At 45.0% G+C, this 121896-nt stretch overlaps 1 protein-coding gene across 8 annotated transcripts; it reads left to right on the top strand.

Moving 5' to 3' along the window:
* The first annotated feature begins 1440 nt into the window (after positions 1-1440).
* On the top strand, positions 1441-121349 carry MBNL3 (muscleblind like splicing regulator 3). Of its 8 annotated transcripts, none has more exons than XM_061598213.1 (10): positions 1644-1730; positions 45528-46704; positions 79675-79839; positions 84526-84726; positions 87282-87518; positions 91179-91232; positions 98551-98701; positions 104601-104695; positions 106946-107019; positions 109141-121349. In XM_061598213.1, exons 2-9 carry the CDS (start codon positions 46531-46533, stop codon positions 107000-107002), a joined length of 1134 nt encoding a protein of 377 aa, XP_061454197.1. In that variant the 5' UTR covers positions 1644-1730; positions 45528-46530; the 3' UTR covers positions 107003-107019; positions 109141-121349. The 8 variants fall into 8 exon arrangements, with proteins under 8 accessions (XP_061454200.1, XP_061454202.1, XP_061454203.1 ...); XM_061598214.1 differs by lacking the exon at positions 1644-1730 and adding an exon at positions 44976-45265; XM_061598212.1 differs by lacking the exon at positions 45528-46704 and having other exon boundaries at positions 1450-1730.
* The last annotated feature ends 547 nt before the right edge of the window (positions 121350-121896 follow it).

The raw sequence follows: 121896 nt of genomic DNA, 5'->3' as shown, positions 1-121896 counted from the left end.
TCAGTTTAAGGCAGTTTCCTATGTACATATACACTAGCCACCTGTTGCTTGTCCCTAATATATGGTACTCTAAGAAATATTGTCCTGGAACATGGAACATCTAATAACCCCCGACAGCCTTTTTCCTCCTCACTGATTTTTTTCTAATCCTCTTTTCAAACCATCTAAGCTGGTGGCCATCACTGCTTCTCGTAGGAGCAAATTTCATAGTTTAACTGTGCATTGTGCGAAGCAGGCCTTTCCTTTGTTCCCAATCTTCCAGCATCCAGCTGTATTCAAAACTCCCTGTGGAAATTGGAGCATCAATAAGGAGCTTAGCCAAGGCAGCAGGTTTTATTTTTTTAACACTTGAAAGTAGAGCTTGCTTGGGAAGAGCTGGAGAATGAACAACAACAACCCTAAAATGAATCCTAAGACAACTCAGGACCACCTGGCTGCGGCTTGAGGCCATCCTCTCCCTCCTGCCCACCCCTTGATGGCACCGGCTGATGGCGCCTTTCAGCAGAACATAGCTCGGTACCATAATGCAGGAATCCCTGTAGGGCCGCACATCCCTTGCCCATCATGGCTTCCTGGCCCTGGTCACTGCCACGCGGCCAGTCCTTTAGGGACGTCGCCCCACTTCTCTCCTTGGCAGCCGCTGTAAGGGCGCCATTTCCCCTTTAGGAGAGGGGGGAACCCCCTTTCCATTGTGGATTGGCAGCTGCCCCGAGGGGGAGACGGGGGGCACCGGCGTACCAATGCAGAGCCTGGCTGGCAGAAGGGGTCTTCTTGAGCAGGCCCAAGACTTCTGACGCCTTGGGGTGTGCGGGTGTATGTGCACATGGCAGGCGAGCTTGCCTTTGCTGCGGTGCGGGTGAGGAGGGGCCCCCCGCGGTCCCCCCTTTTGCCTCCAGGTGCTTGGGGCGTCGCTGCTGCCTCACCTGAGGGCCAGCCATGGCTTCATCCCGGAAGGCAGAGCTCGAGCGGCGGTGCCATGCCAATGCGCCCGGGAGACCCCTTCCTCCCTCTCTCTCTCTCTCCGCTCGCCCGGCCAGCCGGCGGGCCCGGCTCCACTCACTCCGGCAGGCAGGCAGGCGCTCGCAGGGCGGGCAGCACCACCTCAAGCCAGGCCGGAGAGGCGCCGCCGCCGCCGCCGGATCCCTCGGCCGCACCATCCGCCTTCCCAGCCGGATCCCTGCCGGCGGCCAAGGCAGAGACGCCCCAAAGCAGCCGGCTGAGCCCGGAGGAAGTCCGCGCCTCCGGGGTCTTGGCCAACAGGCGGGGGGGGGGTCGCCTCGCCCTCCCTCCGCTTGGCCTCGTATCCCAGGGCCGCTGGCGCCGCCGCTCCCCCGCCCGGCCAGGCAGGGCTCCTCCTGTTCGCAGGGCGGGCTTTGATTTGCTGCTAGATCTCATGATCTTTCCAGGCGCCCGGCGCTTTTTTCGCCTCCTCCTCCTCCCCTCCCTGCCTCCCTGCCTCCCTCCCTCCTCCCTTCCTTCCTTTTTTTCCTCCCCCTCCCTTTTAAAATGGCGGTATGCATGAGACACCCATGCTAGGCAAGAGCCAAAAGGCAAGGAAGCCGTCCCACGCCTCTCCCCCCGCCGCCGCCGCTGCCGCTGCGCGCCGCAGCTTTTGCGCTTCTGCCCTCTGCCGACGCCTCTATGGGCCGCTGCCGCCGAGAGCTGACCCCCTGCCTCGCCACGGGCTGTTGGTAGCGGCGGCGGCGGAGAAGCCGCAAGAGCAGCGCAAGGTAAGTGGCGAAGCGCCCTTCCCCGCGCGCGCTTCCTTGGGAATCTGCGGAGAGAGCCTGGCTGGCCGCTCGCCTTTGGCACCCCGCCCGAAGGAGCTCGGCGACGGCCTCGGGCTTCTCCCGCTGAGTTGCCAGGCGGTCGCTTGGCCCTCTCCGGAGGCCAGGCCTCGCCGGGTTGCCGAGCGGGGTCCGGGAGTCTCGGCGAGGAAGGGAGCCCGGCCGACCGGGAGGCGCCCTGGGGACTGCGCGCGTCGCCGTCGCAGCCCGAGCCGGGAGGACAGGGTTCCGCCTCTGGGTGGCTTTTTTATGGGGGCTGTTTACAGAATGCAACAGAACTGGATTATTTCGCCCCCAAAGTTTCTCGGGCGGGGGTCTCACAAATAACGTTTTTTTGAAAACTATTTGCTATGATTATTTGCGGTGTTTGGAATTTGCTTCCTACTGTGAAGTTCCAGGTATGAAAGGTTAGGAAAGGCATTTGCAAGCCAGCGTTGGAGTGTGTGCGTTTGTATGAAAAGCCCCGTTGGTTTGATTGACCTTTACATTGTTCTGAACTCTCCCCAAGATTGCCGCGGTGGCTAGCCATGCTCCTTGAAAACAGCTGACAGCCTTCTTGATCGCGGCGGCGGCGGCGGCGGCGGGGCGGGGGGGGGATCATAATTGCGGCTTCTGAGAGACGAGGCTTCTGCGTCAGCGATACTCGAAGGGGCTTCCCATGATTTCCCCCCATCTCTCTCTTTCAAACCAAGTTCGGCTCGCGGCGGCCCCGCTCCCCATCTGATTGCCAGCCCGCCCCAGGCTCCTTGTGAAGTTAGGTGAGCGCCCTTAAACCCAGCCTTGGCGTCGCTTTTTGAAATGCTAGGGGTGGAAGAAGAGCGCATCAACTTTTTACACGTTAACATGATTTAAAATAAAAAAATCCCAGGTGGGATTGACTTTGGTCTCTTGGGAATTCTCCAGGCAAAGTAGGCGGACAAACTACGCGCCCCAAGATCTGGAGCACCAGGAGAATGAGGCCGGATCGGCGTCTTGTCGGGGTGGGCGCTTCCTTTTGAGCGCCTTGCCCGATTTGTGCGTGTGTGTGGCCTCGGCGCTGCTGTTTTGGCAATCGAGACGCAGCCTCGGGGATCGGCGGTGGGGAAGAGAGATGTTTTCGGGAAGGACCTGTAGTGGAGCATCGGGGAGGGGGGAAAGCCAAGGCCGCCGCCGCCGCCAACCACAATCCCAAACACATGCGCACTTGCCGGCTGTGGCCACCACCGCACTGTAGTCTGCCTGGAAACAAAGGGGCTGGATGGAGCGCGCTGAAGTTGGCGGCGTGGCTCCTTTACGCACCCGTGCCCGCCTGCCGCCACCCCCGTCCCATCCCATCCCCACGTGCGCCAGGAGTTCACGGGATCGGCCAGACGGTTCCTGACGGCGAGGCCGCCGCCGCCCCCTCCCTCCTTGGCCTGGGAAGCACCGGCGGCGGCGGCGCGCGCTGGGGAGAGGGCGTGCGCCCTGCGCCGCAGACGTTGGAGAGGGCGCGAGGGACCCGCCCGCCCGCGCTGACAGCACTGGCCAGGCCGGGTGTGCCGCCTGGGCACCTCCGAGCTGCTGAATCATGGCGGGACGGGAGGAGGACAGCTCCTCGGAGGAGCAAAGCTTGCCAGTCCTTGGCGCCAGGCGGGGGGGGGCAGCAGGGGGAAAGAAAGAAAGAAGCGAGCCCGAAGCATTTTAGGACTCGTCCTGCCCATGGGAGTCCACGGGGGAGAGCAAAGGGGCAGTGCCCCCCCTTAAAATGCTTGCATGCCCAGGCGTCGTTTAAAAAAAGAGAAAGTTTCCAGGATTAGTAGGACCTGAAATGGGAGACAAAATACCCAGGCACTATTCTTACTGTTTTTCTGAAGCTATGCAGGCACCAGACATCTAAGACATCCTCCTTCCTCTCAAGAATGGTGGGAATTGTAGTTTACCCTCACAGAGATACTGTTCCCAGCACCCTTAACAAACTACAGCTCCATTATTTCTTTTTTGGAGGAGAATGCCCTTTAAATGTATGGTATGGGTGCAACCTATGAAACTAGCCGGCTCCCCTGTCAGTGTTTTACTCCCACCCTCACAAATTGCTGTGGACACCCATGAGCCTATCTCCCCCCCCCTCCAGGAAAAACCCCAAGCTGGCTGTGCTTGACCATCACAGACAAAGTGGTGGTGCAGGCACTCAGAAGGTGAAAACACTCCATAAGTACAGCGTAATTTGCGTAAGGAAATAGGAAAGCACCTGGGTGGTGACAGAAATGCTGTCTGCACTTGTTTAGAGGCACTCTTGCAGAGCTTGATGCCTTGTGTTCCAGGGCTGAGCCCTTGAATTGAAAGCAGGCCAGTCATGTTATTGATTGCTTGATGCCTATATGCTCCACCCAACAGTGCATTGCATTTCCAAGGCAGCATCTTTAGGTTAAGGCCTGAAAGCACATAAGGTCATCACCTTGCTGAAGCTAAGTGGTTCTGGGTCGGCTCAGTGTCTGGATGGGTGATTGCCTGGGAGTCACCCATCAGCTGTCCTGGATTTCTTTGATGGACAAAAAGCGGGATATTAATGCAAGGGCAGAAATGAGTACGGCCTTCGTGGTCATTACAGGAGTACTGGGAGGAAGACCAGGATATAAATCAAATAAATGAATAAAAATAAATGCAGGAACAGACATCAGGGGTGCACAAAGGTTAAAAAGCTCTGGGCCCAGCAGGCAAGTGAGATGCAAGAGGTGGACGCACAGCCCCAGAGGTGTAACAAGAGGAAGCCAGAGTGATTGACTCCCAGGCAGGGGCCACCCCTGGCAAATCAGCAGAAGGCATTCTGTGCAGTTTTGTGCTAACCTCCCTTCCAAGGTTTTAGGAGAGACGGTTTTCCCCAGTAAGAAGTTTAGCAATCTTTTGTTTGGTTGGATGTCTTGAGATGCCTGCTTCTTTCCTGCAAAATGATGAAATGTTTTGAAATAATAATCAGTGTTTGGTGTTTTGCAAGGGGAGGGGGAGGCATTTTTAATTTTACTCTATTTGTGGGATGCCATAATTCCCTCTCCCCAAATTTCCGAATCGCTTTGCTTAGAGCCTTCCTTACTTCTTTACTTATATTTTAATGACCCACCCATTTTTCCACCAATTTGGTTCATGAGGCAGGTTTTGAAACTTTAAAAGCCAATGTAACAAAAATTAAAAACCACAGAAACACATTTTCAATTAAAACAGAACTGCCATGATGGCAAGATGGAAGATGGACAGGATGGGTCCACTTAAACTCAACAGGCCCAGATTGACAGTGAAAGGCCTGTTTAAAAGTCGGGCCACTGCCCCCCCCCCAAAAAAATCTTGGCTTGAACTGGCCAGATCCATAGATGGGACATCCATGGGGGAGATGCTATGGAGAAGATGTCCAGCTCTCTTGCCTCACCCGCCAAATTTCGGAGGTAGAAGGGCCTCCCACTGTGTGGTCTTAAGAAGGGTGAGCAGGAGGTGCCTGGGAGATGCCCATCGATGTTTAGCACCTGGACGGGAGGCTGAGTGGGCAAGTATACCCTAGTCACACGGTCAGCCTTCCCCGCTGTGATGAGATAGATGAGATGTGTTTCCGTTAAAATTATAGTAATTATATTTGTACATATAAGTTAGCATATGCTCATCTTATTTAAAATCTGTGTCCTCCCCCCTTTCTTTTCACGGTGCTCAAGTGACCACACTGTATTCTGTTCCTGAATCACCTTTGCTTATCAGTGGGACTTCCCCACAGTTGTGGTTAGAGAAGCATCAGTTTTTCCATCTCTGGTAGAAGGGGAGATGGCAGCAAACATGGATCTTGTTCACAGGACTAGCCGGAAGAGTGTCCATGAAATGATTCTCTCCTTCCCTCCCCCGCCCCTCAAGCTTTCCCCTGATGAAACATTTGCATGAAAGGGGCCTCCCACCAAATGGTAAAAGTCACAGGGTGGCCACGTTCTCCAAAATGGTTTAAAAAACAAACAAAGCAGCGTGTGGGGAATCCGTGGCTCTCCGGATGCTGCCAGAGTCTAACTCCAGTCAGCCCTGCCCGTTGGCCTTTCTGACTGGAGCTGATGGGAGCTGTAATCCATCGGAATTTGGAGGGCCACGGGTTCCACATTAGGGGGAATGCTGACACAGGAAGAATGCCAGTGCTCTGGAATAGAGAGCAACAAATGACATTCTGAACGGAAAACCCTGGGGGGAGAGAGTGGCATGTCTTTGCATACCAATATTCCTCAGGGTAATGAATACTTGTATGGGATGCTGAGCCACTGCTTTGTTAGCCAGACAGGAGGGAGCCCTCTGCTGAAGTGGCAGCATTAGCAAGGGTGGTAGGAAGCAATGTGTTGGAGTTTAGGGGAGTAGCTTGAATTGAGGAGAGGCTGTTCCGCAAAGTACTTTGGCATCCTGTGAAATGCCGGCAGACCTCCCAGAGATTGGCAATTGTTCAGGTTGGGGTTTGTGAAACAGGATGAAAAACTTCGCCTGACAGGGCAAGAACAGCAAACGTTGCCCTTACTATGACTTGGCTTTGTGACCTCATCACACAGGTCAAATCTGATTGGTTGCGTGGCATTGTGAGGGGGCTTATTTGAAAATAAAAAAGCAGGTTGAGCAGCTAGGGCATGAGCTTACGGTATTCACGTTATATGGCAGCTATTGTAAGCGCCTGTTCTGATAGACACAGAACTTACAACTCAGATGGATCTCAAAATTGCGCTGGTTTTTCTCTTCTCCTGACTGTAGCACCACTGAGGTTAGCGATGCAACTTCCTGAGGGTAGAACTTGTCTGGCGACAATGCCACTGTGGGATGAGGCAGACAGCGCTCAGCTTTGCCTCTCCTTCAGCTGCCCTTGCTTTGCAGACGTCTGTGGTTGCGTTACCTCCAGGCAGGGAGGCAGGCAGTGGTGTGCATTAGGGTCAGTACTGGGAGTGTGTGTGTGTGTGTGTGTGTGTGTGTTTCATTGCAGTTGAGTCTTTCTGATTGAAAGGCAGAATATATTAGGATGCCCAACTGTAAGAGAGGACCAGGATGCTGTTCCTGTCGTTTGTGTGCAGAAGGAGGGAATTTGGGTTGGTGCAAGTTTTCTTTTTTGTGAGTGGGGCTCTGTGTGACTGGACTGAAGAGCCATCCTGTCTGGTATTCTGATCCTAACATTGGCGGTCCTGCTTCTCCTGAGATGCTCACAAGTAGAGCGTGAAGGTTATTACAGGGCTGCAACCTGATTTTGAGAAAATGAATCCATTTAATATATTAATAAAATGGGTACAAACAATATTTCTGGAGCAAGAAGCATACTTGCTTTATTTTTCAGTACTAAACATACTCATCATAGCTGGCATCATCTTAGAAGAGGCATTCGCTAAAAAAATGAGCTTTGTATATTGAAAATAAGCATGTCTGGAAGGCTTTGAGTAGGACCTTTTTCCTTGCTAGCTAGTTTTCTATGTGTGTATACTTTGTTTTTGTTCTTTATATTCGGGGGGGGGTTGACAACTTTGGTAACCAACCTCAGCTTCACAACTCTCTTGAATTTTAAATCTCTCTCTCCCCTTCCCCCACCCCTGCAACAATCTGAGCAGTTTTCTGGAGACCTAGATAGTTCCTTGCACTACTGTTAGATGGACACAGAAAACTCATGTTTGTCTCCTGTTGTCTTTTGGAACTCCAGCAGCCCAGCCCCTCTTCTTAAGGTGAGCAGGATTCTGACACTCAGTGGTATTCCATCTTGCAGGGAATATGGTGGCAAGGAGTAGCCCCATGCATCTTCTTTGGTTGATGTTCAGAAAAAACTTGAGTTCCGTGCACACAAAGGTGTTTTTCATTGGTGTCTCCAGAGGTACGTCCGTGAAATTCCACCTCTTTTTGGTTGTCGTCATTCCAAAATAGAAAAAAAAAATAGAAATAAAACAGGTTTGTGCAATATCTCCTGCACCACCTATTCCCCCCCCACTTTTTTTCAGGGAGGAGGAGAGTAAAAACACTGCTGCTTGGTACTGAGGGCAAACTGAAGGATTTGTCAATTTGGTGGTGCAATGGAAAGCAACAGGCCTGGAGGTCCACTTTTGAAGAAACTATTGGAAGGAAGCGGCATGGGTGGGGGCACAGAGTCCACCCTGTTTAGGGATCCCCTGGTGGAGTAGTCGGATTGTATCAAGTAAATTGAGTCAGGGTGAGGTACGAGAAGATGGGAAGCCTTTCCTGTAGGGCTGGAGACCCTGTGGCCCTCCGGATGTTAGTGGGTTGCAGATCTCCAAATCCCTGACAGTGGGCCATTCTGGCTGGGATTGATGGGCTTTGAAGTCCAACAACATCTGGAGGGCCACAGGTCCCCCTCTGTTTGACTGCCTTCAGATTAATTTCTGGGCCCAATTCTAAATGCTGTGTTTTAAACCTATAAAGCCCTGCACAGTTTTGGGACTTTGGTATCTCAGGGAATGCCTGTTCTGATGTTTACCTACCTGAGCACTAAGATCCTCAGTGGAGGAACTTGTTCAAGTGCTCCCCTCAATTTGGATGTACGGAGGGTGCTGCAAGGCCAAGGCAGTGACCCCGCTCATCATTTGTGGAACACTCTCCCTATAAAGGCCCATTTGGTGCCTGTGTTAAAGGTTCTTTTGGCACCTGGCAAAGATTTCTTTTTTCTGCCAGGCCTTTTAAGATCATTGTAACATCTTAGTAAAATAATTAAAATTATTGATCTTCTTCTTCTTTGCTTTTTATAGCAGTTGGCTGTTTTTAAGCTCTTAAGAGGCTGCTTTAGTTCTGTTGCTGCATTTATGTATATGACTGTGGTTGGTGTTACATTTTGCGCTCTCTGCTGCATCTGGATTTTAGTGCTTTTTCGGATTGTTTGTATTTTGCATTTTAATGCTATTGAGTGTACATTGCCCTGAGAACACAAATTACGCAGCGGCATAAGAATTATGTATTATTATTTTATTATTATCATTATCAATAATGATGATGATGATGCAGGGCTAACTTTTTGATCCACATCTGGATGGGAGCAACATAGAGAGCTGAGTGCATAGTAAAGGAGAGGACAGAGTATTGGAAGCTGCTGGGTGACCTGAGCAAGTCAACATCCCCACATGCTCATCTTGCAGGGTTGTAGTGAGGGGGAACATACAGTACCCCTACCAACTTGTGATGGCATGAATTACTTGTGCAAGGGAGCAGAATCCACCTGTTTGTGATGTTGCAGCTTCTGCAGTTTCTGAATCAACCCTTCCAGATGTTTAGGAGCCTGGCTTTATTCACAGCAATTAACAATTTCAGAACGCCAACACTGGATAATAAGTGTTGCATTTCTCCAAGAGCCCAGTTTGGCCTCTTAACAAACTCATGTAACACTGTGAAAGCTATAGAAAAATGGGTTCCACCTACTTTGTGCAAATCACAGTGAAAATATTCAAATTAGCTGCAGTTGCCTATTCTTGATGCACCACACATGTTGCTCCCCCTTGCCCTGAAACAAACAATATATTGTTCAGCAGTATCTTTGCTTGTGTTTTGTTAGTCCAAAGCAACATATTCTCAGGGTGCTTAAAAATTAGCCAGAATTTTAAAAAAATTAGTTTGGTTGAAATACTGAGGTCCAGTTTTGAGGCTGTGAAAGGCAAGCTGTGTTTCATCAGCCAAACAAGGGGCCCGTGAGTGTCAGGTTCGATGATCGGTGCAAACTGCAGTGGTAGCTCTGCTCTGCTGCCAATACAGTTGGCGTTGGCAATACTCATGTTGACGAGCACCTTGTTCTGCAGCAAATCTTTTAAGCGTCTCCTTGTATTAAACATCCATGGCTGTTTGTTGTGAGTCAGCTGGAGAGGGAACTACCCACAGATTTTGGGGGCGTAATAGTGCTCCTCCTATTAACCACAAATACTTGTGCTCGTGGAGGCTGGCCACCATGATCGCTCGGAGCCTCTTCACTTCCTAAAAGAAGGCTGCATGTGAGTGTGTGTGTGTGTGTAATCTGATCTGTCGTCCAGCGTCTTGCAGAAGGCCATAAGCTGTGTCAATAAGATCTCTGTTCAGCTCTGAAAACAGCCTCATGATCGACGGCTGGTTGGTGGCCTTCCTAATGGAGGCTGTTCTCTCTCTCTCTCTCTCTCTCTCTCTCTCTCTCTCTCTCTCTCTCTCTCTCTCTCTCTCTCTCTCTCTCTCTCTCTCTCTCTCTCTCTCTCTCTCTCTCTCTCTCTCTCTCTCTCTCTCTCTTAAAAGGAGAAAGAGTTGCAGGTTCTGGCGCTGAATCCGGTTGTCTTTTGCCGACTGCTGTTTATTGTTCTGTTCTTGGTTCAGCAAAAAGAGAAACCCACTGCCAGCCCTCTCCCGGGGGTATTTGGAGACGGCTGGAACCTGTGGGCAGTGACAGCAACACGAGCCCAGAAGAGGGCTTCTTAAATGGAGGTGCAAGCCTCTGAAAGACAGCTCTTTTGCAAAGTGAGAAAGTGGCAAAGTTTAGAAGGAAGAAGTAGGGATTTGACATCTTCCCCCCTTCCTCCGACACACATAGCCAAGCTGGTCTGAACAAAAAAGAAGGGGGGGGAGGGCACCACTTTATAAAATCTGCAGTGATTTGCAATGCCAAGTTTCTCGACATGGAGAAGGTCCCTGAACGGAGAGGGTGCTTGTGCATGGGAGAAAGAAGAGTGGCATCATGGGCAAAATGGCAGCTCTGAGATCCTTGTGCAGCATGGCACACAGCCATGCGAGCACATGTTTCAGGCTTTGGCTTGGGAGAGTGTCGCATGTTTATGGTAAGAGGAATTCGGCCTGAGCCCCACTCTTCCTCCTCCCCATGCGCCCCCCCTCAAGTCACTTTTCTTTTGCCTCTCTGGAGTTATTTCTTCAAGGTTGCACTCTCTCATGAAAAGCCAGAGTCGAATTCCTCTGGAAATGTGCTCTTAAGCAGATTGGGGCCATTAAAATAATTTTTGTTTTAAAAAAAAAAAACCACCCGACATTAAATGCAGCAGCAGCCTCTCCACTGAGCCTGCTCCACGAGCTAGAGGGAGCCCCAGCTGACGAAGCGTCAAGGCGAGTTAAGCAGCAGAGCGAGTTAAGCAGCAGAGCGAGTTAAGCAGCAGAGCGAGTTAAGCAGCAGAGCGAGTTAGGCAGCAGAGCGAGTTAGGCAGCAGAGCGAGTTAGGCAGCAGAGCGAGTTAGGCAGCAGAGCGAGTTAGGCAGCAGAGCGAGTTAGGCAGCAGAGCGAGTTAGGCAGCAGAGCGAGTTAGGCAGCAGAGCGAGTTAGGCAGCAGAGCGAGTTAGGCAGCAGAGCGAGTTAGGCAGCAGAGCGAATTCGGCAGCAGGGCGAGGAGGCCAGGGCCCCCCACTCTGCCCGTCTGTTCCCTGACCTCAACTAAACCGCAGTCTCCAACCCATTGACGTAATAAACCTTAAACAAAACTATGCAGGTAAGAAGCCAGCAGGGGTGTGGGGGCTTTCCAGTGTTTTGCACCGCCTGCAGCATGTACGACTATCTGCCTGTTGGACAGAAGTCGTGGGTGTGCTCTCGGTGCAATGAGCTCCTGGCTCTCCGGGAACGACTTCATTTCCTTGAGGCCAAGGTGGTGGACCTGGAAAAGCTGAGAGAGGCAGAGAGGTGTGTGGAGGAGGCCTTCAGGGACGTTATAGCTGTGTCCCACTCCAACGATGATAGCTCTCCTGCTATCATGGAGAACGATGGTCTCGGGGAAGGAGAGCATCCAGCTGAGGAAGAGGGAAACGATCCCTTAGAAGGGACCCATTCCTTGGGGGATGAGCAGCTATCCTCTCGTGCCGAGGATATATATAACCACAAGTGCCAAAGACACTTGAAGAGAGACACTGCTTACAAGTGCCTGTACGCTAATGCTAGGAGCCTCCGAACCAAGATGGGAGAACTGGAGTGCTTGGTCTTAGAGGAGAGCATTGATATAGTGAGCATAACGGAGACCTGGTGGAATGGAGAAAACCAGTGGGATACGGTTATCCCTGGATATAAACTATATCAGAAGGACAGGGAAGGACGTATTGGTGGCGGAGTCGCTCTATACGTGAAAGAAGGCATTGAATCCAGCAAGCTCGAAACCCCAAAAGAGGCAGACTCCTCCACAGAATCGTTGTGGGTGGTGATACCGTGCCCCAGGAGGGACTTAATACTGGGAACGATCTATCGTCCCCCTGATCAAAATGCTCAGGGAGACCTTGAGATGAGATATGAAATTGAGGAAGCATCCAAACTAGGAAATGTGGTAGTAATGGGTGACTTCAACTACCCGGACATAGACTGGCTGCATATGTGTTCCAGTCATGACAAAGAAGCAAAGTTTCTAGATATTCTAAATGACTATTCCCTAGATCAGTTGGTCATGGAACCGACCAGAGGGACGGCAACCCTGGACTTAATCCTCAGTGGGGACCGGGACCTGATGCGAGATGTAAGTGTTGTTGAACCGATTGGGAGCAGTGACCACAGTGCTATTAAATTAAACATACATGTAACTGGCCAATTGCCAAGAAAATCCAACACGGTCACATTTGACTTCAAAAGAGGAAACTTCACAAAAATGAGGGGATTGGTAAAAAGAAAGCTGAAAAACAAAGTCCAGAGGGTCACATCACTCGAAAATGCTTGGAAGTTGTTTAAAAACACTATATTAGAAGCTCAACTGGAGTGCATACCGCAGATCAGAAAAGGTACCGCCAGGGCCAAGAAGATGCCAGCATGGTTAACGAGCAAAGTCAAGGAAGCTCTTAGAGGCAAAAAGTCTTCCTTCAGAAAATGGAAGTCTTGTCCGAATGAAGAAAATAAAAAAGAACACAAACTCTGGCAAAAGAAATGCAAGAAGACAATAAGGGATGCTAAAAAAGAATTTGAGGAGCACATTGCTAAGAACATAAAAACCAACAACAAAAAATTCTATAAATACATTCAAAGCAGGAAACCATATAGGGAGGCGACTGGACCCTTGGATGATAAGGGAGTCAAAGGTGTACTAAAGAACGATAAGGAGATTGCAGAGAAGCTAAATGAATTCTTTGCATCTGTCTTCACAGTGGAAGATATAGGGCAGATCCCTGAACCTGAACTAACATTTGCAGGAAGGGATTCTGAGGAACTAAGACAAATAGTGGTAACGAGAGAGGAAGTTCTAAGCTTAATGGACAATATAAAAACTGACAAATCACCAGGCCCGGATGGCATCCACCCGAGAGTTCTCAAAGAACTCAAAGGTGAAATTGCTGATCTGCTAACTAAAATATGTAACTTGTCCCTTGGGTCCTCCTCCGTGCCTGAGGACTGGAAAGTGGCAAATGTAACGCCAATCTTCAAAAAGGGATCCAGAGGGGATCCCGGAAATTACAGGCCAGTTAGCTTAACTTCTGTCCCTGGAAAACTGGTAGAAAGTATTATTAAAGCTAGATTAACTAAGCACATAGAAGAACAAGCCTTGCTGAAGCAGAGCCAGCATGGCTTCTGCAAGGGAAAGTCCTGTCTCAGTAACCTATTAGAATTCTTTGAGAGTGTCAACAAGCATATAGATAGAGGTGATCCAGTGGACATAGTGTACTTAGACTTTCAAAAAGCGTTTGACAAGGTACCTCACCAAAGACTTCTGAGGAAGCTTAGCAGTCATGGAATAAGAGGAGAGGTCCTCTTGTGGATAAGGAATTGGTTAAGAAGCAGAAAGCAGAGAGTAGGAATAAATGGACAGTTCTTCCAATGGAGGGCTGTAGAAAGTGGAGTCCCTCAAGGATCGGTATTGGGACCTGTACTTTTCAACTTGTTCATTAATGACCTAGAATTAGGAGTGAGCAGTGAAGTGGCCAAGTTTGCTGACGACACTAAATTGTTCAGGGTTGTTAAAACAAAAAGGGATTGCGAAGAGCTCCAAAAAGACCTCTCCAAACTGAGTGAATGGGCGGAAAAATGGCAAATGCAATTCAATATAAACAAGTGTAAAATTATGCATATTGGAGCAAAAAATCTGAATTTCACATATACGCTCATGGGGTCTGAACTGGCGGTGACCGACCAGGAGAGAGACCTCGGGGTTGTAGTGGACAGCACGATGAAAATGTCGACCCAGTGTCCGGCAGCTGTGAAAAAGGCAAATTCCATGCTAGCAATAATTAGGAAAGGTATTGAAAATAAAACAGCCGATATCATCATGCCGTTGTATAAATCTATGGTGCGGCCGCATTTGGAATACTGTGTACAGTTCTGGTCGCCTCATCTCAAAAAGGATATTCTAGAGTTGGAAAAGGTTCAGAAGAGGGCAACCAGAATGATCAAGGGGATGGAGCGACTCCCTTACGAGGAAAGGTTGCAGCATTTGGGGCTTTTTAGTTTAGAGAAAAGGCGGGTCAGAGGAGACATGATAGAAGTGTATAAAATTATGTATGGCATTGAGAAAGTGGATAGAGAAAAGTTCTTCTCCCTCTCTCATAATACTAGAACTCGTGGACATTCAAAGAAGCTGAATGTTGGAAGATTCAGGACAGACAAAAGGAAGTACTTCTTTACTCAGCGCATAGTTAAACTATGGAATTTGCTCCCACCAGATGCAGTAATGGCCACCAGCTTGGATGGCTTTAAAAGAAGATTAGACAAATTCATGGAGGACAGGGCTATCAATGGCTACTAGCCGTGATGGCTGTGCTCTGCCACCGTAGTCAGAGGCAGCATGCTTCTGAAAACCAGTTGCCGGAAGCCTCAGGAGGGGAGAGTGTTCTTGCACTCGGGTCCTGCTTGTGGGCTTCCCCCAGGCACCTGGTTGGCCACTGTGAGAACAGGATGCTGGACTAGATGGGCCACTGGCCTGATCCAGCAGGCTCTTCTTATGTTCTTATGTTCTTATGAGCAGTGCTGGGCAGCTGTAGAACAAAGACAAGCAAGGAGAGGAAATGCTGGTTTTGCTCCTCTCAGTCCTGGGCTGCTTTCTTTTTTTATTTCCTGTTCCCAATCTGTTTAGGTCAGAAGCAGTTGTGTTTTTCCATGCAACCATTCTGTGAATGTTATTGTGTTCAGGCGATGCATAAATCTGACCCCCTCAGTACGGCGTGTTCCTTTCGTTTTTTACAGATAGCCTCTGACTTCCATTTGGAAAAGGGAGGGCCCTCTATTTACAGTGCGAATTTCTCTCTCTCTCCCCCACTCCCTCTCCCGGCCCTCCCTTTTCTTTAGCACGCCCTTGCAAGTAGACGAGAGGCTTGTTCCGAGCACAAAATAGAACAATTTGTATTCAGAAGCCTAGCCATGTCATGTGGTTGGATGTAGTCCTGGCACAAAAGTCATATACTTCAGCTTTTTTTTGACAAAAGTTTTGCAAGTGATGTTTTGAACACTAACTGGGTAAAAATAATACATCGTTTATGACATGAGAAAGGGGAGTGTGTGTGTATATATAGAAAAAACTTGCAGTGTACAATGTTACTCCATTACAGTACACACTTATGTATGTTTACTGTAATGTATTTATTTCGATGTATACTACCCTATGCACAAGCCACAGGGCAGTTTACAACGGGCAAATCGATTAAAAATACATGCATTCCATAAAATAATCCTTTAACAAATCACTGAAGGATTTTACTATTACCAGCAGCAAGGATTGGATCTCTCCTCTCACAAATGCCTGTTGAAAAAGATGTATCTTAAGTAGCCATCTAAAACTATAAAGGAATGGGGCCAGGTGCATCTCAGTAGGGAGGGACTTCCACCTAAGAGAAGCCGCCCCCGGAAAGGCAGTTTTATCTGAGGGGCCCCCACCATCTGCCTCTTACTGTGGGGGGATGACCAGAAAGCCCTCGTCTGCTGATCTTAGAGCACAGGCATGTCAGTGCGGAAGAAGGTGTTCTTGAATATGCTTGGGTCCCAAGGCCTTTGGGGTTTTAAAGTGTGTTCAGTGCAGTTTACTCGCTCGGTCAGTGGTTCCCAATAGTTTTTCCCGCAGGCCACTTGAAAATTACTGAGGGCCTTAGCGGACCACTTAATGATTTTTCTGCCTGTTGTAGCAATTGCTGTGCTAGATGCTGTGTGATATTTTTAGTTGTGTTTTTACTGCTGCTTCTATTTCGTATATAGTGTATTACAATTTGAATTCCATAGTAGTCAAATTATTATTAATGTTATTAATTTATTTGATTTATATCCCGCCCTTTCTCCAAGTAGGAGCCCAGGGCGGCATACAAAAGCACTAAAAACACTTTAACACGTCATAAAAACAGACGTTAAAATATATTAAAACAAAACAACCATTAAAAACATATTAAAACAAAACATCTTTGAAAACATTTTTTAAAAGCTTTAAGAACATCTATTTTTTTTTAAAAAAGGAAGGTTTAAAAACATTTTAAAAAGCAATTCCAACACTGATGCAGACTGGGATAAGGTCTCTACTTAAAAGGCTTGTTGAAAGAGGAAGGTTTTCAGTAGGTGCCAGAAAGATGACACAGATGGCGCCTGTCTAATATTTAAGGGGAGGGAATTCCACAGGGTAGGTGCCGCCACACTAAAGGTCCGTTTCCTGTGTTGTACAGAACAGACCTCCTGATAAGATGGTATCTGCAGGAGGCCCTCACCTGCAGAGCACAGTGATCAACTGGGTATATAAGGGATAAGATGGTATTTCAGGTATCCTGGTCCCAAGTTGTACACCAAAACTAGAACCTTGAACTTAGCCTGGTAGCCAGTGCAATTCTTTCAGCAGCGGGGTGACATGTAAGTGATACCCCGCCCCAGTGAGCAGTCTCACCGCTGCATTTTGCACCAGGTGCAGCTTCCAGACCAACCTCGAGGGCAGCCCCACATAGAGCACATTACAGTAATCCAGCCTGGAGGTTACCAGTGCGTGAACAACAGTGGTCAGGCTATCCCGGTCCAGAAACAGCTACAGCTGTCTTACCAGCCGAAGCTGGAAAAAGGCACTCCTAGCCACTGAGGTCACCTGAGCCTCTAGCGAGAAAGATGGATCCAAGAGCACCCCCAGACTATGGACCTGCTCTTTGAGAGGGAGTACAACCCCATCCAAAGCAGGCAACTGACCAATTATCTGAACTTGGGGACCACCAACCCACAGCACCTCCATCTTGCTAGGATTCAGACTCAGTTTATTGGCCCTCATCCAGCCCACCACCGAGTCCAGGCAGCGGTCCAGGGCTTGCATGGCCTCTCCCAATTCAGATGTTACAGAGAAATAGAGTTGGGTATTGTCTGCATACTGTTGACACCTCACCCCAAATCTCCTGAAGACCACTCCCAGGGGCTTCATATAGACGTTAAAACAGCATGGGGGACAAGATGGTACCCTGCGGCACCCCACAGCACAACTGCCAAGGGGCCGAAAGACAATCGCCCAATGCTATTCTTTGAAAACGATCCTGGAGATAGGATCGGAACCACTATAAAACAGTGCCTCCAGTACCTATCTCACCAAGTTGGCACAGAAGGATACCATGGTCAATGGTATCAAAAGCCACTGAGAGATCAAGTAAGAGTAACAGGGTCACACTCCCCCGTCCTTCTCCTGATAAAAGTCATCCATCAGGGCAACCAAGGCCGATTCAGTCCCATAACCAGGCCTGAACCCAGACTGGGATGGGTCAAGATAATCTGTTTCATCCAAGAGTACTTGCAATTGCTGCGCCACAACCCTCTCAATCACCTTCCCTAAGAAGGGGGTATTTGTGACCAGGCGGTAGTTGTTGCAAACCAGTGGGTCCAGGGTGGGCTTTTTCAGAACCGGTGAGATCATCACCTCTTTCAGGACGGTTGGATCCACTCCCTTCCTCAGTGACTCATGGACCACACCCTGGATCCACTTGATCAACCCCCTCGGAAAGTTTTAATAATTAGCCAAGAAGGGCAAGGGTTGAGAGGACACGTTGCTGGCCGCATCGTCACAAGCACCTTGTCCACATCACACATCAGGCTGTAATACAATAAAAGAAGCAATGAAAACGCAATGAAAAATGAACATGGATATTTCATGGAACAGACGTGCTGCCTCCCACCTTCAACCACAAATCCACATACATGTTGTGGACCACCTCAATGAAGCGTATAGACTGCTGGTGGTGCATGGACCGCAGTTTGGGAAACCCCTGCTCTAGATGCAAGATCTCAACCTTAAGCAGAGGACTGCACTGTTAGAAGATGCCGCAAAGCACAACATACAAATTGGCTTTTTAAAAAGGCATTTAAACAGTCCAAAAAATACACTTATTGGTGTGATTTGCATGACATACTCAACCAAGTCTTGTCTAAGCGAGATCATGCGAACATGTGGGCTTCCAGAGAAGATCTTGTAGGTGCTTAGCTCCTCCTTGGTGTGCCACACCACATTAGCCAAGTTTTGGCTTAGCTTGTCATCTGATCTGTGACTTGTGGTTGAACTCCCCTCACTAACCAAGAGGTGTAGCCAAGAGCAAACTATGACCACAGCTTGTGGTTAGTGAGGAGAGAGTCTGCAAGGAACTGGGAAAAAACTGGGATTTCCTAGGCCTCTGGAACTTCTGAAGGCCAAATGGACTTTAAAAAGCCACCTTGCACCCTCCCAAGTGTTTGTAAGCACCCCCCACTCCCACTGGACAGGACTTCTGTGCTTTTGCCTGCCTATTTTGCAGCTGTTATTCAACAGGTGAAACTGACCCATTTTCTGTATCCCTGCCAACTGCCAGAAGAGGCCTTCTGGATCAGACCAAAGTCCCACGTGGTTCATCCCCCTGTTTACCAAAGTGCCCGACAAGATGTCCCTAGGAAACCTTCAAGCAGGACATGAGATCAAGAGGACTCTCTCCCCTTGTGATCCCCAGTATTTTGAGGTATAGTGCCTCTGATTCTGGAGAGAGCATTCACCAGGTGTGGGGGACCTCTGGCCTGGAGACCAGGTGTGGCCATTCAGGCCTCTGTCTGGCCTTTGGAACTTGCGCAGGCCATGGCCCTTGCTGGCCCTGTTTCATACTTGCCTGGCTGGAATTTGTCCTTGAACTTTGATAATGTCTCCTACTTTCTGGAATGGGAGGACAGAGAGGGGTGTGTGAATGTGTGTAGAAATTAGCCTACTGTACCAAGGTAAAATTTATGCTTCTTATTCTGCTGGCTTTTGCTTGGGGGATGAAAAAAGTGTTCCTCTCCCCTGATATACAGCCACCATGGCTAGAAGCATTCATAGCCTTACCCTCCATAATAATTATTATTTATGAGCATATTCCCATTTTCAAATGATAAAGGATCATGTGAGGAACCTGCGCCTACACTTTACCTGAAGCGCATGACTTGGTCTTGCAGCCTTCATTGCCATTTGAGACATGGCAAAGTAACTGCCACTTGCCATTTTTCTTGCCCTAAATCTAGTATACAGGCTTTCCTCCTAGAATTGTCTTCTTCCCAGCACTAAAAAAAAAAAAGAAGAGGCTTAATGTTTCCTAAAAACAAAAAACCCAAACACAATAACTGCTGCGCATAAGTTATACAGTATAGTCACGGAAAAGACAACACCTTCTGTCAGTGTCTGGTACTCTGCCCTCTGGACTCGAGACAAATAGATGTTAACTCGGTAATAACATTACCTCTGCAGCAGCAGGATCAGTTGCAAAGGGCTGAGTCAAGGGATCCCATGGGTTAAGTGACAAATGCGATGTGGAGTTCCAGGACCTTGCTCTCCCTTAATGCAGTCTTAAAATTTGGCCAAGCACCAGGTCCACCATCTCCCTAGGAGAAGGGGAATGGTGGTTTGCAAATACATCCCTGCACAAACGGAGGCTGTAATGCATGCAATCCCTGCTTTCTCACCTTGGGCGATGAGGCTTTGTAAGAAATCTGACCCCTTTCCTTGGCCAGAGCAAACTAGGCTCAGCTTCGGGTTCCATGCAAGGACTCTGCTTCTGAGACTACTAAGGCTGAGGGATAGTGCCTAACACAGACACAGAGGGAGAGGAATTGAAAGCAAACTACAACTATAAGCAACCCTCCAACATTCTGTGCAAAGATCTTTTTTTTGGGGGGGGGGGGGAAGATTTATTGACAAAATAAACAAAGACTTGCAAGCCAAAGGATTATATTGGGATGAACGGCCAGTCTCCTCCCTGTCCTCCCAATTAAACCGTTCTGCAATTCCTGTTGAAAAAGCAACGGGGGTGTTCTTTGCAAAATAAGATTTTAGAAAAAGCGTCCCTTTAATTTACTTCAAACGTCCTCCTTCTTGGAGAGCAGAACTCAAGGCCCGGCCTTCATTCCCACTGTCTCATTATGAGCTGAGAGGATGTGAAGTGCCAAGCGGGGAAGTGTGTGTGGGTGTCTAGAACTAAGGGTGTGTGGGTGCCCCTCCAGCACCTTTGCACCTCTACCTCCCGCCTGGCCTCTGGGTCCTTGGGAGGCAAGACAGAGTTAGCCTGGGGCTGTGAGGGGGTGGCAAAGTGGGTGCTCTTCTGAGCTGCAGGTTCAGCCTGATGAGAGTCAGCTGACCTTCCAGGCTTGAGTGCTGTCAGCTGATTCTCCAAGCCAATCAGGACCTGCAAAGCCTTCCGCCTGGCTGACTCTTTTTATCCCCTGGCCGCCTGCTGCGAGGGCTGACCTCCAGCCTGGTCTTGATTGGATCTCTAGCCCCTGCCTGCCATAGAGCCCAGGCACACCCTACCTTGCAGCTAGACTAAAGCCTAACGCTGGGGCCCTGTGCCCCACCCCTCTCCACTCCAGGGGTGGCCAGATGTTAGACTGGTAGCCCACTTGGGGGATCAGTGGCCAACGGCCAGTAGACCACCTACTGTCAGCTGGTTGCTCAGATTATTGTAAAAAAATGCTGGATTCGGTGGCCTTGGCTTGATGCAGTCACTTATGCTAAGTGAGACTTGAGAGTGGTTAATGCAGACTAGATACGGCTTAGCTGTGGGCTGGGGAACCTCCAAGTATTGCTGAAGGACAATGGCCATCATCTCTGACCACTGGTCGCACTGGCTAAGGCTGATGGGCACTGTAGGTCAGCAACATCTGGAGGGCCACAGGTCCTCGGGCCAGCTTTAGCTGTTAAGACCTCCTAGGGGTGCAACTAGGGCAGCCTTTTGCAACCTGGTGCCTGCCAGATGTTTTGGACTGCAACTCCCATCAGCTGCAGGGACTCTGGAGGGCCCTCGGTTGGAGAAGACAATGCTGGCTTTGCAAACTTGGAACACACTGGATCATGGAGAAACTAGTGTGTGTGTGTGTGTGTCTGTGTATGCTTTTAAAAACTGTGTGTTTTAATGTTCAATGTTTTTAATTTTTGTGAACCGCACAGAGAGCTTTGGCTATGGGGCGGTGTAATAAATAAATAATAACAAAAGCAGAGCATAGGAAGAGGTCAAGGTATCCCCGCCCAAGACCATTCTCTTTCCCTCTCCCTATCGGCATCCTTCAAGAAGGAGAGCCATTGTTTTAGGGTTGACAGCTTCTCAATCAGTACTTGTAGTTGTGCTTTTAGTAGTAGGTTCAGAGGAGCCAGTGTGGCGTAATGGTTAAGGTGTTGGACTACGACCTGGGAGACCAGGGTTTGAATCCCCAGGCAGCCATGAAGCTCACTGGGTGACCTTGGGCCAGTCACAGCCTCAGAGGGAGGCAATGGTAAACCCCTTCTGAATACCGCTTACCTTGAAAACCCTATTTGTAGGGTTGCCATAAGTCGGAATCGACTTGAAGGCAGTCCATTTCCATTTTCAGAGGCACCACTTGGGAGGTGATCATTATTTCCCTGACCTGAAAAGCTTTGTGGGTAAATTCCTGCAGATCAAGGTGCTGTTCTAAAAGGCACAGCTGCAGAAGCCAGTGGAAATGCTGGCAACCCACCACGCCTTTTCCTGATGTGCTAGTCCTACAGTTTAATGTTAGGGTTGTAGGAGGCTGCCTTATACTGAGTCAGACCATCTACACAGGCTGGCAGCGGCTTTCCAGGGTTTCAGGCAGGGAACTTTCCCAATCCTATCTGGAGATGCCCGGGATTGAGTATGAGGCCTTCTGCATGCAAAGCAGGTGCTCTACCACTGAGCTGCAACCTTGCCCTAGAAATGTTTCTTTCCAAATGGACAGGGAAGTTTAACCCATATGGCTTTATCATCACGGAGGACCTGTGAGATCACTTACAGTGTCTGGTGCCCTTCAGGTCTGTAAAGGCCTAAATAGCTTGTTGGTGAATGTTAGCAGGAAAACCACTTCCTTTCACAGCGTATTGGAACAGAAGAAATGTTTTCCAGTGCTGCTGGCACAAGCTTTGCCGGTTGAATTTCTGCCTGCCTTTCACCTTCTGCGTATGAAAAGGGGGACATCCAGATTTTTATAGTAGGGTTGTCTTACAGCCATGCACATCCTTTTATGTACCTCCTTGAGTTAAGTCGCTCCGAGCAATTCCAGAAATGTGAGTTAAAATATTTTTAAAAGATTAAAAGTCTTTTACAAGCAATAACTTGTCTGCAGTCTGGTTCGTGCTCCCTTTACTAGAATCCCAGGCGTGGAAAAGATAAGAATCATGGAGTTGGAAGGGACCTTGGAGGTGATCTACTATTTATTATTTTTTAAGATTTCTTACCTGCCCTTTACCACAAGCTTCCTGGGCAGGCTACAACAATAAAATATACAATAAAATATAAAATGATTACAATCATAGAGCAAGTGTAGAAACAAAAACAGCTCCATATGTAAAGCAATTAAACAATTCCAGATATAAAAAAACATTTGAAAACAATTGCACAAATGAAAACAGTTAAAAACAGTTCCACTACAGGCTGGGATAAAGATCTCCATTTACAAGGCTTGTTGAAAGATGAAGGCCTTCAGTAGGTGCTGAAAAGACAATGGAAATGGCTCCTGTGTATTCTGCAACAGGAGGGAGTTCCCAAAGGGAGGGTGCCACCACGCTAAAGGTCCAACGCAGGGTGGAACTACAGCGTCCATGTGGTTGTCTAGTCCCCTACTTGGTCCCCTCCAGCAAAGAAACACGATCTGCAGGAGGCCCTCACCTGCCTGTACCATTAGGAAATTTTTTCCTCATGCTTCGCCGAAATCTGTTTCCCTGCAACTTACACCCATTCGTTTGTCAGAAGAGCCCTGCGAGGTCAGAGTAACGTGTGCCCATCTGGCCTAACACCCTGTGGAATTCTCTCAATGGCCATCGAGGAACCTCCAGGAAGCTCATAAGAAGAGCCTGAGCAACAGACATTCCCCCGAATCTTAATCTTGCCAGCATTTGGTGTTCAGGGTAGACTGCCTTAAACCCAAAGGCTCCATTTTGCTGTCATGACTAATAGCCACTGCCAGACCTCTCTTCTTGGGATTTATCTAATCCCCCACATAAAATAAATGTTTGTCTCAGTTATCTGAACTAACTCATTTGGTTTTCTACAACAGCTTTGCCAACTTTTTTTTTTTACTACTTCTGGAATTTAATAGCGAATCAATGCCAAGGAAACATTTTTTTTGTTCGCTCTTGTCTCATTAACAAGCAGCTTAATCTGTAGATGTTTGCAGGCGATTGTGCTCATCTGCATGCCATGGAAAGCATCACTGGCCGGTTTGCACAACTGAAGGCATTGTTAAAGGCAGAGGAGTAGGTCAGGTTGTATTTTCCCCAAGTCAGTTGGCAACCTTAACTCGATAAACAGAACAGCTACTTGTACTGAAAGTGGAGCAGAGGAACTCCCTGGGATATCCCCACATGACTTCCTCTTAGGAATGGCTTTTCTTGCTGGGCCTATGTGTTGACGATAAAACCTGAGTTGCAGCAAGTCTAAGGCCCTGTCTGCAGTAAACATGTAAAGCAGCATCATGCCGCTTTAACAGTCACGGCTTCCCCCAAAGAATCCTCAGAACTGTAGTTTAAGGGTGCTGAGAGGTGACCCCTGCTCCCTTGACAGGGCTACAATTCCCAGAGTGTTTTAACTGCTGATCCCTCTTCCCAGAGGAACTCAGAGAATTGTAGCTTGGGGGGGTGGGGGAATAGGGGTCTCCAAATCACTCTCTGCACCCTTAGCAAGCTATAGTTGACAGGATTCTTTGGGGGAAGCCATGACTGTTTAAAGTGGTATAATGCCACTTTAAATGCATTGCACAGATGGGGCTTTAGTTTCACTGGAAAGGTTGCGTTTACATTCTCTAAATGCATTTGGAATGACACACACCTATTTAAAGAGGAAGTAAAAAACTGGATTTTCAGGAAGCTGCTAGTCCATAAGAAGCTGTAGCTGGGCAATCCAGCAGTTGGAGAAAAGGGAGTTGTGGACACCTAAAAGTTGTAGTGTGTGTTCCCTGCCCTTAAGGTAATTGATGAAGCACTCCCTTGGTATTTATTAGCATGTATTAAATTTACAGCCCGTCCTTTCTCCTAGAAAGAGCCCAGGGTGGCAAACAAAAACCCTAAAAATGCTCAAAAACATCTTAAAAACAAAAGACTTTAAAACAAATTAAAACAAAACATCTTTAAAAACATATTAAAACAAAGCATATCTAAAAACGCCTTTTCTTTAAAAAAAAAAAAAGCTTTAAAAACATATTAAAAAGCAGTTTCCAGCACAGACACAGACTGGGATAAGGTCACCACTTAAAAGGCTTGTTGAAAGAGGAAGGTCTTCAGTAGGCACCAAAAAGACAACAGAGATGGAGCCTGTCTAATTTCTAAGGGGAGGGAATTCCACAGGGTAGGTGCCACTACACTAAAGGTCCGATTCCTATGTTGTGTGAACTGGACCTCCTGTTAAGATGGTATCTGCAGGAGGCCCTCACCTGCAGAGCACAGTGATCAACTGGGTATATAAGGGATAAGATGGTCTTTCAGTTATCCTGGTCCTAAGCTTTGTACACCAAAACCAGAATCTTGAGCATGGCCTGGTAGCTAGTGGGCAACCCATGCAATTATTTCAGCATGATCAGAGATCAAGGTCAGGTCTAGCCCAGGCAGTAGTCTACATATCTAGCCAAAGGGTACAAGGGACGTGGTTGTTCACTGGACTTAACTGAGATGCAGCTGAAATCTGAACATTAAGTTCAGTTCAAAGTGAATAATACTCGTATGGAGGAATAGCTAGCTGTGAAGGATAAATGGTTTTCTAAAAAAACAAGTCTCTCTGTGTGCCTGCATGTGAGAGAGAACCTTTCGACTGTAATTCAAAATCTGTGACCTCACTACGTAACAACTATGCCGACGATTCCCTCCCTTGCATCTTCCTCATTGTCAGTCCAGACCCCTCACAATCTGAACAAGAGTGTCCTGCCTACCGTAGCTCAGTTGCAGAGCGCATGCCTTGCAGTGCAGAAGGTTTGACAATAAGCAGTTCCGCCTAATGGGTGTGTGGGGCACACTGAAGTTGAACAGGAATTGCTTTCACTTGCTTTCCAGAACAGAAGTTGTATTGCTCTTGTGTACTTAAAAAAAAAAATCACTGTATGGTTATTTGAGTAGCCCCATCAAACCCAGTAAGCCAGTGGGGCTTACGTCTGAGTAGACCTCCCTCAGATTGGGAATTCTAATCTGAGATAGCTCTGGTATACATTGACACAGGGCAGTCTTTATTCCAGATTAGACCATTTACTTTGTCTCTTATTCTTAAATATCAATATATCATTGACACTGGCCCTGTCTACCGCCAGCATGGGGTCCGTGCCATGTCGATGTGCCATGCAGTGCCATGTCGATGTTCTGGTGTACAGCACCTAGCGTACTGTTGACACTTTATTAAATATTAATACGTGGTTCTTGCAGGCAACTGAAACACAGGCTTCTCCCCCACATAGCAATGATTCCACTCCCCCAATGACTCCACTCCTTTCCCGACTCCACTCCCCCAATTATTGCGATTTTATTATTTTGCTCTGTGTGAAAACAGTCTTAACAACTGTTCAAAGCACTTGTTCAAAGATTTATGCATGCATGCTACTGCTTGATTGGCAACAGGCTTTGAAAGAGATCAACAAATCATAGATGGCAGATAAAATCAGATTCAAAATACAACACATCCTCTAAACAAGACAGGGAACTCACTTGAACTAGCAAGGAGATGAAACCAGCCTCCAGGGTCATCATCTGGGCTTGCTAAAGAGGTAGGATTTTTTGTTTTTTGTTTTATATCTGAGAAAGAATTAGCCAGGCAAACTTGTGTGCAGAGGGAGTTCCAGAGAGTGGGTGCTCCCATAGCCCTTTCCAAAGTGAGCAAGACTGATACAGAAAAGAGACTTTCTTATATATATAAAAATATATATATATAAAAAAAGTCATGGAGCTGAGGTCCAACAAGAATTATTAGCTGTGGAGATACTTCTAAGTAGAACTTAAGGGAAGGACTGTGCTCAGTGGTAGAACACCTGGTTTTCATGCAAAAGGTCCCTGGTTCAATCTGGCATCTCCAGATCAGACTGGAAGAGACCCCTGTCTATAACCCTGGAGAGCGGCTACCCGTCAGTGCAGGCAGTAGATGGACCAACAGGCTGACATGGTATAAGGCAGCTTCCTCTGTTCTTAACTCCTCTCTCTAAGAGCAGCATACAGTGAATAGTATTTATTGCAAACTCTAGCATGGTTCTGCTGGGAGTCTGTGATGTTCTGCGCACAAGGTCCTGAGTTCAAGACTGCCCCTGGCTTTTGCTAGGAAGGAGGTGAGCATGGTGTCTCTGATAATGTCAGGGAGGGAGCCATGGAAGCGCACATGTTTTGCATGCAGATGGCCCCAGGTCCAATCCTTGGCATTTCCAACTAAAAGGATTCCCAGCGGAGCTGCTGTCAATCCAAGTAGGTAGCACTGAACTGGACGGGCCACTCCATATACTCAGAAGCAAAGCAAATTGTAAGGGACCATAGCTCACTGTGATAGACACAGCGCTTGCTTTGCATGCAGAAGGCCCTAGGTTCAACTCCCAGCACTTCCACTTTGAAAAAGTGCAGGAAGCAAGTGTGGGAAAGGGCCTTTGCCTCAGAGCTGCTGCCAGGTGGAATACACAATATACTGAGATCATAGAATCGTAGAGTTGGAAGGGGCCTATAAGGCCATTGAGTCCAACCCCCTGATCAATGCAGGGATCCAAATTAAAGCATCTCTGACAGGTGGCTGTCCAGCTGCCTCTTGAATGCCTCCATGGCTGGAGAGCCCACCACCTCCTTAGGTCATTGGTTCCATTGTCGTACCGCTCTAACAGTCAGGAAGTTTTTTCTGATGTTCAGCAGAGCTCTGGCTTCCTGAAATTTGTTCTGTGCCCTGCACTCTGAGATGATCGAGAAGAGATCCTGGTCCTCTGTGTGGCAACCTTTCAAGTACATGAAGATGCTCTCATATCTCCCCTTGGTCTTCTCTTCTCAAGGCTAAACATGCCCAGTTCTTTCTATCTCTCGTCATAGGGCTTTGTTTCCGGTCCCCTGATATCCTTGTTGGCCTTCTCTGAAACTGTTCCAGTTTGTCTGCATCCTTCTTAAAGTGCGTTGTCCAGAACTGAATGCAGTACTCAAGATGGGGCCTAAACAGTGCCAAATAAAGGGGAACCAATGCTTCACACAATTTTGAAACTGTACTTCTGTTAATATAGCCTAAAATAGCATTTCCCTTTTTTGCAGCCACATCACACTGTTGGCTCATGTTCAGCTTGTGATCAACAACAATCCCAAGTTCCTTCCTGCATGTAGGATTGCTGAGCCAAATGTCCCCCATCTTATAACTGTGCATTTGTGTTTTTGAAAAAGGAAGGTTTTAACCCTGTAAAACGGGTGGGGAATCTTATTCAGCCCAAGAGCCACATTCCCTTTTAGGCAACTTTCTGGGGGCCACATGCCAGTAGTGGGTGGTGCCGGAAGCAAAACAGGGTGGAGCAACAAATGTTAATTTAGGCTGCATACCCACCATGCATCTAAGGAACATTCTTCCCCTCCCTGAAAGGATCTTGGGAATTGAAGTTTGTTAAGGGTTCTGGCAACTGTAGTCCTGTGAGGGGTAAACTACATTTCCATGATTCTTGGGGTGGTGGTGGAAATGTGCTTTAAATGTATGGTTTGTATGCAGCCTTTCTCCATTCTCTGTCCATGCAAGCAAGAAGCATCAGTGTGGAAGGACACATTCCAGCCAAGGAAAAGCAGTCAATGAGAGTGTGCGGAAGCAAGGCTGATGAAGGGTGTTACCTGGGGAGAGTCCCGAGGGCCAGACGGAGAGGCCAGGAGGGCCACATTCAGCTTCCAGGCATCATGTTCCCCGCTATAACATTTGATACATACTGACGGTGGCATATAAATAAATAAAATGTTCTTCCTGTCTTCAGAAAGACAACAGAGAGGAAGCTGTGCGAACCTCTCTCAAAAGAGAATTCGAGGCTGTTGGGGCCACCACTGAGAAATCCGTATTCCTCATAGAGGCTCACTTAACTTCCCTGTGAGATGGAACCATAGCAGAAGAACCATCGGTGGGAGAAAAAAAATTCCCTGAGATAATCAAGACCCAGACTGTCCTAAGGCTTTAAATGCCGGGAGAGCCATTTGAGATCCTTCATCCCTTGCACGAATCTACAGCACCCTCAGTGATCCCGAGGAAGAGAGAATGACAAAGCAACTTGGTGTACAAATAACTCTTAAAATGCCAAGTTATCCCCTGAAACTTCTATTTCTCTCTTCCTCTCTCCCCTCCCCTGGTTTCTGGATGCAGACCGTACCCTACTGACAGTGAACACATGGCATGCAGCAAATGTGGGTTGCAGACCACTGGGGATTCAAACAGGAGAAGATACATGGAGAAATAACTGCACCTGCAAGTTAAACCTTGCGCAGCCGGGTTTTCTGCAGCAAGGTCTGTGTGACCTTGGCAGCTGTACAAGGCAGTCGTTGTATAAGAGCGAATTGTGTTTTAGTATACTGGAGAAATTGTTCAGGAACAAATATACTTCTGTTTGGCACCAAGATGTTGTCATCATGCCCCATCTCCTTATTTTTACAGCCTAAAACTTGCACAAGGACTGAATACTGCATCAGGAAACAAGTCTGTATCTTAGATGATGAAACATGCCCCCCCCTCTCTGACTCTTCCCCCCCAGGTTACAAGATCAGAATTATTATTATTATTATTATTATTATTATTATTATTATTATTATTATTAAGCATTTGGAGCTCTGGTAGCTGAAAATATCTGCTACATCCTGTGTGAAGTGTGGAAATAACGGATGCCTGATGCTCTCCCAGAAGAGCTTTTGAAGATTGGGAATAACAGGCCCGTACTAATCTTCCCTCTCAATGTGCAGCTGCAGCAGAGTTGGGGGGGAAAGGGTCTGGCCAGTGGATGTCCCTCCCCCAAAGAATTAAATGCATACCCTTAGAATATTCCTTTCTGCTGTTCCCTGTGTTGAATTTTGAATTGCAAGCCCCTTGGGACAAGGCCCTGTCTGCTTTAACATTGTAAAGCGCCATGCACAATAATGGTGCTCTGGAATTAAATAACTAAATAGCCAGAATTCTTTCCAATAGCATGAGCCAGAATCTTTTGCCATGTGCCAGGGATTGTGGCTTGACATCTCTGGGTTCCTCAGTAAATGAGCGGATGTGGGAAAGGGCTCTTGCTAGGAAGTTTGATCATCGGGCCTTCAAAGGGCTGGGATTGGCTTTCTGCAAGCCCTGGGCTTTGCTGATGCCACAGATCAGACTCCAAACTCCTTTTTAACCCAGCCGTGGCCTAATTAAGCCTTGAGGCTGGAGGTTCCCTAAGCGCTTCTTTTAAAAAAAGGGATGCCCCTTTACCTAAGAGATGTTTCACTGTGTGGCTCGTGCACCTTAGCCAGAAATCCGATTCAGGATAGATTTTCCAAGCTTCCTTCCAGCCAGGCCTTTCCAGTGTGTAGAGAGAAGCTTTTCCTCCCCCTATTATTATTTGTTTTGCATGCCCCACTAATGTCATAAGCGTCCTTTCTGAAGAGCCCATGAAAAACAAATGTTTAGTTTTCATCTGATAAGGAGAGGTCTGCATTTCAGGGAGGAAGAGATAACAGAATGAGCTGGTAGAAAAATGATGGGCCAAAGGAGAACTTCATTCTCTCATCCCAGCTCAGCCTGCCCATTTTTCAGAACATATCCCACTTTTCTTACTTTTATGAAGCTCCCTTGTCCCCAAAGTCTTACATCCTGGTAATCATGCAATTTTGCAAAAAAACAACAACCAACTTTTAATTTTAACAAGGCATCCTTCAACAGGGTTGGATAGTTTGACTTAATTTGGTCTGGTCAATTTAATTCTTTCTCTCTCTTAACACTTACACACACAAACGCGGCAACAAAAATCCACTTCTGTGTTGGAATTGCTTTTTTAAATATGCTTTTAAACCTTTTTTAAAAAAACAATGTTTTTTAACCTTTTTTAAAAAAAAGTCTTGAAAGCTTTTTAAAAAAATGTTTTTAAAGTTGTTTTGTTTTAATGTATTTTAATGTCTGTTTTTGTGATGTTTTAAAGTGTTCTTAGTGGTTTTGTTTGCTCCCCTGGGCTCCTGCTGGGAGAAAGGGTGGGATATAAATCAAAAAATATCTCCAGAATTAATAAGAATTCTGCTAAGACCTTCCTCAAGCCAGTGGTGAAATATGTCATTATCTGCTAACTCAGCAAATGTACACAAACTTTTTTTGGAAATTTGTCTTCACATAGTGGTGATACTGGGCACCAGATCCTGGTAGGCAGGGCTGAAGAGAGTTATCTAGTAGATAAACCTCTGGAAAGTGGAAGAAGCTTCTAGGAGAGGTTTGGCGGACCAGGCCCACCCACTGCTGAATATCAGAATTTCTGTAGGCTTGTGCACCCGGGCACAATTGGAGCTGCAGCATTTGGACTGGCAGAAGTTCATCAATTTTTCTTCTTGAACCCAATACAAATTCATTAATATCCTGCTTCATAAATTCTGGGGGCCCAGCCCAGAGTCCAATAAAGTTCTGGTACATGCCTCTTCCTCTGCCTCCTCCTCCATTTTTAGGGACTTTGCTGATGCAAGACTTGACTGTTCACATCAGGTTACTTTTGTTACTCAGGATGATCCCCTTTTTAATACGGGAAAGTCTTGCAAGACTCGCCCAAATTAGAATTAAAAGTCTTATGCAAAAATGCAATTAACAGGGAGATGAAATGTTGACCATTCAGGAATGCAAAATGTAAAAATAGGTCATTATATCATTGCTGAGGCTGCTTGGTGACTCTTAAGTTTTTGAACCATAATCGGATTTCCTATAGAAACTCCGGGGCTGATAACTAAAATGGATAATGGTACAGAGGTTGAGAAAAACTCCGAGGGGTTTTTGCTAAGGCATTATGTCTTTTCGCCCTCGAGGTGACTCCTGGCTACACCATAAGAGGGAGGAAAGTATTTATCGGAGAGCAAGAAAACAATCTTATCTGTAAAATGGCATAACATCCGTTATTTTCATGCAGTTCTTTAACATATTTGCAAGGGCAGCTAGTATCTTTCAAAGGCCATAGTCCTCTCAGCAAGGCTAATATGTCTGCAGAGTTACTGTTACACACGAATTTGTACCTGCTTGCCTGCTGCACACACCCCAGTGCTATTCCAGCAAGTGGATAGTCTTTAAGCAGGAATGGAGAACCTGGAGTCCAACCACATCTAGAAGTCCACAAATCCTATCAGCCCCAGCCAGCATGGCCAATGGTTAGGGTACTCAAAGCTGCATCATGTGTTTATTATCATGCCAGTGTTGTTTGACCTACACTGGCTGCCGGTTGTTTTCTGGGCCCGATTCAAGGTGTTGGTTTTAACCTTTAAAACCCTGTATGGTTTTGGCCCAGCTTACCCGAAAGAGCGCCTCCACCGCCACCAATTATGCCGCCCAACTAGATCAGCCACACAAGGCCTTCTCTCAATCCCACCAACCAAAACAGCTAGGTTGGTGGGTACTAGGGAGAAGGCCTTTTCTGTGGTGGCCCCCACTCTCTGGAACTCCCTCCCATATGATCTTCGACATGCCCCTTCCCTAGATGTATTCCGCAAGGCCCTGAAGATGTGGCTATTCCAGCAAGCCTTTGAGGTCATTGGGTAAATCACCATGATTCTGTCATTTATCGTATGTTGTTATTATAATTGCTTTTATATGTATTGATGACTGTCCAGTATTTTACCTATTGTGATTAATGTGATTACATCTGTTATTGTATTTTATCTCTTTTAATGTACGTCGCCTAGAGTGGTTAATTGCCAGATAGGCGACAAACAAATTAAATATTATTATTATTATTATTATTATTATTATTATTATTATTATTTATTTGTTAAGTTTATATCTTGCCCATCCTCCCAAAGGAGCCCAGGGTGACAAATACTTCTGTGGTAAAATAAACACAATTGAAAATAAAATAAAACCACATTTAAAACATTTTAAAACATCTAAAAGTAACAAAACATGGTAAGAACATCTAAAACAAATTTGAGGACAGGTGTAACCAAATCACGCATCTGGATAGGTCCGCCAAAACAGAAAAGGTTTCAGCAGACGTGTACAAGAGTGGCGTGATGCCACCTGCCGAATGTCACTAGGCAGGGGGTTCCACAGCACAGGAGCTGCACTGTAAAGGAATGACTCATTACAAATATGGAATGGGTGCTGCATGCCACTCGTAGAAGTGCACTATCTGCAAGTCGAAGTGATTGAGCTGACACACATGGCTTAAGGCGATCCTTTAAGTAACCTGGTCCCAATCCATTGAGGGCTTTATACCAACAGAACTCAGCCCGGTAGCCACTGGCAACCAGGGCAGATCTCTGAGCAGAGGTGTTATATGCTGACAGGGTCTCACCCCTGTCAGCAATTTGGCTGCAGCAGCATTCTTCACTAACTACAGCTTCAGAACCAAGGGTAAGGGAAGCCCTGCAGAGAGTGTGCTGTAGTAGTCCAGTCTTGAAGGACCACTGTGATCAAGCTGCCCCAGTCCAGCAGCTGAAGCTTGCGGAAGGCACTGCTAGCCACCATGGCCACTTGGGCGTCCAGTGACATTGTCTGGAGAGCCACAGGCTCCCTATCTCTACCTTTTAAAAGAAGGGGAGATGGAACCATGATCTTCTCCATGGGAAGCTGCCTTGGGTCAAGTTAGACTATTTTCCCATCTACTGTAGTTTATTGTCTGCTCTGATTGGCAGCAGTTCTTCAGGGTCTGAGGACAGAAGGATCTTTCTCATCAATTCTTCTTGAATTGGGGAGATTGAAGCTGGGACCTTTTGAATGTAAATCAGGGACATGTCTACTTTGTTGCCTAGGAATGATTTCCCCCCCCCATACCCTCAGGGTTTTAAGCTCTGCTATTGACGCCTTGTTTCCTTGGGAGGTAATGTAGTCATCCATCAGGTGTGGTGGCCCCGGAGCTTTCTTAGTCTCTTCTTGGACGAGTTTGTTCTGCCAGGCATTTTGGAATGAGTTTGATGTTTTTTGATCGCTGTTTTGATGTAGCTTGTAAAAATGTTAATGTCCTGCTTTAATTGGACTTATTTTATGCTCATGTCTTTTATAGAAATTATGGGTTGTATCCATTGTTAGTCATGCTCAGAGTAGACCTACTGAAATTGAAGAGTGTGACTTGCTTAGGTCCATTAAATTCAGTGGGATAACTCTGAATGGAGATGTGAAGGCATGGGAAAAACACCCCCCCCCATTTTTCAGAAAAAAACAAAAAACTCTTCAGGGAAAAAATGGGGGGGAAACCCCAACCCTTTGTTTTCCTAATGTTTCCATTTTCCCTGCACCATTGTATCTCTAACTCTGAATAGGATTTAGTTGGATACAATCCTGTGTAATCCTGTTTGTAAACTGGCTATGTAATCCTGCTTGTGTGTGTGTATTTGTGTCTGTAAATATTGCAAGTACATTGAGACAAGTAGCTACTTTTACAAATCTCTGTCATATGACAGTTCCTGTCTGCCAAATTTCCTTCTGTTGCTCTGCTTGAGTCATGAGAAGATGTACAAGTCCCCTCCTCCTGTGTGTGTTGAGCCACCTCTTAAAATGGGCAAAGCTACTCTCTGTGGGGAAATAAATGCACTCTGCACATGTTCAGTGGTATAGTCTCCATGTTCCAGGGCTGAAAACAGGCCCCCAGGATCTACCAGCATTCAGATTTATACATTTTGGAAGCTATCTCATCCTCAGTCAGGCCATCTGTTGACCTAGGCCAGTATTTGTTTCCTTTTATTCTTCCACAACATGGTGCCCTCCAGATGCTTTGGACTACAACTCCCAGCAAGGCTGTGCTGGCTGGGGCTGATGGGAGTTGTAGTCCAGACCACCTGGAAGGCACTAGGTTGGCGATGGCTGGTCCAGCAAGCCTTTTAAGTTGAGATATTTCCCAGTCTGCAGCTGTATCGGAATTGTTCCTAAGATGTTTTATTATTTTATTGCTGCTTATCTGCCACCCTGAAAGGAAGAGTGGGGGGATGATGATGATGATAAAATAGTTGTTACTGATACACTGACTGGCACTGAGTCTACAGCAGACTAAGGTCTTTTCCCTTCACTTGCCCCCTGATCCTTTTTAACGGGAGGTGGCGGGAATTGAATATGGGTCCTCCTGCGTGCAAAGTACATGTTCTGCCACTGCGCGTCTTTGGTTCTTCCTGCGTGGGATAGTTAATGAGCCGCTGTTTGATGTCCACAGAGGCTTTTCTGCACCTCTAGTCTGCCCCCCCCCCAAAAATTAGGCCTCCTTGTCGTGCGGAATGGTTTAGATCACTTGGCTTTTCATTACAATTCAGGTCATAAACAAATGTCGAAATCATGGAATTTCCTGCAGGATGGAAACTGTTCTCTGGCTGGCTCCTGCCCTCCTCGCGCTGGTGCCTGGGACAGCATGCTTCCCCAGGCTTGTTTACTGAGCCTGAAAACGGTCATAATTTCTTGGCCCTTTTTGTTCTACTGAGTGCCCGTTGTCCGGCAATTGTCTCCTTCAGCCTCATTTGTTTTGAGATCTGTGGCCTTCCTTCGGACTGTCATTCCCCACTCCGTGATGAGCTCGCCAGCAGTTTACTCCTGGAGTGAGGGATCCATTGCCTGAGTTGGGGAAATAAGAAACTGCCTTACATCGGGTCCATGTAGCCCAGGGGTGAGGAATCTGCGGCCCATGGGCCAGTCTTGACTCGCCAGGAGGTCCAGTTTATTTCCCCCAAACAACACCTGCCTGCTGGCGACATCACTTAATGGGCAGGAGGGCGGGGTTCAATTCTGCTTTGGCTGGAGCCACAGCAGCAATATTTAACCCCTGCTCGGCAGCTGATGGCTGGGGGATTGTGACAGGTGGGCGGGACAACCCACTTGTCAATCATGTGGCACGGCAATGAGGGGCTTAACCTTTTGCATGGAAAGTGTGGGTTGATTGGGTCTATGGCTGTAAATTAAATAAAGTAAAAATAAAAAGGAAAGTGTGGGCTCTGCCACTGAGTGATGGCCCTTCTCCAGTTTTTCAGTGGGACTCTGTGGTAGCCCAAAGGCCAGTTTCCTCGCAAACATTGGGAGAGATTGGTCTTGCATGCTGGCTCGACTGGAAAACTCAGCAATGCAGAGCAGGCCAGATCAGAGTGCCACCTGCCAACTGTTGATCTGTTTTCCCATCATAGCGCAGTGGTAGTGCATCTGCTTTCCATGCAGAAGGCTCCAGGTTCAATTCCCAACAGCTCCAGGTAGGGCTGGAGTCCTGGGGAACTTCTGCCAAGTCAGGTCACCAACAGTCTGAATTACATTCCTAAAAGGAAGGTTTTTAAAAAAAAAATATTTATTATTTAAATTTACACCCCACCTTTCCTCCCAAAGGAGCATTAGGAGTGTTTTAAATTGCATCCCATGCAGCAGTCAGACAGCATTCTTTGGAGATCTGCAGTGCAAAGTTATGATTAATACGCCGCCATCCATGTGCCAGGTGCTGTACAAAAATGAGTAGATCCACAGCTGTGGATCTTGGCTTCAAGGGTGCAACAGAACCCTTATGTGGGAGAGGGCTGTGGCTCGTGCCCAAAGACTGATCTCTTGGGGGTTTTGGGGGTGGGTGGGGTGCCCTTAGTTGAATGCGCCGAGCTGTTTGCCACACAGCCATGCTTTTGCCACCACCTGGCTATGATTAGATCTTCTCTGTGCACATCTCAGGTGTACAGATCTTTTCATAGGGAGCCAGGTTGGAGAACAAAAGTGTTTTTCACTTCTTCCTGAGATAACAAAAGGTCTATCTTTAAATTAAGTAAACTTCCCTCGGGGTGGAAAAGTGTCTGGGTACGGAATGTTCATGGAGAAAATATTCCGAAAGTCTGATCAGCCTCACAGAGTGTTTGCTTTAAATGTAATAGCTCGGTTTAAAACGGGAATGCAATTTCTTCTCTCTCTCTCTCTCTGTGTGTGTGTGTGTGTGTGTGTGTGTGTGTGTGTGTGTGTGTGTGTGTGTGTGTGTGTGTGTGTGTGTGTGTGTGTGTGTGTGTGTGTGTGTGTGTGTGTGTGTGTGTGTGTGTGTGTGTGTGTGTGTGTGTGTGTGTGTGTGTGTGTGTGTGTGTGTGTGTGTGAGAGAGAGAGAGAGAGAGAGAGAGAGAGAGAGAGAGAGAGTTTGCCACCAGGTATCATGCATGGGTAATATCCACCTGCCCTCTAGTGGACGGGCGCCATTCTGAGCCACTTCCTAAGCTCTTGGTTCCTCTGTTTTGACTTGCAGAAAAAAAACTACATTGGAGCCATAACTTGAGGCATTAATTAAGAATCTTCCTCTCATTCTCTTTCGTTGGCTGAGGTTCAGCAGAGTATGGGCTTAAGTTTAGGAGGTAACGGTGAGGGAAAAGGAATGAAATGCCGTTTGCTTCTTTTATTGCTGCCCTGTGCTCCTTTGGGGAGAACACTGGGATACAAATTCAATAAATGAATATAAATAAATAATTTGACCTTGGAATGGTGTACATGGATTTGCGTTGCCTCCCTTGAACCTCACAACAGCCCTGTAAGGCAGGTTAGGCTGAGAGAGAGAGAGAGAGAGATTGACCCAAGCTTCATGGCTGACGGGGGATTTGAATGCTGACTTCCCTGACCAACGTGTAGAATTCAGCCTACTACCTTTGTCACTCTGCTATGTGCCTTTTGTTCACATACCATGAAACAAGTGTGCCCGTTTCCCCTGGTCATGTGCCGACGCACATGCAGCTAGATCCCATCTCTCTTGAATAGAGAAGGCTTCTTGTAGAGCTTGGGGTCAACAATGTTGCCCTTGTGCGCGCCATTATTTAGTGACCCGGGTCAGGCAGGATTGCCCTGGCAGGCCAAGCCAGCGCCAAGCAGAGTGAATTCTCTTAACATCTACAGTGTGTGCACTCGTGTGGCTGAAAAGGGATTAGTTACAGGGAAGTTGAGAGGGATTTGACTGCTTGGCTCGTGGACTCCTCTATCCTTGCCTTACCTCTCCTCACCTTTTAAATTTTTTTCTTGCAGACTCATCCCTGCAGGCAGCACCTTTAATGTGACCTTCAGATCTCAGGCTCATGCTTGCTGCCATTGACTGGCTGCAACGGGAGCCACACAGGCAACATTTGACGTGGCTCCAAGCTTTTCAGCTGCCTATATTTATTCTCCCTTGTCGTGAAGGACGCTTTATTCGGCTGGCTCCTTCCGTTGAGTGGTTTTGCTTTGTGCAGCGTTTTACCCAAATTACCGAGGGCCAGCTCTCCCTTAAAGTTTTGGGTTGTTTCAGCTTTTTTTCCATTTTGTTTAAATTATATCCCAACCTTCTAATAAAATGTTCAAGGCAGCTCACGGCAGAGCATTCAAATATAATACAACAGAGAAATCAGTAATAAGCTACAACAAATGGGACCTGCAGCAAAATGTTGCAGTGTGACATGCTGCTGTTCAGAGTTCCAGCCAAGCAGCCGCCTTCCAGGATACTCTATTCCATTCCCCCTCCAAAGACTGAGTTGGCATTCTGTGCTCACTGAAAATGCTCAGTCCTTATTGGACTATTCTTGAGTCTCTGCTTTTTCCCCCCTAAAGGGGGTGTGTGTGCACATGTGCGCTACTTCTGCAAACCCTAGGTTTTCCCCAAGCCTGTTCATACCTCCCTCTTGTGTGGGGAGTTTGCTCTTGGCATATAGCAGGGATAGGGAACCTGTGGCCCTCCAGATGTTCCCATCATCCCTGACCATTGGCTATGCTTGCTGCTGGGGCTGATGGGAGTTGGAGTCCCAACAACATCTGGAGGGCAGCACAGGTGCCCCCTATCCCTACTACATAGGCCAGGAAGTTGTAACAGGCAGTAGGTTAAACAGCTTAGAAACCAAATGTCAAATGCCAGGACAGCTAAAGATAACCGCTTCGGAGGCCAGATGTCTCTCTAAAAAGATTTACAGAGTCACTGAAGGCCGTCAGTGAAGGAGCAAGGCGGACCTGCCTAAGTGCAGACGCATAAAAGACCCTCTTGCATGTCCTGACCAAACACACATCAGGTGTTGGTAGAATTCAAGGGGTGGGGGCTCCATAGGGGATCTTGGCCCACAGGCAGATTCATGTCAGAGAAAGGAGGTTCCCATGCCTCATAGGACGTTTAAAGTCACAGCTAGCGCTTTGAGCTGGGCACAAAGTGAATTGGAAGCCCGCAGAGCTGTTGTAATAGGGGAGTCGCTTGCTTCCAGTCATTTGAGTTTGAAGATTTGGGCTCAGTAGTCAAGAACCTCTCATCCGTTCTGCATATGGAAGAGGAAATTTTATTGTTTGTAGCCAGTGGCCATCACAATATAGAACAACCAATCAAATAGGAAAAGTCGAATAAAACCATATAAAATGTAAAAGACACCTATTACAAGAGATCACACACAATACCTAAAATACATTAAAAGAAAAACAAGCCAAGGGGCTTATAGTTAAAATAGACTAGTCAGGGGCGGGCTCCGGACGCATACCCACAGTTGCTAAATGACCAGCTCTCAATTTCCCCACCGCCAAGGCAAATTTTGCCACTTGAAGTATTACCCATGGATTGGAGGGAGCAAGAAGAGCACACGTTTGCTCCAAAGGTGGTCTGTATCTCCAGGAGTATAAAATGGCGGCAAGGAATTTCCTTTTAGGCTCGGTATACAGCGCACATCGTAGTAAATAGTGCGCGATGTCCTCCACTTCAGGAAATTCACAAATACAGAGTCTTTGATGAATAGGGCGTTTTGCATATCTCCCCTCCAAAAAAGCAGAGGGCATAGTTTGAAAGCGTAAGGCCGTAAAGGCCTTTCTTAAAGCAGTGGAGGTCAGATAGACGAAATATTGTTCAAACCCAAAAGATGTTTTAACTAAGGGATACCACCGGGAAAAGGCTGACTGAGTGGAAGCAAACACGTCCTTCCTTCTTGAGGAGAACAGAATTCTGTCCTTATAAAGAAATCTTACTTGAGGGGTGACACAGGAGGGCAAAATTTCTGTGTTTATCCCATATGAGGAAACCTTGGTGAATTTGTGCCTTTAAGATTTGTGGGACCAGGAGCCTCCAACCAGGGCTGTGGAGTCGGTACACCAAACCTTCGACTCCGACTCCTCTATTTTTCTACTGTCCGACTCCACCCAAAATTGCTTCCGACTCCACGACTCCGACTCCACAGCCCTGCCTCCAAGCCACCTGTTTTAAAAAGTTGCATATTTACTGTTTATCGCTGCAGTTAACCTTATGAGGATGGGGCACTACGTTGGAAGGGTTCCATGGAAGGAGACCTGGATGGGAAATGGATGCCTATTGTAGTCTTAGATGGTTGTAGGAGGGGAGAGCGCTCTTGCACTCAGGTCCTGCTTGTGGGCTTCCCATAATGGGCATCTGGTTGGCGAAAACCGGATCCTGGACTAGATGGGCCTCTTTTGGCTTGATCCAGCAGGCTGTGCTTGTGTTTGATTTGAGCATTGGAAGCAAGTCTGCAGACAGATTCTGTTAATGACTTATAGCCATGAATTTCCGTGTGGCTATGAGATAATAGCTGTAAACTGTGGTTTGCCCAGGTAGCATTATGCAGCTGGCAAATCTGTCTGAAGCTTTAGGGAAGTGGTGGGCTGTCCAACCCTGAAGGCATTCAAGAGTCAGCTGAACAGCCACCTGTCGAGTATACTTTAATTTGGATTCCTACGTTGAACGGGGGGGGGTGGACTCGACGGCCTTATAGGCCCCTCCCAACTCTACGATTCTGTGATTCTACGAGAGGTTTTGAAGGAGGTGAAGTCAACAACTGTGGGACCTTCTGGATTGTTGTGCCAGGGCTGAGGAACTGTTGGCCCTCCAGATGTTGTTGGAATGTAACTCCCCACCACCTGTTGGCTAGGGCTGTTGGGAGCTCAAATCCAACCAAAGTTCAGCATCACTAGCTTAAACAAAGGGCGAGTAGTCCATGACTGATGTTGTGGGTAGAATATGGACCGCACTGGGTTCAAGAAGGCAAGGCGCTATGGGGATGGGAAACACAGGAGCCTAGGTCTAGACTTAAGTTCCTTGTAACCATTATTTTCAATGGGTCTACTTTGAATAGGACTAACATTGGCTACAACCCAATGAAATTTATTGCCAAAAGAGAGAATTTTAGGCTGTAAAATGCTTTTGGTTAAGAAAAAGAGACGCAACAGTGGGTGTAGCCAGAGGGATAGCCAATGTGGTGCCCTCCAGATGTCATTGGATGGCTTTAAAAGAGGATTGGACAAATTCATGGAGAACGGAGCTATCAGTGGTTACTAGCCACAGTGACTATGTTCTGCCTCTGAATGCCTCCGAATGCCAGTTGCTGGAGACCGCAGGAGGGGCGAGTGCTTTTGCGCCCAAGTCCTGCTTGAAGGCTTTCCGTTGGGGCATCTGGCTGGCCACTGTGAGGACAGGATGCACGATTAGATGGGCCACTGGCCTGATCCAGCAGACTGTTTTTAAATTCTTGTTAGACTCAAACACCTGGCAGCCCCAGCATGTCCAATGGCCAGGCATGATTGGAGTTGTAGTCCCACAACTTTTGGAGGTCACCATGTTATCTACCTGTGCTTTAAATGAATACCCACCTCCATGCAGATTTTTATGTGGAAGTTTTTAGCTTAATACTGGCCAGGCTGAACTGAAACTAGAAGAGCATGTCCTCAAAGCCAGATGCACAACAGAAAACTCTGTCGCGCCTTGTGAATTTAGTTGTGCATCCACGTTTGGGGGATGCTGGTTTCAGTGAAAGCCACCCGTTCTTCTTTCAGCTGTGCCAGCCTAATTCCGAAGAGAATTCCACCCGGTCCCCACCCATTCCACAGCCTGTGCTAGCTTGTTTGCAGAGCTGCACCCACTTGTTCTGGCTGCTGGGCAAGACCTTGCTTCCATGCCTTCAAATGCTGATAGGAGGAAGGTGTCCTGGGAGCTCCAAATTCAAATAGGGATGTTTCCCAAAGGTTTCCTGGGCTTCTTGTGAAATGTGGCTTGGCGTTTAGAGAGCTTTTCCCCCATCCACTTCAGGTCTGAATTATTAAACCAAACGGTTGAAATTGTAGAATACCTCTCTTCCATTTTTTTATGTATAAAGCAGAAACAAGTAAATGTGCGAGGTCCATTCTCTGTTGAGCGCTAGTTTTAGTGCTTTTTGGGCGGTGTGTGTGTGATGCTCTGTTATTTTATTTTAAGAACATAACAAGAGCCCTGCAGGATCATATCAAAGGCCCATGCATGCAGAAAGTCCCAAGTTCAGCCTCCAGCACATCCTAGGTAGACCTGGGAAAGATTCCTGAGATTCCTGTCTGAAACCCTGAATACTTATGCATAGTACAATGACTAACAGTCATTAATTTGTCTAATCCCTTTTTAGAAGTCACCTTATCCCTTTCCACCTCTTAGGGCAGGCAGTTTATTTAATTACTTGGGTGCCACTTTCCCACTCAAACAACCTACAAAGCAACTTAATATGATTAAAGTCCTAAAACACTAAATCACAGGAAGGGAAACCCAGACACCAAAACTATAAATGCAATCACAGCAAACATTCAGCAGCAGTGAAGTGATAAAGTAGCCAGTTGGCATGTCAAAGAATTGTAGTCAGAGCTGATCGAAATTACCCATTAGAATCATGAAAAGCCTGGGTGAAAGCAATGGGTATAGCTTGATGCCTGGGTGTTGCTCATCTGGAGAGGGTGTTCTGCGGGCAGGGTGCCGCTACTTAAAAGGCCATATCTCTGGCTGCTTATAGTCTCGCTTTTGAAGATGGGGGCACTGAGAGATGACCCCTCTTGGTTCCAGATGTTAAGTGGGGTGGGGAATCTCAAGGTTGAATGCAGCCCTCCAAACCACTCCATCTGGCCCTCAGGCCTCTCCCAGGCTACACTCTGTGTGTCCTTAAACTCTGTGTGTCCCTTAACTCATGCTTTCTTGGATAGGGGAAAGAGAGGGGTGTGCGAGTGGGTGTAGAAAACAGCCTATTGTACAAAGATAAAAATTGTACTTTCTTTGCTCTGCCCTACTTTTGTCTCCGGCCTTGCCCACCACGGGCATGCGGACCCTGGAAGATTGTCCTGATTGGGATGCAGGCCTTGGGTTGAATAAGGGTCCCCACCCATGTTTTAAGCATTCATATGGAGAGTGAGGCCTTTCAAAGGGTTAAATCAGCCTTCCCAAGCCTTGGTGTCCTCTGGATAGCTTGGACTACAGGCCCCATAATCCCTGACCCTCGGCCCTGCTGGCTGAGGCTGATGGGAGTTGGAGACCAGAACAGCTGGAGGGCACCAGGTTGGTGAAGGCTGGGTTCGATTATGACTAAGAAGTAATTTGCATAGACATCTGAACCTGCTGTGTGCTGCATGTTTCGTCTGTCTTAGTTTCAAATGAAAACCTACCCATAGCTCACTGTTGGAGCAAACGTGATCCTTGCGGGGGGGGGGAATTTCCCAGGTTCAGCCCCTGGTATTTCCAGCCGGTGAGACCCCTGCTGCAGGACCTAGACAGCTGCTGCTGGTCACAGTACATGGTCCTGGGTTAGACGGATAAAATGATCTGACTTTCGTATGAGGCGGCTTCCTGTTTTTCAAAAAGTGTTGGGTCAGTGCTATTCCTCACTTGAAAGACTGACTTCAGACACAGTTGAGATGCAGAGGGAAGAGGCAGCGCAGTGTCTCCATGCGCTTCCTGCATCTCACGTTTCTCAACGCGTCTCAAAAGGAATGCTCTCATTTCCAGGTTATTTGTAGGACTGCCTGCACTCATATGAACCTGCCTCGAGATCTGCATCAGAGGCCCTGGTGGCAGCTCGGGAAGATCAGGATGCTGAGTGCTAAGGGCAGGGCCTTTTCAGTGGGGGCCCCACTGAATGTGGGATGCTTTTCCCACTGAGCTCTGCCAAGCCCCTTTAAGTCAGCTTTCAAGTGTGGTCCGAAGACAACACACACAAGGCATGTTTTTGGATTGATTTTAAAATTGATTCTTTAGTGCATTACCAGGTGTGTGTTTACGAAAATGTTACAGGTTTTTGTGAGCTGGCTGGAGAGAATATTGTTCTTAAAGGTGGGATATAAATAGGAGAAACAAATAAGGGGGGGGGAGATAACCATGCAGAGAAGGAGATGCACAAGGTCCCAGTGGAACAGGAAATAGGACGTATAAGACTCTCCCACTTCCTGTTCCCCCCTTCTTAGCCATCCTTGTTACATCCAGGGCCATTCTGCGAGAAACAAGCACCTAACAAGCCCGTGGCTGTGGGGTAACCTGAACGCAGGTCTTCAGCTTGGAACAGACTAGCCCATTGTGCCACCAGAACGTTCTTCGTCTCCTCAAACTTTTTTGTTTAATGCTCCTAGCATTAAACTACATCTATCCTCGTCTCTGCTGGCCCGCCACCCCCCAATACAGCTTAAGTCTTTTCTGGCCACCATCTCTGTCATCAGGCTGAGCTGGGATGCTTGCGTTGCCTCAGATGTAGGTTTTAGAAAACATGCCAAGTGAGACTCCTGGCCAAGTGGTGGCATCTCTTTTCTTGGCCACTTCTTCAGCAGTGACACCCCAAATGTGAAATGTCCTCCCTGTGTGTGTGCATTTGTGTGCGTTTACCTGGTGCCAACTTGACTCTCTTTTGTGGGCTTGGCAACGCGCTCCTTTTTCCTTTTTTGTTTTTTTAAATGTCATTTGAAACATCTTGATTGCATTATGCATTTATCTGCTACTTTGGAGCTTTTATAGTTTGAAGTCTGTATTGTTTTTGTCTTTTGTGGGGCTTTTGTAACCTTTTGTAAACGAGCTTTTAAAAATGGGTACAAGTTAGTACAAAAGTGTATGAAGACAAATAAAAACCTGGTAAATTGATATAGTGGCTGCTTGCAAGCCTCTGCGGGAGAGGTCGGTTGCCTTTGCGCTCTGCCGGTGGGCATCCTGGAGGAACCTGACTGACTGCTGTGGGAAGCAAGATATTTAAATCAATGGACCTTTTTGCCTGATCAAGCAGGGCTCTACTGATTATCTTAATTAGGTAGCAGCTATCAATAAGAATTGGGGATAGTAATACCTTCCCATCCATACATTTTTCGGGGGGTGTTCCCATCTTATTGCACTCTTAATGTGTTGCAGCATTCATAAGACCCCTTTGATTGAGATAAGGCAATGTGGTAAAAAAAAGTAATCTGGAATCTCAATGTGCATGCCTCAACAGACTTTCTGTAAACAAGGAGTTGATTTTTTTCCCCTAAACAGAAAACCCTTCTCTGTTGCATTGGAGGCTTAAGTTTCATCCTGGGCTTTGCTTTAGGTTTTGTTGGGAAGGGAAAACCCGCTCAGCGCATGAGTTCTCCTCCCTTCTCAGTGCAGCCATGCAGCTGAGCTTCTGCTAGTGTGCAGGGGGTTAACCATAATACAGGAGGGGCGCGTAGCAGTTAATGGGGTGAGACAAGAGAGTGGTGGGCTGCCTGCCGCCGGAGGCTCTCGCTGCCTTGCCTCTTTGTACACGGCTACCTAGGCGCCCAGCTATAAATGCTTGTTGTAAGCGAGAAGGGTACGCAATCTCCCCACCAGCCAGATGTATGTATACAAACACTTCCTTCCGCCAGGATTTATAATGCAGTGAAAAGAACAGGCAGGCAGTTCATTTCTCTTTTGTCTGCTGAGGCCCCGTTGAACTGAGGCTTCCCCACCCAGTTTTCTGTCAAGCTGGGTTGCAAAGGTGGCATCCTGCCATGACCAGCCACGCTGCCTGCTGGGTTGCAAGAGGGGTGCGGTAGTCAGGATTCGGGGGGGGCGGGGAGGGCAGGGAGCCCTTTGCAGCGAGCTAGCTGTGCCAGCAGGGACTCCTCTTGGAGCCAAAGGGGGATTTGTGGCACAAGGCAATATCCTGGCACACCTCCCCAAGAGAGTGGCCCGCTCAGACAGAGCCCATGCTGCCTAACTCTGGTTGGGAACCCGGAGACACATCGCAGATGCACCAGAGGCCATCTGTCGCGACACCAGGAGGAGGCATTTTCCGTGCAGTGGGCACAGAAAAAAAAGAGAGAGAGAGAGAGAGTGAGAGGGAGAAAACGAGGGAGAATGTCTGCCAGAATTAGATCAATATGAGACAATCTTTTTCACTGGATGCTGGCCTGGAGTTTTCGGCTGCAACGGTAAATGTAATTGGTTACTTCCTCCTACCATGCGCAGATCTGTGTGGGAAATGTCCTTCTCTCTCTCTCTCTCTCTCTCTCTCTCTTTTTAATTTTATTTTTTTTAAAAACCTACAATGGCTGACTTCACTGCGCCGCATTGTCAGTATCTGGAGATTTTCCTGTTAAAATGAATTTCCAGCTCCTTTTCAGAGCGAGCGTTGGAAGCTGAAGGGTGGGGATCTGCTTTGGCTTAGCTGACACTTTTTCTTTTTCTCTGCAGGTAGCTGAAAAGTGCCTTCCTTGAAGCCCGTGCCGCCACCATCGCTTGGATATCTCTCTAGGGCTTTGCCTCGCTCGCTTTTGGGAAAAAAAACAACAACGTGTATATATATATATATATATATATATATATATATATATCCTTCCTTTTTTGCTTTTGCTTTTTTTAAAGTTTGGTGTTGCTTGCAGTTCATATCCTGACAGCAACTCATACATCTTTGCTTTTTTTCCCCCCTTCCTAACCCTTACAACTCAGTTTGCTCAGCCATTTCTGCCCCTGACTATGTATTAAACTCAACTCTCTGTCTCTTTTAAAACATATTACAAAGAAAGAAAGAGGGAAATCATAAACAAACAAAAAATCAATTGTTGATTTTATTGCTTGTAACTCCCATCTTCAATTTTTTAGAAGCAGGAAGGTAGGGTAGGAACTTGTTAAAAGATTTCTTCCCCCGTCAAGAAACGAAACCAACCATTCCACTCAACCGGCAGAATCGCTAGCAGCGTCTCTCTCTTTTTTTTTTTGGTGTGAGAATAATTGAAACCAGTATCTGGAGAGCACAGAATTCTTTGGAGGGGAAAAAAAAATAAATGTCTGCCAGTTATTTTGAAATAACTTTGGCAGTGGCACAAAATACTATATATATATAAATATATAACATTTCTATTTTAACTTCGACAATTGCACTTTTAGGAGCTGGCCTCTAATTTGATTTTTCAGTTAATTCTGATGAGATTTCTATTTTATGATTGGCTTTATGTTTAATCCTTGTTTTTGACAGACACAATTTGAGTTCAATGGAAACCTAAGTGCTGACAAATAGAAATTTTACCAAAGCTACTAGTTTTTTCTTCACTTTTTTTTAACTTGAATTCCTCTTTTATCCTCCCCGCCCTTCTTAGAAAAATCAGACGTCCTCTTGCTCCTGAAGAAGGGCGCGGTTGCTTGCGTTTTTCATTTTCTCTCCCCCCCTCCCTTCCTTTTTTGGGGGGTGGTTTTTAATATGGCTGTGAACGTTTCTTTGGTTCGTGATACAAAATGGCTCACATTGGAAGTATGTCGAGAATTTCAGAGAGGAACTTGTTCTCGCTCTGACACAGAGTGCAAGTTTGCCCACCCGTCACGGAGTTGCCACGTAGAAAATGGACGAGTTATTGCCTGCTTCGACTCCCTGAAGGTAAGACCACTGTAACACTGGTATCGCTGGGTCTTGCTGTTTGTGCGCGCTCTTTGCTAGCCATCGCTTGGAATATCAGACATGGCGATTTCTTTGCTGGTGCACTGTCGGCTCCTCCTTTGGGCAGCAGAGGTAGGAAAAGCTTCTAGCTCAGTGGCAGAGCACCTGTTTAAGAGGTTCAATCCCTGGTATCTCCAGGTAGGGCTGGGAGATATTTCTAAAACCCTAGACAGCTGCTTCCAGTCAGTGCAGACAGTACTGAGCTAGATGGACCAATGGCCTGCCTGTATATAAGGCAGCTTCCCATGTTCCTCTAAGTTGAGGGAGAACATTAAGCCCCTCATTGCAACACCTGCTCCAGTCAAAGCTGGAGCCTTCAGCAGCTGCGGAAAGGATGTTGAAAGCAGCAGCCCTTTGCTCCTGGTTGAGCATCACGACAGTCAGAATAGACAATACTGGGATTAGATGGAGAAAAGGGCTGAATTGGCACAGTAGGCTCATATATAGGAAAGTGTTGTGCATTTCTGATGTGTAATATAAGTGCTTCACTTATATTATCTTGTGAATTCTTGCAACAATCTTGTAAGGCGGGCCATTATTACTGTGCCCGTATTACAGATGACAGGGACTGAGTCTGAAAGCGAGGATGATGCTTATTCATACCAGAGTTGAGTTTTGCGCTGGGGATTCTTTGATCCTGCATTTATTCTTTAGCCACTTGCTAACACCTGAAACGTGGATTAGCTGGGAACCAATTGCTCTTCCATATTTTCCCACCCAGATCCACATGCAACAAGAAGGTTGCCTGAGAAACGTACTATAGCAGCAGGAAGGAAAAAAATTATATTATCTTGGCAACCCACCACATGTGCCATTTGCTTTTGGGTTTCTTTAGACCGTGCTGGGTCCTCATATGAATCTTGCCTGCTTCCGCAGTCACACAACGGAAGAGCAGGTCATGTGGCCACAGTTTCCCGCCTGCTGCTCTCCTGTCAAAAGAAAGGAGAGTTTTTTCTTACCATGTAAATTCTGTGGAAAGGCCAATGATGGCATTAAAAAGCTGGCTATGTTAGCACAACCCACTTGCATTTTAGTGGGTTGCAGGATCATTAGAGGGAGTGTGTGTGTGTTTTAAAAAAGATAAAGCAAGGTTTTATCTGATGCTTTTGATTCTGATCTGCTGCGCTGTGTCTGTTTTTGTCATACTGAATTTTTAAAAATTGTATAGTTTGGTTTTAATTGTTAGTCTCCTTAGTGATATGCACTCTTGTTTTGTGGTGGTCTGATGACTAGAAACATATAAATTAATCTGAATCTGAGCAGTGCCAAAGGGCGAGAGATAGATTTTATGGTTTGTATCTAGGGTTGGGTGAATCCATCAGTGTTTGTTTCTCTTGCGTTCTCATTTTTCCAGTCTTATAAATTCAGTTCTCCGTATTTCCACATCAGTTTGCTATTTTTTAAGTCCTGAAAATTCGTCAGCATTTTAATGAGAGTTTCTCCTGATATACACATTGCTGTATGCAGTTTTACTTGGGATACACACATTTCCAAGGCAATCTCCCATGATATAATGCGTTTTGTGTGTTGTTTTCACAAATATATGCATTTATATCCCAATATGTGCATTTCTTTTTGCACATTAGTTGGCTGGAAAACTGCATTACAAATTCGGTGAATTTTGGAAGGATAGCTGTGTTTTTTAGCATGCATGTTGTTTGTAAAAGTACGAATTAGGTAGGTTCGCCTCTAAACGCGAACAGAATCGGATTCCTCCCCCATCCCTGCTTGTAACCAGTGGTGGCTTTGCGTTTGTGGAAGCACTTCTAGACTGCGTTCAGACATGGGGCCTTTGAAGACTGTTCAGAAACTTAAATTGGTACAAAGAGCTGCAGCCAGAGTGCTAACTGGGGCTGGTTACAGGGACCATACAACTCCCCTGTTACAACAGCTCCACTGGCTGCCAATTTGTTTCCGGTCACAATTCAAAGTGCTGGTTTTGACCTACAAAGCCCTATACGGCTCAGGTCCAGACTATTTGACAAATCGTATCTCCCTACATGAACCTGCCCGGGACTTGAGATCTTTAGGTGAGGCCCTTCTTGTGTTCCCTACACCTTCGCAAGCACATTTGACGCGGACATGAGATAGGGCCTTTTCGGTGGTCGCCCCTAGGTTGTGGAACTCCCTCCCGAGTGAGGTACGATCCGCTCCCTCCTTGCCGTCTTTTCGGCAACAAGAAGTAAAGACTGTTTTATTTCAGCGGGCATTTGGGACAGAGAACGACCAGGATTAATGTCTCATAGGCTTGGTGATCATATTATGATTTTATTATTTTAAATTGTTCGCTGTTTTAACTTTTATATTATAGTTTTTAATTTTCCCTTATAGTTTAATTCTTTTTTAATAATATACTCTGTATGTTTTAATGATGATTTTAGTTGTAAGCCGCTCTGAGTCCTATTGGAAAAGGGCAGGGTAAAAATAAAGTTTTATTATTATTATTATTATTATTATTATTATTATTATTATTATTGCATTAGTTTAATGGGTTAGTGGTAGCGCTTTTGTCCTGATTTCTAAAATTCCTTTCACACTGCAGTTGAGTTTAGGAACAGTAGATTTTTCAGCCGACGTACCAGCATGTTGCGCAAATGTCTTTCTTGGCTGCAATGAATACTGTCTTGTTTGCGTCCCTCACCCGTTATGCACATGCGCACTGTAGTTCCCCACTGTGTAGGAGGTCTAAGATCTCATCCTGTCACCGTGCAACCCCTTTCCCTTTATCATCTGACTTTTTTTTAGTTGTATAGCCACCGGGGTGTGTTTGGGAAATGTTGCTGCTACCTGTGTCTAAGCTGGAATATTGGTACAATTTTCACTAGGCAACCCCTCCCCCCCGCGCATCTAAATGGCGGGAGCACACTGCATGCTGGGATGCCTAACAGAAAACTCCCATGATTTTCCAAATTCCCAAGCTTGCAAATGAAGATGTAAGGGGTCGACCCTGGGGCCTTCTTCATGCCAAACAGGTGCTCAGCCCCTTTTTGTGGGTCTCTCTTCCCATCCCAAAATTTCAGCGGCTCCTTTTTACTGTGTTGTACTAGGAACACAAGTACTTCCTAGTACAATAGCTGCTTCACACTGAGCAGGATTTCAGGCCTTGGGTATTCCCAACCCTACCTGAGATGCCGGAGATTGAACCAGGGGCTTCCTGCATGCAAAGCTTATGCTCCAAACAAGATATGGCTCAGGGAAATTCTTTGCACTGGTGCAGATTAGAAACCTTCCCTTTAAAAGTGGGGGGGGGGCTTCAGCTCTTCAATTCTAGGTTTTTGGAATTCCTGGTTTACTCTCTGCTTTGATGCTGCTGGCTGGGGTTGATGGGAGTTGTAAACTTTTTGAGGGCACTAGATTAGCACAGGCAGACTTAGTTGCTCTTGGCAGCGTGCCCTTTGGAATTTGGACAGTGGTGTAGTGTACTTCTCTAAGGGAATACTGAGGTAGGCATGCTGTGCAGCTGGAACAGGACTGAAAAGGGTTAAGCCTTTTTTCCGTCTGTCATTCAAGCCTAGCTGGTTTTTCCGGAAGTCAGCAACACAGGGCTTCAGGGCTTTTCAGATGGGGAAACTTCAAACTTCTTTTGAAACTTACACACTTTTCTCTCTCCTTCCTGCCAGCTAAAAATGAAAGAAGAGAATCCAGGCGAATGGGCTGAGGATCTGACCCCCTAACTCATTTAAGTCCATGCCTGTTCTCTGGTTGATGGGGTGAGACAGAACGAGAGTGTAGGAATCTAATACGATAGATCTGGAACTTGTTTACATTTTATAAAATGGACTAAATAAACACACTCTAGTAAAAATAGATTTTGGCAGCGCCAAAGAGTGTTTTTAAAAGGTGCATTTACGATTATTAGTGTGGTACTTGATATTTTATATGGTTTTACTTTTTTATGTATGTTGTAAGCTGCTGTAGGGAAGATAATATAGTTTGAATGACGGCATGTAAATTAATTAAATGAATAAATAAATGAAGCATTAGACTGGTACTCAAAAAATACAAGTTTATTATAGTGTATAATATCACAATGTACATATTTATCCCACCCTATCTCCCAAGAAGACTTGGGCATTTCACATAGTCCTACCCTTTTATCCTCACAACGACTCTGTGAGGTAGGTTAAGTTGAGAGATAGCAACTGGTCCAAGGCCACCCAACTGAGTCTCATAGCTGGGTGTGGATTCGAAATTGGGTCCAACTTCTAACCACTGCACAGGGCTGGCCTGAGGCATTTAGCTGGCTGAACAAAATGGCACCCCCAAGAAAACTGAATCTTATTTCAACATGGGCAACAAGATGGTGGCCATTTATTTCCCACATGTCAGATGATTGTCATCACTCTCACATGCCGCAACAGTACAAGTTCATTTGGAATGACTGACAAGCATCCTCCTTGTTCTCCCCCTTAGAGATTTTGATTCTGTTTTCTTTTTGTGTTATGCCTATATGACGGCTTATTTTTGGAATTCTGTATAATTACCTTCCCATATTTTGCATTTTTGAAGTATCCATTAGGCTCATTTAGGATCGTGTCCTTTGGTCTTACATAATTCTGTTGATTTACATGATGGTGATTGTGCAGAATTGATTGGACTTTGTACTGCTTATAATTCATTAATAAAGTTTATAAATATTTATTTATTTATTTGAAAGCCAGTGTGGTGTAGTGGTTAAGGTGCTGGTCTACAACCTGGGAGACCAGGGTTCGAATCCCCACGCAGCCATGAAGCTCCCTGGGTGCCCTTGGGCCAGTCACCGCCTCTCAGCCTCACAGGAAGGCAATGGGAAACCACCTCTGGATACCGCTTACCAGGAACATCCTATTCATAGGGCCGCCATGAGTTGGGATCGACTTAAAGGCAGTCCATTTCTATTTATTTATTTATTAAAAAAACATTGGCAACAGGATGCCATCCTTCATCCCATCTGAAGGCTAGGTTAGGGGCTGAAAGGATGGTGCAGACATTCTCCCAACACATGGCCCAGCCCTTGGCATCTGCTGCCTGAGGCAATCGCCTCCCCCCGCCTAACGGCAAGGCCAGCCTACACTGCTTCAACATGTTTCAGCCCAGAGTCTTCCTTTGGGGCAGGAGAATTTTGCACTCTCTCTTTCCACCCTCTTGTCCCAGCCATTCATTTGCAGCATGTTTGAACAGAAATAGCATGCAGGACGTACTGGGAAACTGAGCCTTCTTGAGAGTGCATCCTTTGCTATGCATCACTGCTGATTACTGCTCACTTAGGATGAAAATGGGTGTAGCAAAGAATACAGTGCTACAGCTGAAAACTGGGGGACCCTGTTGAGTTCCTCTCCTTTTCTCCTCTGTAACAGCATTTGGGTCAACTTCCTCTGTGTCCCGGCATCATTCTGCTATGTTTCCCTGCCACCCTCCTGCCAACCCCCACCCCACTTCATTCGTTGGCAGATATGGAAAGATGCATCAATGCAAGGAATAAATGGAAGCAGATTTTAATGAGGGGGAAAAGGGGCCCCTCAACCTTGGGCTCTTGTTTTTGCCAACACCTGTGAGTTCTTTACGACACATATTAATTATAATAATCAATAATAATGAATGATAACATAATTAATTATAATAATTGTATAATTTAGAGATCTTGCTTTGCTACACAAGTACTCATCAAAGCAACTTACAACAAAATGTATATAAAATTACAGCACAAAATAAAAAGACAAAAAGAAATAAATCTAAACCAAATTACATCTTAATTGTAAACTAAAATTGAGTCAGTTTGTTGTTATGTGTCTTCAAGTCAATTACGACTTATGGCGACCCTATGAATCCACAACCTCCAATAGCAACTGTCATGAACCACGCTGTTCAGATCTTGTAAGTTCAGGTCTGCGGCTTCCTTTATGGAATCAACCCATCTTTTGTTCGGTCCTCCTCTTTTTCTACTCCCTTCTGTTTTCCCACCATTATTGTCTTTTCTCGTGAGTCATGTCTTCTCATTATGTGTCCAAAGTATGATAACCTCAGTTTCATCATTTTAGCTTCTAGTGACAGTTCTGGTTTAATTTGTTCTAACACCCAATTATTTGTCTTTTTCTCTTATCTGCTTTTTTCACTGTCCAACTTTCACATCCATAGATAGAGATCAGGAATACCATGGTCTGAATGATCCTGACTTTGGTGATACATCTTTGCATTTGAGGACCTTTTCTAGTTCTCTCATAGCTGCCCTCCCCCGTCCTAGCCGCCTTCTGATTTCTTGACTAGCAGGAAAAAAAATCAAATTATTCAATTTATATTCTTTATATCCTATCATCATCATCATTTTAAACCATTCTAAACAAGGATTTTAAAAATCTCTCAACCAGTTATCTCTGGGTGAATTTTCAGCCATCAAATGTCTGGGTAAACAGGAGTGTTTTTAAATTCTTCCTGAAAATCAACATTGAAGGAGACAGGTGTACCTTACTGGGGAGGACACTCCACAAGTGGGGAACTGCCACTGCAAAGGGGTCAACACCAATCAGGCAGCCCACTGTGGTAGCACCACTAAGAAGGCCTCGCCTGCTGATTGTAGGGCCCCAGATGGTTGATACTGGGAAAGGGGCTCTTTTAGGTACTTGGGTCCCAAGCCATGTAGGGCTTTATATGGTAGTATTAACACCTTGAATTGGACCCAAGATCTCAATGGTAGCCAGTAAGAAATAACAAAAGCAATACAAAGCCCGACGTAACACCAAAGTGAGCGTATCAGTGGGAAGCAAGATTTGTTAAAAACATTGTAAAAATAACGTGAGGAAAAGCATGAAACTAAAATATGATATGAAAGTGGCAGCAGGGCAGTGCCGCCACCAAGAAGGCCCTGCTTCTTGTGCTCGGTCGCCTAATTGTCCAAGAGGATGGCACAGAAGTGATCTTGAAGCTTGGGCAGGTCAATATGAGGGAGACTCAGTACCAAATATTGACCTGTATGCCAGTTGAGATAAGAAATTTTGTCTTTCCTCTGAAATAGTTTTGCCACTACTTTATTCTTGTTTCTATGGCATTCGATTCTGAAAGAACAGGAACCAGAAGGGCCTTTAGTTTCTCTCCCTCTCTCTCCCTCTCTCTCTCATATATGTGGATTTGAAAGCTAATTCTAATTCCCACATCCTTGAACTATGTTGACTCACACCATTGTTATTTAAATAGAAACGGGTTTGCACGTGTGTGTGGTTTTTTTTCCTCTTTGTTCTGCTATGTCCTTGAATGCTTTGAGCTGTGGCCAGCAACATCAGCACAAATATTTTGGATAAGAAGATTAATATGTTTACATTGCTTTGTATGACATTTGTTCAGTGGCTAAATATTTTGTGCAACAATACGGGATGTATTGGTAGGCGTCCAACATGGCAGCCGAACTAGGTTTTGATCCCTGAACATGTTGATTTCCTCATGTGAATTTCTGACTTGGAAACTTACTAACTTGACTTGCAAAGCAGGGCTGACAGAAATCTACCTTCAAAAGGGCATTATGGTGCTTTCTTTCTCCCCTGCAAAATTTGGAACCTGTTTACATTCTGGCCTACAACCCTACAACAGAAACTATGTTCGTGGGGATGCCTTTGGCCAAGTACAAAGCACAAATCCTCTTCCCACTGTCAAGGGCGACTGGTTGCACTTTCCAGCTAATGGGAAATGGTGACACTTGTCCAGAAAGTCATGTGGTAAAAGGAAAAGTTGGTGGCATTGATGACACTGCAACCTGCAGTCATCTTTCAGGCCATGTTACATCCTGGGAGAACTATGGAATTAAAGCGATCGAACTGGTAGTAATCCTTAAAAGCTCACATCGAAAATCAGAAGAAAATACCAGTTAGTTGCACAGGAGCAATCTGTGGTATCTGATTTTAAAAGAATGCAAACCCTACTAGCTCAGCATTTCCATAATCTTTTGATAGCCAAAGGATAACTTTTTACCAAAATGGAAGATACACCTATTTAGACAATAATAAATAATAATAAATAAATTTAATTTATGCGTCACCTATCTGACCAATGGCCACTCTAGGCGACTTACATGTGAAAAATTAAAGCACAATACAATAATGCAAAATACAAAATAGAACAATGCGACAGCAAAAGCAATAATAATACAGGGCATGAGGCATTTAATCATAGCATTTAGCCCTCCCCGGAAATTCCGAGTATGTAATTTAAAATATGCCCATGCTGTTTTCCATTGCCCCTCTTCTCCACCCACTCCCCTTATCCCCAAATGGTATTTGAGGTGGCTTACAAAAATCATTACAATTAAAGATTCATCAAAGCATCAGTAGAGCCGGACAAAGCAGCACATTTTTTAAAAAATCAACAGCTCTGGGTTGCGGCAATGTGTTGGGCGTGGTGGGGCTGCTCTTGAAGGATGGGTTGAAAACAGCAGTTAGTTTTAAAATACAGGAGTTAGATTTACAAACCGGAACTGAGTACTGTACATGGAACATATCACACCAGTTTAAAAACAACAACAAACAGAAGTTTTTTTATTACCATTTAGAACAATACAATTAAAGCAACATATCAACAAATGATAAAAAGGGAAAGTCAAAATAGGAAGGGTTAATATGTGTTAAGGTGCTTTGACCATATCAGTTGTTAATACAAATATACTGGCCAGCCAACAATGGTGTGTTCCTCTCAAGAAAAGCTGACCAGATGTTACCGTTTTATTCTTCTTTGCACTCATGTCTGTAATTCGCCAGCTCAGATAAGGACATGGAGTGCTAATCATTAATCCACTGTTGTATGGAAGGCAGCAGCTCCTGCTTTCAGTGTTGAAGCACCATGCCTTTGGCTAACCTGACGGCACGCGTGACCCATAGTGCGTGGCCTGGTGGCAAATAGAAATAGAGGGGATGTGCAGTGCTGCAAAACAGGGTCACTAAATTAACATTTGCCAAGACTTCACCCCCAAAAGGGAGTTGCGTTTTCACACCAGTGTTAAAGCAACTACATTGGGTCCTGGTTCTTTTCTGTGTCCAGATTTTGTTTCTAATCTTAAAGCCCAAATTTCCCTTTCAAGCCTTCCTGGCTATTAAGACCATTTTGAGGCTGTTCCCAGGTTCCCTTTGGAGGCAAAGCAGTTAATGACTGGAAGAGGGCCTCCTTAAATTAAATCCCTCAGCTAAGCCCTACCCCTGTACTCAGTGTTCAAACTTTTGTTTACCGGTTGCTCTGGAGAGGCTCTTAACATGAAGAGCAGGATACAAATTTTAAAATACCTTTTAAAAAATTGAAAGGCCAACTAAAAAGGGCAGGACAAATAGAATGACCTACTTACAGAGAAGAGCCCATCCTCCATGCATCTGCATGAGTTACTGTTCTGAGCGCGCGTCTGATTCTAAGGAAGCAAGCGAGAGCAGAGGCACAACAGGGAACCTCCTTGGAGAGAGCACCATTCTGTGCTTTGAGGGAATTCAGTGCTCCGGTGATGCAGAGCTGTGGCAGAAATATCCCCACCCCAGTGGAGGCTGTGTGGGGAAGGGGTCATGGACACACACAGCACAGTGGTGGTGTCTCAGCTTTGCTGGCTGAAGCTCCCAGGTTCAGTCCCTACCACCTCCAGGAGTTGTGGTTCAAAGCGTACGGAGGGCACGAGTTTGGAGAAGGCTGAAGTTACAGGAAGCTGGATTTCAACTGAACACCAGGAAAAACTTACTAACTGCTAGAGCGGTACGACCATGACACCAATGACCTAGGGAGGTGGTGGGCTCTCCAACCCTGGAGGCATTCAAAGAGGCAGATGGACAGCCACTTGTCAGGGATGCTTTAATTTGGATCCCTGCATTGAGCAGGGGGTTGGACTCGATGGCCCCTTCCACCTCTACGGTTCTATGACTTTACAGAATTCACCGATGTGGTGGCTACCTGACTAGATGGCCTTCTTTACAAGATACGTTCATGGACAACTGCTAGTCAGTCGTGGTGGCTGTAAGTATAACCATCATGTTCAAGGGCAGCATACCCCGAAATACCAGATGCCAAGAGACAAATGAGAGGGAAAGGCTGTTGCCTTCCTGGCTTGCAGATGGGCTTCCTGAAGGCATCTGACTGGCCACTGTTGAGCTACATCCTTACTGTACTAGATGGAGCATTGGTCTTGTCCAGTATAGTTCTTATGTTGTCCATAGGTGTGGAAATTGACGAAGGGCTGCTGGTTTTGCCAGCAGCTCGATGTGTTTTTTATAAAAGGTGGCCCCATCCAGACTACCCAGTGCGTGATATTCTCTTGACCCAAGAAGGTAGATATAAAGCAGGGGTGAGGAACCCTCTGCCCCCCATTGGCCATGCTGGATGGGAGCTGGAATCCAGCAACATCTGGAAAGCCATGAGTTTCCCACCCCTGATATAAAGGAGTCTGACCAAGTGCTGTCATGATGGCTTAGGGGCCAGTTTTAGCATGTAGGAGGCTGCATGCCATCCCAGTAGGCAGGCATCGTTGAGAGCATCTATGGATTTCTTGGCGGGATGCCTTTTGCATATAGATCTGTTTGGGCAGCATTTTTAAAATCGGTGGGTTTTCCTTTCTTTCCAGCCTATATTCTTTGCACATCTGCAGCAGGATCTTCGTGCTGGAGGGCAGTGGGGTGTGTGTGTGTGTGTGTTCTGGGAACACACTTGCGAACTAGGAAGGGAGAATTACCATAGCGCTGAGAATGAAGCCACATTAATATTTCAGGAGTTCTCCACTGTTACACACAGCCTCGCATTGTCTGCACGTAGCATGCATGTTGCACTCTTCTGTCTCTTAACTGGCTTCAGTGGGCTTGCCTGCACCAGGTGGATCCAGGGTGTGCATGATCATAACTTAGAAGGGAAGATGGCAGTCCGATCTGTAGGGTACAATTCCCATCGTCCTCTCCGAGCACCCAAGAAACCGCTGAGGTTGGAGGAGGCTGTGAAATTCTTTGGCAATCTCAGCCATGTTGAGCACTCTCGGAACCTCAAACTATTTCCCAAACGTAGGGCAGGTTGCAGAGCTGGGATCTGCCAGCCAGGGTGCACCAGGGCCCTGCAGGATCAGGTTTGCAAGCATTTGGATGCAAGATGAGCATGTAGCCCAGCTCAGGCCAAAGTCAAGGTACAGAGCAGCAAACAGAGAGCAGTGGATGCATATGCAGGTGTGTCATCAACATCAGGTGTGTCGCCAGGTTCCCAAAGGTAACAGGGTAGGGCAAAGCTTGAGAATCGGTATGGCTACTGTTTGACAGGCTGCCCACACTGAAAAACCAAACCTGAAGCAACATTTTATATCGGGGGTGCAGCACCTGTAGCCCTCCAGATGTTACTAGACTACAGCTTCCACTTTTCTCTGACCATTGGTCATGCTGGCTGATACTGATGGGACTTGAAGTTCAAGAATACCTGGAGGGCCACAGGTTCCCCACCTCTGCTTTATATGAAGCCATCTAGGCTGTTGCTGGCTGCTCCCAACAACTGGTCTTGCTGACCTAATGAGCTGCAATACCACTCTCTGACATTCACATGGGTGGCGCTGCAGCACAGCAAAAATCGGGCCACTGGCTGCTGGGGAGCTGCCTTGGGTAGTGCAAAGGGAGCAAACATCCTGAACCCATTGCCAGAGGCACTGGTCCAAAGCCCCAGGAACCTTAGACTACTAAGATCGATCCTCTGATGTCATTTGATTCCCTTGACAGGGAGGATTGAGAGCTACTCTGCTCTTGCTTAAATGTCTTGTTCCTTGTCTAGGGACTAGCTCCTTGTGATACGGGAGGCCAGTGTATGACGTCCGGGCTACCAGCTTGAGTCCCTCTTGGTGGTGGTGTTTATTTAATATGCTTATATACTGGTGTTTGTCACAAGTGACCTCAAAGCGGTTTACATAAAGAGAAGAAAAAATCCTGTCATTGCCAGTCACCAAACACAATTAAGTAAAATATCAGCAATATCAGCCTTGAAACCACAAAATCAGTACTGTGAAACAAAACAGACTCAAGGCTCAACAACAGTCTAACTGTAGCCACCAAAAGCTGGGAAGGAAAAACACTTGTAAACTTCCATTGAACCCCCAACAAACCCAAACCCAAGACCAGCCATGTCCCCAGCAGGAGGGCGCTCCAGAACCACTACCGTACTAGCGCCATCCAGTTCATTTTTTCCTCTGTCTCCAACCACATCCTGCCAGGATTGACCTTCCATGAACACCCTCTGCATCTCGTGCCCCGACTGTCCTTGGCTGAAAGCCGCAGGGCGAGCTTTATATAGCAGTATTATACCACTTTAAACAATCATGGCTTGAATCCTGGGAACTGTGGTTTGTTCAAGGTGCACGGCGTTGTTAGGAGACCCCCTATTCCCCTCGCAGAGCTACAATCCTAGTCAATCCCTTTTCCCAAGGACCTGAGAATTTTAGTGAGGGGAATAGGCGGTCTAACAACTCTCAGCACCCATAACAAACTACAGTTTCTAGGATCCTTTTGGGGAAGCCATGATGGTTTAAAATGGTATAATATTTTATTTTTTTATTATTTAATTTATATCCTGCCCTTTCTCCCAATAGGAGCCCAGGGAGGCAATACTGCTTTAAATGTATAGTGCAGATGGTGCCACATTCTGCTGAGTCTGTTGGGGACACTGTCCAAACCTGCATTTTCCCATAAAAATGTTGGAGTACAGCCTTCAGGAGAGAGGCCACAGCTAAGTTATAGTGCACATGCTTGGCTTGCAGAAGTTCCCAGGTCCAGTCCCTGCCATTGTCTGTTAAATGGATTCCAGGTAGCTGGTGCTGGGAATGACACCTCCACCTGAGAACTTGCGAAAGCTCTTGCCAGTCAGAGTAGACAGTTCTGGCCTAGATGGAACAATGGTCTGCCTCCTTCCTTGTTCATAACCTAGAACAAATCTTGACATTTTCCCTGCAGCTGTGCATTGCTGTGGAAGAATGGTCATTTGTTCATTTATTTATTTATTTATTACATTTCTACCCCGCCTTTCTCTTCACGATAGAAACCCAAGGGGGCTTCCATATGGTTCCCAGGTGGTCTCCCATCCAGGCACTGACCAGACCTGACCCGGCTTAGCTTCAGCAGGGACCTGGCCTCATGTGCCTTCAGACCATAGCATTAGGGCCACACCCACTTTAAAGGAAGGTTGCTCGCCGTTGCTGATCTTCTTGAGGAACTGCTGGTGCCTCTAAGGAACTCAAGCAAAGCAAACTGAAAGACGAGGGTTGTTTTGAGTATTACAACTTAGGCGCTCTGGACTTTTTAGCTGCAGTGTGCATGGAGGAAAATGATAATCTGATGTGCTTGCCACATGGGCCCAGATCACTATCCGATGCACCGATCTGGCATGCTTAGAAAGTGTGCGGTGATAATGCTAGATTGCGGCAAACCATCTTAAGCTTTGCTCCTTATGTGAGCGATGGGGGCTGATGTGAGGGTAGGAGCCAGAAGTGAGATTTTGGTAGTCTCGTGTCGAGCTATCAGCAATCTTACATTCTTGATCATAGCAGGATGTGGCAAATGCAGGCTTTTTTTGCAGACGGTTTAATCTCAAACTGGGTACGCTGAATGTTTCATTTACAGCTCTTAAAACTGCAGCTTTGGACTTACTTGACAAAGAGAGAATTTGAGGTGCTTGATGCGGGCCTGGAAGTTGCTAAATGGCATTGTAAGGTGTCAGATGGAAAGGTCTGCTGGGAGAACATAGGAAGCTGCCAGATAGCTGATCAAACTGTTTGGCCTTCTAGCCCGATATTGCGTACTCTGACTGGCAGCTGCTTTCCAGAGTCTCAGGCAGAGGCTTTAACTATAATCTGCTACTGTGATTGCCAGGATTGAACCTGGGACCTCCCGAATGCAAAGCATGTGCTTCACCAGATCTGCAGTAGAGTATTTGAATTTGTTCTAGGACAGTGGTTCCCAACCTTTCTGAGTACAGGACCCCCTTTATAAGCTCAAAAAGGTTTGTGACCCCCTCCCCCCAGGGAGGCAGGCTGGCTGCCAGGAAGGAAGGGGGAAAGCAGCCTTTTCTTGCAGCCTTGCTTCTTTTTGCTCCACAAAAAGCCCTCTCCTCTCGTTCTGAGCAAGGGCATCGTCAGCAGCGGCAGTGTGAGGAGACGGGAGTCAGTGATAGTAATCCCCTCTTCTTCCTGATATCTCTACCCTCAGCTTCTTTGGAGTCTGCCATGTATTTTATAGGCAGATGCCTGCCCTCCATGCGCATGAAGGACACTCTGGCGCTTCAGCAAAAATCCTCCCCTCTCACTTGGAGCAAGAGGGAGGCATCATCTGCAGCGGCAGTAGGAAGCAGACAGTGTCCAGGGAGTGAAGACCTTTTTTAGAAAGATAATAAATAATATATTTCTTTACTGTTTTGGCCCCCTTTGGATTACTTTGAAGCCCCCCTGGGGGTCACGGCCACCAGGTTGGGAACCACTGTTCTAGGTTATGAGCATATATGAGTAGGACCTGCAGAGTGCTGCTGTTTAGTGTTCCAATCAGTCAGCCATGCTGTCCTTCACACCATTCTTCCCCACATGGTTTTCCTTCTCTCTTTCTCCTGCCCCCACCTGTCAATCACTATTATGTGGCTACTGAGCATGCTTGGTTCTCATTGGGCTAGCTTGGGACACACACCCCTGATTTTTTTTAATTACATGTTTTCTCGTTCTAAAAATCACAGTGCTCCACTGAACCTGCTAATATATCCATCTTATGCATGGCTAATGTCAGTTTGACTATAGAAGCACTGACACTCTCTTGAACCCCTGAAACAGAAAGAATTATAAATCTGCCTCCTCTTAAGTCAGATCCGTGTTGTATATTCCAGCTCACAGCTATTCCCAAGACCTCAAACAGAGTAATTTCCCATCACTTCTTGCCTGATCCTGCCAAGGAGAGAACCTGGGACCTTCTGCCTGCAAAGCAGCTGCTCTTCCACTGAGCCGTGGGCCTGCCCAAAATGTTGCATAAAACTTGAGTTTTCCTTTGTTACTTGTACATCTACCAGTGAACTGAAATACCAGTTCTTCCATTACCTAGCCTCTGGAATGATGCTTCTCCCGGTGATTTGGCAGCACTTAAAAGGTTTACATCCCAATCCGTTTGTAGATACAGATCTTCGAACTGAAGTGGATTCAGTGCTTTCAAGTAAAGCACGTTAATTCCAATCCATTTTCGTTCATTCTTAGGAATGTTTGGGTTTGCCGCCCTCTGGTATAGGCTGGTCTATATTATCCACCTGGATCAGCTCAACTCTCAGTGATGGATAATGTGGCTGCATCAGAACTACCGTGACTGGCGCCTGTTCCCATTGGTTAGCCTTGCCTTCCACACATTGCTGCTGCTGCTGCTGTTTAAATAGCACAATCTATGTATATCAGCTATTGAAGACCTTTGGTGCCCCAGATATGTTGCTAAAGTACAACTAAGAGTAGGCTAGAAATTCGATTCAGTTTGCATTTAAATGCGAACCTGCTTAATTCACACTTCCAAAGCACAGCCATCCTTTCAAACTTGTACTTCTCCAAATTTGCAATGCAGTTCTCTGGCCAAGAAATATGTACCAAACTGCATTTACCTAGGTAAAGTGTGGATAAAAATCCATATATTTGTAAAAAATGACATACAAAAATGCATTATATTTTAGAAAGTTGCTTTGCAAAAATTATATACTAGGAAAAATGCTTTCCAAAATGTGTTTATTAGACAAAATTCGCACTAGAATTTTCACAGGGATTTTATTTTTAAAAATTGCAAATTGCTGCAGAAATGTGGAGAACTGAATTTAAGACTGGAAAAACAAGACATTGAGAGATCCAAAATTGACACATCCTTCCATCCGTTGGCCATGCTTGCAGGGGCTGATGGGAGATGTAGTTCAGCAATATCTGGAGGGCCAAAGGTACCCCACTCCTGATGTGTAATGGACAGGTATGACGGGTCCTTACCTCAAGGGGCTTACAATGTAAGATAGAGACAGAAGACGGAAGGAAATGGAGGCATGGGGAGGCACGGGGAAAATACATGATTATTTCTGTGTCTCTTGATTTAGTTATAGTAAGGCAACCTTTGCCAACCTGGTGCCCTCTAGATATTTCCCATCAGCTCCAACTAGCACAGCTGGGGCAGATTAGAGAACGTGGTATACTTTTGCTTGCCTGGATGGAGGGTAGAGCAGAGCTGTGTGAGTGTGTGCAGAAACTAGCCTGCTGTACAAAGAGAAAATTTGCATTTCTCTCTTGGCCCACTTTTGCCTCTGGCCCTGTCCACCACTGGTATGCGGCCCTCAGAAGGAAGAGCAGCCCTCTGGTTGAAAAAGGTTCCCCGTCCTCACACAGTGTTTTGACTTGGCTCCCCTTTCATCTTAGGAATGCCGCGGGTCTTCCCCTGCGTGCTGTCCATGCACTCTCTTCTCTTCCCCTCCCACCCAAACCCATACAGGCATAAAACATTCAACAGCTGCTTGTCTTGCTTCACCAGCCTCCGTGAAATCCCCTCCGAAGCCAATGGGTGCTTTAGCGAAGCCCCCTCCCCCCTGCCCATCCTTGCCCCTGTCAAGAGTTAATGGCAGGCTTTAAAAATAACAGTCTGCCTCACCTGCACATGGACCCTCTCGCCCTGAGCAGCGGGCACCTGCTTGCTAATATCCTTGTTGATCCTGATAGCTTCCCATTGACAAAAATAACCCTTGGTTGTGCAAATTGTTTTAAAGCAGCCTTTCCCCAAGCTGGCGCCCTCCATGTATTTTTGGATTCCAGCTCCCAGCAGCCAGTATAGCGGACAGCAGGTTGGGGAAGGCTGCTGTAAACAGACTCATTGGCTCCTATAGCATTCACACAGCATTGCCCAGTCCTTAAGTTTGGTTGCATGGTAATCTACTATTCTGGCTGGCTAGTTCATTCTACTGCAAACCATTTTATTATTTATTTCAAGGGATTTGTAGATCGTCCTTCATCCACACGGATACCCAGTGTGCTATGCAATAAGCATGATTAATTTTAACCACACCAAAACATAAACACAGTAAAACAATAAACAAAACCGTCTTTTTTAAAAAAAAAACAACTTAGAGGCAGCTAAAACAGTAGAGCGGACTGATATAAGAACTTTGAATGGTTACAAATAATAACAGTTTTCTTGCATTGTCGTGTTGTTAGGGGTGTGTGTGAAGAATGCTTGAAAGGCCATCTCTCATCTGAGAGTGTCACAGCATCAGCAACCCTGCAACACCTCCCCGCTACTTGGCAATGCTTTTCCTTCAGTGAATTGCATATGCCAATTTATGAATAGATGCACATTTAGAAGCTTGTACTATAATTAGAAATGCAATCTGTCTCTCTGCAACAGGGAAAATGGTGAGCAGGTGACTTCTGGGCCTGCTCAGTTTGGGGTCCAACTGCTAACTTGGACCAGACAAGCCATTCAAATAGAGAACGTTCATGGTCCTTTTCCCAGGAAAAGGCCTATTAAATTGATTAATCCAGCAGGTTATTCAGTTAGAGGCTGCAGCCTTATTTGCAATGCATTAACTTCTCCAGCTACCTTTGTTCTAAAGGTCAACAGGCTTTGGGAGGTAGACCAGCCTTTTGCAGCCAAGTGCCCTCCAGCTGTTGCTGGGCTTTTGCCTCCCATAAACTCCAGCGGTCAGCATGGCCAGTGGTCAGGGCTGATAGGAACTGCAGTCTAGCAACATCTGGGGGCCACAGGCCTCCCTCCTCTGCCGTATACTAACAGCAAACTCATTCTCTACTGATCCTTGCGAAATAAAAATGGCAACATCCATTCTCAAGAGGAAGGTATTGGCAGGTTTGTGGGGAGAACCCCCACGGTTTGCAGAACTACAGAAACTTTTAAGGCGGAGGAGGGTCTGAAATACAGCCCAGTGCTGAGGAATAAACATGCTTAGTGACCACACAATGCTAGCTGGGTGGGTGATTGGAATTGGAATAGAGGCCACATCCACATCAATTTAAAGCACTATTATACCACTTTAACTTCAAACAGCCATGGCTCCCTCCAAAGTATCCTGGGAACTGTAGTTTGTTACAGGTGCTGAGAGTAGTTAGAAGACCCCATCTTCCCCTTACAGAGCTGCAGTTCCTGGGAAGAAGGGTTGATAAACCCCTCTGAGAATTGAAACTCTGTGAGGGAATAGGAGTCTCCTAACAACTCTCAGCATCCTTAAACTATAGTTCCCAGGATTCTTTGGGGTGAACCCATGACTGTTTGAAGTGGTATAATACTGCTTTAAATGTATAGTGCTGATGGGCCCTTTAACCATGACACCACACTGGCTCTCTTGGGGACTATCTAGAAATGAACTATGTGCTTCCAGTAGTCCGCAGACCACAGGTTTAAGACTTGCTGATCCAGGTAAATCAAATATTGGGATAATACGTGCTAGAATTCATGGCCTGGCTGGCCTCAGTCCAGTGCCAAGTAGTTCTTGGGGCCTCCCTGCCCTACCCACATTTAGGGCTTGATTAATAGTTAACCTAATTACTGAAGAGGGTAGCATTCTAGCCGAATTGAGGCCTCTGTTGTGGATTTGATTTGAATTTTCTTATTGCGAGGTGTGATCCATATGGCTGCTTGAAAAATGTTTCATATCTCACTATCGTGACATGCTGCCTTTTTTTTTAAATCATGGAACAGGAACCAGGTTTCCAGCAGGAGGGGAATTAGATAATATTGTTAGCCTTGAGAGCAGAAGATTCCTAGCACGGTGTATGTTAGCATTAGGGACTGAATCTGAGTCACTGGTTGTGAGGGAGAGTCCGCGTGTGTCTTCATTCATTCATCTGTTCTCACTTTTGCATGTCTGTGCAGGTGGTGGGGACCTGATCATAAAGCCTGGGCTATGTGTCCCAGATAGAGAGTCCCAAACTGCGTTTCAGGATAGGACAGCATTGGTGGTATTAGCACAGACTTACTTAGTTATATTTATTATTGCTTTATTCCATCTTTATTATTCCATCTTTCGTGCAAGGAACACAAGGTGGTGTACACAGTTCCCCACTTCCCCATTTTATCTTCCCAAGAACGCTGTGAGGCAAGTTAGGCTGAGACGTAATGACTGGCCCAAGGTCACCCAGTGAGCTCCATGGCTGAGTGGGGATTTGAACCAGGTCTCCCAGGCCCTAGTCCAGCACTTAATCGCTAACACCACACTTGTTATTTAGCAACTTGCCTGATCACCATAGGTGACCAGGAATTCCAAGGAGGTACTCGCCTCCATAGAATTCCTGATCACCTACAGCGATCAAGCAAGTTGCTAAATACAAATGTGGTGTAGTTGTTTGACTAGACCTAGGAGGAACAGATTTGTCCACCTGGTTTCCATGCTAGCTGTAGAGGAGGAAAAGCCCTTTTGTTCACAACCAACATGGAAACAAAGTAGGCTGATGGAGAGGAATGGATGGCTGTGTCCCTCCTTCACTTGTCTTGTCGGGAGAAGGCAGTTTTGTTTTTACTGGCCTTCCAAGAGGCAAATAGTGTACATTTCTGTGCTGGCTGCAGAGACTTCTCATCCTTTCCAGCCAGCATCAAAAGAGAGGCTACTAAGCCTTTTAGCAGACTAGCAAGATTGTTTTGCAGGCCAGTAGCTTTGTAGGCATATTTGCAAGGCTATACAAGCACAACAGTCAGCTTCCTCATAGCTTACACTAAAACCAGGGCACAAGTTTCAAGCCCTTTTTGCTTCAGTGTGTTTATACTGTAAGTGTGTGGGCAATGCCTGCTTGAAATCTCAGGAGTTGCAAAAGAGGCATAATAAAATTTCCAGTGGCTGGGGAAGGGGCTTTAGTCCCCTGCATTGTGTTACTCCCCATGACTGGGAAAATCAAAGTCAAATATGCAACTTTTAAAAGCGAAATAAAGTGTGCAAGTCAAAGAATGCAGATCTGTTAAATTTTCAGAAGTTCTGTTAGTTACTAAATCCAGATTTTCTTTAGCTCAGAATGTGTTTTGCCTAGGCACAGAGTTTTAATGTTTTCTAGCGCAAGAGTACATGTACCCCTTCAATTTACACTTAACATCACACCAACATCTTTCTTATCTTCACACACAAAAGGGTTAAATTTAGCAGTAGATTATTGAAATGGGATGAAATTGGACAATGAAGGAAGTTGGGTAACTCTTGAGATGCACCAGTAAAGGACAAAAATTATTGTAAAAGGTGTGGAAAATTCCATCCTGGTAAACAATAGGAATGAAACTGAAATTTGGTGATTTACCAAATCAGTCATTAGATTTACCAGGGAAAATGTCAAACTATCTCTGAAATTCACCACCACCCTCCTAAAACTTTAGGAATGGCTGGTAAATGTCAACATTCACTGAGTTTGTAAAATTTGGGGTAACACAAATAACACTACATATGTTTTAGCTTCAATTATCTTAGCTTTTACTTGGCTGGCATTTGGAGTCTTGACAAGTGCATAAATTTATACATGGCTGATTTTGGAGCTCATTTGAATTTGGGATCATTTGTCTCCTTTTATGTGTGTTTTAGCAGTTTGTCATTTGCCACCAAATGATATTTCTTCCCCTTGATTTGGTGGGGAAATTCCCCAAATAAAACACTTTTTTGCTGCTTTTGAAAAAAAAATGAAATGCTGCAGGAGATGGCCATGTCATAATGTCAGATACTATTAGAAACATGATCAGTACTAATAAGGTCACTCAGTGGAAGAGGGCAACAATTCTTGCTGAAAGGTAGCCTGGCTAAGGAATAGCATGAATTTGAGGAAGGGAAGGGCTTTCAAAAACAGTGGAATTGCAGATGTTCAATGGAGGGGGTTGGCTGGAAAGACCACTTGGGCGGTGGCAGGGGAATGGAATAGTCATTCCCTGTGTCCCAAAATGCATTAGCCTGCCACAGTGTTACAGCTGGTGTGCTAACAGAATAACACAGGGCTCCTGTGAGCCCACGCACATAGAAGAGGGTTCCAGTTGTATCTCTGAATGATCTCCTGTTCTGGTTTGTCTCTTCCATTAAACCTGCACTATGGCCATGCCATTCTGCCACATCTGTACATCACTCCAGAGGTAAAAATCCAGCAGAAATTCCTGCCTTCAAAGGAGGTTATTTGTTACATTCTTGCATGGGTTTCTGAACTGGGCTTCTAATCAGGACTTGTGCCCAGAAGCACAGAAATTGAGTTCCACTGAGGGCATGTAGTTCTTATACAGTCTAAAATATTTGGAGGGAATGAATTGCAAAATTAACGCTCAGTTACATTTAGTTCCAGATTATCATTATGAGACAGATTATTGCCTTCCGTGTGGATTTGGTTTTTTCCAGTGACTTTTAAGAGACAACCAGAAAACTTCCCTTTTAGTGTACACACACACACTTGATCTCTCTCTCTCTCTCTCTCTCTCTCTCTCTCTCTCTCTCCCCCCCCCCCAATCCACCTCATGGGACGCCACGGAATGGGTGCTGGCAGAGGGAAACTCCACAACATACACTTCCCATTTGGGAGCCTCTGGGCTGGTGGAAAGAAAAAAAAGCCAGCTCTCTTGAATACCCCCACCAGCAAGTAAGGACTCCCCATTGACTTCCATTAGAATAGTTTTTTTAGACTGACCTTTTTCTCAGTGTAACTTTAGCCCGGGTCAGGACCTGCAGGAGCACTCCAAATGGGACTCCAAATGTTATGTAAGTCCCCCCCTGACTCCCCCCAGAATGCCCCTTTTTGGGCCTTACGCTGGCTTCTGCTGGCACCCCTTCCACCAGGCTGGGCTTCACCAGTGGACCCTGGCTGAGCCAGCAGATTTCCAGCTCTGCCACAACGGAGGAGCCTCTGTCATTGGAGCCTGCTGGATTGCACCCTTAGCCCCGTTTTATTTACAGTCATTAATGGTCCTGTTGTGGATTTTAATCCATTATGTTAGACTATTCCGGCAGTTACCCATGTTAGTTGTTTTCAGATTTAATATACGTAACGCTCTGCTTTTATTTTGCGGGCGAGGACAAAATAAAATGTTTCCAAATTAATAAAAATGAAATAAAAAATAAACTGCTTACCACTAGCAGTTTGCTACTTCTGAAATAACTGAATGTCCTGAAATAGGCTGAACAATGAGATAAGCGTTTCTGATTGTAATGATAAATTGTTCCTGGATTATATCACATGGAGCTGTCAGGTGGGTGTACATGTTCAAATATTCCCACCGCACTTGAAAAGAAAAACACAAAAGGAAAATGTTGGAGAAAGTTTCAGCCAAGACTTCAGTCATGACATGTTTCTGTCTGTATGGAAGCTTCCCATGGAGGGGAGGTCATTCAAGCAAGCAAGCCCCCTCCTTGCAGCCCAAAAGGTACAGTTAAGGAAAATCGTTCTTACTCGATTGTTCTGAGTGTATAAACTGGCCTCTTAGTTTGAACCAAGTTACTAATTTTGGTGCTGAGGACAGTACTGCCTGCTCCCCCACTTCCCTTGTGGGAAATAAAGATGCAACAGATCATGAGTGATCAAGCCACCCATGCCTGACGCCAAACCTTAAGCTGGTGGGGGCATACCCCGTTGTTTGAACCTGTTTTGCCTGCCGGCCATGCTGACTGCTGGGCTCCCATCCAGATTTAGTGGCTGGAACCCCCCTAACTCTTCCTCTCTTGCTCATTAACTCCTAATTTCATCTTTTGTTGCCTCTCTCAACTTTTCACCGGCTGTGAACTGAAGCAGGAGTTTATTTATGGAGTACAAACGCCGCCTTTTCCCACCCCTGCCCGCTGCCCCTTGCAGCTTGCCCTCCGTTGACCTCGCGCTGGGAGCTCCTGTCACTAGAGGATGTCGAGTGCCTGTCTTAATTGTCATTGCCTGGGTTGGGAACTCCTCACAGGGAGATATTGAAGTGGAGGGTAGGCTGGCTTGTGTGCGCAGGCCCATTACCAGAATGTGGCTTTCTTAAATGCATGTTACCCTAGGAGCCAGCTTGGGTTGTGTGTGTGGAGAAGAGTCACACAGAGATTAGTCCTTTCAAGAATGCCGCCACACACAAGCAGCAATATAAAAGGTCGGGTTGAATTGTGTGCCCCCATGGTTCACGTCTTTGATTTACTGAGATTTCCCAGTGTTTAAAAAACACTTTTCTCCTCACGGATGGAAATTGCTCCTTCCTCTCCTTCCATGCAAATTCTCACATCGGCCAGCACAGAATAGCTTTAAAGCAAGGGTGGCTAACATCTTTTTGGCCTGAGGGCCACAATTGTCCTTAACAAAGCCTCCAGGGGCCACAGTCTTTTGCACAGATAGGCACATGGCCTCCTTTCCCCGATTGATCTGTTCAGATCAGCTGAGGAGGGGAGTGTTATTCCTCCCCCATCAGTGAATTCATCTGATGACTTGGGAGGGATGATTTTCATCACAATCCAAATGCTGGGCTGGACATCAGCACTCTGTTTACTTGGGGTTGTGTCTTGTGTCAGTTCTACTCAAAGTAGGCCCATTGATAGTGAGTACTATCACAAAAAAGCACTGTTGTGTGTGTGTGTGTACATATATATACACGCGCTCACACAAAACCTGCTTTATATATATATATATTTATTATTAAATATTTGTTACATTTTGTTAGATCAAAAATGTATATGAGTGGAGCAAGCATGGAAATAAACTTCCACCCCATAATTTCCAATTTGCAGCCTCTCTCCCTCTCAACCCCCCAGCCAGCCAGGCAGCAAAAGGATATTGAGACCATGGTGGTCTGCCCTATAATGTGGGTATGCTGCGTTTTGGCTAGTGCAGGCCTGGTTGGGGAGCAGTGTTTGGCCATCATGTGGGAATAGAATGCAGAAAATGTGAAACAGTGCTTTTTTTTAATGGAGGTATATCTTCATGAGGTATATTCTGATATTTGAAATATTCGAATGGTTTGTTTACAAATAAAGCCCTCTGCTCTATACACTGCTTAAAAACAGAAGAATAAAGATCTGAAATAGGGAATTTTTAGGGTTTTTTTTCCTTTTTTTAATGGGGTATGAGTGTGACTCTAGGAGAATAACCAGTCGGAGGCAGAATGGTTCCGAATACCAGTTGCTGGAAACCACAGGAGGGAAGAGTGCTCTGACACGCAGGTCCTGCTTGTAGGCTTCCCATGGGCATCTGGTTGGTCTGTATAAGAACAGGACCCTGGAGCAGATGGGCCCCTGGCCTGATCCAGCAGGCTGTTCTTATGATCTTCATAACATTTGTTTGGTTAACTTTGGTAAATTTAAGTGTATTTTGTTTTAGCTTTCAGTGTAAGCATATATTTCTCTCATGACTTTCCAAAATACCTTCCTGTTTTTCGAAGGGGTGCATGTAAGAAAATACAGCCCATTAATTGAAGCCTGTTAATTCTAGGGAGACACCATGGGTTAAATGCCAAAACATTTGCTGTTTAGCAGTAATAAAGCTTTGCGTAGAACTACAGAGGGCACATTTCACAGAAGTGGAATGTTCAGCTTGCAGACAGAATTTGATCACTTACCAATGGGCAATAGAGAACTCTTTGTTCAAGTGCTGATCTGCTATTAATCAGGGCCTTCCTTTGCACCATGACAGCTAGCAGCATTTTTTTAAAATTTGAAAATTGATATTCATTTGAAAGTTGGTATTTGGAACTTTTAAGGAATTCACAGGGTTAAGCTTTATCTAAGAACATTCCCAATAGAAATCACCTTGTGGGGATAAATTTAGAAAGAGCAGAATTATTTTGGGTTTCCAGTTAGCCACCGTAGTGGGGTGCCCCCAAGGGTTTCTTCAGAGACAAAACGATAATGAAGAAATGCACCTCATCTCCTTGGGTTACCCCAGGAAAACCAGTGCCATAGGAAGCCAGTCTTGGGAAGCAGCATTTTCAGAGAGCCAAGGCTACCTCTTCCATCAGGGTAGCAAACAGTGGTCCAGCCTGCTTAGATCTTCCATGGCCTGGCACAATACACGATGCAAACAATTTTCTAGGAGAGTTCTTGGCCTCTTCTTGTTCTACGAATGCCTTGGGGGGTGAGAAAGTGGGTAGTTGTTGGGTATTCAGAATTAACCTTCTAGTTTCTGAAGTCGTGATTGCATTTTCCAAGTAATCTACTTCTTGGCACGGGATGGAGAAAATGAAACAGCATGATTAGATTTGAGAGCTTTGCATGGCAATATAAGCGTGGCGGTAGCATATTTCTGGGTCTCGAGGTCAGCCTGAGCACATCATGCAGGCATTAGTCATGCTCACTCTACACACAGCCTGCCCTCCTGTCCAAAGCTTGTGCAGCAGGAGCAGTTGGGTGACTGTGCTTCGATATCTAGACCTGCTCAGTGAAATGGATTTCTTTTTGAGCAAGCAAGAGCCATGAGCTCAGCTTTGTTTTCTGACTTTTTTAGGGGATGAAATGAATCGGGAAGGTTCTCAGAATATTAGTGATTGCTTTAGTAGTCTGGATTGTTTGATAGAGTTTGCATGGCCGGTGCTGCTGTTAGGCAGAGTGATGAAGCTGCCTCAGGTGGCAAATAAAAGGAGGAGGAGGAGCCCTCACTGCGTTTCCCCTGCTGCTGCCTTCAAGGAAGGTGGAGGATGCTGTTTTATTGCGAGTGTTAAAGTGATATTCAACAGACAGTCTGCCAGTTACTGTACTGGAATTGGGAAGGGGACATTTTGCCCTTTGCTTCAAGAAGGACATCAAAAGCTTTGCTGTAATCTATAAAGCACAGGGTGATTTCCTTCTGAAATTCCTTGGTCCGTTCCATTATCCAACATGTGTTTGCGATATGATCTCTGGTGCCTCTTCCCTTTCTAAATCGAGCTTGGACATTTGGCGCTTCTCGCTCCATATATGTAAGAGCCTTTGTTGTAGAATCTTGAGCATTACTTTACTTGCATGGGATATTAAGGCAATAGTTTGATAATTACTGCATTCCCTGGGATCCCTTTTCGTTGGAATTGGGATATATATTGAATGCTTCCAGTCTATGGACCATTGTTTTATTTTCCATATTTGTTGACAATTTTTTGTCAAAATTTGGACAGATACAGTCTCAGTAACTTGTAGCAATTCTATTGGTGTGCCATCTATTCCTGGTGATTTGTTTCTTCCAAGTATTTTAAGAGCAGCTTTCACCTCACATTCTATAATTTCTGGCTCTTCATCCTACGGTTCCTCCGTGAATGAATCTGTCATCCTTGCATCTCTTTTATATAGTTCACTCAGCTTTACTTCTTCCCTTTTCTGTCTTTCTAGTCAGTCAGAGAAAATGCCTCATGGATGCAACGGCATGTGTGATTTTATTTCTTTGTAGTACTAAACCTTAAATTTCTTGATTCTTTCAACTACCAGAGTTAACAGATTACTTATTTCTGTACTTTGCTGCAATTTGCAATATATACGTATCAAAAATCCAACAGGAACTTCTTTTTTAAAAGTTGAACGTTTATTTAGTTATTTATTACTAAATTTATACCCCACCCTTCCTTTCAAAGGGAGTCCAGGGCAGCATTAACACTAGTGATAAAACACTAAAAAGCATCTTAAAAACAAAAATCTTTTAAAAATGTTCAGCAGCTGAGGCCAGTGATAGGATTGGGCCTCACTTGAGAACAACAGAACAATTACCGTGGCAGGATAAATTTAGAAAGAGGATGTTTTTGTTGTTGTCTCAGTTTATTTATTTATTTAAAACATTGTATGCTGTTCATTGTCGATAACTATAGGCAGTTTGTAAATGTAGTAGTGTACAGTAATGAACTACCATAGCAGCATTCCACTCTTCACAGAAACAGTGACGGAAATGAAGGGAATTATGCTTTACAATGCAGCAAACTGCCTCTACTAAAATTGTATGTGAATGTACCATACAGGTTAATGTGCCACTCATGTAAGTGAGTGCTCCTGTTTTTAAGCATCAGTCTAAACCAGAATGGGCAAAAATAGACTACTTCATTGGGTTCTCGGAAGAGTGAGCAAGGCTATTTTTTTCCTTTCTGCCTTGACTAAAGCCTCATTTACACATGGAACAGAATGGAGTGATATATGGACTGTACCATTTCAGGCCTCAGGTAGGGGAAATAACATTCTGAATGTTGTTGCTGCTGCTGTGGTTGTAGTTGTTAACTCCCTGCAAGTAGAAAATTAATACAGCAAGGAGATATTAGCTTAGGAAATTTAAAAAAAAACATGGGGAGAGCATTCAAAAATTATATCCTCCACCTGCACTCTGAAGTGGTACAAGTCTACACCTACCAGCTCAGGATTCTACCATCTACTTCTGTTGGATGTGTAAACCAGTTATTGGGAGGATAACATAAGCAAGATCTGTCCTCTGTAGACCAGGAACTCCCTGCCAGAATTACTGGATTCTGCCTTCAATTCCTTCCACAAAATGCATTTCATTTATTTATTTTAAAATTTATATCTCACTCTTCCCTGTCAGTATAAAAAATATTGAGCTCGATAGACCGATGGTCATCTGGCAGGGCAACTTCTTATGTTCTGCGAAGCCTTTAACTGACCACCCTTTTAGTCTTCCTCCTTAAATATTGGGATTTCTACATATTCATTCCCCTTGTGTCCTCCAGTTTGCTGCCAGCATTGAACTAGGGTGGTCTGGTAAAAAAAGAGGACAGGGCTCCTGCACTTTTAATTAGGTAGGTATACTACTATGAAAGGAACAGGAGCCCTGTCTTCTTTTTCATCAAGCCACCCTGCTTTTAAGTGACCCCTTCACTTGTGCTATAATAGCAGTTGGATCTGTACAACCAGCAAATGATCATGTTTAACTTCTTTCAAATTGTCCAGAATGTTTCTAGCCTAGAAAAAAAAGTTTTACTAGTCATTTGTGGCCTTTTACAAAAAGGAAAATAGCCGCTTTTGTAAAAAGTCTCTGGCAGTTCATCTGGAAGTGATTCTGACTCACCCCAGGTGAGTAACTATTTATAAACCAGCATTATTTATGCAGAAGAAAATCTGTGGACCAAGTAACCTTCCTGTCTCTGATTTTGTGATCTCAGGGAAGCATCGAAAAATGTGTACCACGTTTCCTGGCATGGAGTGCTTTTCCAGATTGAGACCAAATTGTCAGCTCAGATGGGCTGTTATTTTTAAATCCAGGAACTGTTTATGTTCATTAGGCTGTTGATTTTCTAAACTATGCAACAACACAAAACACAAATTGGCCTGTATCTTTGCTGTATTTGGTTTGAATTTCTGCACCCACTCTTATTTCCAAGTAAATTCAACATAAACATGCAAATTCATTTTTTCCCATTTGTGACATTTCTTTGATGTAAACTTTTTTGTTGTTTCTTTTTTTAATACAACGTAGCCATTGCATATTGGTAAACGTAAAGGCCTAGAATGACTGAGAAATTCCTGCCAAACCTGATCACTGCAGGAGGCAAGCCGAACAATTTCTTATCTGCACATTATATTCTTTATCTATTTCTATGCTTGAACCCTGCATGCTAAGCAGTGGCTAGATAATTAATAATAGTTAGGATATATATATATATAATGTTTTCCCCAAGAGACTCCCCCCCCCCATATGTAGCCCTCAACCCTGGGGCCTAGATTTGTGTCAAGCTGTAGCTGGGGTTTTGTTTTGCTTTGAGGCATAGACTAATCTGTCAGTTTCAGTTTTTCATTTTCCCAGTCTGACCTGCAGTTCTATCCACACATATGCATCAATTTGCGCTGTTTTTTTTTTTAAATTCTCATGAAAATTCATCAGCATTTTAGTCTAAATGTCTTCTGCTTTACACATTTTGGTATACAATTTTGCCTGATGTACCCATTTTTGCAAGCAATTCCTGCTAATATTATTTATTTATTTATTTGATTTCTAGCCTATCCTTCCTCCCAAAGGCGCCCAGGGCACCAAACAATAAAAGCTGGTGGTCAGCTACTGGATCAAGCAAACAAGGACCAGAATCCTGGGAACTGTAGTTTCTTAAGGATGCTGAGAGCTGTTAGGAGATCCTTATTTCCCTCACAAAGGTGCAGTTCCCAGAGTTTCCTAGCAAGAGGGATTGATTGTTAAACTATTCTGGGAACTGTCGTTCTGTGAGGGGAATTGGGGTCTGCTTACAACTCTCAGCATATTGAGAGCTGAGCCCACTCAAATTCCTAACCTTAGAGCAGGACTGGAGTTTTGGGGAATGAGATGGCCTAGCTTGCAGCAGCAGCAACTACTACTATTTGTGTTCATGAATGTGGGCACCTCAGCATTTATACTCTCGGGCCTGAATGTTCTCTGCTTCTCCATCTGAGTGGAGCAAGGCTAGCCGGCTCCTCAGTTGCAACATTCGGCATGCACGTCGGATGTAAGCAGAGGAAGGTCAAAGGCACCAACATCCCCAGATGACCTTGAAGGGAGATTCAGTCAGGCAGGGAAAGTTGTGGAATTGGATTACGAGATTTGCAGGGAAAGTGTGGTTTGTGTAGGGGGCAGAGAGGGGAGGAACAATCGCTTCGTCTGCTTCATTATTCTCAGTAATGGTTAAGATTCTAGAAGTGCAGTCTGAATGAAGGCATCATGGAACAGGAAGGTGCTGCACAATTTTCCAGATAATGCAAACCTTCCCACTTCCACGCCCCATTTTTTAATTATTATTATTTATTACATTTATATCCCGCCTTTCTTTTCATGCTAGAAATACAAGGCGGCTTACATATGGTTCCCAGGCAGTCTCCCATCCAGGCACTGACCAGACCTGACCCTGCATAGCTTCAGCAGGGAGCCTTATGTGCCTTCAGACCATAGCCTGGGACCATGCCACACTCCAACCATCTCCTTTCCCCAGAGCCATTATCTACATGATCTAGATCAGGGGTGAAGAACCTTTGGCCTTCTAGAAGTTGCTGACCATCAGCCACATCATCCCTGACCATTGGCCACTCTGGCTGGGCCTGATGGGAGCTGGAGGGCTACAGGTTCCCTACCCTGATCTAAATCACACTGATTTTGACTATGCACAATGTTTATGGATTGTGAAACGTGTTGCATTATGCAGCCATCACTGAACAACACAACACTCACATATAGCTAGGATTTAATAGGAGGTAGGGCTCAACTCCCTGTGTGACTACCAGGAACACAACAGCATATGAAACAATAATGAAAACAAGCACTTCTAAGCATGCATAGATTGCCATTCTGTTTACAGCAACATTAAAAAAGGAAAGTTGTCTCTGGGTGTGTGTTACTTCAGAAGTCAAGCCGACAAATGATATTTTTGAGAAAGGAAAACTGAGCAGAGAGAATGCTTGTGGAATAATTTGTTCATATTAGGTTTTAGGAATACAATGTCCCTCCAAGCTGTTGAGTTTTTAAATTGATGTGCACCACAAATATGATCAGAATGTAACAAGAGTCCTTTCAGAAACACAGTTTGGGCAGCTCATCTCATTTCTTTAGAATTGTACTCACTGTTCATGCCAAGTGTTAAACTGAAGCAGCCTTTAGAGCATTAGTCCGCCCAGCCTAGCACCGTGTCTGCTGTGATTGGTGGCTGCTTTCTAAGAGGGAGGCCTTTTTGCACCTCTGCTAGCTAGAATCCTTGTTTAACTGGGGGCTGCCGAGGAGTGAACTCTGCGTGCAGAACATGTTCTCCACCACTCAGCTGTGAGCTCACCAAAGGAGTAGAATATTACTATCATTGGTCAAAAAACAAGAGAATGTCTGAGAGGAAGGGACATCGTTTGCGCAGCAATGCAAGGAAGAAGCTGGAGGCTTTTCTGTAGTATTTGCTCTGAATTTATCAGTAACTTCAAGTGAATGTCAGATTATTGCAGGAAAACAAAAGCAAGATTCTTGTGGTACTAGAGTCCATTCCTCATGTAATCCTTAGTTGGCAGGTATTGTGTATGATTGCGGGGGGGGGGATGTAAAAGCAGGTGTTAAATGGTAACAAAATGCAAGTGGTACAGTCTGTGAGCTTAAACACATTTTGAGTTAAACACATGCAAAGCAAACAGAGTGGCCTTTCACAACAGCAGTAATTGGTGATCACATAAGAAGCTCCCTTATACTGAATCAGACCCATTGATCCATCTCGCTCAGTATCGTCTACACTGACTGGTAGCAGCTCTCCTGGGTTTCAGGCAAGGGTCTCACCCAGCCCTATCTGGAGACAGCGGGGATCGAACCTGGGGCCTTCTAAATGCAAAGTGAATGCTCTACCAGTGAGCAACAGCCCTTCCCTTCACCATTCAAGCCCCAACATATCATAATGCTTTGCAAAGACACCAGCAATACATGTCCCAGTGAAATGTTGGCTTGGGGATCAAACTGCCTAAGGAACTAGTAGTGTGTTTCCTAACCCCTCCCCCCTTCCCACATTCCTGTAAATGCAAAAACATCCAAGCAGAGCTATCCTAAATTTGGTTGAAAGATTTGTTGACCCTGAGCACAGGCCTTGCATATCCAGTCGGTGCTTCAGCTGGAAGGAATTTGTAGAGCCAGTGCCAGCCCCTCAATGTTCTGATCTGTGGAAAGAACTTGGACCGGTTTTAGAGGAGGTGCACTGTTTGCAAAGGCAGGCCTAGCTAGAGATGTGGAGGCCCAGAAAAATGGGGCAGGCAAAGGGTTTTTTAATCCACCCCCTCCCCCAAAAATATTTTTTGTTTTTCTGAAAAATTGGGGGAAATGGGGGGAGGGAGAAGAGGGGGCAATTTTTTCTATTTCTTCCCCAGCCCTCCGCATCTCTGAGCCTAGCATCAGGGATGTGGGGTTGGATAGCTTGGGCAGGGGCAAAAGTGGAATCTGTGTAAGATCCAGAATAGGAAAAACAGCAGGGCCTGGCTTACACATGGAGTGAAAAGGTGGTGGGAATAAGCTGGCAGAATTCTGAGGCTGCCTCTGCACCATCCATTTAAAGCACTGTCACACCACTTTGAACAGTCATGTCTTCCCCCAAATAATCCTGGGAAACGCTGAGAGTTGTTAAGAGACTCTTATTCCCCTCACTGAGCTATAGTTTTAACAGTCAGTTGCCTCTTCCCAGGGAACTCTGGGAATTGTAGTTCTGTGAGGGGAATAGGGGTTGCCTAACAATTCTCAGCACCTTAATAAACCACACTTTTCAGGATTCTTTGGGGGAAGCTCTGACTGTTTAAAGTAGCCTCACAGTGCTTCAAAAGTGTGGTGCAGATGTGGTCTGAGAGTGGGATGCCCACTTCAAACTGCAGGTGACAGATCACACTTTCGAATACTTCCATTTGTAAAAACTCCCTGTGAGGAGAAAACTAGCTCAGCAAGAGTTGCAAAGGTTATAAACCAAGGCTCACCAATCTTTTGGGGCCAATGAGCACATTTGTTCCCCGGACACCAGTCACAAAATGGCTGCCATGGGGGCATGGCATAACACAAAATGGCTGCCAGATCTAAAAGAGCAAAAAAGAGAAAGAACCACAGAGGTGGGCATGCCTCTCATCAGCCCATCCCATCAATGAGGGAAAAGGCATCTACATCAGCTACCACCACAATTACTCAGAGAGGGAAACTCTTTGAATCTTTCCTGTGTTAAGGGATGTAAGGGCGGGCATCTCGTCTTGGCATCCAGTGAAATATGGACAAGTTTAAGTGGGGGGATTGTTCAGGGCAGAAGACTCAGATCACATCCACACACCATACATTTAAAGCACTCCCAAAGAATCCTGGGAAGTGTAGTTTATTAATGGTGCTGGGAATTATAGCTCTGTGAGAGGTAGACTTCAGTTCCCAGGATTCTTTGGGAGAAGTGTGCATGTGATGTGAGCCACTGCAAAGAGGAACTGAGCAGGGAATTGTGTTTTCTTCATACTTTTTACATGGGTGGAAATATTCCAAAATGGCATTCCCTTCTTGCAGTTCACCCCTAGCACTTCATTCTGTTGTTGCCTTTTTGGGGGAAGGACCATAGCTCAATAGCGCATGCTCCACTCACTAAAATGTTCCACTCTTTTTTTCTGTGCTCCCTCCAGGGCCGGTGCACTCGAGAAAACTGCAAATACCTTCATCCTCCACCGCACTTAAAAACACAGCTCGAAATCAACGGACGCAACAACCTGATTCAGCAAAAGACAGCCGCAGCCATGTTTGCACAGCAAATGCAATTCATGCTACCGGGAGCACAATTGCAGCCAATTGTAAGTTGCAAAAATAATTCTCTTGCTTGGCTAGTTTTGTTGATCCTGATGTTTAGGCCAGCTCAGACATATCCATAGATATCAAGAAATTTTGGACCACCTCAAAGACCGTGTGCTTCAGGGTTAAAGACTATTTAGGTTGCAAATACCATACATTGAAAGCACATGGAAAGCACATTGCTTAACCTCAAAAATCCTGGGAACTATAGCTTACCACTCACAGAGCTACACTTCCCAGTTCCCATGCTTCTTTGTGGGAAGCCAAGTGCTCTAACTGTGCTTCCGGTGTATGGTATGTTCACAGCCTAAGTATTATGTTTGTACTGAAGTTAACACTTACTATTGTTAGCTTTAAACTGAATTTCAAACCAGGATTAGAAGCTGGTTTGCAAACCCTGTTTTCAGCTAAGCATTAATCTTGGTGCAGCTGTAATGTCTTGCACCATGGTTAACATTAAAAAGGAAAAGGAGGGGAAAATGCATTGGATGGTGTGAATTAAACATGCCCTGAGGCTAAATTTTCAAATGTGCAGAGTTACCAAACAGGCCCAGCTCGCACATAATGCTGAACCAAACCATGGCTTAGAGTGAAAGAGCAAGCAAATGTGCAGGCTCCTGGAGACAAGACTGCTGCTGCAGTGCTTCTGCCCCATCCTGCTGCTGCCGCACTACCCAGGACTAAGCCATGATTTGGTTTAGTGTTAGGTCTTGTCTTGCTGCAAACAAACAAGTGGTAACCAAGGTTTGTTCTTCGTTTACCAGTTGTGGTTTGTCTGGGGAAGATGAATAACAAGTCCGAGTACAGACGTAATGCCAAGCCAAACCATGGTTTCACTCCAGGTGGCATGACAGCAGCAGAATCAGGGGAGGAGCCAGGAATCTTCTGTCTGGGAACCAGCACATTTGCTTGTTCATCCTAAGTCATGTTACATGCAAACTGGGTCAAAGAGCGGCAGGCAGGAATCAAGTTGCTCTGAGATGTGCCTTACCAATTAAAAATCCTCACCTTATGTTATTTCTAAGCAAGAGACCACAAGCACCCAGATGGTGTGCTATAGGGCTGGTCCTCGAATTGGGTAGACAGGCAGAGAACTGCTAGATCTTGCTTACAGCTCATGTTAAGGGCAGAAAGAGAGCAGGAGATACAAACTAGAATACAGCTATAAGTATTAATCAGACTGATCATGCTGTGAATTGATTTACATTCTTCAGTAATCATTACTTTAAGGAGATATTACAACTGGTTTGTAAGTGGGCCCTTTAAAAATAGCCATTTCCTGCTCAGAGAAGACGGGTGCGGATGACTGCTGATTAATCCTTTGCACTGCATTTTTATCTGCTCTGCAGTTTATCATTCTTTGTTTATTGTTTGTCCCTTGTTTATCCCTGGGACAGTTCACCAATCTGGGAGTCTTGAACACACAGTAACTCAGTGTGTAGAGAATGGTTCACCATAATTAGCACGTAGCATGGTTTGGTGCCTTAACCAGTGTCCCCAAACTACAGTGGAATCATGGTTCAACTTACAAGCTAAGCCTGGCTACCTATAGGGGGTGTATGGAGACATTAGAAATCCTGTTTGTCATCTTGCAAGCAGAAAGGTTGGAGAGCCTTGGAAATGGGCCTAATCATGATTCACTTGGACAGATGTAACACAGATGTAAAGCATTTTCATCTGCATAGAGCCAATGGGACACCACTCAAACCTACACTAAGGAGCTTTTACATATAAAATAGGTGCTGAAGTTTAAAGCATAAAAGTCAAGTTATTCTTGAGTTTTGATTTAGTCCTGGACTGACCCCAGTTTGGTGTGAATTGGTTTACCTTTGACCTTTAAAGCCCTTCATGGTTTGAGAACCAGGTGACTTGAAGGGCCACTTTCACTCATCCAACCTGGCCATGACTATGATCTACTTCCGAGGTCCTATTTAGGTGCCTGCCTGCTAAGACAGCCTTCCTGGTGGTGATCCCCTACTTGTGGAATCAATTCCATGAAAGGTCGGGCAAGCACCCTCCCTTGATATTTTCAAACAGGACTTGAAGACCTGCCTCTTTTTCTACAGCTTCTACCAGTTGATATAAATTGGGCTACATACATGGTGTTGTGATTTATTTACAGTATGTTGAGCTTTTATGCTGAACTGTTTTTTGTTTATGTGCTGGCTTTTTAAAGAGTTTTCTGAATTATGGATGGTTTAAATATTTTTACATTTTATTTATATTGATTAATTTTGTTAATTAGTATTTTTATATAACCCCAGAGCTGGCATTGGAAGGCAGGTTCCATGTCTAAGCTGTACTGTGTCTTGGAGCACATTAAACTCAGTTTTGTTGTCTGTCTTAATTCTCTGTCAAATGTTTTGCCAAAGCGGCCCAAATTCTTAGCCAGGAAGATCTGGATTTCAACTTCAATGCATTTTTGCAAATGTGCATATATTTATTTTGTATAGTTCTGTGACTGCAAGGCACTTGTAGGTGTTCAGGAACTCTTAAAAGCATTGTGGGTGGCAATACATTTATAGATCCCCAGGGCAAACAGAGAACGGTTAAACCACAAGTTTTGCGTTCCTGAATAAATCATTCTTATCAGACATATTAAAAAGTGTGTCCATTTCCCCACCTGCCAGTGGTACTTTTCAGCAATCTAAGCAGGGGAATTTTCTCCAATAATTCTGGATATCCTCCAGACAGTTGGGATGAACAAAACAGTAACTTGCACCGTGACAGAACTTGTCTGGAGGAAAATTGGCCTAAAATTCTGGGATGACACAACCCATCCATTGAAACCCCACTCCCAGAAAAAACTCATTTATGTTAGTGAGATACAGTGACATAATACAGCAAACCTTATTCAGCTCAGGTGCCTGTTTAAAAGTTTGAGACTCCTTCAGCATGAAAATTCAGCACGCTGACATCTTATGTCAGAATTTGGCCTCATACAATTATCCGTGACCGGGTTACAAAGGCCTTAAAATAGACCGAACAATTGAAATACTGGTGGAACTAGGACAGGTTCTTTAGTAAAAGCTAACAGCTGTATAAGAGAGAAAACTACACAATGCTCTGATCTGGGAGGGTGGGGAGCCAAGTCATGCAGGTCTTTCAAAGACCTCTTTTCACTCTCAGTGGTACTTTGACCCTGGGAAACGTGAACACAACTCACAGGTCAGAAGGCAAATCTTTAATTAAGATTGCAGCACCTAGTTCAGAGGAAGCCAGCGTGGTGACCCTTCCCCCTAGATGTTATTGGACTACAGCGTCCATCAGGCTCCCATCTTGACCAGTGCTCAGGAATGATGGGGGCTTAGTACAGCAACATCGGGAGGGCACCACTTTGGCTACCCCTGAACTAACTTATTGATTAAATAAAATAAAAGCAGAGGTAGTGAACCTTTCTCCCCTATCTTAGGAGCAACATTCCCTCAAGGGTCGTCTGTCTGGGGCCATATGCTGGCCCTCTCTTTCTTGGTCCCCTCCTCCTCCACCTGCTGCTCTCTTTCTTCCTCCTTTCCCTTTTCCTACCCACCAAGTGGGCTGTTGGGCAAAGGACATGTCATTCTTGCCACAGGCCTGGACTGATCACTTGCAGAGGGCTTTTGCAAATCAGGCTGAGAGGCAGGTTTATTTTTTATTTATTTAACAAAATGTATATACTGCTTGATTGTAATAAAACCTTTAAGCAGTTTACAAGAACTATTATAATTATCTGTTAAAAACAAGTTATTAGAAACTTTTAGAAGATAATTAACAGTAAACTTAAAAAGAGATTAAAGCACATCAACAACTACATGCCTGGGTAGGCTTCTCTAAACAAAAATTATTTAAGCAGGCGGTGAGAAGATGTCAGGAGGCAGGGAATTCCAAAGTGTGGGTGCTGCCACACAAAAGAACAATTTCTTACAAGTGCAGAATAAACATTATGCGGCACCTGTAATGGCCAGTTCCCAGATGAAAGCAGAGGAGGGGGCACATATAGGATAAGGTGATCCCGCATGTGTGCCCCAAGGGCCACAGGTTGCTCAGCTGTGCTTTCCAGAGACCTTTAGTGGAATGGAGACCCACGTTTCTGTGTCTGCTAAAGGTGTCCACCCTCCCTGTCAAAGATCTTGATCATTCAAACTTGTTAAGCCTTCCCTCCAATCATTGCCCTTCAATTTTTATTTTTTATTACTAACCTTTGCCTTTTTTAATATATGTCACACATTTAAATGACAAACTGAGATATAAAATTGAAGTTGTGTATTGATTTTATACATGCATGGTTTAGAAAAATTTTAAAGCATCAACCCTTTGCCTGAGTCGGGGGGGGGGCTCACCAGCTCATCCCAATGCGTCTCATGTCCACAATTGGCCACATCCTTCCATTCTCACTGGTGAATGCTCAATTAGGGGGCTGTGTTGATTGCCGAAGGTGCCTCCTTAATTGTGTCATTAAGCTCTTAACGATTGTGGCTATTCTTTGTGCATACGGATGAAGATGCTGTGTGCTTGAAATGCACCACACACGCCTGAATCAATAAAGGGGGAGGAGAAGGTCACAGGTACACAGAGAAAATTAATAGACTAAGAAGAGGGGTCCTCCTCTCAGCCAGCGTGACTGAACGAAATGTTTCCAAAGATGGGGTGCGATGGGGGGCACTGCATAAGCACAGACTGAGGTCTCTTTGCTTTCTCTTTCCCAACAGACGACATTTCCTGTGACTCCTTCTCTTGCAACTAGCCCTACAATGGCGTTTAGTCCCTACTTAAGTCACGTTTCTCCTGGAATGGGCCTGGTTCCTGCAGAGCTGTTACCAAATACACCTGTCCTGGTGTCCGGGAACCCAGCCGTTTCGGTGCCGGGGAGCTCAGCTGGGCAGAAATTGATGAGGACAGATAAACTGGAGGTATTTTACGCCCTGACTGAAATAACAATAGTTGCCTTTGGGACATAGAAAGCAGCCTTATACTGGATCAGACAACTGGTCCATCTAGCTCAGTATTGTCTGCACTGACTGGCAGCAGCTGTGCAGGATTTCAGGATGGAGTCTCTCCCAGGCCTACCTGGAGATGCTGCTGGGGACTGAACTTGGGACCTTCCGCATGCAAGGCAGATGCTCTCCTACTGAGTTACTGCTTTATTCAGTAGAGGGATCTTTTTCAGTGGGATCGTTTTGCCAAGATTGTTTGCGCCATGGAGACTTTGCCTGGGACTGGAGTTGGGGCAGGATTCTTTGTTAGGACTCGGAACCAATCCTCCATTCTTTGAAGTCTCAGCTATGTTGGTTCTGTGACAGCAGTATACAGTGTATCTCATTCAACCACTTAATCCAAACACAAGGAAGCTCTTAATGCCAGGGTTTTATTGACATTGGAGTAAGCATTATCCTTTTTCATACGTTTAAGATCAATGTTAGTTTAACATTACTTCTCAGCATCTGTCATCTTGCCTGGGTTGAGGTTTTTATTGCGAATAATGGAGTCGAGGGTCAGTCAGAACAGCCTTTGAGAGTGCTGTTAATAGAGCAGAACTGCTTGTACCTGACCCAAATCCCCAAATGTTTGTAAAACCAAGGAAATCCTAGAGCTGTTGGTTCAGTGCTGTCATCTTGAACCAACAAACCTTGTTTACGTGGGAAGGAGATTTCCAACTGGTCTGTTTCCTCCAGCCCTCCTCGCTCACCATCTCAGGTCTCTACAGGCTTGCACTGAATACTGAAATCCAGGCAATTTTATATCCCTAAGAAAAATGACTGTGCTACCACTTCAGTACCTACCAATCTAACGGGAGAAGGAAGTGAGTCAGGAGCATCCACTGATAGTGGGGCTCTTGTTTTCTTTATGATCTTGCTTCTCTTGCCTGGGGAAGGCCGTAGTTCAGTGGTAGAGCATCCGCCTTGTATGCAGAAGGTCCCAGATTCAGTCCCTGGCACCATCTTCAGGTACAGCTCGGAAAGATTTCCTGTCTGAAACCCTGGAGAGCCACTGCCAGTCAGTGTAAAGAACACTAAGCTAGATGGACTGATGGTCTGACTTAGTTTAAGGTAGACCCCTATGTTCTTAAGGGTGTTTAAAGATATTATCTAAGGGTAACCTGCTCCTGCAAACAAGCCTATCTGGCTGTATATGAGACATTATAAACATAAATAATTCAAGAAGCAGAACTACAGAGTTGCCTCTGAGACAACCAAAGAGTTGTCCTGTGAGAGTCCACCCCCAAATTATCATCCTGTGAGCCCCCCCTCCGCAAATTAAAAACAAAACATCAATCAGAATTGAGTTGTGTTTATATTTCCACTTACAAACACATTCTAGAAATAGGACTAGGAAGGCAGTGACCAGTTTAAATTCCATCTCAAAGGTGAAAGCTTTTTTTTTTTAAAGGCTCCATCTTATTTGCCTGGGAAACCCAAACTCAATGCTGTTTGGTTTTTAATATGGGGGTGGGCTCACAGGATGATATATGGCTAAAATGGGACTGATAGGGCTTAAAACGTATATATGCAGACTCTTATTAGAACTGAATTGGATTTCAAAAATAATGGAGGCTGCCCTAGTATTTTGGTTTACATTTAAAACCTGCTGGATGTTGAATTAGCTCTGACTCTGACATTTTAATCATTGTAATGATTGTTTCGTATTGCTAGTTAATGGGTTTGTAAAAATGTTTTTACATTGCTGTACACCGCCCTGGTATGTTATGGTAGGCGGTATGTAAATACTTTTAAAAATGAACAAACATAACCAGTACTACTACTATTACCACTACTACCACTAATAATAATATTGATTCAGTTTGGTCTATGACCTTAAATAAAAATCAGTCAATCAATAATATTGATTAGTAGTTTTCCCCCCAAAATGAAACTCAAAGTGAGCTAGAAAGGAATCTCAAGAAATGTACAAAAATAAAGGTTAAACACAATACAAAAATGTCAAAACAATACATCAAGCAGAACTCAAAAAACAATACAAGAATTAAATAAATCTGAAAACAGTATACAAAATACAAGTCAAATACAGTACAGCATACAACTAGGAGTCATCTTACAAGCCAAGTCAATCATTTAATGAACTAAGCAGACAGAAATAATTCAACAAAGGGGCATCCTCATGGATACTCTCCTTATTTTTATCTGGACTCCAAAACCTATATCTAGCTTCTTTAATAAGGTGAGTTTCAAGAGACTTTGTTTTATCAGTAATCTTCCTGCCTGAATGGGACCATTGTTGGTACAGCTGGAACCTTGGTCCTGTGGAAGGCAAGGGAGCTCACCCCCACCTCTATTTAAATAAACAAGCAGGATTTGGGACAGAGGCACAGAGATTTGGGTAGGTGTGTTTGTTGTGAATAGGATTTGATGTCACTCTGTCCTTCCCTGATCCCGTTGTGTTCACATTGTGAGGGAAATGGGGTGTGGGTTTGCTGGTCCCCGTTTGAATAACGTGGCTTTCTTTTCAGGTTTGCCGGGAGTTTCAGCGTGGAAATTGCACACGCGGTGAGAACGATTGCCGTTATGCTCACCCGATAGATATTGCCATGATAGACACAAACGAGAACACTGTTACGGTTTGCATGGACTACATCAAAGGGCGATGCTCTAGGGAGAAATGCAAGTACTTTCATCCCCCTGCACACCTGCAAGCCAAAATCAAGGCAGCTCAACACCAGGTGAATCAAACTGCTGCGGCTGCAATGGTAAGGGAACAACCACCAGCGAAGAAGGCATGGCTAAATGTTGTGTATTTGTCCCACAAAGAGAGAGAGGGCAGGTTGGGTGGCCAAGGGAAACCTCCCCTCTTTTTAATAGCCTTAGGATGGTCCATCACCTCTCATCATATACAATCCAGTCCTATGCATGCTTCCCTACGCATGAAGTGCCACAGCTTTTCACTGATTTCAGACTGTTGTTCCTCTTTGCCCCAACACAGTCTGTTCTGCACCAAGGGCAGTCTAACAACATTAAGTCTGCACAGCCTCTCCTGCCCTCCATCTTAAGAAATATTACTAAATGTAGACTTTGGGGTTTTTCCACGTTGATACCTTTCAACCTACGAACATAGGAAGTAACTTTATACTACATCAGACCATTGATCCATCTAGCTCAGTACTGTCTGTACTGACTGGCAGCAGCTCTCCATGGTTTCAGGCAGGAGTCTTTCCCAGCCCTGGAGATGCTGGTGTAGATTGAACCTGGGACCTTCTGCATGCAAAGCAGGTGCTCTGCTGCTGAACTATGGCCCTTCCCTTGGGCACTGGCCCCTTTTTATTGTTTTACTTAACGTCCAGCCTAAAAAAGAGTTCTGAAGAACTCAAAAGCTTGCTCATTATGTTATTTTTATTTCTATACCCTGTTCTTCCTCCCAAAGGAGCCATAATAAAGGTGGCTTTTTAAAAAAAAAGGGGGGGGGGTTAGTGGATCTTACTCCCTTGAAAGCATGCATGGAACTGCAGCCATTATGTAAGGTCTATAAAAATGACTTTACTGAGCAGAAATACTGATAGGCTGGAGTAGAATATGACCAGCTCTGAAAAGCACAGTTTGAATTCAACCAAAGTCTTGCTCCTTTTAGGGTGTTTCATAAGCCAAGATTTAAATCTGAGACCGTAATGCCAGGTATCATGAATTTTGTGTTGTTGTTGTTATCCCTGCACCTGTGGCCTGTGAGGAAAAGGATGCTTTTGACCAATGCCCCTCATCCCCAGTAATCCCCAGATTTGTGAGCTGCAGCGGTTTCCAGCTGTTGGTTGCTCCTGTGGCTGGTAGACCAATTAGAGATTTAGTAAATTAGCAGAGTTTAGCTTACTGCAGCTTGCTGAGCACTGTGTGCTGCAGGGGTGTGATTCTACCGGAGAGAAAGTGAGCTTTTTCCTTGCTTTAAATCACTCAGACTTAGACTTGGTTTCAAAATAAGAAAAGACCACTTTATTAATAGAAATACATACTGGATAGGAAAGGTATTACTTCTGTTGCTAAGTTGGAAGCTGCAATGACCATGCCTGCTGGACATTGCCCCTTGTGCTAGAGGAGAGGAGACAAAGAGAATGTGGCTCCTTCTCCTCCAGTAGTCAGCAGAGAAGAGAGAAGCAGGAAGGTAAGTCAGAGGTGTGAATAAACTGAGACATACCAGTTTACATGGAAGGAAGACAGACAGAAAAAATGAGCACAGGTCAGTGACAACCTAGCCAGCTATAAGGGCTGTCTCTCTATCTCTCTCCCCATGCAAAGAGGACTAAATTGGAGTTGCTGTTGTCACACTTCTAACACAAGCCGTGCTTTGGCTCCATAAAGTGGTGCTTCCAAAACTCACGGCGCAGCAAAGACTCCTTTGCAGTAAACCTCATATCCTATCCTATAACTATCCTTCGGACAGAAAGCTGTGCTCATTAGATGATGGAGCTGGAAAGTAAATAAAGCAGGCGTCTCTCCCAACAGATTCCGTATTCCCTAGAAAGGTTATCAAAGGGGAAGGGATGGGGAACCTGTGGCCCTCCAGATGTTGTTGGGCTCACTGGCCATGCTGGCTGGGGCTGGTGGGAACTGGGGTCCAATAAAGTCTGGAGGGCCACAGCTTCCCAGCCTCATTAATAGGGAGGATACTCCTCTAGGCAGAAAAGACAAAAACGCTTGGGGGTTTTGGAGTTTAGGGAAAGAATTAAAAGAGCTGACTAAGGAGAGGTGGGGACGTAATAAACGGCATAGAAAACTGTGCACGGGGTGGAAGAAAGTGGACAGAATGAATTTTTTTCCTCCCTCATTGTGTTAGAAGTTGGGGTCATCCAAAGAAACTGACTGACAGATGAGTCAGGGCAGATGAAAGGAAATGCTTCTTCACAAGCAGCACATAGAGTTCGCTGCTGCAGGGTGTGCGGATGACCACTGGCTTTTGTGGCTTCAGAAGAGGTTAGGCAAATCCATGGGGATCTGGAGAGGTCAGGCAGTAGTTATTACACATGAGGATTTCCTGGCTCTTCCACATTCAGAGGCAAATTTTACCTCTGTCTACCAGTTGCGGAGGATGAGCAGTGACAATGGACTGTTGGCTGCCTGTCCTGCTTGTGGGCTTCCCAGAGGCAGCTGATTGGCCACTATCGGATATACAGTGTTGGGCTAGAGCAGCCTTCCCCAACCTGGTGCCCTGCAGGTGTTTTGGACTCCAGTTCCCATCAGCCCCATCCAGCACAGCCGTATGATCCTGGGGCTGATGGGAGGACAGCCACGCTGGCTGGGCTTATGGGGGTTGATTAGAGGGCACCCGGTTGGTGCAGGCTTGTACTAGATGAACCGTCACTCTGACCCAATAGGACTCTTCTGACATTCGTATGGTTCCGTGTATGCCATAACACTCGTACCCACACTGCCCTGTTTATCATTAAGTTGTGGCAGAAGGGGCATGCCACTGTGGCACTTCTTGTCCTTAAAAAGGCCACTCCTTAATGACTGGCACTTGTGTCTAAGCACTCTTATTGAGAACGAGACTTTGGAACAATCAACTCAGAGGCCTTTTTGTTAATCAGGCCTGATCTCTGACATCCTAACTGCGACGTTGGTGGCCCTGTGGCATCTTTAATTTGTGCCATCCCTTTCTGGCATAAACCTTTAACTTCCGTTTCCTTAATGTTGTTAATGAGCCTGCTTAAAATATTTATCGATCTCTAGTCACCAGGGCCACCCAAATAGCCTTGCGTTACTCATTGGCTACTTTCCAAGGCTTCGTGTTTATCTTGTACCTCTTGAGTTTAGGGGCAGCCTTGCAAGTAAGATCACAGATGTTGCTAGGCTACGGAAACAGAAACAAAAACTGGCAAGCCCCCATCTGCCCACACATGCCTGTGTTTAGTCTTTTGCGGCACACCGATGGGCAAAATGGGGAAAAGGAGATGGTATGGGAAAAGCATGAAAATAATATTTTCTCTCTACATTTATGAGGACTAGAAACAGACTTTTGTTATTTTTTAAAAAATCTAAAACTTTTGCAGCACCCTTTTAAACAGCCAGAATGCAAATATTATGAATATATTACCAGAATTAATTGTATCTCATTCTCGGTATTTGTTGCAAAATGGAAGCCATAAAGTTCTCTCTGGCTCCAGATGTTTCTACATCTGCCCCAAAGCAAAGCAACAGAACCGGCCTTGTAGTGTTAGTCCAGTTAGTTGTCTCAGGGCCCGGCATTGTGTATGTGTCATCTGTTTTTAATACAATGTATAATGCATTCATTTTATTTTGTTTTTTCTTCACCTGTTCCACAATGTCACTCTCCTTTTTGACGCACTTCTGCTTGCTGTTTTTCTGTTGTGCTTGAACCCCCCTACCTTGGCTCATTACCATCATGTGCTCGCTGCCTGCTAATTAAGACTCAGCCAGCTGTCCGATCACTGAAGCGACCCCTCGAGGCAACCTTTGACCTGGTACTTGGACCTCTCACCTTGCTTTGCATGTAACCATCTTTAGATTGCATGGAATACATTCCCTCTCTTTCTCTGTCTCTTTCATCCATTGTATTTTGTGTGTGACCTATGGAGACTGCCCATCAGACTGGAAGTAATACCCCATTCATTCCAGCGCTGTCTTCCTCCACCCCTCCAAAGAAAAGGTTGTAACCTCTGGCTTAATTGGAAACTCCTTTTTGGATACAGCAGGTGCCTTTTGCCGCCACCCTCCTCCAAAAAAAGACCGGGCGCAGCTATGGAGCAATGCAGTTATCACAGTATTTTTCAATCAGTCTGTTTTCCAAACAGCAGCAGCGGCTGTGTTTTTATCGCACGGAGCTCAGAAGAGTCCGTTTCACACTCTTTGGTCTGAAAGGCCTCGGAGGAAGCCTTCAAGGAGTTTGAGGGGCTGCAGAGCGAAGATGCTGCTTGAGCTGAGCTTCGCGGGCTTGCCCTCCTCGCTGCACACACCAGTACGCAGACACAACACGAAAATACCTGGGAGTATTCTGGGCTCGTCTGACATGGCTCAGTGTCAGGCTTTGGGCCTGAGACCCTTTATGTTGCTTTTGTCAGGAGTTACTTAAGTATGATGCTAGCCTCGCAATTGACAAAAACCAGGATTTGAACAGCAGAGAGGAGTTCGTTCCTGGCTCTTGAACCTGAAGCTGCCTTGATACTGAGCCAGACCATCAGTCATACCGTTAGCTCTGATTTGCACTAGACTTTTCTGGGTTTCAGCAAAAACCCTTCCCAGATGCTGGTATAAAAAAGCATCTTTAACTGGGGGTGCCAGGAATTGAACCTGAAACTAAGCCTGCCCCACCTCCACCCCAAAATTTCACGGCCTCACTGGCGGACTATAGAATTGTGGGCTGTGTATGTGTGTGTGCTAGTTTGGTCGTTTTCAGGAAGAGGCGGCATGTAATTATCAGTGTGTGTGTGTGTGGACTTTCCAGAGTTCCTTTGCTGCAGTTGGCTGGCCTGAATGAAGCTTGGGGTGAGAGATAGTCAGCTGCCAACCAATCCGCGTGACCAGCTTGGAAAGTTCCCTCTCTGAAATTGCACACCCCGTCGCCCAGCCCAAAATGCAAAAGAGGGGAGGCAGTTCCTTCCCTGAATTCACCTCCCCCTCTTCATTTGGGCCGAGCTTCTAATGGTTCAAAAGCCCAACTCAGCCTTCCCTGGGGCCCCTTCTGCATGTAAAGCCTGTGACCTGCCACTGAGCCTTTGGTCTTTCTCTTTTTCCACGACACTTACTGTTACCCCCACCTATGAACCTCAGAGTGTCAGCTGACAGAATGCTCTGGGAGGCTGGTACCGCAGCCTAGGTGGCATCCTCAAGCCACAGAGCTCCGTCTGCCAGCCTTGTGAGGGGAATAACACTAGTGGCTCAGGAGTTAAGATCCTGGAGCCTGGCTACTGAAAGCCCTACTTACATACACACAGGGCCGAGCCAGGCATGACTGGGCACTTGGGCACCAGCCCACCTCGGGCCCGCAGTGCTGTAGCCCAACCCCCCCCCTAAAGACGGCACGGAGCTAAAGCATGGCCACGTGTCCCACCTGCCTCTTGTGTTGTGTGAATGATACCTGCCATCAACCAAGATGGCGGTGAAGGCATCAGCCACTTAGGGAAGCCCCCCCCACCATCTTGGGTGATGGCAGCGTGCACAGCATTCACACTGATGGGAGAGGTAGGTGGGGCATACAGGCAGGCTTATTGAAGCCCGCACTGTCTGTATTGGGGGGTACCTGGGAGCTCCCTCTCCATGATCCATGGGAGGGTTGGGTTGCAAGACCCAGCTCCGCAGATCACAGTACAGGAGCACCACCCTCCCACCCTAAGGAGGGGCCTGGGCTGCAGGGGCCATCGGCCAATGCCCAATCTGGCTGCCCTCTGGCGCCAGCCCTGCACACACACACACACCCCTGTGCAAAACCTGGTGGTGAAAGTCCACTGATCACATGGCCAAAATGATTCTCCAAGCCTCTGTTTTTCTCCATGCTGCATCCTGTCTATGTCAGTGGAGGTTGTAGTACAATAAATCTGAACAGCTTTTTGAGGTCCCTTGGTTATTTTAGAACCAGAAACCAGCCCTTGCTTGCCTAGCCCAAACCGAATGGACCAAATGCTGTACTGCGAAGTACGGGGCAGTGCCTGATGTTCTTCCAATGTGCGGTCTCCTGAGGTCTCTTAAAATGGCAGTGAAACCTGTTTCTCAAGTTGTCCGAAGTTTGAAATTGATGCTGCTTTGCATTCCTCTTCATGACGCGGTACAGTCTGGTTTTCACTGTGTTTTTGAAGGAAAAGAGACCAAGGAGAGGAAGAAGAAGGAAAAAGCCCTCTCCAGGTTCATAGAATCATAGAATGGTAGAGTTGGAAGGGGCCTATAAGGCCATCAAGTCCAACCTCCACACAGGTTGTCTGTGTTAGCCTTTTCTTTTAAACAAACAGACCCAGCAACATTTTAACAGCTGGCATGTAAAAGACAGGAAATTCCAGATATCTGTACCTGATACTCATAATGTTTTGTGGTGAGCCTCCCCAAATTAGGAAGGCAATGACTGCTCTAGGTTCCCCAAGGGTAACCTGGAAATGCATTAGGTGTTATAACTAGGCATCAGTTCTGCCACCAGTACCATACATTTAAAGCAGTATTGTACCATTTTAAACAGTCATGGCTTCCCCCAAAAGAATCCTGGGAACTGTCGTGAGTTAAGGACTCTGAGAGTTGTTAGGAGACCCCTATCCCCCTCAAAGAGCCACAGTTCTTCAGGTGGTTTAACCATCAATCCCTCTTCCCAGGGAACTCTGTGAACTGTGGCTGAGGGGAATAGGGGTCTCCTAACAACTCTCAGAGTCCTTAACTTACTACAGTTCCCAGGATTCTTTTGGGGGAAGCCAAGCGGTATAAAAATGCTTTAAAAATACGGCACAGGTGTGGCCATAGTGGCAATCCAGGCATTGTTGTTTAGAGTGAGAAGGGGAAGAAGGGGCAGGAGAATCAAGGAGAAGGGCCCTGGGAAAGCAGTGGGGTTGTTCTCACCCCAGAGATGGGGGCCTCTGAGGGCCCTCTAGATGTTGTTATTTTCATGGAGGATAAGGCTACCAGTGACTACTAGCCACGATGGCTATGCTGTGCCGCCGTAGTTGGAGATAGTATGCTTCCAAATATCAGTTGCTGGAAACCACTGGGGGGGGGAGAGTGCTCTTTGCACTCAGGTCCTGCTTGTGGGCTTCCCATTGGGGCATCTGGTTGGCCACTGTGAGAACAGGAGGATGGACTAGATGGCCCCCCCTTGGCCTGATCCAGCCAGGCTCTTCCTATGTTCTTATGACTCCAGCTCCCATCATCCCCAGCCTGCATGGTCTACAGTCAGGCATGATGGGCGCTGTAATCCAGTAACATCAGGACGGCCATGGGTTTCCCCATCCTTGTTCTATTGGCTCTCAGCCCTGCCAGAGAGTGATGGGCACATAGTTGCTGATTCTCAGGAGAACAGGGTTAGATCACCTTAGGACTCTTGTACCATCTCTGGATACTGCCTACCCTGTTTAGGGAGGCCCATTTCTTTCTCTCTCTGAGATCCTGGCTCAATAGTTCTCTCATGAGCCCAAAAGATTGTAAGGTTTATCTTAACTGAAACCTTGAGCAGGGTTGGGCAAGTAAGCAGTTAACTATGCAAAAGCAGTTGACTGTAAATGTTGGCGGTTCCTTGAGCCTCTTCTTCGTACAGCTCTTCTGTTGAGACATGCTCTTTGGAGATGAGCAGGGCGATGTCCAACACGTCAGGCTGAAAGCAGGTTTCCCCCCCCCCCCTTTGAATCTGACGGTGAAACAGGTTTGACTGACTGGAAGCACCTTGATGTGACAAGTCTAAAAGGGAAGATTTGCTTGTAAGAAAAAGCCAGCCTGCTAGCAAGGGGGGGGGGGAAACAAAACACGCTCTTTGAGCAAAATTAATCATATCACACGATGCTCCACTGAAACTGCACACACATATATGTTTATGTCTGCAGCAAAAGAAAATTAAGGGATCCGGTTAGCAGTTGGGATTAGCAATTTTTCTGTCAACTCTGTTGATCCAAAGAGATTGAGCTGGATTAGAATTAGTATTTTGCACAATGCTTATATCACATACATTGGTGCAACACACACCCAACAACAGCCACCTATCTCGCATCTTTCCTGATTAAAAGTGGTGGGTGTTACTAGCAATGATGCTGTTTTGCCTTTGCAAACATTTGCTAGTTTCTTCCCAATGCCAGAAGCCCCAACAGCTTAACTAGAGTTAATCTATTTTTTGTTTCCTTACTGACAATTTGAGCCCAGCCTATCTCAAGAGCTCAGGGAAGTTAGCAATTTGTTATGTATTTTGCATATGCAAAATTTGCTTAAAATCACAAAATTAGCTAACCTTCCTTCCCTTTCTAGCTTTTTTTTTTAGAAAATAGATTTATATCCGGCCTTCCTCCCAGTAAGAGCGCAGGGCAGCAAGCACTAACCAGCTTACCAGAACTCACCACCTTCCTCCTCCCCAGCCACCTCCTTAAAAATTGGTCCAGGATAGAAAATTCTTAAGAATGCTTCTTATCCTCATACTGAGGATATTTGAGTCCTTTTATGAATAAGGTTGTAAAAATGATAATACTTCTTGAGTAACTTCAGAGCTACACCAGATGTGAAGTCATGGCAGGGTTAGGAGAGAATTCCCTTACATTTGTGCCAGATAGGATCAGAATCTGGCACAAAGATGTTGTTGTTGTTGTTATTTAATAATAATAAGATCATGATCATTATCAAATTTATATCCTGCCCTTTCTCCCAGAAGGAGCCAGGATGGCAAACAAAAACTTATTTATTTATTTATTTAAAATATTTCTGTCCCGTCCTTCTACCCTATAATAGGGCATTCAGGGCGGCTTACAATAAAATCAAACATGTATATAATAAAAATTGTACACAATAAGGATCACAAAAACATTAAAATATATTAAAATACAATTAAAATACATAAAATACTATACACATATATACACATATACATGTATACACATACATAGGGAATGGTACTGAAGGGACTACAGAAGTAAAATCAGTGTCAGGCTCTATCCTCAGTCCCTCCCAAAGGCTCTCCGGAACAAGATCATTTTCAGAAGTCTCCGGAAGCCATCAAGGAGGGAGCAGAGCAGGCTTCTTGGGGTAGGGTATTCCAAAACTTGGGAGCCACAGCTGAAAAGGCTCTCTCCCATGTGCCTGTCAGTCTAACATCTTTCACTCCAGGCACGCAGAGGAGACCCAACGCAGATGATCTTAAATCCAGGGCAGGAGCATATGGGTGTAAGCAGTCCCTCAGGTACATTGGTCCAAGGCTGTTTAGGGCTTTAAAGGTCAGAACCAGCACTTTGAATTGGGCCTGGAAACAAATTGGGAGCCAGTGGAGTCGATAAAGCACAGGGGTGCTATGCTCCAGTTAACATTCTGGCTGCTGCATTTTGAACCAACTGTAATTTCCAAACCGTTTTCAAAGGCAGCCCCACATAGAGTGTGTTACAGTAATCAAGCCTCAATGTCACCAATGCATGTGTCACTGAGGCCAAGTCAACTGCTTCCAGGAACAGACGCAGCTGGCAGTTTGAGCTGGCCAAAAGCACCCCTGGCTACCGCAGCCACCTGAGATTCAAGCAGCAGGGCAGGATCCAGGAGGACTCCCAAACTGCGGACCTGCTCCTTCAAGGGGAGTGCAACTTCATCCAGAATAGATTGCAACCCTATCCCTGGCACAGTTTTCCCCTTGACCAGCAACACTTCCGTCTTGTCTGGATTAAGTTTCAGTTTGTTAGCCCATATTCAGCCCTTCACAGCCTCCAGGCACCAATTTAGGATGAGCACTCCCTCTCTGCGACCAGATGGTAGGGAGAGATAGAGTTGAGTGTCATCAGCATATTGATGACATTGTACTCCAAATCTCCAGATGACCTCTCCCAGCGGTTTCATATAAATGTTAAAGAGCATGTGAGACAAAATGGAACCCTGTGGGACCCCGTAGGCCAACGGCCAGGGGATAGAGCAGTAGTCTCCCAGCACCACTTCCTGGGTTGTGTCCATCAGGCAGGACTGGAGCCATCTTTAAAACATCTTAAAAACAAAAAAACTTTAAAACGTATTTAAACAAAACTTATTTAAAACATATTTTTAAAAACATCTTAAAAAGCAACTCCAGCACAGACATTCTGATAGTGATTCTCTGTCTCACACACACAATTAAAAACATTTGTGCAGTAAGTATATAGTGCATGCATATACAGGAAGAATAGTGTAAGCTTTCCGCTCTCGCCTCCTTGCAACGTGTGTGTGCGTGACAGCATACTCCGGCGCAACAATTCAGTGGCTGCACGTCATGGCTAGAACCCGTGGCTGGCACAGAAAATAAGCCAATCTTCATGTGTTTAATCTTTAGCCAACACTAACACTGTTAGCATTTGGGTTTATATTATGCTAAATCTTCTCATTTTTAATAGCTGTCTCTCCTTCCTTCCTTAGCTGGTAATTTTTTTTAATTTTTAATGCTTGTTGCCTGCAACTGCTTTCTGAGTCTGCCCCGACCAAGAGAAAATTACTCCTGATTTTTTTCTTCTTTTTTCCCTCCCTCTGCCCTGTTAAACAACAAAGCAAAACAAGAAAACCCAAATCAAGATGTTCTCCATTTGGCAGTCACACAGTGGTCGTAAACGGATTTCAAACTGGCTTAACTGTCAAAACTTTTCTCAGGGTACCCTGGGGATTACTGGGAGTTGGGTGGGGTGGGGTGTGGGTGCCAGGTGGCGAGAATTACCTTTTGATGCTTTCTTTCCCTTGATTTGAGTCATGACAGTTAAGCTTCCTCTAAAACTTTCTTTGGATTTGAAGTGTACACGTGCCCCTTGGAGCACTCTCGCCCATTCATTCATTCATTTATTTGTCAGCACAATTTCACTTTCTCCTTCTGCACTAACTGCTTATACTGTGGAGTAGTTGTTGTTGCTGCTGCTGCTGCTATTATTATTATTATTATTAATAATAATCTCATAATAGGGTACACTTGACCTATTGCCCACCTTTGGGTTATTGCTTTTGTTTTTTGATCCAACACAGTTGCAGGTGATTTGCAGAGTGCACAGCATGCTTAGTTCGACCATTGCTTTGTCTAAAATTCATTTTCCTTTTTTTTCCTTTCCCCCTCCCCTCCAATTTCCACACGTACCCCCTTCCCCCGCAAAAAACCTGTTTGGTTACCCCTCTTCCCTTCTGCAGGCTTTGCCACCTGGTGCACTTCAACCTTTACCAAAGAGGCCAGCGCTTGAAAAAAACAATGGTGCCACCACAGTCTTTAACCCAAGTGTTTTCCACTACCAACAGGCCCTCGCAAACATGCAGTTGCAGCAGCCTGCATTTATCCCTACAGGTATGACGTCTTGAGCTACTCCCTCTTGCTTTAATGGGAGAGAAAATGCTGTGGTGGGAGGTGCTGGCAAGGTGCCCTCTCTTGTCATCTCTTGCACACGCCCCGGTCTGCCCTTGCTCTTGGGACTATATGACTTTGCAGGGTGGCTTTTGCTGTTTGCTGAGCAGGTTGCCTTTCCCAGAATGAGCTGTGCTGGCACAACTCCCTTCCCTTCCCTGCTGCACCAATTTGCTGATCTGCACATGTGTTGCACAGAGACAGGAGATTCCCCCAGGGAGTTCAGATGTTGACTTCAGGAGAAGGAGGTGTTGTCACAAAGGGATGCAGAATAGTGAGGAATCCATCTCTTTCTCTCTCGTTAGCGTGCAAAGACAATAAAGATTCTTTGTAGGCTGAGGATCTGACACAGCTCTCAGTCCTCAAACTGGGAGGAAAGGTGTGGGTCCTCTTTGGAAAGGCACCAGGGCGTTTGGACTTTTTTTTAAATGAAGAATTGCAGTTGTGCCCAAGGGCACCATTATGCGATCTTTCTGGTCGTGCGCTGGAGATTGTCCCAGGAGACTCTCACTCTCTCTCTCTCACGTGCACACTCACTCATGCATGCACAACCTCAGAGCAGTTACTGGTTTGTTCAAGGTTATTGCTTAAGGTAGATTTTTTAAAAAACACTACAAATAAATATGAAGCATTCTCTAGCGCCTAAGATGTACTTATGTGATGTTTAGGAAGGCTGTTCTTAATAAATTCTGACAGAACATGCATTTGGTAACTTTTTTTGGGAGGGGGTGTCTTTCAAACCTGGTAGATGTTGATTTTTATTTTTTATTAATTACTTATTTTGCTGTTCTGTCCCTTCACTGATTTTAAAAGCCAATGCATTCACCTTCCTATGTTTCCTTCTCAGGACCTATAAATCAAGTGCAAAAATTCTGCTCCCCCAATCTTTTCTCCTGATTCTCTCCTCCACTTTTTCCCTGTGTGGTTTCACTAAACTAATCATGAACCAATTCCTGGATTCTCGGGCAGTTACCAGTGTGTGCCTGCTCAGAAGTATATCTTGGCCACTATCTAGGATTCCAGGACCTCAGACCCCAGGACCTGGATTTGATCAGACTGAAGACATCACTATACGATTGCTGAAGGAGAGTTAATGCTCTCTGTCTCTCTCTTTTTTTTTTAACCCACTCAAGATGCTGCTAGGATAAACAACAGAAGCTTTGGAGGACGGGAAAGGCTATAACCAAGGCATGAATAAGTCCTGCTGCCTTTGGGTTCAGAGATGGGCATTCAGGATAGTGCAGGAGAAAAGCCAAGTCCTCTTAGTGATTAGATTTGCTACAAGACCAGATGAGCCTCCTATTCCCAGTTGATGAGCAGAACTGCTCATGTCGTGTTCCCTTCCATGAGCCCAAAACGATTAGGCACGTCTTCTCATCTCATGACCTCACTGCATTGGGCACTATTCTGCCCTTTTAGTGGCAGTCAATGATGTGTGGAGCAACACATGGCAGGGTGCTATCACTAAATGAGTCATCGCACCCCAATGTTACAGGGGTGGAGCATTGGACTGGGGGCTGTCGTTTTTGACAGAAGCCCTGCATTAAGTGAAACACACGATTCCAGACTAAGATAGAACCCTTGAAGGCCCATAACTGTGTGCCAGCTGTCAGGACAAAACCCAGACCTGATGTGTGCACTTGTGTTGCTTTAACTGTGCAGCCAGAGTTCTGGGTGAGGAAAGGTTTCTGTGTGGCTACAAGGGAATGCTCACGTGCACATTGAGCCGGAGCGGGGAACCTTTTCCAACCGGAGGCTTTCACTAACTTCTGGGGACCACATGGCAGTGGTGGGTAGAGCCAGAGGCAAAAGTGGACAAAGCAATACCCTTATACAGTGGGCTAGTTTCCAGCGGTGGCTGGTGGCTCTGTATCCCTGGGACAATGGAAGCCACTCTGGGTTTTAGTCCGAACTTTCAAGGAGCTGTCCAAAGCGCCTTTCAAGGGGCTGCAACGCCAGCACCTTAGACAGCTCCTTGAAATTTTGGAGTAAAACCTGGAGCGGATTCCACTGACATGGAGCCACCAGCAGCCTCTGCTAGTTTCTACACATACTCAGACACACCCCTCTCTGTCATCCATCCCTGCCAACAAGAGACATAATCAGAGTAAGGACACATTCCAGGCAGGCACAAACACCCAAAGAGGGTGTGAAGCAAAGCCAGTGAAGGATGCGGCCTGGGGAGAGTTCCCAGGGGCCAGACAAAGAGACCTGGAGGGCCACATTCAGCCCTTGGGCCTGAGGCTCTGCACTCCTGCAATAGAACGTTCCTTCACATTGGGTTGGAGCCTCTGCTGACACAATGCTATCTGTGTGCAGCGCTGCCCTACGGAGCTTTGGACTGTGACATGAGGCCGTCTGTGTACGAGTGTGTGTGCTGCACCAGAAATGCACTTAATATGAAGTGGGTCTAGTTAGTGAGGAGCTCTGGGTGTATGAGTTCGAAATTCACCCAAACAAAGGTGGCTACCAAGAATCCAAGGATTGTTCTATTTCGCCGTGATCTTAAAGGCTGAAATACGAAGTCTGGTCCAGTCATGGCAAATCTGTGTTTTGCATGTGCATTGCCAATGGGTGCAACAGCAGCGACTACAACAGAAATTAATCTCCTTTTTCTTTTAAAGAGAGTTTTATCTGTTTACACGTTAACTGCTTCACTAATGAAATGTCCCTTCTGTTCATCTTTCCACGCTTCACTGCATGGTGCGCAGGGTCTGTGCTCTGCATGACTCCCACAGCAAGCGTTGGTAGGTTTTTTTCCACAAACTTCAACTTTTCCTAAGCGGAATGAGGCAATTGTGTTCCGCTGTGTTGCTGGTGGAGTTGGAGGGGAGGCTGGTGTGGATCAGCACAATGTGTCATGATTTGCTGTGGCTAAAAATTCACTGTTGTCTCAAAAGCTGAAATGGTCATATCTCTTTTCATGTCTGTGCAACTTGATTATTAATAAAGAGTGCTGAGCTGAAACTAGTGTTGAAAAGCATTTCCTCTTTCGAAGTTTTTTTCAGCAGTGCCCACAAAAAAGTTGCCCTATTTTTTTATGTTGCCTTCTTGCTGTCTCTCTCAATTGGCTTCGCCCACTCTAGTGACTTTGTCATATAGCCAGATTAGATTGGCTACATAGCAGCATGATGTCATCTGGTTCACTTTGTGATCCCTGATTGGCTGCGACTGCCGTGAAAGCGTTCCCCTCACACTCAGTTGATCTCTTGCCCTCACTGACATCATCATGTGGCCAAATCTGATTGGCTACATAGTAGTGCCATGATGTCATCTCATTTACTGTGTGATTCCTGGTTGGCTGGCTGGGAGTATCCCTATGACCTTAATCCAGAAAAAAGAAGAAAAAGAGTGCAGTAACTGGAATGGAGGGAGGGGGAAACTGCCAAACGGCAGCAGCTAGAGGAAACAATAGCAGAAGACAAGGTTTTTAAAACATATTTGCATTTTATTAAGGAGAATATTCTCCCAGTTGGAAAGTTGTTCAGGAAATATTTCTATACCTCCCCAAAGCACTAAAAAAATTAATGAAATGGGAGACTATTCGGCAAAAATATTTTAATGAGCCAATCTGAGTAGGATTAATTCTTAGCATCCATGCTGGTTCTGTGGCAAAGGCAATAATTTGACCTCTTGTGAGGTCAAATCTTTTGGATCACATGACACATTAGTGCCACCATTTTCTGGGGTGAAAGGAGAGCCTATTATTTACTTGCCAACATTTGTTTTAAATTCATGCAACTTTACAAATTCGTCTTGACTAATCTAGGAAGGGAGACGGGTGAGGGGGATGGACAGATTACTGTATGCTCATGTGGCAATTGAAGACTGGGTTATTGTCCATGGTTTCCTTTATCCAAAAGGTGATGGGGACTTTTGTTCTTCAGGACAGAGGGCAAGCACATCCATATTTCTAATAATAAACTGCTTTGAAATGAGTTGCATAATTGGGTTTCAGACTGGCTAGCCCTTGTTTTGTAAACATGCCACAGCTCACTGCAGGCACTAGCTTCCCAAGGCCCCACTGAACTCAGAAAGTATCCTGGGGGAGGTTGCGTCTTGCCTTCTTCTGCCTGGGCTGCCCCATATACAGAGGTGTGTGGACCAGCAAAGTTAAACAGCCCTGGACTGCTGGAGCACAGAATTTGACAGTGCTGCTCCAAGCTCCTACTTTTCCTGGGGGAGGCTCACATGCAACTGATCTGCTTGCCTCAGCTCCCATCAGGCAAGTGCACAGAGGGCCCATCCAGCCCTCTACCCATCCACCCTAATAAGCAGCCGTAGCCACCTAGGTGTAGCCAGTGTGGCACCTTCCACATCCCTGACCACTGGCCACGCTGGCTCCTGGGAGCAGGAGACCCACCAGCATCTCTAGGGTGCCCATGCTGACTGTCCCTTCTTGATACACTTTTCCAGCTTTGCTACTGTTGCAAGTCATTTTGAGTTCACCTTTCTGAAGAAAAGCAACTAATAAACACAGTTAATAATAATAGGGAAATTACTTTCCACCATGTCCATCATTTAAAAAATGTAAATGGACTGCCTTCAAGTCGATCCCGACTTATGGCGACCCAATGAATCGGGTTTTCATGGTAAGCGGTATTCATAGGTAGTTTACCATTGCCTTCTTCTGAGGCTGAGAGGCAGTGACTGGCCCAAGGTCACCCACTGAGCTTCATGGCTGTGTGAGGATTCAAACCCTGGTCTCCCAGGTCGTAGTCCAACACTCTAACCCAGCCTTTCCCAACTGGTGTGCCTCCAGATGTTGTTGGACCACAACTCCCATCAGCCTCAGCCATTGTGGCTGAGGCTGATGGGAGTTGTGGTCCAACAACATCTGGAGGCACACTGGTTGGGAAAGGCTGCTCTAACCACTACACCACACTGGCCTCATGTCCATCATTAGCAACTGTTTTTACAGGGCTCTTGCCCCTCACAGAACTACAATTTCCAGACTTCCCTTGGAAGAGGGATTGTTGTTAAACCATTCAGGGAATTGTAGCTCTGCGAGGGCAATGGGGGTCTCCTAACAACTCTCAGCACCGTTTATAAACTACAGTTCCCAGGAAGCCATGACTGTTTCAAGCGGTATAATGCAGCTTTGAATGTACAGTGCCAGTGTGGCCCTATTAAAGGATCCAGGAAGGTGAAATGTAGTGAAACCCACAACACCCTCATCACAACTAGCAGCTGTGCACAGTTACAACCAGGCCTTGCCGTACCGCAGCTTGGAAAGAACAGAAATGGAAGGGGGTTGTGTTGCAGCTGGCAGCCATAAAACCGAGTGAGATTGTGACTATAACTTTTGCCTGGGTGGCAACCTCTTGCCCAAAGACTTGCTGAGAAGTGTACTGTGTAACTTCGGATTCATAAATGGGGGGCAGCCTTTCAAAGCATGGTGGGACCCGTGTGGCACTGATGCACCCGTGTGCCACAAGAGCAACCTGCACCTGACGTGGCTCATAGCCAGTGGTAGCCAGCTGTGGCAGCCTTCCCACCCACCTTTGGAAAATTGGCCCTCGGAGTCTTACACATTGTTGTTCTGCTTATAAATGTTTACTAAGTGTTGAGAATATTTTGAGTTTCTTCCTTAATTATAATTGGCTCCCCCCCTTTTTTCTCTTGTTTTATTTTTTTTCACCCCGCCCTCTCCCCGTCCTCCCTGGTTGCTGTTTTGCTTTGCACTGTGACTGCATGCTGCGCCCTGGTGTCACCTTCCATGACGTCACAATGGCTTGTTGCTGTGATTCCTGACACACGCCCCCCCGCCACATGTTGCCATGGTTACATACAATGCTCCATCCTCCCGTTATGTCGCTTCCATGGCTTCCTCCTGAAAAAGTTCCCATGATGCACGGTGCTACGCCCACCACTGTGTCTGCAGCAACAACACCTGCCAGCAGCGTTCCTTTCGCTGCAACTGCTACAGCCAATCAGGTTTGGCCCTTTCAATCGCTTTCTTTCGCAATGTTCAGATGTTGTACAGGAGCCACATCCCACATCGGGTTGAGAGCCTTTTTTGCAGTTTGGGAGATTTAGAAGTGGAGCAGTCGCCATGCTTGCCCCAAGGATGCTGCCAAGAACCACCTTTGTGTGGCCAACGCCCACAAACTGTGGCCTTTCATGTACAGTTACTTGCTATGGATCTCACAGCCATTGCTATGAGATGCCCTTTGCATGTCCCTGGTGGTCACAGGCAACAGCTGTGAAGACTCTCTGACATCAGTGGTATCAACCCCAGGGATGTTTTTTTTGTTCAGGCACTTTATTCTGTAAAATTATTTCTTTTAAATCTGATGGTTTTATCTATATGTTTTATCTACTATTTTTAGTCTTGTTTTTCTGGTATTTATTAAAATAAATATTTTATACCACGTTAGGTATAAACTGCATAGAGATTTTATTTTATTTTATACTATTTTATTCAGCAATATATAATTCTTGCTATATAAATAAAATAAGATAAGGAAATCTACACAACAGCCCAAACAGATCATTTGTTACATGGGGAGCAATTTCAGTGGCATCTCTGTAGCAGATACGCCATTCCTGAATATATACAACCTTCCCCCTTAGTCAGCCTATCTATTTATATATTTATTATTAAATTTATATCCCACCTTTCCTCCAAGGAATTCAAGGTGGCATACAAACATGGTTCTCCCCCTCCCAATTTTATCCTTACAACAGCCCTGTGAAGTAGGTTAGGGCAAGAGACAGCCCAAGGTTACACAGTGAGCTTCATGGCTGAGCAAGAATCTGAACCCAGGCCCCAGTCCAACACTCTGATGACTGGTCTTGGCCAGGGAGGGGGGGAGGGCGGTCAGCTATTTCTGTACCCCATGAAGGATGAGGTTCTTGGAAAGGCTATATGTCTAATGTCTATGTTGGGGATTGGCAATGGGGCAATAGCCCGTGGGGGGGGTTGGTTGGTTGGTTCTGGAAGGAAGAGATTGGTGGGTGAGGAAGATCCATTCATGTTAAAAATCAAGTCTGCCAATGAGAAACTTTTGAAAAATAGTGTTTCCTGACCAATCATCCAAGCAGTGCTGTAAAATAACATCCAAGCTGCAATGTGGATTTTTAAAAAAAATATTGCAAGATTCATGTGTTTCTCTTCTGCTTTCTATTCTGTAATGGATATATCACATCAAGGGTGCATTCCCTGAAGGACTTCAGGTCCCTGTGCTGTAGATGGGAAGCAGAAGTTAAAAAAAGAAAAAACCTTTTAAGTTTGTTTTTTTAAAAAAAGATTAAATTCATATGGGAAAAATTGGTAGCAGCACCTTATTCCAACCTGGCCATTAATATATTGTATCAATAGGAAGTTTTGGTTTTATCCAATGTTCTTTTAATATGAATAATCTGAAATACATTTAACTACAACCTTTTTTTTTTTTTGCCTTATAAGGAAACAGACAGAACTGCACTCGAAACCATAAAAGCACCTGGTTCTTCACCATTCCTGGATGCTTTGCATAAATCCATTACTTTTAAAGAATGGATGAGCTGGGGAAGACTTTAGTGCAAATGCAGTCTTTGTATGCATGACGTTAACATGGACAGTGTGGCTGTATACTCAGTGCATCACAAATGTCAGATTTGGAATTGCTGTACCAAATACCGCCCTTTTCTCTTTTTCTTACTGAGTGCCAGTAGCCATACAGAGCCTTTAACTACAAATTGATACAAGCAGCAATGCTCAGATTATATTTTATTCTCATTGTGGTGTTGCACATATATGGGAGAACATTGCTTTGGATAGGATCTATGCTATTTTTAAAAAAATACTTTTTGGGTGATTAACCGTAGTCCATTAATTCTTGCCCCAGTTCATGTGGGTTGCTAATTCTCTAGCTATGGCTAGGAACCCGTGTGATAAAAGTGATATGCAGCAAGTCGAGGGTTGTGGCCACTCCAAATTTAGTGGTCACATAGATGATACAGGCACTAGGACCCTTCTGAAAGCTACCAGAGAAGCAGAACATTTCTGCATGATCTGATCCTCCAAATCACCCTTGACATTATCGGGGATTAGGAGTCATGTTTCTCAGCCATCCACACCAGTGGTGCTTGAATCATTCACTTCAGTGAGTTGCCCTATAGGTGTATTTGGGCACTGAAGTGAACTGGTGGAATGAGTGTCAAGGGAATATTTTAACAGGAAATTTTCCTCCTTTTTTTCAGATATCCCAGTTATCAGTAGATGAACTAAACAACAGCATGTTTGTGTCACAAATGTAGAAGCAAGCAACTGAACAGTAAGTTCCTCTAACGACGTATATGTTTAGGACCCACCCTGTTTTGTGATTGTGGTTGTTTCTAATTGTTTTTTAAGACTGTATTTTAAGGTTGTTGTAACCCACCCTGGGACCTCTGGTTAAAGGGCGGGCAATAAATGCTCGTGCTAAGGATAAGAATAATGTATTCACTTCAGCCATGATGCCCTGGGATCTCACACCAGATTAATTTCTGCAGACTCGGAGGCGGATCTGCACGTTCCCCCCTGGGGCTGAGACCCACATCACATTAATTCAGGCACATTCAGGGCCGTACTGAAAGCCATGCTTGCAGCCCAAACAGTGGTGGCTGGTGCCCATTGGTAGGACTGGTGGGGAGGAAGGCAGCGAGACCAGCAGTAGGCGGGGCCAGGGCTAAGCACAGGCAGAGCCAGCTCCTTCTAGTTTTATCCCCATCCTCCTCCGAGTTCTAAAAGACCAAAACTGAACCTAAAGGGGAGGAAGGCTGCATGCTTCGGAATACCAGGCGGGTGGGAGCGTGCTCTTGCACTCAGGTCCTGCTTGTGGGCTTCCCTTGAGGCCATCTGGTTGGCCACTGTGAGAACAGGACGCTGGACTAGATGGGCCCCCTTTTTTGGCCTGATCCATCAGGCTCTTCTTAGGTTCATATGTGACAGCCACCTGAAGGCAGGCGGAGGTTGGTGGGGCAGGGCCCCATTCAGTCTAATGGACCAGCCCCCACAGCTGGGGGGAGAACAGATGTGCATTCACCTCAGGGGTCCCCAACGTTTTGGGCCTGGGGTCACATTTGGAAATCTCAGGAATGATTGGGATTATCACAAAATACCTATTTCACAGGAGAAAAACTGGTGATGCTCAGGACCCCCATCCCCAGGACAGACAAAACACCCAAAACAAATACTGCAGACCCCCCCAGAAAAACAGACACAAACACACAGAAACAAGCAAAACACACACGCAACACCAAACGAAGACACACACGACACACACACACACAAATCAGGAAAATACACACGCATCACAGGGCAGGGGTGGGGAACCTCAGGCCCAGAGGCCAAATGTGGGCCCTGGGCCTCCCTACCTGGCCCTCGGGGCTTTCCCCAGACCATGCTCCCTCTTCAGCCATACCCCCTCCACCGGCCCTCCTTTGCAACCTCCTGGAGCGTTTTTGCCTGGCTGGAATGTCTCCTGGTTCTTTGATCGTGCCTTTTGCTTGCTGGGTGGTGGATAGGGAGGGGCATGTCTGAATGTGGTACAGAGGGAAAATTCACATCTGTTGCTCCACCCATGTTTGCCTCTGGCCCCTCCCACCAGCCATCCCAGCACCAGCCAAGGTCAAAAATACCCCCCCTCCCCAAAAAGACTCAATGTAAAATAAAAATAAAAATTGGGAGGAGCAAGGAGGCTTTGTGGGCACCTTGACACTCAAAGGAGCTCTACTGGGGAGCTCAGGCCTAAAGGTGACTTTGTCCCTGTCTCTCCTAAGGGCCAAAGGTCTTTAGAGCATCTGTCCAGCAGTTTCACTGCACACTGTTACACTTGCTAGGTTTTACGATTTATTTGTTAGATGCCGTGGAAGTTGCTTTTTTGCACTGGAAAGGGGAGATGGAAATAGCTTAATAAATTTTAAGTGTAAAAAGTGTAGCAGATGCAGAAGCTCTTGCTTGCCCAGCAGTTCTGTTTGCGCTCCAGAGCCCCATGGAGTCTTAGATCAGAGTTCCTGTTCTCTTCCTTCCCTCCTTAAGATCCTCCATTGTAATAAGGACAACTAGCTGCATCCATTTGCATGTGTATACTCCTGTGCTAAAAGTACGTGCTCAGGGCAAGCCAGATTTTGTGTTGAGAGAAACTAAATTCTGCAACCTGTATAAATGAATCCAGATTTGCATCATTTGGCAGGTTTGAGCAATGCTGCATGGTGGCTAGATGGAGCCCCCTTGGTCAGTATCAAGCAGGCGTCTCTCCCACCCTTTGGGAACAGAGACTTTCTGCATGCAAAGCAGATGTTCCTCCACTGGGCCACAGCCCTTCATCCTGGTCTGAACCAGCAGGGCTTTTGCTTTTGCTTGTTCTTTTTAAGCCTCTTTTTTAATCACTCATTTCCTTTCTCCCTCCTTCCAGCAAACCATGTCGAAATTCTGAACCTGAAATCATGGAATTACTGGACTTTTCTCTCTCTGGTGGGAAGCTGCCACTGGGCTCTCTGTCTGTATATGCCCATCCTTTCCTCCTCTACAACATCTACAGTAAGCATTTTGCAGCCTACATGTTAACCAAAAACTGGTCCATGGGAATGTCAAACTTTTTTTTTAAAAAAAAAAGCACTATAGAAAAACAATTAACAAAACAGCGCCCTGTTATTCAAGACATAGAGGTAGAGAACTATCATAACAGACTTTTATAACATCTTACTTTAACACACTTTAAAAAAACAAAAAAAGCATTTTTTTTCCTGACTACCATCAAGAGAAAGTGCTCTCCTGCACAGTGGACTTACTGGTTTATTGTTCTGTTGTCGATGGATAAATGTTTGTCTGTTTTCAAAGTGTTATCTTACTGTTTTGTTTACATCCTATTGATTTGTTTGGAGAGAAAAAAGATGTACATCATTATCAAGTATACTCAACACCATTTTCTTCATTATCACATGTCTTACATTTTCAGATACTGTGGTTGTTACAGGTTTCTCAACTCTCATCTCCTTTTTTTTTAATGAAAAGCTAAGAATGTTATACTGGAAAACAGGAATGACGTGCTTTTAAAAAAGCAAGACACAATAATGTTCAAATATATGTTTGTGTGTGGGACTGTGTTTTCTTAGGAACCTTCACCTGAAAAATAGACTCTACCTCTGAAATCTCTAGTGGATTCTCTGATAAATAAAAAAATAAACATTGGAAGCGATGGGAAAGGGATTGCTATCAATCCGGTACGGGGAAGGGGAAATAAAATGGGTCAAAGCAGGGTTAAACCTTCACGGCCAAGAGGATTTTCACTCAGATGGCAGAAAGCATCAGGCAAAAAAGAGATTTCTGCATTCAAGTGCCATTTTCTGCTTCAAATGGTACACAGTGTTTTTGAAATTTTAGCGACCCAGATTTTTTAAAGTCACAGCAAGAACTATGACCAATTTAGTGAAAATGAGGTTGTCTTGCCATTGAGATCAAACTATTCTGCTAATTTGCAGACCTCACTGTGATACAGAACAGAAAAAAAATAGAATTACCATTAAAATGCAAGTGACCCATCCTCACATCCTGTGTTTAACCCAGGAAAGTAGCACCAAATAGCAGTCTTGCTTCTCCATTAGGTACTATCTTTGCAAAACAAGAAAAAAAATATTTGGAGAGCAACCTATTCACGGCTTTCCATATAGTGCTTTTTGGAAATGGAATCAGATAGGGGATCGACAGTATAGTTCAGTTTAAACTCATCCAGAGATTTCTTCCATGGATGTTCCAGGTGTTTGTGAGTGCTGTGCCTTAACGTGAGTGTGATGCAGGTTAAAGAGTGGACTCCAGATTCTAATCTGTGTGTGTGTTTAACATTGAGCAGGGGACAGTAGTTATTCTAGATTAACTGACACAGAAAGCCAGTATAAGATCTTGTGTGTTTTAATTCAGCCGCTTTGGCCTCTGCTTGATGAAGAACACTGTGCATCAGTGAGGTCAGTCAGTCCCTCAACTCATTGGCCTGCATGGTGTGTGTCTTGAGTGAGCCCATGACAGAAGTGATTTAAGGTATATTCTGAAAGCCTTTTTCTTTTTGGAGTAAACAGTCACAAATGTCCGCTTTGAAATTTTTTTAAATGCATAAATTTAATTGAATGAATTAATAAAGCATAGGGCCTTCTACCATCCACTCCAGCTGCACAGCAAAAGTAGACAGGAGAAAGAAAAAGCCTTGCTGGATAGCAAGGTAAGCATCCAGCTATTCCTGTCTGATGATCTGTCAAAGGGCCATCCATGCAAGGTGACCACCACAATGTAAGATAACATGACGATCCACAGAGGAAACAAGCCGCAGTAGTGGTCCAGAATGCAACAAAGATTAAGAATGGCTGCCTTAAGTAATTGCTATTACAGCCATGAATACCAGAAAGTACAGAGAAGAGTTGTATTCCAGTCAGAATTCCAGGGCTGTAGTTTGGGGATACTATTATATATTTATTAATACTTCCTACCCCACCTTTCCTCCAAAAAGGAGCCCAGGGCAACAAACAACAAGCAGGGAAACCAAAAAGCATCTTAAAATTTCCAATACAAATGCAGATTGGGAAAGATTTATATTTATAACCCTTGTTGGAAGGTGAGAAGCGTAATACTAAATGACCAGTAGCATAAAATGATAGACATAGCCTCAGCGTCAAGAAAAAATCTCAATGTCCCAATACATAGATGGTCCATTTCCATTGCATCCCTAACGTATTGTCTGTCATTATGAGAGTGACATTTTAAGCAATATGGGAGTACCTTGTGCTCTGTTCTCCTAAACACCTAGCTCCATGCTGGTGTTGCTTTTCGTGAGTAGCCTTAAGAACCCTCCCTACCACGCCATGTCAAAATCTTTGGAAGAACAGAAAGCTGCACCTTTCTCCAACTGGAAGACAAAAGACAGGTAAATGTGATTGGCATGTAAAAACAAGCACACAAATATCAAGGAGAAGACCTAAAGCAAAGCTGTCTGTAGAAATATCAGCATCTGAGGATTCCTGAGCAAATATCTTATTGGCGTCATGTTTTAAAAATGGAATTAAGAGGGTATTAATGAAGACCCAAAACTAACAGAGGCCTTCCACCAAAATTTCTGGTCAAGAAAAAATAATCAATTAAGGAATATCCCCCAAGTAGTTTACTTTTGACCAAGACAGCTCGATCTTCAATGGAATGGAAGGTCATGAGGTGACCAATCAGTTGATTTCTAACTTGTGCATTCATTGTAGGTGGTCAGATCAGAACCCACCTTGGGTTCTAATTTGTTCCAAATCCAGATCAACTTCTTCCTTTAGAATTGGTGACTTTTGTTCTGTGGATTTAAAGACTTCCTTTAACAGCAGCAGAGTTTTCTTCTTGTACATGTGGAGGCGGGGAAATTCCCTGAAAAATAGGATTTGGGATCTCACAGGTTTGTCAGAATTTCAATAAGCTAGAATACCTGGAGATTCCATTGCAAAACCCACCTGAAGCCTGCAAACCAGAAGAACCCTCTTCTGGCAGAGAAACAGATTTGCCAAACTGAGTAAGAATTCCAGATTCAAACTCCAGGGGCCTCCAGGAATTTTCCTGTAGTTTTCTGTGAAATACTTTTTTTCCCCAAAATCTCAAAAAGAATGAAATTCCTGATTTGTTTCATTACCATCCATGACTGAGATTCCTCATCAAAGGTTGAACCCCATAAAATCAGACTATATCTGCAAAAAAATATATTCTAATCTGATCGGAAATCGGTCTTTGAACAAGTACAGAAGCTCATTTTGGTGCTACTTCCCATGGTCTTTAAACACCCTGACAGGGAGAGGTGGAAAACTGTACATATTTCTTCTCATAGAATAACATTATTTAATATATTTTTGCATATTCCCAGTAAATTTTCAAGATTCCTGTCTGCCTAAAAACAGGGCCATACAAACAGTATAACTGGCCAACATGTTGTTCATTGCTAACTTTCTGTTTCCCAGCTTTGTAACATTGTTAGTGGGAAAAAGGAGATTTTACTTCCTGGATATGAAAATATTTGTATATTTTAAAAAATATGATGGGTTTTGCACAACCTGTGGCAGTGCCTCAATAGAGAACATACCTGATCTGCTCTAGTCAGGAAGGGTGCACACACACATATGCTTATGCTTGTGTTAGTGACGTTATGGTTTGGAAAGAGGTTGAGCATTTGTTTTCAGTGCTATAAATGGATTTTTATGTAATAATCTCGCCACTTTGATGTAACCCGCTCCTGTTTTTTTCTTTGAATGATACTTTTTTAAAAAAGTATCTTGCATAGATATGTATAGAATGTAAACCTAAAATGTTTCCATAGCATTCACGTCACAGTTTTAAAGCACTGAAAAGGTAACACGCCACAGGCACAACATTTTCTTTGCAAAACGTAGGAGCCAGAGAGCCTGCTGGCTACCACAGCAAACCAGGTGTCCACTCCCCAGGCACAAGGCATCAGTAGCCACTGGGCACCTGGATCTTTGCACCCTTGGAACATCCCAGACATAAACTTAACGCATGCACAGATGAACACACAGGTAATCTTTCTAAGATGGAGATCTAGTGATAGCTCTTCAGGGTAGACCAGCCTTTCCCAACCAGTGTGCCTCCAGATGTTGTTGGACCACAACTCCCATCAGCCTCAGCTACCATTGCCAGTGGCTGAGGCTGATGGGAGTTGTGGTCCAACAACATCTGGAGGCACACCGGTTGGGAAAGGCTGGGGTAGACTGTTCTTTTAGGTGCCACAACAATTTTTTTACAATACTAGAGTTAGTGTTTGTTGAAAGAAAAGCGGGGGGTGGGGCGGGGGGGAGAAGCAAAGCTTTTAAAGCACTGGGAATACCACCAAATTCAACACAAAGGGAGAGTGTTAAAAATGCCATTGTGAGGGTAGCACTATTTAAAGCTTGTTGTGCAATGACTTCTTTATTCAAGAAAGAAAGAAAACGCAGTCGACAGACTATAAAATCCAGAATAGGTGCATTCTTTTTACTATAGTCACTGAGCTACTTGGTGACTCTAAATGATATGTCACAAACACAAGAGAATTCATCTTTTATTTGACTACAGAGATGTATGTTAAGTTTGTTCGAATCTGTATAATTTCAGCAACTTTTTATGTAGTTCGACAAACCTATACTTTTTTTTTTAATTTATCCAAAGTTCATCCTCTTGCACAGCTGTGCGCATGCTCTGTCGCTCTCTTTCTTTTGGTGTCTGTGTGCCCATTTCCTCTCAGCCTTATGCAAACAATATGCAAGAAATTCTGAAACTTGAGTAAAACGGGTCATTGCAGAGGGAAAATGAAAAAGCCGATAGATCATTTTTGAGGGGGGAAAAGGATTGTTAGCTGTTTCATGAAAAGACGTTTTAGAAAAAAATCTTTAAAAACTGTTACTAAACTGTTAACATACATCTGCAAAACAATGAAAGAGGGATTTAAAGTACAATGGGATTCTTAAAATTGTTTCCTTTTTTTTTTTTAAGTACAGCATTCTTATGGATTGGAACGTGATTTTTCATAATCAGCCATGTATCATATTTTTGTTCATTTTTAATATGAGATAGTTAGGGTTTGGGTTGGTTTTTTTAATGTCATTTTTGCATTTGCAATATTATATAAAATTGTTGCCCTCATCCCCAGCCCGCCCCTTCCCACCAGCCTACCCACCCACCCCCACTTCTGAACACTCCCAAACTCTGTAATGAAATCTGTCCTGTATGATGTGTTGCAATTGGAGTGTTTGTTTGTGGATTCCCTTGGCTGGATGGCTGGATGGCTGGATCCACCCTTGGCAAAGCAACAGAAACTCATACTGGCCAGTGTTGCTTAAGGACTCCTGCTGTTGCATTTTCAGATCTGCACATGTGTCCTTGCACAAGGCATCTTGTCTGAGAAAGTGAAAGCATGCACAGACTGGGATCTGAAGGGCTACTTTGGGTGCATGCTATAGGGTTTTTAGAAATTATTTTCCTTTGAACACCCTCCTTGTGCCATGTCACCAATCTGCTTTGAAACTCAGTTTTGAAACGGGGGAGGGGGCCGTTGCCTCAGAAAAGGGTCCTAATCTTCCTTTTGCCACACACAAATAGCCTACCACTCTTTTGGATCCTAGACACAGCAGGCTCAGTAACAGATCTGTGAGTTGTAAGACTGATGTTGCTTTCGTGACTCAGGAAGCTTGCAGATCCATCAGGAAGTCAGCCACTTGCATCACTGATTCACAGCTCAGTCCTGTGCATGCCTACTTGGAAAGTAAGTGGCATTGTATTCAACAGGGCATGTCCTGAGGAAAGCATGCCTAGGATTGCATCCTCAGGCAGATGATATCTCTGCATATTTTTGAGCACAGGAGGAAATATGTGGGAGTCAACATATGGCTGGGGGGGGGGACGCTTACTGAGAACCAGGCCTCAGAGGGGTTGCTGTTGAGTGCAGTTCAGCCACCAGTGCGTTTGCACACCAACCATTTACTTTAAGGGGACATGTAAGGGAGTTACAACTCCATGAATAATGGCTTTGCAGTGCAATCCTGTGCATGTTTACTCAGAATAAATCTCACCCTGTTCAATGGAACTTACACCCTAGTAAGTGTGTTTAGGATTGCAGCCCTCTTCATCTAGTTATTGGCCCAGTAAAAATGACCCTTTTAATGCCCTCACTGGCTACAAAAACTGAATGGCATAGATTGAATGTTGTAGGTACATCAAATCCGGTAAGGAGATTGCTCTGACCTCCTCCGATTTCATTCTCAACTTTGCATATTAGTTAATACAGTAGCTATCTCTAGGACACTTTAGTTCACAGAGTAGGTTCAGAAGCTGGAGTCCTTTTTTTAATCCCTAATACATTTCACATCCATAAAATTGGGAAAAAAGTGAAACTTTATGAGGAAAAACTAATTTCCTCTTCCTCCTGAAAGGATTTTGATGCTAATGATCTGATTTTTACCATGTGCCTGATTAAGGCCTTAGAATATATTGTATGTTAAAGACTGTAATAACTTTTTTAAAGAAAAAGAAACTATTAGTTGATAGCCTAAAATAATTGTAAATAGAGTTTAAAAAAATTGTTACTAGGCTACAACAGGTTAATTCATGTTGCATTATTTTCCATTACTTTTGTTGTTAGTTTTAAAGGATTTTTTTCATTATTGCTTTTATATATATATATATATATTATATATATCTTTAGTAACTAATGAATTTAATTTTTGAAGGAGAGTTAGAGAATGTTTTAAGATTTTTAAATCATGTATTCAACTCATTTAGTTATCTTCTAAAACAACACTGAAGCGCATGTCAAGATATAGAGAAAAAAATACAGTCCATAACTAGTTTGTATAGTTTACAGTTTGAGAACAAACAAAAAGATTAACTTTGTATGTAACTCCTACAATGATAGATTCATTGTTAACTAATTATATTAAGTTGTTGTTGCTATGGCAACAAAACTACAACATGGCTACCTTTGTATACATTATTTGTGAAATTTTCACATGTAAATTTTAAAAAAAAGAAATGTGTAACAGTATGGGTTCGTCTAAGGTACAGTTCGATACTGTCAGAGAAAGATAAGACTGAATATTTTTAAAATCCCAAAGTCCCATGTGAACGCTGGATCTGTGTCTTTCATGTCACTTTTTCAGTCAAAAAGTTTACAACACATGGATTTAGAGTCAGGTTTTATAGCTTGTAGAAATTGTTGTGTGAGTTCGGGTTATTCCACAATATTTTTCTCCTAGTAAAGGCTGCCACAGCACAGCTGGGCCTTTGTTTCATTCCTGTATACTCTAGAGCTGAAACAAATGTAAGAAATTTGATTCAGAATTTGATCAACAATTGGTAGAGTGTTCAGTTTTGCAACAATCAAAATAAAATTGCACTTAGAGTCACAATTCAGCAAAAGTCAGCGACACCAATGGCCCATTGTTGCTGCGTTCAGTGGGACTCATTGCAGCTAGTATCTGCTTAGATTTTTGCACTGTGCCTAAGATTTTTATTCCTCTTTAGAATTTCACAAGGAAAAAAGATTGGGTTGAATGCCCAGAATCAGAGTTGTGTAGCCAGTAAAGTCATACAGCCATTCATCAGTGGGTTTTGTTTTGTTTTTGAATGCAGGAAATTAATCCAGTTCTGAACTGTACAATCTTCTTGTTGTTGTTACTGCTATTTGTTTCAACACTAGTAAATTCATAACTAAATAGTATTTTTACACTGCAAAAAAAAACACTGCATTTTTACAATTGGGAGCCTTTATGTGATTATGTCAAAATCATGACTAGGGCAATATATATATAATTTATAATAGCAAAAAAAGGGTGGGGGGAAAAGAAACAACCTGTAAGTAAGAAAAAAAATATTGTGGAACAACCCTGTAACAGTGTTGAAGAAACCAATATGCTGCAGTCAAACTGATTCAATTGGTGTAGGAATGTGTAAGACACATCTTTTTTGCACTTATGTACATAGTCCACGAAAGAAATCCTTGGAACTTATTTTGAATATATTAAAAAAAAAAGTCTGTAATAATACAAGGAAAAGTTTGTAAAAGAGATTACTAAGGCTTTGAAAAGGAAGAGATTTTTTGCTATAAAACTTATCTGAACGCGTGATGTTGCTCTGCTATTGTACAAGCTTCGTAGTTTGCCATATAGCTTACAATACAGCGGACTGATGCTGGCTCACTTTCAACCTGCAGTTCAGAAAAAAAAAAAAGGACAAACAAAACTATGGGAAACAACACTTAATGTAATTTAAAAGTAAGGTCACCAGCAAAGGTTTTAAATGGTTGGTTACCGATCGAAACGGGGTATAAGCACATGAGCCCTGCTGAATCAGACCAGAGGCCTAGCTAACATCCTCTCCACAAGGAGGACGTAGACTGGATGGGCCCCTTCCCTCATTAGCTGTGGCTGGTGCTCCATGGCACACTGACTAACAGAGCCGCAGTGGCTAATAGCCATGGCTGGACCTCTCTCATCTCTTCTCCTCATGCTTTTCCCTCTCACTCATTAACTCTCTGTATCAATAAGAAAGTCCATTCCCCCCCCGCCTCCTGGCTATATTGGGACTTCTGCATGTGTTACAAATATTTGTGTGGAGGGTCTCCATGAATTCAGCAACAGTAGGCATGTTCAGGCATTTGTGGGGAAAGTTCCAGACTGATCTGGGTGCAAGGATGTTGGGAGTGGGGCTTGTGTTCATGCTCCTAGCAACCCACCCACAGATACAGTGTCCACATGTTCAAGCAAACATCTGGACGTACCTGGTGTTTTACGTGCATCGGATCTGATGCTGAACCCGCCCCCCGCCCCCCAATCCTACTCCCAGATAGCTTTGCTTGTACCGCTTCAGAGATTCGAAGTACAGGCTGGGAAGAGAAAAACTGAGAAGGTTAAAGGACCACCTGTCAACCTGCATTAGGAATCTTGGGGAATGTGGTCTATAATTTTTCAGGCCTGTAGGGATCTGTTTCACAGTGACTTGAGGCAAATTTGAGTAACCAGTTTCCAAGAGGTCACCTGAGAATGATATACAACAATGTGGAGAACTGCATGGCATCCACACATGCAATGTGGAGAATTCTACCTTTCCCCCGTTCTTCCCTTGATTCCTAACTAGTGGTTCTTGTGCGGTAAAACTCCCCTCTCCACATGGGCAAGTACTTGAGGGGGCCAGTTTTTCACTTGGGTTCTCTTGGCAGTTGCCTGTCTGTGTGCACATACTTCAGCCAATGGGAGTCTGGTAGACAGGCAGGATATTAAATGCAAGCAAGAAGTAGTGCCAGCTGTAGTAAACAGAGTAAGAGCCACCAAATTTGGGGCAATGCTGTTCACAAAGCCATATCTTTGAAGGGGGTGATATGTAAACAAGGCCTTCATTTCCTTCATGCTAGAGGGGAGCCTGCCTTCCTGCTATCAAATCAGGAGGTGCGGGCAGTTTGCCAGGAGAAGCAGGCTTCCCTCACATCATGTGTGAGGCTCCGTCCTTAACCAGGAACAAGTCACTTAGACTGGGGAGCAAGCTGAAGACTAAGGCTTTATAGAACCTGATAGACAGGCATTGGCCTCATAGGGGTCAGCTGACAGAACACTCAGCCAGGCTAGTACTGCAGCCTAGATGCCCACCGTGAAGGACAGAGCTCCATCTACCAGACTTGCAATGGAAACAGGACTGGAGGCACAGGTACTAGGACCATAGCCTCACCGCTAGGAGCCCCAGTTCCAAGACAGACCCAACACCAGTCAAACCCACCCTGCCCATTTTGGAAGAGACGCTCAGGGTGACAAATCTGAGAATCCCACAGCCCAAAGCACTTTCAGCACATATCTCATCACAGCTCCAATTTATACATGAGCCGGAACAGCCCAGTTCGCTTAAATGTTGCAAGTAGCTTAATGCTTAGTTGTCTCCAACATGACAAACAGAGCTCAGAGGAGCATCAGATGGAACTGCAGGCTGATTAGATGCAAGTAAATTTCGTACCAACTTCAGTCTGAAGATGTCACCAGCTCATCATCAGCGTGGCGTGTGCTTCTGGCTATCCGGAAGAGACAAGGTTAAGTTCCTTTGCATGTGATTAAGATGGGTGGAAAGAGAACGAGCCAGTCAGTGAGGTCTCATGAGAAGAGGGTACTTGCACTTCTCAGATCTTCTCAGAGAAAGAAAAATCCCAATTATCAAGATAATGGCATCTCCCTATGAGGAAGGCACGTCAGTTCTCATGCACCATGTGTCACATGCAAAGCAACACAAAGGCCTTAAGAGCCATATTGATAAAAAGCCAGTCTGAGGCAAGCCTTTTAAAAGTTGCTCTCTGTTGTGTTGGGTGAGGGGCAGAAGTCCCCTAAAACTGAACTAGAGGAGACAGTATTTCAGGATAGGGATGGTGAAAGATTGCAGCTCCGGGCGTCATGACAAGCACCCAAAATAAAGCCTTTGCTGGTGACCTTCACAGCCGTATTTTCTACAATCAGAAAGGTACATGCCTCCCAAGAGTAGGCAGCCAAAGCATGCAAGAACAGAAACAAAACAACAACCAGCCAACAACACAATTGAAATGATGAAAACCAAGCGGTCTTTTCCAAACACACAACAGAGGGAAATTACCTGACACAGAATTACAAGGTTCCAGATCTTTATTACTGTACACAGATGCTATTTGATAGTGGTGGAAGCCAAATGATTTTTGTTGCCATGGCTCTTGTATCCTAGCAGCTGAGGGAATGACATGGCCGTTAATCGAAGGATGGGAGATGGCTGGGGGGAGAAGGGGGAATGTATCTTCAAATTCATCACCTTTAAATTCACAAACTTCAAGAGGTACCAGGTAGGCAACCTGAGAATTGCTTATCTAGAGAGAGAAAAATTTGCCAAAATTCAGAAGCCAATTTAAATGCCACCCTGGGCTCCTACTGGGAGGAAGGGCAGGATATAAATCTAATAAACAAATAAATAAATCCTAAAATTCAGAACTAGGAGATTAAAATATTGATGTTTTTTGTTTTTTAGAAAGTTGAGAATTGGGGGGTTGTGTTGTTTTAACTCCAAATCAGATTTTCAGGAACAAAATCCCTTGACTTTTCAGATTAAAATTTGAATTATGCTACAAAATAATTCTTTGACAACAGCAGAAATCCATAAAGAAGAAAAACCTCTCAGACTTTGGCCAACTTCAAATTCTTGATTCAGACTTTCACACAAGAGAAACATGGGGTTCTGGTTCCAAACCAAATATTTACAATATTTGCATTCTGTCCTATCTTATTTCCGTTTGAACGCCAGTTAATGAAAATTTAAAATCCAGAAGAGCATGTTCCCTTTAAAAAAAAAATTAAAGTCAGTATTCAAACACTACTTAAATATTACTGGAGATTATGTAAAAGAGATAATTCAGACATCTTTAACTGTATTTTATTAGGAATTTCCCACAAAATAGGTGATACAGTAGGCAGCATAAATAAATATTCACTTAAATGTTGTGATAATAGTTCAACATTGATGTGATTCATATAACATAAGGTAATTCAGACATTTTAACAGATTATACAGACAGGGAATATATTACAGAAATTGATTTAATCTTTCAAGTGTAGTCACAGTACCATGAAATTTTAAAATGTCCTACTGCCCGCTGTCTTGAGGTCTGTGCATTTATGGGTTTTCCTTCCTTAGGTTTCCATGGGAGGCATATACACAGTTCAAACTAGCAGGTGCTGGTATTGGCCACAATCTCACATGCACTTAAATGGAAGCTTTATGGAAACCCATGTAACTTGCTTCCTGACCTGGAATTTAGGTTCATAATTCCATTGTGATACAGATTTGGATTATTCCAATATATCTGTAGCATGCCGGCCACAGGTCGCCCCCTCAGCTGCTATCGACAGGGTGTATGCTTTGAATATCTTTTCCTTTTTGCCACATTTATATTGGCCTAGTGCTTGTTTGTGCTTTCTAGAAATGTGCATAATGCAACTCATTTTACTATGTTACTTCTATATTGTTATTGTTTAATTTTTTTTGGATCTTTTAATAAAGTGTATAAAACTCTCTTTATGTTTTTTATGAACCCATATCAACACATTTAATAAATAGGAGTTTACTTTTTGAGTCTCTGGTTGGTTAGTTGCAACCTTGGAAAGGTTCTGGGATATGAAGAAATTATATTTAAAATCCATCTTCTAAATCCATAGTGCATAAGGTGGAAGACGTTTCAGGTGGGTGGGCAGGGGTACCTTCAGGAAGTTGGAACCTGCAACTGGTGCACCCTTTGAGGGTTGTCAAATGGAAATCATTAATATATGAAAGGAATTTGTATTTTTAAGTAAGAATATCACAACTTTCCTTATGCTATGTAAGTAGCTTATCTTATGCAACTTTTAATGCTAAAATATCCACAGTATTGGATCCAGGAATATCCCCAGGCTGCAGACCTACTCCTTCCAGGGGAGTGCAACCCCATCCAAAGCAGGTTGTCTCCCCACCTCCTAGACATGAGAACTCCGGACACATGACACCTTTGTCTTTTCAGGATTCCGCCTCAGTTTATTGGCCCACATCCAGTACATCACTACCTCCAGGCACCGTGCCCAGAATGCAGTGGGTGCACTTCTACACCACTACAATTTGTGTGTGTTGTGTGTGTACAGTGTCCTTG

Source organism: Rhineura floridana, chromosome 16 (genome assembly GCF_030035675.1).
Source record: "Rhineura floridana isolate rRhiFlo1 chromosome 16, rRhiFlo1.hap2, whole genome shotgun sequence".
Lineage (NCBI taxonomy): Eukaryota > Metazoa > Chordata > Lepidosauria > Squamata > Rhineuridae > Rhineura > Rhineura floridana.
This window is presented reverse-complemented; position numbering and strand designations above follow the sequence as displayed.

Coding starts and splice junctions, on each gene's coding strand:
- MBNL3 (XM_061598212.1), top strand. CDS start 1,515: ATGCATGAGACACCCATGCTAGGCAAGAGCCAAAAGGCAAGGAAGCCG. Junction 79,840..84,525: donor GAGCACAATTGCAGCCAATT/GTAAGTTGCAAA, acceptor CTTTCCCAACAG/ACGACATTTCCTGTGACTCC. Junction 104,696..106,945: donor CAACTGCTACAGCCAATCAG/GTTTGGCCCTTT, acceptor CCTTTTTTTCAG/ATATCCCAGTTATCAGTAGA.